At 36.2% G+C, this 144,179-nt stretch overlaps 1 protein-coding gene across 4 annotated transcripts; it reads left to right on the forward strand.

Moving 5' to 3' along the window:
- Window positions 1–17,293: 17,293 nt before the first annotated feature.
- On the forward strand, window positions 17,294–75,937 carry MTX2 (metaxin 2). Of its 4 annotated transcripts, none has more exons than XM_007190422.2 (10): window positions 17,294–17,557; window positions 39,755–39,802; window positions 41,187–41,233; window positions 61,788–61,860; window positions 66,848–66,924; window positions 68,187–68,279; window positions 68,789–68,827; window positions 69,218–69,343; window positions 70,874–70,950; window positions 75,481–75,937. In XM_007190422.2, the coding sequence occupies exons 1-10, from the start codon at window positions 17,518–17,520 to the stop codon at window positions 75,653–75,655; spliced, it is 795 nt and encodes a 264-aa protein (XP_007190484.1). In that variant the 5' UTR covers window positions 17,294–17,517; the 3' UTR covers window positions 75,656–75,937. The 4 variants fall into 4 exon arrangements, with proteins under 4 accessions (XP_007190484.1, XP_007190485.1, XP_057407729.1 ...); XM_057551746.1 differs by lacking the exon at window positions 17,294–17,557 and adding an exon at window positions 60,832–60,946; XM_007190423.2 differs by lacking the exon at window positions 68,187–68,279.
- The last annotated feature ends 68,242 nt before the right edge of the window (window positions 75,938–144,179 follow it).

Below are 144,179 nucleotides of genomic sequence, written 5' to 3' on the forward strand. Positions count from 1 at the left end.
TGAGCCTGCGCGTCTGGAGCCTGTGCTCTGCAACAAGAGAGGCCGCGACAGTGAGAGGCCCGCGCGCTGCGATGAAAAGTGGCCCCCACTCGCCGCAACTAGAGAAAGCCCAGGCACAGAAACGAAGACCCAACACAGCCAAAAATAAATAAATAAAAAAATTTTTTTAAAGGCACACTGAAACTTCTATTCCCAGCAAAACTGTGAATTAGATAACATGAAAAAGTCTCTCATTACAAACCACTTGGAAATCAGGGAAAATGCAACATCCCTATATATCAAAAGTGAAGAGGGAATTGAAAACGAAAATGGTGTGGTGGAAGATGCTCTTACGGTGCCCTGGAGAGTTTGCTGGTCTTGTTAACCTAGAGCCCTGGGTTTATTATCCCATGCAAGAACACGAGAGGCCTTGGGCTGGTATCAGGTTAGATGACCCCATAATGCTGGAACCCCGAAAGGCTGTGGCCTCAGACAAAGGACAGGCTAACAAAAATCTGCCTACCAACATGTGGAGGCAACCAGGAGCTTGATGCTTTCCACCTGTGCAGTGGGTCGACCAAAACAGTATCCACTTGAGGTTAATAACCACAGGCCCTCATATGGATTTGTCATTTGAATTTACACTATCTGTAGGGGTCCAGGAACTCCCCCACACTGAGAAATCAGCCAAAAAAATAAAAGGTGGTCTAGGCTAGGCTGGTATTATTTCCAGAGTGCTTGGTAGAAGCCAATGCAAAACCTGCCGGGGATGGTGGTGGTTATATCCTTAACCCTAGTTGCACATAATTGCCACAGAGGAAGCTACACAGATTAAAATTACAAAATACACAAGGAAATAATCTACTGTGAATGAGGGTCAGAAAATACATACATCCAACAGGATGATTAGACCCCAAGAACTTCAGTTAATGAAAGTGTTGGTTAAAATATCTGACTTATACAACTGTAGTCCTCAAAGAAGAAATTAAGAACATAAGAAAAAAAGTTATTACAATTTTAAAGAAGTATTTTGGGGCCTCATTCTGGGCAGATTGCTTGGGAAAGGGGAGCAATTTGGGCATAAGCAGGGCTAAGACTAGTGGTTAGGAGTTGTCATAATGTCCATGGGATGATGTGAACTTCCATCCTATTCATTTAATGTTGATATTTAAAATGTGAGACATTTGGGGGTGAGGCTTAGCGGCAGAGATCTCCATGAAGTAGTGATAATTTAAGTCAAATGATGAAAGAACAGTTCTGTCCAGTTGGAAGCAAGACCCCAGCCACCAGGTAGAGTATAGGGGTAGTGGTGGTAGTGATGGTGGTGGTTACAGGGGGTAGGGGGAGAGATGGAGGAGAGCTGCTGACACTAGGGTGATTGTCAAGACTCTAGTCAAGAGGGCTTGTGTTTAGGGTAGACGTATATCCTAGGAGAGAAATGGGTTACAAAACAAATTGTGAAAGAAGTCCCGTAATGCAGATTAGGCGTGCATAAAGAAGATAGGGAGCAGTGAAGACATAGTTCATTCAGGATTTGAACTACAGGTACCCTGGGTACCAGCCTTCAAACAACAAGACTAATTCCAGACCCCACATACTTATGGGAATGGGGTTTCCAATATGTTGCCAGGCTTGGTTAGGACTTGGTAAGAAGTTGAGCAAATTTAAAACCTAAATTTGGGCCAAGTTCCATGAGGCAGGCACTGATACATCTGACTGTATTTATATACCCACTCATCTCTTGACTGTGCAATGCCTTTAGAACTTAAAAAATGAAGAGTCTCACGTTAGTATTGGGTAATAAAGCAATTGTCGTCCTCTTTAATTTACTACAAAATATCATACAAAATATTTCCTTTTGCACACAGTATGGCCCCTATTTAAATGAATGAATGCACAATTATCATCCATACCTAGATTAAAAGAAAAAAAATCAGTCCCTAATAAAGAAGATTAAATGTCAGTTCTCCTTAAATCAGTGTATAGATTTAATGCAATTCATAATCTCGATGAACAGATTTATGATAAATTCATCCAACTCTTTGTTGTATGGCTTCCACTGTCACTAGAATTTCTTTTTAGGTGTTTATTAAGAGAAGCAGTTTTTCCTTTGCTGATAAAGTATTTTCTGAGGAGTGAGTTTTCATTTTAGAAAATTTAAAATAAAATTTTAAATGACTGAGTTTAGAATATTTAGTTTGGGAGGGGGAATCCCAATCAGCCCTGTTCCCACCCTAACTGCCTGCTGGGTTGGTGCCCACCTATAGGTCCCGTCTGGACAGGCCCTGTCAGGAGCTGCTCCCTTCTGGAAAGAGCCTGCAGCTGCTGAGCTCCCCGGGTTGAGGGTCTGCTCCTGAGAACCAAAGTTCTCCGGAACTGCGCTGCTACACTGCATGTGAGTTTCCAAATACTCCTGGGCCTTTTGATTCCATTGGTTTGGTGTTCTCCCTAACCCTTCGCAGTCCCTCTCTTCTTCAGATCACCCTCCTGGTCCCCCCCAGCTCACAGGTGCCTGCTTCAGAGTAATTCTCAGCATGCTGTTCAGCTGGGGCTGCGGTGTGTCAACCCTAGGAGTACTCTGTGGCAATCTTCCAGGGTAGCAAAGTTCTGTTTCCTGTAAAATAAAAATAAAATTCCTAGATTCTGTGTTTGACTTTGAGGGCAGAGAGGAGGCTGAAGAAAATTGGTTTACAGTGTGCTCTAAGATTTCCAAAGTGTATTCCAAGATACATCTTGTTCCGAGAATCCCTTTGGAAAAAAAGATTGGTTAGGGCATCATTAGGTGGGACTTCCCTGGTGGTCCAGTGGGTAAGACTCCGTTCTCCCAATGCAGGCGCCCGGGTTCCATCCCTAGTCGGGGAACTAGATCCCACATGCATGCCTCAACTAAGAAGTCTGCAGGCCACAACTAAGAACTAAAGATCCCGCATGCCACAACTAAACATGCTGCAGTGAAGATCCCACTTGCTGCAACGAAGACCTGGCGCAGCCAAAATAAATTAAAAAAAAAAAAAGGCATCATTAGGTTAATTTACTACAAAACATATGCAAAATATTTATTTTTGCACATAGTATGACCTCTATTTAAATGAATGCTACATCTCCATGAACAGGTTTATGAGAAATCCATCCAACTCTCTGTTATCTGGCTTCCACTGTTACTATAATTTCTTTAACTTTTAGTTGGTTAAAAAAAAAGTGTAGAGATCTGCATACTGTTCTTTCTTATGGGAATTCATAATCCGTGGAAACATGTTAATAGCTCTGAGAAATCCTGTTTAATTTTGATTAATCCAATGTTTTTCAAAACTTTTTGATCTCCATAACATTTTTTGAATAATATCTGTTATCATCCTGAAGGAACTAGAATGCTGGGAACTGAGCTTTGGAAAACACCAGAATTACCTGCATTCAATGGCGTTTGTTCAGGCCTCACTGACTTCGCAGCTTCTGCATAGAGGCTCACTTTTACTCTCTGGATCTTTCTTCTTTCTTGGCCTCTGTGACTTCCCTTAGTCTGATGTTCTTCCTACCACTCTGTGTCCTAAGCCTGGGTGTTCTTCAAGGTTCAGGCCTCAGCTCCCAGTTTTCTTCTTCATCTTCTTTTTTAAAACTCTCTTCATTTGGTATTACATTCCCTCTCCTGGTTTCAATTATCATCCATACCTAGATTAAAAGAAAAAAAATCAGTCCCTAATACTTCTCCTAGCTTGAGTCCTGCATCTCAAAATGCCTCCAAAACATTTTCACTTGTATATTGTTCTGCCACCTCACATTCGACATGTCTACACTTGTCTTCCCACAATATGTGCCCCTTTCTGTGTATATACACAAACAATAACCAGTTACACTCTATAAATTTGGAGAAAACCCCATTTAAATAGCAATAAAGAAGATTAAATACTCAGGAATAAACATAATAAGAAATGTGAAAAACCTAGATGTGAAAAATTTAAAACACTCCTGAAAGCCAAAAATGTAGACTTGAACAAATGGAAAGACATTCTCTATTCCTGGATAGGATGAGTCAACATTATAAAGATGTCAGTTCTCCTTAAATCAGTGTATAGATTTAATGCAATTCCAATAAAAATACCAACAAGCTTTTTTTTATGGAGCAATATAAGTTGATACTGATGTTCATGTGTAAAAATAAACATGCAAGAATATACAGGATAACATTCAAAATTTATGAGAAAAGAAAGACACTGAAGAAGATAAATTACTTCATGTAAAAGGGAAGAAGGTTTTAAGAAAAGAAACATTTATCTGCTAACTTCTACAAAAGAAATGCAGGAACAATAAACCAGAAATAATGAGATTGGTTACTTATAGGGAGTGGATGAGAATGGGTGGAAAGAATGTGTACTATGAATGAGGGAGACACATTTCTCTGTGACTGTCTTTTTATATTGCTTTGACTCTTAGAACCATGGTAGTGTTTCACTTGCTCCCCCCTCCCCAAAACAAATAATTGAAATAAGCCAGGACTTGGGGGTAACTTCAACTAGAACATGAAGAGCCATAAATGAACCTAAATGTATGAAATGAATAACATAGTCACACTGAAATGGGTGGGGAAGAAAAGAACTAACTTAACTAACCTTGGAAAAATAGTTTTTTAGCTATAAGCTATAAGGCTAAAGCCCAAAATCCTGCACAGAAATATTGTACTCTACTTACTGAATTTGTTTCCCATGGGGATATGGGTTTGCAATTCTGAAACTACTTTATGTGTACACTGTGATTGAACAAATAAGAAAATATATTGTGGATAATGCGAGCCAGGCTTCTCACTGTCAGAGAAAGAAGTTACAAATGAGGAAAGGGGGGAAGGCTAAAATGAATTTTGTGGTGTTGGATTAAAATTGAAGGTATCAGTATGAATTCACGGTTTTATATATTTATAATGTATATTTTATATAATGTATACATATATGTATTGTGAAAATAAAGGAAACCTCATTTAAAATGGAGTGGGGAAGTCCTGAAGGAGGGGCTCTCATATACTACCACTTGCCACTCCTTGCAGACTCCAGCAGGAAGAAGCTTGCTTTACACCTCTGCAGAAGGTGGAAAGATTTTTCTCCTTCCCTAGCCAATGAGAAACCACTACACTCAGCCAACCAGAAGCTACCACCACCCTGAACTCCTGCTCTCTTCCAATAAACTTTTGTGGCAGACAGCCCCTCCTAACCTCCTCCTTTTCTCTGTAAAAGAAGATGGCTTCTCCTCTGTTTTCTAGATTTGCCTATGGTTCACCATGGTTTGCATGTCCCGAACTGCAATTCCTCTGCTATTCCTGAATAAACTTAATTTTGCTAGCTAAACCACTTACTCTTTTGTTTTATATATGTTGATATATATATATACACACATATATATATATGTATATATATATATTCACACACACAGATGAATAGTTTTAGAAATAAATATAGGTGTGTGTGTGCATGCGCTACTATACACACATTTATTTCCTACCTTTGTTCACTGAGTGGGTCTGAAAGCAATAACAGCCCAGTAGCATTGGGCATACCTAGCAACCAGATCTTGGTTTCTAACTACCACTCCACTAAAAGAAATCAGGCTTCCTTAGAAAATGATTGATTCCATGGCTGGAGCAGGGAAAATACAAAATGAGCCTGGTATGTCTTCTAGTGCTAGAAAATAAGGAAATGCTCAAAAAATGATAGAGCCATTTTGAAAAGACACAGGAATCAACTTGAAAGATCTAATAGCCAAATCTGGGGAAATTTGAGCAACAAAATAAACAATGATAGCTTTGGTTTATAACTAATAGAATAAAATTAATATTCATGAATCCATACTGATACAAATGAAAAATCGAATAAATAAATAAATTTTAAAAAGAGGAGAAAGCACAGCCCTTTCTCGAAGTAGGATTCTATTTATAAATGTGGGAGGAAAGACAAAAGTAGAAAATCACCATGAGGCAAACATCAAAGTAATAATTGTTGCAGGCAAGAACCATCAATGGATATCAAAATTAGCTGACAGAAGTATGATCAGAGACAGGATTTTGTATAGTCTCAAAGTATCTTCCACAATGTACTTATCAATTACAAAATAAAATGTAACTGTACAGTGGAGAAAACTCATAGATAGTATCTTAACCAATGATCACACTGAACATGACCAGTAATAAGATGTATTGATGCGTACCCCTCATATGATGTACTGAAAAAGACACAACATCACTTCTGGGGGACTCTTGCCAGAAACTCATCACCTCAATTTATCATGGAAATATCAGAGAAATTCAAATTGAGAGACATTCTACGAGATAACGGAGCAGTATTTTTCAAAAGTGTCAATGTCATGGAAGACAACGAAAAAGAAAACCGGGGAAACTGTCACATATTGGAGGAGACTAGAGACATGACAACTAAATGCATGTGAGAGCCTGGACAAGAAAAAGTAAGTTAGTAAGAAAACTGGAGAAATTAGTATAGGTCTGTAGATTCGCTAATGGTATTATATCACTGTTAATTTCCTGGTTTCAGTAATTTTATTATGTTTTATTCTACATTTACAAATGCACATACATTTTACAAATACATTACATTTACAAGTATAATTTTGTATTTACATAAAATATAAAACTATATTTTCCTCTAAGATATTAACGTTAGATAGAACTGAATAAAGTGTATATGGGAACTCTGTACAATTTTTGTCACTTTTCTATAAGTCTAAAATTATTCAAAACAATAGTTAAAAACAATTAGATAAAAGGACTTAACTACAGCTACTAGGAAGATATACTTCAATACTCAGGAACTGAAATTTTAAAAAATACTGGGAAGGCTATGATACTAATTTTAATTTTAGGCTTGTTATTGTGTGTTTTAATCCAACTTACACTTTCCTTAATATGCTTTCTTACCACAAAACGATCAGGCAGTGCTGGTAAGCTTCAAGTGTTTTCCAGTATGCCATTCTTTTTCTAAAAGCCTTATATCTTGCTGTTAACATACACTTCAACATGATGGACATTAAAGAAAAGTTGAAAGATATATTTTTAGTTTATCATAGGAATATATATTGGCTACTTATATGACCTTTAAGTTGTTAGATACCAAAGTAAATTTATTGTTATTAAAAAAAAATTCTCTTAAGTATCATCTTTTTTCATTCTGTCTTCATCTCATTTTAAGATACTGAGATTCGTTGTTTTTCATACTTGTGTTTATGTATGTGTGAAACTACATCTTTCTAGATACATTATATATGCAGGTTCTCTTTCTCAGATATGGGGGAGTTTAGCTACAAATCCTCTGGAGAAAACTGGATGAGGGAGTCCTGTGCAAAGAAACAAAATTCTCTTATCCCTCCTTAGCTAGTGAAAGGCCTTCCTATTTGAGTTTTTAATACTTCAGCCTTAGATTACAGTTGAGATGCAACTAATGTGCTTTGAGTGTTCCTCATACAGTATCTTTTTCTCATGATTTTGGAGTAGTAGCCTAACAACACTACTGGTGTTATAAATACGACTTTAAACAAAGCAAAGGCAGTTATTCTTTGTGACTTTTATAGTTGGAATTAGGTTCTTTACTGACAGTAAAATACAGACAAAACTAAATAGAAGATCTCAGTAAAGTTCATGTGGGTTCATGTGAATGACTGTGTTCAACAGCAAAGAGAGGAATATTCAGTCACTTATTAAAAACTTTCCAGGAAGAAAATGGGAAACATTGCTGTGATTGGTGAGAAGTGCTGCTTTCCAATATTAGTTGCTTCTATTCCTTTTGAGTTCCTGTGTTTTATTTCTGGGATACTGTTTTAAAAAAAGGGAAGCTGGTAAGATACCAAATGTTTCATGCTGAAATTTGAACTGACCAACAGCTTAAAATCGTTGCTTTTAATTTTGAGGATTATATGGTGAGATGTTTTCATTTTATCTAGAAAGGAAAAAAATAATGAATTGCCATGAACAGAAGCACGTTGTGCCCCTGAGAGACTGTGAGGTTCACACATGTGCCAAAATAAGGTTGTTCATTACCCCTGTGAAGGCTAAGATATTTGATGAGTTTTCAGGTTACTGAAGGTGCACTACGTACCAGCCTAAGGAGTTAATTTGCAGACATCTAATTTCAGAAGGGCATTTGGTGTCCTGGCAAGGGCATTTCACTTACCCTGAAGAGTTGTGGTAGCTATGGCAACCCAGCAAATTAAAATATTTCTTAGGTCACATTGCTTGTGACTTTGAATGGGTTTGGACACTCATAACGCTTGTTACACTGTTGAAATGGTTTGTTTGCTTGTCCATCTTCTCAACTGGGTCCATCTCAATTAGATGGCAATTCAGAGCGGACACTGAATTTTGTTCACCATAGTATATCCATGATCATGTTAAGGGCCTAGCATTACAAAATGGGGTCCAATAATTACCTGACGAATGAATGAATGAGTGAATAAATCTCATGCTCTAATACAGATTCTGACTTGAAAAAAGGGCAAAGGAAAACAGTGGGGGCCATGTCGATGGACATAATCTTATAGATGCCAACTTTATATCAGAGGTGACCTATTTTTCCATAATGGGAACCTTTTTCTCGAAGTGTCTCCAAGTGTTCAGGGGTCCTTTCAAATTTCTGCTGTCTTAGGCCCATTCTTTACCAGTTGTTGGTGACACACATGTTGTAGACACTCTTGCTTCAGGTTCCTTAACCACTTTCCTCTTCAGCTTTGTTTAAGGGTTATAAGGTAAAATATGAAAACTCAGACAAAGTTTAAAGTCAATGCCAAACCATCATCAAAAGCAAGAGTCTCTATAACCAGTCTACAAAGTTTGCCAGTTTCTCCCTATTCAATGCACCAATCAGTATTTGACGATAGGAGTCACACATTGAGATATGTCTCGTCCAGGTGTGTGCAGCATTGACTAAGGACATGCAATCAAGCAGTAACGTATTTTGGATGTTGTTCTGTCTGCACGTGTTCTTCTCTTGTTACCGTAGCAGTGAATCTCTGCTATGGAACATGGAGCTGGTTAAGGCAGGTTCTCAAGAGTATAATTAAGGCCGTGGAGACCTGTACTGTGAGGCCTGCATGTAGACAGGCCAGCGTGCTTGCCATCTTAACCACCTTCTAAAACGTTCTACTCAGTGTGATAAAAACACTTTTTCCTAAGTCGTAAAAGTGGTAAAAAATATGACAGAAAGTTTAGAAGACAGCCAAAAGAAAAAAAATCAAAATCCCATCCCTTTGTTGCGACAGTTTTACCACATTTGAGAAATCCTACCCCGTTTTTTTCATACACATTTTTACATAGCGGTATTCACAATAAAATACATTTCACATTCTGCTGTTATTACTTAACATTGCATCATTCATATTTTCCATGTTTCCATGTTGTTATATTCACACATATTATTTATAGCTTCAGAAAGCGTATATCCTTGTTAGCCAGCTCTGGAAGGATAATATATACACCAAGGGATGAGACAATTGTGTGTGGGTTTTTCGTTTTGTTTTGCAAACCTGTAAGTTTACTGCTATAGTGATTTAGGACTGAGTTAGCTTATTACATTTATGTAAAAGTAATTACTTTTCCGTAAGTATAATAATGTCACAATAAATACATATAAATAATAAATATAACTTGTTGAAGGTATCCTCAGCTCTTCCTTTTAGTTACCACAATCATCTGAGTTTCTCTCTCCTTCCCCCACCTCAGAGACTGTGGTTAAGGCGTCATTACATTTTATTATCCCCTTTGTGGAAATGAAAAATACCAAAGAGCCTAAATGGCTTTTCTAGTTTTAAAACAAGTGGCAGCCACAGTGTAGCACTCTTGAGTCTTACTGTAGACTGTGGTTCTATGGTTTTGGCTCCTAGCATCTCTTGTTCCATTTTTCCTTATAACAGGTCTCATTTCTCCCTGGCCTGGTTGATCATTGAACCCATTCACTTGGACAAAATATTAATCCAGAGGTGAGAACATCCAAGCAATGATCATTCTTCCCTGGGATTGATTTAAGGAAGTTGGGGTTGCCCAACTAGGAAGATGTTAAGTCGGTGCTGCTGGCAGCTATTTTTCCTGCCATCTGGGAGAAGGTGTGTCTTCAATAAAAAAAAAAAAAATAAAGCTGAACAGAGATGAGAGGTGGTGAGACAGAGAGCTGAAGCACTAAGGTCCTGGTTCCTAGAGCTCTTCATTCAGTTCTGGGAATTACTCTCGTGTCTTTTCTGCCACTATGAGGCAAAAAACTTAAACTTTCTTATGTTAGATTTAATTGTGTTTTTATAACTTGCAACCAGAAAAGTCCTAACTCATTCAGTTCCTGTTACTGTAGATAAGACATTTATCCACCACCAGTGAAGAGCACCCTCAGTAGATACGGTTAAGAGACTCAGCTCCCAATAATAACGTAAAGCTGTGAAAACGAGGTAACATACATATTCTGCAGAACATTTTGGAAATTAAGCATTTTCACTTCTTTTGATAACCGGTTAATGTTTGAAGAGTCTAGGCCCACTAGAATCGATAATGTAGATAGTTCCCAAAGTGTAGGCCAATCGACTTGCAGTTCATATGAGGGTGTGCTAACCTAAAATGCAGGAGGGTGGGATCAGAAAGTGAGAAAGAGGTAGGAACCTAATAGTCCTGGATTGACCATGATTTCTTAGGAATTAAACAAAATGCAGGAAAGAGGGGTTGAGAGAGATAAGAACCAACGGCTGTCACATTTCTGTACCCTTTACAAAAAAAATCTCTGTAATAGATTGCTTATAGTTGCCTACATTTCCATTGTTTTTAAAGAAGTAAAAACTGTTAACAGATGAACAGAAAAGCTCTGGTGCATAACATGGTTACCTTGGTGTTTTTAACTATATTAACACTTTATTTGGATTGATTGAATTAATCATAGTTAATTCTGTTGTTGGGAGTTGGGGGGCAACTAATTTGATAAAAAAGACCTGAATTTATTATATCATTGTTAAGTAAATAGTATAATTTCGAAGAAATCTCAGCCTCAAATTTTCTCTTGCAGGCATTTTTGAAAAAAGAAAATATTTACATTTAAAATATTAACATTCTGCTACAGAAAAATGAAATGAAGATAAAATGCCTTAGTACTTCAAGCTTAATAAAGCATATATTCATCGTGATCACTATATATTTTTAATTTAACATGGTAATATAAAATCCAGATTAAGATATGAAAATGACATTGACAGAACAGTTTTGCAAGAAAAGCGATTTTGTTAGGGCAAACAGTAAGGCTGTTAGCGTCATGCATTAATATTTTATTTTAAATAATTGTGTGATTATCCTTTTAGTAACATATGAATTCCCTAGCACTTTTGTTTTATAACCTCATTCTTAAAAATTCCAGTGGCTTGTTTTCTTGTATGTTCCCTAATTGTGGTGATCTTAAACAGATCTTCAGTTTTAAATCTGCCAGTTGTTCTAATACAGATGAATAAATATATTTTCTCCAGTTGGCTATTTATTACAAAGACAGCTTGTTTGTGGGCACCGTCAGGACATCTGCATTTTATTGGATTTAATTTTTAGTAATAAAGACCTCCCACATTTATAGATTCTTTCCAGCACAAATTAGCCTGTATGGGAAGCAAAGAACCATCAGTCAGGGAGAAAAAGTGAATCCATACGGTGCCAATGATTCTGTTTCCCTGGCTACAATGCAGAAAGAGTTGAGCATAGACAGTTTCCCCTAGCAGATCTTTGTTTTTTTCTCAAAAGCTTGCTGGAACAGGATTGGTGTCAGTCCCAACGCAGTACCTTTCAGCCAGCCCAGCTCATCCATGTACCACGCATCAAGTCATAGACGCTTAACTGAAATATTAAGGGTGAATTCTCCTTTTCTTCTAATCTTGCTCTGTTTCTCTTACATGTGTGCCCAGTCCCTGGCTCTTGCCATTCTCTTACATTTTGGGGCTCACCTCTGCTCTTTGGACTTGTTTTGTTTTTGCCAGTCCAAATCCTCAGCGCTTTCTCAGGGCTTTGGTTCAGGTTCCCACACAGGGTCTATGATATGGAGAAATCTTTTTTTTTTTTTTTTTAGCATATAGTTGAGTTTTTTCCGTTTTATTTATTTATTTATTTATTTATTTATTTTTGGCTGTGTTGGGTCTTCGTTTCTGTGTGAGGGCTTTCTCTAGTTGCGGCAAGCGGGGGCCACTCTTCATCGCGGTGCGCGGGCCTCTCACTGTCGTGGCCTCTCTTGTTGCGGAGCACAGGCTCCAGACGCGCAGGCTCAGTAGTTGTGGCTCACGGGCCTAGTTGCTCCGTGGCATGTGGGATCTTCCCAGACCAGGGCTCGAACCCGTGTCCCCTGCATTGGCAGGCAGATTCTCAACCACTGCGCCACCAGGGAAGCCCTGGAGAAATCTTTAAAAAAAAAAAAAAAAAAAAACCTGCTTGTGTCAAAAAGCAGTCAAAACATTCTATCTTCAGCTTTTTAAAGGTGACAAACTAAACTTGGTAATAGAACTTGAACGGATGATGGATATTCTTCACTTTTAAAAGTTATATATAATTCCCTGTTGTGAGACAACAGACAGGAACTGAAAGTTTTTCTTTCAGTTGACACCAAAGTACCCGGAACAGTTCATTTCCCTTGGTCAATGTCATCCATGGGATGAGGAGGAGGAAACTGGGCATAGCATACATACACTTTACTATCAGTGTTAAGTCCTTCAGCACAAGAAAAAACCTATTATCTCTGCCTCTTGGCAACTCTGAATCTCAGCCAGTGAGAAGATGCTGCTTCTTAAACACTACTATGTTTATGTCCCCGTGAGTTTTTGGTAAATTTAAATTTAGTTTAACAAGTTTCCTAGTTGTAGAGGGTGATACAAACATTGATGACTTATCCTTAAACATTTATTATCTAGTACAGTGGGTAGAACTGTGTTCCCTCCCCCAACCCCTAATAAGATATGTACACATTTCTAAACCCTGGTACCTGTGAATGTGACCTTAGTTGGAAATAAGGTCTTTGCAGATGAAACCAATTTAAGATGAGGTCATACTGGATTAGGGTGGGCCCTAAGCCAATGACTGGTGCCTTATAAGCAGAGGGAAATGTGCCCACATAGACACAGAGGGAGAACACCGTGTGATGATGGAGGCAGAGACTTGAGTGATGTGTCTGTAAGCCAAAGAAGGCCAAGGACCGATTGCTGGCAACCCTCGAAAGCTACAAAGAGGAATTCCCTACTGCAGCTTGGAGAGAAAGCATGGCTCTGTTGACACCTTGATTTCAGACTTCTAGCTTCCACATTTTTGAGAGAATAAATTTCTACTGTTTTTAGCCACTCAGTTTGTGGTTATCTGTTATGAAACGAATGCACTAGTTAAGGAGGCAGAAATATGAACTATAAACTCACACAGTTTTAGAGACCTATGGAAGCATAAAGAAAGGAGACATTGCTTTCTAAATGTCATGGGCAATAATTTTTGGAACATCAGGTTTCTTTGCAGAAACTTAGTAAGCTATCTGACTTTTAAATGTACTGTGTGATTCTTTTTTTATTGAGGTATGATTGACATACAACATTATATGAGTTTCAGATGTACAGCTAAATGATTCCACGTTTGTATGTACAGTTGCAAAATGATCACCACAATAAGTCTAGTTAACAGTCTATCACTATACATAGTTACAGAAGTTTTTTCTTGTGATGAGAACTTTTAAGATTTATTCTATTTTTTCTTGTGATGTGAAATTTTAAGATTTAGCAGTTTTTAAATATGCAATACATTATTGTTAACTATGGTCACCATGATGTACATTATATCCCCTTGACTTATTTTATAACTGGAAGTTTGTACCTTTTGACTCCCTTCAGCCATTTCACCCAATACTTACACCCCACTTCTGGCAACCACCAATTTGTTCTCTGTATCTATAAGCCTTTTTTCTTTTCTTTTCTTTCTTTCTATTTTTTAGATTTCACTTATAAATGAGATCATATGTTATTTGTCTTTCTCTGACTTATTTCAGCTAGCATAATGCCCTCAAGGTCCATCCATGTTGTTGCAAATGGCAAGATTGCATTATTTTGTATGGCTGAATAATACCCCATTGCATGTATATACGAATACCACATCTTTATCCATTCATTTGTTGATGGACACTTAGGTTGCTTCCAAATCTTGGCTATTGTAAATAATGCTGTGAACATGGGGGTGCATATATCTTTTCGAGTTAGTGTTTTGCTTTCTTCAAATGAACACCCAGGATTGGAATTGCTGGTTTGTATGGTAGTTCTATTTTTAATTATTTTGAGGAAACTTTATACTGTTTTCCATAGTGGCTACACCAATTTACATTCTCATCTACAGTGCACAAGGTTCCCTTTTCTCCATATCCTCACCAACAATGTTATTTCTTGACTTTTTGATGATAGCTGTTCTAACAGGTGTGAGGTGTATCTCATTGTGATTTCAAATTGCATTTCCCTGATGATTTGTGATGTTGAACATCTTTTCATGTTGGCCATCTGTATGTCTTCTTTGGAAAAAAGTCTGTTCAAGTTGTCTGCCCCTTTCTATTTTACTTTATTTTATTTTATTTTGGCTGCTGCACAGCTTGTGGGATCTTAGTTCCCTGACCAGGATTGAGTCCGGGCCCTGAGCAGTGAAAGCACAGAGTCCTAAACACTGGACTGCCAGGGAATTCCCTCTGCCCATTTTTAAATCAGATTTTTAAAAATATTGAGTTGTATGAGTTCTTTATGTATTATAGATATTAACCCCTTAACACATATATGATCTGCAAATATTTTATCCCATTCAGTAGGTTGCCTTTTCATTTTGTTGATTGCTGTGCAGAGCTTCTTAGTTTGATGTAGTCTCACTTGTTTATTTTCACTTTTGTTGCCTTTGCTTTTGGTATCAAATCCAAAAAAATCATCACCAAGATCGATGTCAAGTTGCTTACTGCCCATGTTTTCTTCTAGGAGATTTATGGTTTTAGGTCTTATATTCAAGTCTTTAATCCATTTTGAGTTAATTTTTGTGTATGGTGTAAGGTAGCAGTCCAGTTTCATCCTTTGCATGCAGCTGTCCAGTTTTCCCAGTATCATTTATTGAAGAGATTGTCCTTTCCCCACTGTATATCCTTGGCTCCTTTGTCATAAATTAACTGACATATACATTGGTTTATTTCTGAGCTTTCTATTCTGTTCTATTAATCCATGTGTCTGTTTTTATGCTAACACCATTCTCTTTATATTACTACTGCTTTGTAATATAAATAGTTTGAAATCAGGAAGCATGATGCCTCCAGCTTTGTTCTTCTTTCTCAAGATTACTTTGGCTATTTGGAGTTTTTTGTGGTTCCATACAAATTTTAGAATTGTTTGTTCTATTTCTGTGAAAAATGCCATTGGAATTTTTATAGGGAATGCATTGAATCTGTATATTGCTTTGGGCATTATGGACATTAAAAAATATTAATTCTTCCAATCCATAGCACAGAATATTTTCCATTTATTTGTGTCTTCTTCAATTTCTTGAAATCAATTATTATTATTTTTTAAAATAAATTTATTTATTTATTTTTGGCTGCGTTGGGTCTTCGTTGCTGCGCACGGGCTTTCTCTAGTTGCGGCGAGTGGAGGCTACTCTTCGTTATGGTGCGCGGGCTTCTCATTGTGGTGGCTTCTCTTGTTGCAGAGCATGGGCTCTAGGTGAGCGGGCTTCAGTAGTTGTGGCACATGGGCTTAGTTGCTCTGCTGCATGTGGGATCTTCCTGGTCCAGGGCTCGATCCTGTGTCTCCTGCACTGGCAGGCCGATTCTTAACCACTGCGCCACCAGGGAAGTCCCTATTTTATTATTTTTGATGGAATTGTAAATGGGATTGTTTTCTTAATTTTTCTTTATGACATTTTGTTGTTACTGTATAGAAACAACAGATTTCCATGTATTGATTTTGTATCCTGAAACTTTACTGAATTCATTTATTAGTTTAAAGTTTTTTTGGTGGTCTTTAGGGTTTTCTACATTTAATATCATAGCATCTGCAAATAGTGACAGTTTTTCTTCTTCATTTCCAAATTGAATTTCTATTATTTCCTTTTCTTGCCTAATTGCTATGGCTTGGATTTCCAATTACAGTGTGATTTAAAATGAGTCACCTCATCACTCTGAACCTGTTTATCATCAGTGAAAGAGGGGCTTTGGCCCTCCAGATGATCTCTGAAGTCTGTTTCACTTGTAATATTTCATTCCTCTAAATCTTTAATATAGTCTGATTTTTCTTGAATTGTTTATGTATAATTTAAAAAGTTATTAGATTAAGGGGTAAAAAGTCACCTATGGGATTTAGGTGTCTCCTCTTCCTGCCCCTCTTACCCCTGAAAGGGATGAACTGAAGTGTGTGACTAGAGTATTTTATTCTCCAAGATGAGCTTCATTTCAGGTGTACACAGATGAAGGGCAAACTTTTAGCTTAGGTGTTGCTCAAGCTGCCTTCTCTCTGGCAAGCATGTTTGAATGAAGAAATAAACACTAACATCTGTCCATGGACTAATCAACCTAACAGTATAGTTGAACAGAGGAAATTAATGTGGGTTTGAATCTGGGCTTGAGTGGACTCCCTGCGCAGGCAGTTTAAAATCCCTAAGCTTGTTTCTTTATCTGTAAAATGGCAATAACATCATCTTATTGGTCATCTAGAGGATGACATGAAATAGAATACTGTATATATTTTTTAAGTGCCTAGTATCCAGTGGACACTTAAAACTGTTACTTACCTTGATGATATCCCTTATTTGTGGAATCTAAAAAAATACAACAAATATTGTATTTGTGAATATAACAAAAAGGAAACAGACTCACGGATGTGGAGAACAAATTAATGGTTACCAGTGGCGGGGGGTAGGGGCAATACAGGGGTGGCGGAGTGGGAGGTACAAACTACGGGGTGTAAGATTAGCTACAGGGATGTACTGTACCAATACAACACGGGGAATATAGCCAATATTTTGTAATAACTGTAAATGGAGTTTAACCTTTAAAACTTATATAAAAAATAGAATTAAAAAAATCACCAACCTATACAATAAAGAGCAAACAAATGCTTGCTGTTTGAAACGACTTTAAAAAAAAGTTACTTGCTTACAAAATCCTCGCTTAGAAAGGAAACTGAAAACCTCTGGGCTACCCCCGCCTGTCAGGTAGGCTGGAGTCCGGAATCAAACACCCTTCTCCCCTCTCCCTCCCCTCCCCCCGCCCACCGGCGGCCCCCAGCGGCCGTGAGCCCGGAACAGCACAGCCGGGAGGAGTCAGAGGCGGGGCCGGCGGAAGTGCTCGCTCGCCGCTGTCAGCTGCGCCGGAAGTTCCTGGCCCGGCCTGGCGGTAACCTTGGGGTCTTCGCCGCCCGAGCAGCCACGGCCGCCGCGGGGGTGGGCTTTGCTAGTCCGAGCCTCAGCCGGGGCCAGGTCTTTTAGGTGCCAGGAACCGCCGGGTTGCGCAGGAGTTCGCTGAGGTTCCCGGGGAGTAGGAAGCGCCGGCGCAGGGCCTCCCAGCCGACATGTCTCTAGTGGCAGAAGCCTTCGTTTCGCAGATTGCAGGTAGCGTGCATGGCCGCGGACCCGGACGGAGGCGGGGACCGGCGTGGGGCAGTCGTGGGGAGCACTGTGGGCTTTAGGATTGCAGGTTTCCTCCAGCCTTGCAGCATTAGACGCTGAACCCAGGCCTGGGGATGGAGGTGGGCACTGACTACCAGCCACATCTCATAGATGAGAAAACGGAGGGGGAGAAACTTGGCCAAGGTCACCCCGTAGGACTGGGAGTTCCATCTGCTTTTCTTGGGCACTGCTTTGTCCAGCTGCCCACTGGGTCTGGAGTTGTTGGGGTGCGTGGAGAACGCCGTGGGTTGGAATTAAGGTGGGGGCGTGGCCACAGGGGTAGGGCTTCCGAAGGCTTCAGTGATTAAGTATGGGGGCAGCCTCGGTGTGGGACCTGAAGTTTAAGGTGATTGTCACTAGTGAGTTGCCATTGTCATTTGAGTGGCCACCGAAGTGTCCTGTCCGAGCAGCACAGAATTACCATTTGCTAGGTCTCTAGGATTCATTGACACATTTTTAAGTCTACATGAATTTTTTGAAACACCTTTGACTTGGACTGAACATGACTGATGTAAATAGATTTATAATGTATTTCTGTTATCGAGGTTCTTATTTACTGTAGTGAAAGAAATTAAATATTGTTGAGAAAGTGAGGAGACTATTGTAGGCGTAGGTTGATGGGTAATAGTTAATCTTTAAATGGAGTTAATCTTAAACATCCTAGCAGTATTTTCACGGTGAGTACGGTAAATATTCAGTCACGAGGATAAATAGGTACATTTACAATAAGGTAGTATTTTTGAAATGGAAAGTACTGAATGTGTTACAGAATTTGCCAAACTGTTTTTCATTGCATTTGTGTGAACATACACTTCTTTTTTCCTTTTTTCACTTAAAGACTGTTTTCTAAAAGAGAGGGAAGCTCCCACTAGATTGCAAGCTTCATGAAAGCTGGGATAATAGTTATTTTGTCTCTAGTATCTTTTTTTCTTTTTTAAATTTATTTATTTATTTTTGGCTGCCTTGGGTCTTCATTGCTGCGTGAGGGCTTCTCTCTAGTTGTGGTGAGCGGGGGCTACTCTTTGTAGCAGTGCGCAGGCTTCTCATTGCAGTGGCTTCTCTTGTTGCAGAGCACGGGCTCTAGGCATGTGAGCTTCAGTAGTTGTGGTACGCGGGTTCAGTAGTTGTGGCTCGTGGGCTCTAGAGCACAGGCTCAGTAGTTGTGGCGCACGGACTTCATTGCTCCACAGCATGTGGCATCTTCCCGGACCAGGGCTAGAACCCCTGTCCCCTGCATTGGCAGGTGGATTCTTAACCACTGCACCACCAGGGAAGTCCCTGTCTCTAGTATCTTGAGGACCTGTCAATTGGTGCTCAGTAAATATTCGCGACCTGAATCAATGAATAATCTTGAGATTTCAAACAACGATTATTTCTATTTATACCATTTATGTTTAAAAAAAAGTTAGATCATTAATTTAATTTAGATTGCTGCTATGTTAAAATATTTCAGTGTATGCTGATATTGGTATACTGTATTCCCTAATGTGTGATTTCTTTTAAAGAAAAAATGATGAATATCTTTTAGTAAGCTTTTAATAAGTTTGGAACTTTGCTTCCATTAGTGAAATTTAAGAATTTCTAGGAATTTTATCAGTCTACCATCTTAGCTATTTGGAGTGGTCACTCTAGGAGGAGGCGTTTATAGATGGATAATTCAATAAATGGTGTTGGGACAACTCCTAAGTCATAACATTTCAAGAATAAATTCCAGATGAATTAAAGATTTAAGTGTAAAATAAGAACAAAAACCAAATTGTAATAAAATAATTAGGAAAAAATATAGGAGATACAGCGTAGGAGGCCCAAGCAAGACACAGAATTCAGGGTTCATGGAAGAAAAAAATTACAGATTTTATTGCACATAAATTTAAAAAGCTTTGTATGATAAGAGACATAAGTTTCTACAAATTAAGAAAAAGACAGTCCAACAGAATCAAAGATAAAGGACAGGAACAGGCAGTTCACAAAAGGGGAAATGCAAATAGCAGTGAAGGTATGAAAAGATGCTCTCCACTAATTTCCACTCACTTGGACTCTCAAAGTATTGGTGAGTGTGTAAGAAATCACTGCTTTTTGGGAACTTAACATAGCAATATTTATTTAAATGCTGTTAATTGACCCAGAAATTCTTCTTCATGGGATTTATCTGATAGAAATAGAAGGACCAGTATTTAAAGAAATATACAACAGTAATAATTGTAGTATTATTTTTAATAGCAAAATCCCAGCAATGTCCTAAGTTATGGCATGTCCACATTATTACAGATACTAAAAATGAAGAGGTGTATCTGTTAAATGTATTGGCTTGAAAACTCTGATTATCTTACGTAAAAAGTTATAGAATAGCGTTTGTGTATATATGTATATAGTATGAACCCACTGTTGTTAAATAAATGAACCCTGTATAAACATGTATACGTAAGCAAAGAAAAATGTAGAAGAATATTCAACTAATTTTAACTAGTAATGTCAGGGTAATAAGGATAGGATGTTGGTGGAGTGAGAATATTTTACTTTTGAATTTAAATGGTTCTAATTTTAAAAATTTGAAAGCTTATATTTTGGCAACAGCGAAAAAGGGTGGCTATACCAATAATTTATATGAAACCTTGTATTTGACTTGTAAGTGTGCCTCAAATCCAACAACTAATCACAGCATTCTGCTTCTGGCAGTAATATGGTTTTCTTGGAAGAGATCAACCTCAAGAGATTAGAGATATATATCTACATAGTCCCGTTATAACTTAATAAGTAAATGTGAATCTGTTTTTGTAGTTGAGAGCTCTATTTTTTAATGTATTTAACACTTTGCTTATTATTCTTTCTTTCAGTGGGCCAACAAACTGGTATTTCTTTTGGAAACATTTAATGGCATCTTACATCTATCTGTGATATTCATGAAGTGCCCTCCTTGAGAACCTCATTCATAAGGACATCTTTTTGAAAGCCTTCTCTGAACTCTCCCATTTAAATGAACCACTTCTGTCTCTTTACCACTAGCGTATCCCTCACCAAGTCCTCTCAGTTCTTACTCCTTATTATGACTCAGTAGCTATTCTCTCCATCTCCACTGCTATATTATTACCTTAGTTTAGGGCTTTATTATTTCTTGCTTGGATTACTGTAGTAGTGTCTGAATAGGTTTTCCTGCTTTCAGTCTGGTCTCTTTCTAGTACAGCCTCTACACTGCAAAGCCTCAGTGGGTTTTTGTCTGTTTGTGTTGTTTTATTTTTATTTTCCTAAAATGCAGATTTAACTCCTCTTGTTTTAACACCTCATTGGTTCCCCACTGTCAGTAGAATGGAGTGAGGCATACAAGAGCCTCCGTGAGTTATTCCAAGTCTGTCTCTCCAGCCTCATCTCTCACACCCCTTTCCTTGAACTCTTGCCTTTCTAAACTATTAGTAAATAAATAAACTATTAGTAGTGTCCATCTTTGGCAAATGTTGCCTTTTCCCTGAACTGTCCACTTTGCTTGAATAACTCCTGTCTGTCCTTTAAGACTCTGAGCACATTTTAGCCTGTAACTCTACCTGACATTTTTTTCCTGTGTAATGAGAAAGGTTTATTGTTTTTTTTCTTTTTTTCTCATAATAAAAATGATACATTACTACTGTAGAAAATGAAAACAATCCAAAAGAATGCAAAGTAAAAATCACCTAAAATCATAAATTTAAAATCTCATCCTCATCATTAAAACTTTGGTGAACAAAGCTACCTCATTTACTCTCCCTACAAATAAAAAAAATGAACATAAATAATATATAATATGATTACTTTTTTGTAATCTGTTTTGTCGTGTAGCATATCGACATCTCTTTCCATGTCTATGAATGGACTGACATATATATCATCATTGTTAAATGGTTGCATTAGTATTTCACGGTAATGAAGAAATCATAATTAGCTTATCTAATCTTATTATGATGGGTATTTGGGTGTTGTATTAGTTGGCCTGAGAAGCAGAAGTGGTAGGAGCTCTAGCGCTAGTTCTAGCTCTGTCTACACACACACACACACACACACACACACACACACACACACACACACACACACACACACGCACGCGCGCTCGGAACTGGCTTATGCTGTTGTTGTGGGGTTGGCCAAGCAAATGCTAAGTCCGCAGGCAGACAGCCCTGAAGGGGTTCCAGGAGGAGGAGGGAGCACGTGCCGAAGGTGCTGCTTGCAGAGCCTGAGCTCAGGGAGGACTTAGGTCCTCTGTTAGTAAGTTGGGCCCACCCAGGATAATCTCCCTTTTGATTAACACAAAGTCAGTTGATCCTGGACTTTAATTATATCAGCAAAATCCCTTCACAGCAATGCCTAGATTAGCATTTGAATAACTGGGAGGTGTTTGCTACGAAATGGCTGTTGCCTCCCTTCTGTCTTCCCAACACCTACTGGAGGATACCCCTTGTAGCTCACCCTAATAAACAGTAGAAAGGGTATTCTGGGAGATGTAGTTCAGTCTAGCCAGTTTAATGTACCTCAAAACCATCACAGGTGTATATGACTTTGTAAACAGTGCTTGCAAATACATATTTGTGTATCTGAGTAGTTTCTTTGGATAAATTTCTTAAACTGGGAGAGAATTTTGAATTTTTCTTTTAACTCAGTGACATGGAAAGAAATGGTAACTTATGATTTTGAATTAATAGCTTGGATCTCTAGATAATGATATGCTAGATTAAGAACTTTAAAAAGAGGATGAAAATAGTCCTGGATATTGAGTGGTTTTCAAAATCTTTTGTAACAACCTGTGTATTTTAAATTTTCACTTGTTTTTTTAACTGGCAAAATTTTCCAATACATTATTTGAGTTTCAGGTTAAAAAAAATTATTTTTTTCAGATAGTTGGGTAGGCACATATCCTGGGGAAGGATTGAGTATTCCCATTTGGGTTGTATGACCATATTTGGAGTGGTCACTGTAGCCAAAAGGACAGAGTACTGTGATGGACAGGCCTGACTCACTTGCCCATCTGTTTACCCGGAGTGACTCCAGCTTTTAGGGCTCCACAGTGCCGCCAGATACACGCAAAAAGCTAGAGAGGTGCTGAGCGCTAAACTGCAGGAATCTCCTACAGTGTTGATCACTTCCTTCACCTTGCTTTCTTCCTGTGGACTTGGAAGTGAGAGTCAGACCTGGGTTCTTATTCAGCTACTTGCTAAATGTGTGACCTTGGGCAAATTACTTGCCTTTTTAAGCCTCAGGTTTCTTATTTGCAAAGTGGTAAAGATAATTATAGATTATTTAAGGAATAGATGACAAAAGATAGAAAATGCTTGGCATTGTATCTGGCACATAGTAAGCACTCAGTAAGTGTTCATTAATATTATTTTTAGCTCATTTACCTATCAGTTTTTCTCTTTTACTGGACTTTGCTTCTGTCCTCCTGTGTGAAGATACAAGTTTGGTAAAGCTTTTAAAATTACTTATAAATAGAATACATAATTTATTTCAATAATATAAAACATCTGTAAACAGTTATTACTTTTATTAAAACTACTTTAATAAATTATTCTAAGATATTTGTTTCAAGATTATACCTTTGATAAGTTCCAGCCATATTTATCTTCATTATATAATTGAATCTTCAGTATAGGTCATAGGTATAAATACTCTGAGACTTTTTCAGTGTGATTTGTTTGTTAGCATTGCCAGAAGGTTTTAGCCTTAAAAACTTAGCTGCTAAGTATCTGGTTGATGATAAGAGTAAGCGTCCATTTTTGACCCACTGTGCTAGATGATATATTGATACATAGTTGCTAGTATTAACAATTTGATCATGTTAGGCATTTTTCTTGTTTTATGGATCAGGAAATTGAAACTCTGTTAGGTAATAGTGTATAACGGTTAGGAACAAGGCCATTGGAGTGAGACAGAACTGAATTCTAAGCTCAGTTCTGCTTTCTGTTTTATGATCTTGGGCAGAGCTTTCTAGGCCACAGTTTCCTTATTTGTGAAAAGGGGATAGTATATTTTATAATCTAAGCACCTAGGGTAATACATGGTATGTTCAGTATGTGGTAGTTTGTTACTGCTTTTGTTTCCTAGGTGCCTTTGAGGATGTTACCTTTGTACTGTTATCCCTTTACCATTTTGGTCAGCAAAATATCCAAAGTGTCTTTATTTTTATTAATTTCTATACCATCATTTCTGAATGATCTTATTACTTCACTAATGTGTTGATATAGTTTAAGCATATTAGTTAATTTCATCATACTATGGTTATTAATCTTTTGAAATCAGGACAATATCTGTTCTGTTCTTTATTTAGAAGCTCTGTAAACTATGTAAAGGATGAAAAAGAAGACTTGGAATATTTCATTATCTCATTGTGGGCATGCAGGTGCTTAATTATTTAAATTTATTAATAATTTCATTCTCGCAGTTGCATTAATTTATGGTATGATCTAGGAAAGTAGTTTTACAGGTTCCATGGCACCCATATGTAAGCATTTTGAAAGTAAGTATAATCAATATAAGCATGTTTAAAAAATCTTGTTTTTATATCAATAATAAAGTGCTTTTTATTCCATCTTTCTTCCACATGAATACTGGGAAATTTGGACTTTGAAAGCATTTCAGAAGCGTCTTAGAGGCCCAAAGTGGAAACTGTGGGTTAAAAGTCCTTTGTAAAAAAGAAGTGATGCTATTGCTCACAAGATTTATTAAGAGTGAAGAAAATGGTAGTCAAGGCTCTTACATCTGTATATCTAATATCTAATAATTGCAACAGATATTTGAAAAAATACAATGTGTTCAATTCTTTTGCTCTTGAAAATAAAGATATTTTGTTAGTTATTTGTAGTCCACATTCTGAGGATTCTCCAGTATTGAGGAAGGCACTGAGGAATTATTGAGAAGTTATTGAAGTGGCCATTACATTTCAGAGAATCTTTTTTCATTTGTATTAGTTGTATGAATAGACTCATAACCGTAGTGCTTATCACCTTGGCACATGAAAAGTTGATATTGAAGGGGCAGATGGAGAAGCAAAACAAAGACAAAATAGGTTATACTTCAGATTAGAGGCAAAATACAGTTTATTGACAGCAGTGTGACCTATTTTCTTTTATCATATGAATAGGTTGAAAACCAAATTCTTAAAGGCAATGTTTTTTCCTTTTAGAAAACTTTAGTACGCTGTTAAGATCACTTGAAAGGCTTGTTTTTGATCGTATAATAGTCCATATTAAGCATAATGTGAGTTTTGATTTTCTTGTGTGCTTCATTAACATTTTGTACTCTGAAATTACATGATTTTTCATTTTTAACTTAAAAGATTTTGGTGATGTATGCCCCATAAAATTTGTCAGTCGTTCTTCTGTGAAGACTTTTGAGTTATTAATGTTAGCTCAAGCCTTTCATATATGAGTGAAAATTGAAAGAAAACATCAAACTTCTTAACATTTTTCAAACATTTTTGATATTTCTTGATAAGCAGTTTTCAGATGGGCTGAAGATGTCAAATGAAGATGAGATATTAAATTCAGGCTTCTCATTCTTTGTTCAAAGACAGAAGTTATAATATTCAGCAAATCCAGCTACAGACATTTATGTGTAGAAGTTTCTGCCTTGCCAGTAAGAGAAATGCACGTTTTAATTTTTTATTGCTTTGTAAATGATCCTGTACTCTATTCTTGAACACTTTTCTTATTTTTGTACGCTCTATAAATGAATCATGGTTTTGAACTTTCCTACATCAGTAATAAAAATGAAATTTGATTGGTTAGTAATAAAGAAGATTCTTTTCATAAAAACAGTCATTTTGTCATGGCAATTCCCATTAACTGTAACTGCATTAGCAAAATAGAAACCATAAAAAGCATTTCATTATGCTTGTACACTTAGCTATGTTTTTGTACTGATTATATATTTTTATCTCCAAGAACTTTTATAAACCAGAGAAGTTTCTTCATGGCTTAACCTGAGATGTTATCATTCCTAATTTGGTTAGATGGTTTTATTTCCAGACTTATAGCAATTTTTTGCTGTCAGATATCTTTTAGGCTTTAGATAGCAAAAGACCTGCTTGTATTTTCCACAGAATATATTTTTAGGTTGAGTATCTGATTTGCATTATGTGCTCTGCTAAGTGGTGGGGTACAAAAATGAGTAACAGTTGTTGCGTTTGGTGAACTTACATTCTTGTGTTGGACAGATCCATTGAAACAAAATGGTGTATCCTGTAATACAAATGCTAATTTACTGAGCCTTTTACCTCCCTTCTCTCAAACTGAATTAGGGGTGTTAGATATTTAGTGAACATCTCAACTCCTCTCCCTGCCCTCACCTTCTGTCTAGCGCACTTGTGATTATTTTTTTTACCCAGTTCATATTTCGTCTCCTCTCGTGAATTCTTTCCTGTCTTCCTCAAGCAGATTGTTATTTCTTCAAGAGGATTCCTATAGTGCTTTATACATCCCTCTGGTCTGATGCTTATATTAATAATTGTTACTGAGTACATTCTGTGAGCTTAGAGACTGTATATGGCATTTACATAGTTTATCTAATTTTATTCTTCCAAGAACCTTACAAGGTAGATGATATTTCCCCTTTTTACAGATGAAGTAAATGAGGCAAGAAGAGGTTATGCAACTTGGCTAAGGTCACTTAGGCAATAAGTTGTAGAGTTGGGAGGGGAACCCAAGCATGTCTCACTTCAGGACCTATGTTTTTTCCCTACACCACCTGTATTCATTTATTGTATTGTAAATGGTTATGTGTATCTCAGTCATCTCTTCTCACTCCCTCTGCTCTGTGCCCCCCACCCGCTCAACAAAATTAGATCTTAGAGAGCAATGGCAGTTTTATATTCATCTTTGTCTATCTATCATAGTCCCTGGTACATTTTCCAAGTTTAATAACCTATGGTTGTTTAGTTAAATGCTTTAATATATTTTTTTTCTGCCTCTCTGAGGATTTTCTATCCCTGTGCTTCTGTTCATGAAGGGATTCTGTGATAGTTAGTCTATGTTATCTTATTTCTTGTTTGTTTTTTCTTGTTTTTTCTTGTTCTTGGGGAATTTGGCAGTTCTGCCAAGATTTCTGCAGGTATAACAACAGATCAAATCCTCTGTAAGGAGTCATTTGTTTCACGGCTAGCTGAGAGGAGTAAGGGAGGAGGAGTAGAGAGTTCTTTGGTTACCTAGCTTGATATGAGAGAGTGAGTATATGTCATGTACTAGAAAAGGGCAGATACTTAAAATAATAGGTACTGTTTTTACAGTGATTGTAATTGGTTTAGAGTAGTGGGGAGGATTGTTTCTTAGTTGGAGGGACATTTATTTTCCATTTTCTAGGATTAGATTTAGAGAACCATTAAATCTTGAAGGTTAACACTGTTAACAATGTTGAGGTCTGATACTTGTGTGGGACTGTTTGTCTTCTCTCTGTTTTTTGGCCAGATACTGCACTTTTAATCTTAACCAGCTGTTTTTGCATAGTTCTGCTATTGATCTCATATTCATCTCTATTTCTGAGAAAAGTTCAGACACGGTGTCAGTGTTTCCTCTTTTATGAATTACAGATTACCATTTTTAAAAAGAGAATTCAAATTTTGAGTCCTAGCTACAAGGTTCATATCTATTCATAGTCACCTGGAGTTGGCCTGCTGTTTATTGGAAATTAATGAAAAATGATGGATCTTTTTTATAATGGGGCGAAGTCTAAACATAACCATTTGAGAGGACGACACATGAATCCTTACTAAGAATGGAAGGTTTTCAGTTTAACTTGTATTCATTTTAGCCTGAGTTATTGGCTTGCTGATGCTGTGAATTTGTTTTCTTCACCCTTGTTAACCTCCAGAAGTTTGTCAGTTTTATGAAATTGATCCTTGAATACCATTTTGAAATTGATCTCTAGTGTCACATAGATAGGTTCAGATGGCTCACGTTCAAGTCTCATAACTACTAACTTAATTTTACTTTCCTTATTGATTACATCTAATGGAAAAACTATCATTTAACCACTTTTTGGTTCCAAAGCAAGTGCAGCCTCAGTTCATTAGTCTTAAAAGCTTATTCTGGAACACTATTAAATTGCAACTTGTTACTAAAGCATGTTTTAAAACATGGCTTTAAGCCATATCCACAAATACTTAAGTAGAATAAGATGGGTAAAAATCTTCTTGAATAAAATTAATCTACATAGATCCTTACTGCCACATTCTGTGAGGCAAATGAATGAAAGGGGTGAAAAGAACTTAATTTTATTTCAAGTGTACTCCCATGTCCTGCGGACAGTACTTGTTTTTTCTTTTTTTTTCTTTTTTTTTGATGGTGGTTGCAGACCATCTGCATCAGATTTACTGGGAGTGTGTGTGGCAAGTTTGGATTCTTGGCCTTTGTTTCTACAGTATCAGAATCTCTGAGTTTAGGGTTTGGTGGAAATATGCAATTTTACAAAGTTCCTTAGGGGATTCGTATACATTAATGGTTGAGAACCATTGTTGTAGGGTGATTGTAATTTCTTTAATTATAATTAATTAATTATTATAATTATTACCTAAGAACGTTTATTTGTGGGCTTTGTAAGAGGTTAGCTAATACAGTTCTGTGTTCATTGAATCTGGAGCCAGACTACCTGGGTTCAAACCCTGGCTCGTGTCACTTATTAGTCACTGTGACTTTGGCAAATTACTTATGGTTGTACCTTAATTTTCTTATTGTAAAATAGGGATAATAATAGTAGTGTCTACCTCATCAAGTTGTTGTGAGGTAGTTACTATGTCAAGCACTTAAGTGCACAATAAATGCAATAAGTCTTAAAATCTATTTCAGCTTTACTGAGGTATAATTTATATACCATTTTTAAGTGTACAATTAATTTTTAAAATATATTTACAGAGTTGTGATTATTACCACAATCCAGTTGTAGAAGAAACATTTTCATCACCCCCAAAAGAAATTTCTTGCCTGTTTACAGTCATTCCCATTCCCATCCCAGCCTGAGTCAACCACTAGCCTACTTTCTGTTTCTGTAGGTTTGCCTATTCTGAACATTTCATATAAATGGAATCATACAATGTGTTTTCTTTAGTGACTGGCTTTTTTCACTGGGAATAATGCTTTTGAAGTTCATCTGTGTTGTAACAGGTATTAATGCTTGGCTCTTTTTTTATTGCCAAATAGTATTCTATGGTATGGATATACCACATTTAGTTTATCGACTCATCAGTTGATGGTCATTTAGGTTGTTTCCACCTTTTGATTACTGTGAATAACACTGCTGTGAACATTCTTGTACAAATCTTTGTGTGTATATGTTTTTCCATTTCTCCTGGGTGAATACCTAGGAGTGGAATTGCTGAGTCATAATGGCAATTCTGTGTTTAACATTTTGAGAAACCTCCAAACTTTTTATATTCCCACCAGCAATGTGTGAGAGTTCCAAATGCTCTACATCCTCTAAACATTTGTTATTGTCTGTCTTGTTGATTAAAGCCATTCTAGTGGGTGTGAGGTGGTGGCGTCTCATTGTGGTTTTGATTTGCATTTCTCTAATGACTCATGATATTGAGTATCTTTTCATGTGCTTGTTTGGCCATTCATGTATCTCCTTTGGAGAAATATCTATTCATATCCTATGCCCATTGAAAGGATTGAGTTATTTGTCATCTTTGTGATTGAGTTGTAAGTTTTTTATTTATTCTAGATACTAGCTGTAAGGGTCTTAAGGGACTCTTAACTGCTGTCACCATCCACCCCCACCCCCCCACCATTATCATCTGCCTCAATAGCAGTCTAGGTAGTTTTTGACCAGAAAGAGGTAGATTCTCATTATTCTCTAGTTTCATTTGGGCACCAGCTTTGGTTGTAAGAGAGAAGTTCTGCCCTTTACAAGTTTTCCTGAATTTTCAATCTGTTTTGCTTTCCTTCTTCTGCCTCCTGAATGGCAGGATATTAGAACCCATTTGCCTTGGATATTAATTCTAATGTATCATTCATTCATGTGCCCTCACTTTGAATCATTTTAGTCCTTTGTTTACCACTTTGTTACAAATGAATAGGTGGTTGGAGATATTGATGAGGGATTTGTGGGGCTGATGATTTGTCTGCCATGGGCTCAGTAAATTGGCATTCATTTGGCATTCTGGAGATTGTGCACTGGTTTATGTAATTTTTTTTCTTAGTTCTGTGTAACATGTAGACAGAATTAAGCCTTGTTATGGGTGTATCAGATAATCTTTATTGTTATTTTCAGATAGGCTCCAGTATTCGTCAGAGTTTTAAACTTGAAACATTATAAAGATAACAGATAGGGAGATGGGCCATTATGGTACCACTAAAGTCTAAGTGCCTTAAAGGCAGTTACTTGATTTTCTTTATAATTTTATCCCTAGTGCTTAGAGTGGTGCCTGGCACATTATATTCACGGTGTGTGTGTGTGTATGTGTATATATATGTGTGTGTGTGTGTATGTGTATATATATATGTGTGTGTGTGTGTGTTCTGTGAATATTTATTGAATGACTGATAAAACGGATTTGTAGAATGTGGCTTAATTTACTTTCTAAAATGAGAGCTATGTACAGTTTACTACACATACTTACATGCAACAAGCAATAAAGAATATGCAGTGGATTCTGATGTCAATCAACAAGTTTTTAAGGACTGATGATAACTTGTAGCCAAGGGAATGGTTCTAGTGTGAATCTTCTTGCAAAGTTTGGCAATCCCTTTGTATTTTTGTCTTACACTTCTCTAGTTTGTCTTAGAATGTCTGCTCCTTGCTTCAGGACGCTTATTTCTTTTTTTTTTTTTTTTTAAATTTGTTTATTTATTTATTTATTTTTGGCTGTGTTGGGTCTTCGTTTCTGTGCGAGGGCTTTCTCTAGTTGTGGCAAGCGGGGGCCACTCTTCATTGCGGTGCGCAGGCCTCTCACCATTGCAGCCTCTTTTGTTGTGGAGCACAGGCTCCAGACGCGCAGGCTCAGCAATCGTGGCTCACGGGCCCAGTTGCTCCGCGGCATGTGGGATCTTCCCAGACCAGGGCTCGAACCCGTGTGCCCTGCATTGGCAGGCAGATTCTCAACCACTGCACCACCAGGGAAGCCCAGGACCCTTATTTCAATCTAAGGTATTCTTTAATCTTTCTATCTGCCCTTCCTTGCAGTATATTTTTTAAGTGGCTCCTATGATCTGAATGTTTGTGTCCCCCTCCAAATTTTTGCATTGAAACCCTAATCCCAAGGTGATGGTATTAGAAGGTGGGGACAGTTGGGAGGTTATTAGGTAATGAGGGCAGAACCCTCATGATTGGAATTAGTGCCAAGAGATCCCAGAGAGCTCCCTAGCCCCTTCCACCATGTGAGGACCCAGCAGGAAGTCTGCAGTCAGTGACCTGGAAGAGGTCTCCTACCAGAACCCAACCATGCTGGCACCCTGATGTTGGACTTCAAGCTTCCAGAACTGTGAGAAACAAATTTCTGTTGTTTATAAGCCACCCAATCTGTGGTATTTTGTCATAGTAGCCCAAGTGGACTAAGACAGAGAGTGGCCTTACCACTGTGTTACAAAATACTACCTGTCAGTATTTTAAGTAGTGGAACTATTTTAAGTTTATGGAAATGACAGTATGGCACTACACCTCGCCATTCTCTAACATGAGCCACTGTCTTTAAAGTATTTAAAAATAGAAGTATAGTTGATGTACAATATTGTATAAGTTATAAGTGTACAATATAGTGATTCACATTTTTTAAAGGTTATATTCCATTTATAGTTATTATAAAATATTGGGTATATTCCCTGGGTTGTACGATACATGAGCCACTTTCTGACATGAACATTGATCTCCAACTGTTGAGGTGATGGGAGAGTGTTTTTTTGTTTTTTTTAAATAAATTTATTTATTTATTTTTGGCTGCATTGGGTCTTCGTTGCTGTGCGCGATCTTTCTCTAGTTGCAGCGAGCGGGGGCTACTCATCGATGCGTTGCTCAGGCTTCTCACTGCGTTGGCTTCTCTTTGTTGCAGAGCACGGACTTTAGGCGCGTGGGCTTCAGTAGTTGTGTCATGTGGGCTCAGGTGTTGTGGCTCGCAGGCTCAGTAGTTGTGGAGCATGGGCTTAGTTGCTCCGTGGCATGTGGGATCTTCCCGGACCAGGGCTCGAACCCATGTTCCCTGCATTGGCAGGTGGATTCTTAATCACTGTGCCACCAGGGAAGTCTGAGAATGATTTTAAACTCTTATTGTGTGAAGAGTCACGCCCTGCTTACACATCCTATGTAGTATCATTAAACATCCCCTATGAGACAGTACCTCAAGGATATCACTATTTAATCATTTCATGATGAGTATTATCTGGGATATAGTGTTATCGTTGAATTGTACTATAGTTTGCAGGCTGAATTGTTGAATCTAATACATAGCTCTTAAAATTCTAGCTTTGATGAAGTCACATGTCATCATATTTTAACTCTAAACATCTTAAAAATCTATTTTAAATGAAGGCTTCATTTAACAACTTGACAGGTTTTGAACTTAGTGTCTATGTTGATATCACTGAGATCATCAGTATAGTATTTATGTCAAACAGTAGATTATTTCCTTCTTTTCTCTGTGTGTCTTGCAGTAACTTGTCCATGTTTAAGAGCTGTCAAATATTCTTTGAGCATTTTGTTTTATTAGTCGTATTTGCATTTACACCTTTGGCAGAACGACATCCAAATTTGGAGATAGGTTACATGCATTTCTTATTCCTTTAGACTGTCTAAATAGTCTTTGGAAGCGGAAGAGATGACATCTATGAGCTTTTGGAATCTAGTTGCCTAAGGATAAACTGGGTTTGACTTCATTAGTGCACAAATGATAGGTTTGTGTACAGTTATTATAGCATTAATCAATTTGATGGATTGGAAATATGACAGTACTGAAGCAGCATGTAATATTAGTGCCTATTATCTTACAAATTATGTCTTCACCTACATTCATGTGCCAGAGGAGTCATGTTGTACATTAAGAATGAAGAATTTAAAAAAAACCCCAACAACAGAGGGCATCTCTTTTTATGGCCCTTCTCTTGTCTTTTTAGATTAGATCATCAAGAGATGGACTTTAGAATTAGACTTGTTTATTAGGTCATAGCACTTTCATACTGTGAAATACCCTGAATTGAATGGAATAGATAGATCATTTGCCACCAGAATGACTTATCACCTAACTTGATACTATAGAGAATACTGCAGGTAAAATGGAGTCTTTAAGAAACCTAGATATGTGAATTTGTTGGCCAGTAGTCATTTCTCTAAAAATTGTAATGGATTTGTAGTAAAGAATATTGATGTTTTTGTTATATTGGTTGATAAAGCTTGAAAATAATAGGTACCTTAAAGATAATTAAATGAGAATCAAGTATGTATTTTGGGGGGCTATGGGTTTTGCTTTATCATGTGTGTATTTCTAGCACAAATTTATTTATTTATGCATTGTTTATTTTATATTAGGACTTTCAAAAGTCCAAAAGTATGTATTCTCTCTTTTTCTAAGCTTTATTCTCCTCCAACATAAATACTTATGGGAGGTAGAAAATAACTTTGAAAAATTTAAAAACATTCCTTTGCATAAAAAAAGCTATCACTAAAGGCTGAGACTTTAAGAGGAATCACCTTTGCTCCTGGTAAAAGAGACACTAGTGTGAAATACTCAGGGCAGTTTTACCTGGGCAAAATTGGAAAGAAAGTAAAGGATAAAGGGGTTAAAAGACCTTTAATAATGTTATTTGGATAGAAAGTTATGCGGTGTTCTGATATTTGCTTTATTTCTAGATGTTTTTTATTTATACCTGTAAAATAGGAATATATTTCTTCTTTATAAAAATGATAAACACTTTCATGGACCTTTTGCTAGGGAATAAGAAGTCATTCTAATTTTCAAGAATGAATTAATGTAGGTCACTAAGAGTATCTTGGAGTAAGTTATTGCTTTGGTATGAAAATGATATAGTAGTTTCTGATTGTGAAAGAATTAATTTCTGAAAGGTGGGTAGTTTTACTTTGGAACTCTTGTGATAAAGATTAGTTTTAAATGATACTTAGATAAAAAAAATTAAATATTGCTTAATTTGAATTTCATATTTTGGTATGTATTGTACATATTATTATAAATGCTATATTCAAGTTTGGAGCAATTGAGAAGCCTAGTCTTTAATAAATAATCTCAGGACCATAGCAATTTTCACATTCTAGGAACTTACTGCCTACAAATGGAGATAAGGTATTGACATAATAATAGAATAGAAAAGAAAGCAATATATGATATAAGACAAGTACAAACTGCTATGAGCAGTATAGATAAAGGAGAAATTAGATTTGTTTAGTTACAAAAGCCTTCTTGATAGAGGTAGCATTTTAAGCTTGGTCTTGAAAAAGGTGTAGGATTTGGGTATGTGGTGGGGAAGGAATATTCTGGACAGAGGGGAACAATTTGAGCAAAGTCACTAAGGTGAGGAAGTATGAAGTATATGGGGGAAATTTTAAGTACTCTGGTAGGATACAAGGGTCCTATTATTAGGTAGATGGGTAGGCAGGTATTCCCCCCCCCCCCAATTAATTTGTGTGTGTTCTTTCCAAGCTTTTTTCGTGTTCAAAAAAGGTGATTTCACTAGAATAGAGGAGGACTCTTTTTTGTTCAAGGGTACGTGAATGGCTGGGTTCCCTGCTGAAACTTCAAATAAGTAGTTATTTAATTAGAACAGTGTTTTCCAAGGTGGGGCGAGGTATATATACACCCTGTTTTATGCAGGACAATCCTTTGAAGTACAGGAAGAAAATATTGGAACTTAGGTTTCAATTTATTTTTTAACTGTTTTCTTTTTTAGTGTATGTTTTATAATGTGCATGATTTATTAGCTTAGGAATACCAGCCATATGATTTCCAAATCTATTTGGGTCTGCATACTCAAGTATTTTATTGATGGGGACATGAGATTTTAGAAAGTGATAATCCCTATGTTAGAGTTAAAGAATATGGAAAGGGGAATAGTGAGATGACTTGTCAGATGGTTGAGGGCCTTGTGTTGGTCTTAGGAGCATTTCAACAGTAATATCCAGTGAAAATTGTATATTTGGTATAAAACATAGAAACAGATTTCCAGTTTTAGGGTCAGTGCATAGGTAAGTTTACAGGATTAGATTCTGCCAACTATTTTAGGCAGCTGTTTAATATTTTTATAGTTGTGTTATTGGTTGTAGTATTGGAGTTCTCTGGGTAAAAGTTTCCCTTTTTTGGCCAGGTTGTGTAGTTTTCTTATCTTCCCTGCTTCATTCTTAGCCTAAACAGTACAGAATCATAATAATGATAGTAGTAATAGTAAACACAAACATTTATTCAACCAGCATTTACTGATTGCCTGTTTGGTGCTAGGTTCTAGGAATGAAGTGGTAAGCAAAAATCAGACATGAACACTGGATTCATGTGCTTATTTTCTAGTGGGGGAGATAAACAAATAGTCCTCAAATCCCTGTAAAAATGTTGACTTTGATTAAGTGGTACAAAGAAGCGTGCATCTTATTCAAGCTTGAAAAAGAGAGGGTTTGAACTATTCCAGAGGTCACCGAAGTCTTCCCTGAGGACAAGACCAGCTACATAGTTTGTAGGACCCAGTGTGAAATGAAAATATGAGGCCCCTGTTTAAAAGAACAGGGGCCTCAAGACTGGTGCAGCAGAACCTAAAATCACCCGTGGAGCCCTTCTACGTACGGGCCCTGTGCAGCTGTTCAGGTTGTAAGTCCATGAAGCTGGCCCAACCTGAGGAAGTGATGTTTTTGCTGAGATGTAAGGACACGATAGGAGGGGAGGATAGCTCCAGGGTAGAGGAAACAGCTTAAATGAATCTCTGGGGCCAGAAGGAACGTGATGCATTCAGAAACTGGGTGAAGGCCATTGTGGCTGGTGTATAGAGTGGGTGGAGAGGAATGATGAGGCCCGAGAGGGAGAGAGGGTGATGTGTAAGGCCAAGTCGATCTTTATTCCAAGAGCCACACAAACTATTGATGTGTACGAAGCATAAAAATTACTTTTAATATGCAAATAATACCAGTAGTTGGCACCTTGACAGTGTTGGACAACGTTGTCTCTCAATCCTCATTTTCTATCAGTCTCCTTTTCAGAAACGTTTAGTCTCACCTTCTATATTTATTCTAAGGCTGGCCCTTCCCTAAGGCAGGTTTAAAAAGGCTCTTCACATCAGGGAGAGATTTTGGTGGTAGAAATTGAAAATAGGATAGGTGAGTCATGAAATTTTATTCACTATTGAATTAGTCTGTGGTCTAAAACATTTTAGGTTGACTAAAGTAAAACTAGTGCGAGATGAAAATGTTTTATTATTTATTTTTAAAGATTTTCCTTTTTAAATGCTGCAGATTTTTAAGGTCTGTTGTGAGTACTATAATTTTGAATTCTTAATCTCCCTCTCTTTTACACATGATCAGGGACAAGGGTGGATATTAACTTCCCTAACCTTGGGAAAGAGGAGTGGGGAAGAAATTGTATTTTTGGACTTTGTCTTTCACATAATAGGCATTCTCAATGAAAAGGCTTTAATTAATATTACCCAAACCAAGAAGTAGGCTTTGTACTTTGTTACGTGTGGATAATGTTCATGATTCATGGACTTACTTATGAAAGCTCATTTCCTAGAAAGATACCTACATGGTTGATTTGTAGATCCATTGCCATGCCAGACAACTTAGGATTTTCACTATTGTCTCTCTGTTGAATAACACACCAGCCATTTCTTCTCCCATGTCATTCATTCCCTGATCATTCCCTGCATACTCTGCTATTTCTTGCCTCCTGGACTATGGATATACTGGAATTCCAAGCTGCTAAAATAGCATGGTTATATAGGTTTATATCAGCCTACTTGCCTTCTCTTTTAAAATGATAGGTTCTGTTTGTGAAGATAACATCAAATGTTTTGGCAGAGTTACTTTCTGAGAATTTTTTTAAAATTTAATTAATTATTTTTATTTTTGGCTGTGTTGGGTCTTTGTTTCTGTGCGAGGGCTTTCTCTAGTTGCGGCAAGTGGGGGCCACTCTTCATCGCGGTGCACGGGCCTCTCAACTATCGCGGCCTCTATTGTTGCGGAGCACAGGCTCCAGACGCGCAGGCTCAGTAGTTGTGGCTCATGGGCCTAGTTGCTCCGCGGCATGTGGGATCTTCCCAGACCAGGGCTCGAACCCGTCTGTGTCCCCTGCATTAGCAGGCAGATTCTCAACCACTGCGCCACCAGGGAAGCCCTGAGAATTTATTTTCAATAATTTCTGAGTTGGAACATAGTTTGTATATTGGAGCAAGGAAAATATACTCCGTCATCCCCATTTCCAGCTTTAGGTTCTTAATAACAGAGCTTTTAGCATTTGTAGATAACTCCTTTATTCTTATTTGCAGTCCGGTAATATGTTGCAAGATTTCTGTTACTTTTACGTATGTCGGTTGTATTATATCAGGAGAAAGGGGGTGATGATAAATGAACTTTTAACTGGAATTACTGAACACAGAAGAATATATGAGAACTCTGATACTGCAGAGTAGTGATGTAGCTTCTGATTTATCAAAGAACACTTAAATTATATTCAGCATATATTTAATGCTAAATGTATATTTTTCCATTGTTTTGAAATTTTGTAATTCATGTCTAATATGTACACAAAATAGCTAACCAAAAGTTAAAATTACCAGAATATTTAATTAGAGCACCCTATTACTTTAACATAGTTGATAATTAAATTCAGTAAAACTTTGGTTAGCCAGAATTTTTAGGGGATTGACTGGTAGGTTTCTTTCTTTCCCTGCACAATTAATGATCACCAACTGTACGCAAAACATGGGACAGTGTGGCATACACAGATGCATATGACACATTTGTGCCCTCAAGGAACTTAATTTCAATGTCTTTGGAACTTTTGTAAATTTTATTCCTATGCCTTATTGCTTTCTTTAATAAGATTAATATAATGCATATAATTGAGTCTTTAATGATGTGGACTCTTATAATGAATGAACCTCATTGTATTGTTTCTTATATAGATGTAAACAGTGTAGGTGTGCTGATCATACAGTTTATCCTAAAAGGTTATTTTTTAGTAAATTGCTGATGTCAGCTTGTTTTCGTTTCCCTGACTTTTATTTTTAAAACTGTTACACAGGTTAATTGGGTTCTTATTGAAATTTTACTTTGTTAAAAAGTTTACAGTAACATACAGTAATATTTAGTTGCACTGCCTTTTTGGTATGTGAGTTGAAATTCAGTAGCCTTTACGAATATGTATACAGACAGTCCCTAACTTAACAACGGTTTGACTTACGATTTTTCGACTTTATGGTAGAGCGAAAGCGATACGCATTCAGTAGAAACTGTACTTCACGTTGTGAATTTTGATCTTTGCTTGGGCTAGCGATGCGTGACTAGCTACTCTTGATGCCGGGCAGCAGCAGGGAGTCACAGCTCCCAGTCAGCCACGAAATCAAGAGGGTGAACAACTGATAGGCTTACCACCATTCTGTACCCATAAAACCATCCTGCTTTTCACTTTCAGTACAGTATTCCATAAATTACATGAGATATTCAACACTTTATTATAAAACAGGCTTTGTGTTAGATGATTTTGCCCAACTGTAAGCCAATGTAAGTGTTTTGAGCACGTTTAATGTGAGCTAGGCTAGGCTATGATGTTTGGTAGGTGAGGTATATTAAATGCATTTTCAACGTACAGTGGGTTTATCGGGATGTAAACCCATGGTACGTCAAGGGAGGTCTGTAATACTGTGGATGACAGTGTGCAAAACTGTGTATGGTCCATCATTTGCTTGGTGACTTCATGTATTATCCCTAAGTATGAGTTTAATTTTGTGTAGCCCAGACCAAACCAAAATTTATGATTTACAATAATAGTACAATGTTTTTCTTTTCATCCTAAAGTGGAAGTAAAAGGAAATTAAGGCGTCCACCCCTCCCTCCCACTCCTAAGACTGTTTTAGTGCATCTTAAATGATCAGTCTTAAGAAAAAAATGCTTCATGTGTATAAATTTCTTTTTTAAAAAACCAGCTGGAAGTATATATTAAAAAAATAATTTGTTACTGTGTCACAGAGACTGTATTAATTTAAACACAGTAAGAAAAATACCGATTATTATCAAATTTCATATTTGACTTTCTTGCTGACAGCAAATATAGTTAGAGTGTTAGAATTGGTGATTCTGATGTTTTATGGCTTTTACAAAGAAGAATTCAACAAATGATATACTGAATATTCTGTCAGTGGAGGCATTGCTTCTTAAGTGCAGTTGATTAGACAGATTCAAATCTAGTGCTTTTTCCAAGCACTGGTAGGTTGCTAATATTCTCTTTGTAGTTGGAGTCACTCTGGATGAGAGATTGAGTCAAGGTCCAGCCTGGCTTCAGGCCTAAAATTAGCTTTAGCAGCTCTATTTCACATTGTAGGTACTTAACTGCTTCATCATGTTACTTCCCTTTGTTTTTGTGAGATGGTATTGGTGAGGTCAAGGCAATGAAATGTAGACAACAACAGGATTCCTCTGTCTGTTTAAATACTACCAGCTTATGAGGAAAGATGCACAGCCTGATACAGATGTATTTGATTCTTTCATACAGTGTTGTCTTTTTTTTTTTTTCTTTTAATTCCCCCTCCCCGAAACCCCCCAGTGTTGTCTTTTGAATATTTACTTCCTTAAAAGTTTACAGTAAAATATTATAAATATTGCTTCACTATTTTTCTTTTTGATAGTGAACTGAAATTCATTATCTTTTTATATGCATGAGTAACATTTTGGATATGTCTGTGTTTGAAGGAGGCTAAAGGAATAGTAGCATTTAGGCTGTTTTATTTTAAAAATTTTCCCTTTTGATTGGGCAAGATGTCTTCCACCTCCTCCCCATAAAAAATGAAACTACCACCAAACATTCACTTAAAAGAAATTATCTAACCTGCTTATATAGGTTCCCATAGAATCTAAAGTAGTGTGACTAGTTGCCATATTTAAGGTATCCTTGGCAATTGACTTTAAATGCTCTAGGCAAATGTATGCGATTATTAATTTGATTGGTTATTGATATGTTTTTGCCCTATGTGCCTAATTATCACTGCTGTGTTTCCACAGCTGCAGAACCTTGGCCTGAAAATGCTACATTATATCAGCAATTGAAAGGTAGGTACTTGTTCTCAGTTAAAAATGGCTTTGTATCAAAATATATTTTATTACCAAAAACACCCTTCAATAATATAATCCTTTGCAAAGAGAACATAAAACATGAAGAAGGGATTCCCTTGTATAATTTGTCTAGGAGATTTTACCTAAATTTATATCTGCCAGTGTAAACCAACTATTCATGGCCTATAAGGTCCTTAGTTTATTATTGACTCATTATATTGGCTGCTGTAGGCAGTGTAAAATGATGTGGTTGCAGGAGCAGTTGGCAGATTTACTGTGCCAATAGCTGACACAGCAGATTTTTGAAGTCCTGTGGTAAAGTGGGCTCTCAGTAAAAAGGAACTGTTAAAATGTATAGGCTAGGATGGTTCAGGCTCCCTTTAGCAGCTCTTCATATATCATCAGGTCACATTATGGACCCCATTTGGGGCTCAGCAGCCTGCTACAGTTGTCAGAAGACTGCAAAGTAATGAAGACTAATAGGCAGCAGCCCTAGTCTTCTAAGCATGGAATTTTTATTGCAGCAAACTTGTCATCTTTCTTTTGTGTGACAGACCTAGACACACTGTGTAACATTAACTGTAAGCTGATTTTATATGATTTTGAATGCTTTTACTTTTAACTAGAGAGGTTTGAGTAGAGATACTATTTTACTTAATTTTAATGAAAAGAAGAGGAATGTTTCTTGAAAACTTGGAAAACGAATTTGTTTTTTTGTTTTTTGTTTTTTGTTTAAATTATTTTTTTTTTTTAATTTTATTTATTTATTTATGGCAGTGTTGGGTCTTCGTTTCTGTACGAGGGCTTTCTCTAGTTGCGGCAAGCGGGGGCCACTCTTCATGGCGGTGCGCGGGCCTCTGACTATCGCGGCCTCTCTTATTGCGGAGCACAGGCTCCAGACGCGCAGGCTCAGCAATTGTGGCTCACGGGCCTAGTCGCTCTGCGGCATGTGGGATCTTCCCAGACCAGGGCTCAAACCCGTGTCCCCTGCATTGGCAGGCAGATTCTCAACCACTGCGCCACCAGGGAAGCCCACGAATTTGTTTTTAAGTGAGCGATTTTCATTACATATTGTTGATAAAATACAGTAAGTGATCAATTAGTTTTAGAGGAAATTGTTGATAAAATACAATAAGTGATCAAATAGTTTCAGAGTAAATAGTTTTGTTTCATTGTTATTTACATACTATGATAATTTAATCAAAATTGTAATCACACATTGATATAGACATATAGACACAACAGCATTGATATAGAACTTCATGATTACATTTTCTTTTTATAAATAGGAATAGTTTTTAAAAATAAAAACATTTATAAATGTATTTTACTTGTTTAGCAGTTATGCTTTTGACTCAGACCTTTCTTTGTATTTCCACAGGGGAGCAAATTTTGCTTTCTGACAATGCAGCTTCTCTTGCTGTGCAGGTAAGTATGTAAATAATGTAATTTTTTAAATTTTGAGTTGCAAATTTTTTTTCTTCTCCAGTCTGATACTGTATGTTTAGAATCTTTTGTGATTTATCATTATCAATATAACATCTCTTTGTGAAGTATAATTTTATTATGTAATATTATTCAGGTAATTGTTGTTAGTATGTAAAATGAACATAAAAATCTTCATTATTCATTCTTTTTATAAACATCACTTATGTTGTAGGTGCATTTTCTTTATTTGCTGTTTTGCTTTTGGCTAGATATGATGGTATTGATTATTTGGGGTGATATGTTCATTTATAGGCACAAAACTATTTTCTAACTTATTTGTAAAGATTTATTCACTACATATTTTTAAGCATCATTCTCTCATTCTTCTCATTCTGGCCTTAACCCATTTGGTAATCATGAAGCAAACATATTCTTCTCCAGCCATTCCTTATATATTTATCGATTACATTAGTGTCTATTATCCCCAGACCAGACCACTTACTGAATATAATAGTAACTCTTCAAGTTGTATATCACAGTTGTGTAATCCAAAAGATTAGTGGTCCTGTAAACTTTAAACTGCGCTATAGGAAGAATAGGATACTTGGGAATTGTTTACCTTAAAAAAAAGAGAAATGTTTATGTAGATTATGGAATTATAATTATTGAAACAGTTTACATATTTAGTTGCTGTTTGGTTAGCTTACATAGTTTGAATCACAAAGAGGATTTTATTGTGTAGCACCTAAAAGATAACTTAAAAGAGAAATCTAAGACGTGACATTTGTTGGAGATGAGACTGTGAGCTTCTTGAGGACAGAAAGAAAAGGAAGAAGAGGGACTGCTTTTGCTGCGTTCTAAGCATGATGCTAGGCACTTGGTCATCTTGTTTTTTTTAAATTCAACTTGATATCATCTGGGCTTAATAACTATGTCTGATACATAGTATGTCATTCAGTACATTTTAATTTTGTTTAAGGCAGGGAAAGAAGGAAAAGATAGAAAGAAATGTGTTTGGACAATAATTTATTTGTATGAGTATGAGCTTTTTTAAGTTTCTTTCTTTTAGAAGATTTATATATTTTTACCAAGAATGTAAATTTTGTTTATTTTATTTACTTACCTTTATTTTATCTTTAGGCACTAGTACTATAACTAGTGTATTTTCTTTCTTACGGTAATCTTTGAGAGGCAGAACTTCTTAGTTGGTTATATTTAATAAATATGGACTTTATACTGCCTTTTTGGCAGGGGGGATAAGGAAGTTGAAATTTAAGTTTAGTTTTCAAATACTAATGACACAGTGCCTAGCTTATAAAATGTACTCAGTAAATATTTGTTGAATGAAGCGTTTATAAGTGTGGTAGAAGCAATCTTGCTTGATAACTGATAGCACAAGTAAATTACTTGCTGTGTGTGAAATAGTGTCTTCAGTCTTTATACTTTTGAAAAGATAGCTTCAGGGCACAGTGAATATATATATATTTTTTAACATCTTTATTGGAGTATAATTGCTTTACAATCGTGTGTTAGTTTCTGCTGTATAACAAAGTGAATCAGCTATACATATACATATATCCCCCTATCTCTTCCCTCTTGCGTCTCCCTCTCTCCCACCCTCCCTATCCCACCCCTGTAGGTGGTCACAAAGCACCGAGCTGACCTCCCTGTGCTATGCAGCTGCTTCCCACTGGCCATCCATTTTACATTTGGTACTGTATATATGTCAATATTACTCTCTCACTTCGTCCCAGCTTACCCTTCCCCGTCCCTGTGTCCTCAAGTCCATTCTCTACGTCTGCATCTTTCTTCCTGTCCTGCCCCTAGGTTCATCAGAACCATGCTTTTTTCTTTTTTTTTTTTTTTTTTTAGATTCCATATATATGTGTTAGCATACGGTATTTGTTTTTCTCTTTCTGACTTACTTCACCCTGTATGACAGACTCTAGGTCCATCCACCTCACTACAAATAACTCAATTTCGTTTCTTTTTATGGCTGAGTAATATTCCATTGTATATATGTGCCACATCTTCTTTATCCTTTCATCTGTCAGTGGACACTTAGGTTACTTCCATGTCCTGGCTATTGTAAATAGAGCTGCAATGAACATTGTGGTACATGACTCTTTTTGATTATGATTTTCTCAGGGTATATGCCCAGTGGTGGGATTACTGGGTCATATGGTAGTTCTGTTTTTAGTTAAGGAACCTCCATACTGTTCTCCATAGTGGCTGTATCAATTTACATTCCCACCAACAGTGCAAGAGGGTTCCCTTTTCTCCACACCCTCTCCAGCATTTATGGTTTGTAGATTTTTTGGTGATGGCCATTCTGACTGGTGTGAGGTGATACCTCATTGTAGTTTTGATTTGCGTTTCTCTAATGATTAGCAGTGCTGAGCATCTTTTCATGTATTTGTTGGCAATCTGTATGCCTTCTTTGGAGAAATGTCTATTTAGGTCTTCTGCCCATTTTTGGATTGGGTTGTTTGTTTTTTTGGTATTGAGCTGCATGAGCTGCTTGCATATTTTGGAGATTAATCCTTTGTCAGTTGTTTCGTTTGCACATATTTTCTCCCATTCTGAGGGTTGTCTTTTCATCTTGTTTATGGTTTCCTTTGCTGTGCAAAAGCTTTTAAGTTTCATTAGGTCCCATTTGTATTTTGGGTAGGAATAGACCAGTAGTTCTTAACTGAGGGAGGATTACTACCCCACAGAGGACATTTGACAGTGTTTAGACATTTTTGATTGTCACAACTGCTAGGGAGGCTGCTTTTGGCATCTACTGGGTAGACACCAGGAATGCTGTGAAACAGTGCATGAGACAGTCCCTCCACAGAAAGAATTATCCAGCCCCAAATGTAAATGGTGTCAATGTTGAGAAACCCTAGAATAGACGGTTTAACTAGTTTTCAGCACAAACCAAGATATCATTATATTACTGTTAAAAAAAATTAACATTTAAAATAATCTGGGGAAGGAAAGAAAAAAGAAATCTTAGTGTGTACCTTATCTAGTAATTCTGTTTTTATGGTTCTTATTAATTTGCTTTCTCACCGTGGCATCTCAAATCACAGTTGCAATTAAAACCAGAAAATAAGAACCTTTTAAAATGCAGAATTTTGCATAACCGTTTTAATTTTTTTTGTTATCCTACGTATGTCACTTAGATGATAAATTAACCAGCATATATTAAAATTTCTTGGTTTTCTTCAATATTCTTTGACTTGACAGCTGATAGTAGCCATGACTATAAATGTGACTTTTCCAGATATCTGATGTAAACTTTATGGAGTAATTTTCTTCTATATAGTGGACCAGTATCCGTTTAGAAGAATCAGTTAAATGTATAAAATTGACCAAAACAATGTGATGGGTATCCATAAACTGGATATTTTCTAGAAGATATCAGATATCAAGCATCAGATATTTTAGTAGTCTGCCAGTTAAGCCATCAGGAAATTTAAATTTTACTTACCACATAGAATTGGCATTTATTATATTCCTGGAACTAAGTGGTTAGATTTTTTATTTTTTTTGGTTAAAGGAACTTTTATGATTTCAGTTTAAAATAAAATAAATTTTTTTTTTCCCCATGGCTGTTATTTCCTCTTAGATTTGCGTTCCTTCTTTCACCCACAAAGTATTGGTATTACCTGAAGTGTTTGCCTAGTCATAAAATAATCTTATATGTTGAATATTTTGAAGTATTAGAGTAGCGTGTTCCTCTGGTTCTCATGAGCAGTGTGTGTGTGTATAAATATATATATATACACACACATATATATGGCAAGGTGCACATACACAGTATTACATACACAAACATGGGGGAGAGAAATCTTCCATTTCATAATATTACTTCCACTTTGAAGCTTGTAATGGTTGGTAAAAGAATTTTGATAACAATTCTCTGTTGCTATCCTCTCATCCCCTAAACCTAAATCAGCTGTCCAGTAGATATATAATGTAAATAATGTTGCCCACATATGTAATTTAAAATTTTGTAGTAGCGCCACTAAAAGAAGGAACAAGAAACAGGTGAAATTAATTTTAATAATATATTTTATTTAATATTATCAAATATTATCATTTTAACATGTAATCAGTACAAAATTTATTAACGTGATGTTTTTCGGTTTTTTTATATTAAGTTCAAAATCTGTTGTGTATTTCACGCTTACAGCACATCTCAATTTCTGCCAACCACATTTCAAGTACTCTATATGTAGCTGGTGGCTCTTGTATTGGGCAGCACGTGTCCAGAAATACTGTATGAGCAAATGCATATGAACTTCAAAGTTTTCTGTGGAAAATGTTTCATTTGATTTTTCTTCAAGAAGTTTATGTCTTTACTGATTCAGTATATGTTGTCTTTTATAGCAGATTCCACAAATGAAATGGGTGGTTGGTCTCTGTTCCACATACCTTAAACATTACTCTTTGTTTCAAGTTTCCTCATCTGTAAAATGGAGATATAATAGGAGCTATCCTACTGGGTGTCATGAAGACTGAATGTGCTAAAAAATATGTAAAATATATATAAAAATTAAAGCATTTAGAAAAGCACCTGGCATATTGTAAACATGCAATGAATATTGGTTATTTCCTTCTTCCCTGATTCTTTGACAGAAATATACATAATCAGTGTCAGCAGCAGGAATGGAAGCTTGCAGACTTTGTAATGCCTAAAGTAATTAAAATAAATGTTAGGTGTAAGAATTATTTTTGGACATATTTAAATCTGCATGAACATTAATAATTTTTATAATCATTGTTCCATTCCGTAACTAAAAGTTGTTAATATAGAGTGCTTGAATTCAAACAAACCATTATTTTAATAATACTAAATAAGGTTTGTTTTAAAATTGAGTATTTATTGAATGCTTTTATTGTCTAAGGCACTCTGTTGAGAGCTTTCATGTGCGGTATCTCATTCAATCTTTACCATAACCCTAGTGTAGGGCACTATTATTAAGCTCATTTTAAAGATGTGGAAACTGAAGCTCAGGAAAGCTCTGGCCAAGGTCATAGAGCCCACAAATTGCGGAGGTAAACAGACACCAACAGCACTGGTGGAGTGCCTGCTATGTGCTCATCACTGTGCTGAGAACTTCATTCTTATGAACTCATTTAATCCTTATAGTAACTGTATGAGGTCAGTGCTTTTATAATCCCCATTCTGCAGATAATATTAATAAGAACAACAATAATAACTGTAGCTAAAATTTACACAGCACTTACTCCATGAGCCAGGTCTTGTTCTATGTACTTTAGGTATCATAGATAATGCTTACACACAGGCACCATATGAGGTAGGTAGCATTATTATTTCCATTTTGCAGATTAGGAAGTTGAGGCAGAGAGGTTAAGCAATTGGCCCAAACTTATATAATTAGTACTTGACAGAGCTGGAATGCAAATCCAGGGAGTCTGGGTATAGGAGTCCACCCTTGTAACACTTTGCTGCATACCAGTCCAGTCCAGTGATACAGACCTTTGGAGTTTTATCCAAAAATAAGTAGACACTTAATTCAAAAATCATTTCTGACATTTCCTAGCAAATTATATCTTACCATTTACGGATTACATTAAGATGTGAGAGATAGATATGTTGCAGCTTTTGGATCTCTGAGATGTGATAAAGGTAGCATTACCTATGTTATGGGTTATTAGGAAGTTCAAGTTAGGTAATAAATGGGAAATTCTTTTGAAAAAAGTGAAAGCAGAAGAACTACAAGATGATGTTGAATGCTGAATTAGTGCCTATTTTTGCTTCAAAGATTTATATACGTATTTTGTGAATGTCTTTATATAATAAAATGTTACTTCTAGTAAGTTTTAGAAAGGATTTTTGTTTATTATATATGAAGCCAATTTAAAAAGAAACCTGTTTTCCTTTTTTGTATGGCTTAATCTAAATATTGTAAAAGTTTAGTTATTGAATTTATTTTTTAGAGAGTGTCTCAAACTGATGATTATTAGAATGGTGAATGAAAAAGTAATCTTCCTTTTTACTTCTTCACTTTTTACTTCAAGTAAGAATAACATTTAAGCTCAGGTTAAGGGAAATAATATTCTTATTTTTTCCTATCCTTTGTGAATAAATACTTAATCTCTAAAAATGAAAGGGAACACAACAGAAAAAAAACTGTATTCTTTCTGTTGAATATGTTGTTTTTTTTCCTTCAGGTTTTGTGGTTTTTATTAACATAGGCTGTTATAAAAAAAAACACTTTTGTTTTGCTTTTTAAAAATTATATCTAGTCATATAACCCCAAAGAATTATTTACTATTGGTACAAAAGGAAATAAACTGGGAGAGCGAAGTCCTATTTTAACAGTAGGAAAATATAGTTTAAGCTGTTCCATTGAGAGCCTGCCTCTCTATATGCTCCCCCAACTTTAATCATTAAAAATGTCAGCATTTTTATAGGCCCCATTAATACTGGGCCATGAACACTAACATGTCCGATCTGCTGATAAGCAGTTAGCTGACCCTTGCTTTTTCCTTTTCACAATTGATGCTTTTTAGGTGGACATATTAATATGAAGTTAAATGGTAACATCATAATGTAGTGATTGAGGAAGAGCAGGAAAGAGGAGTATCTCTCCTTCGGGACTGCAGGTCAATTGTTGCATTGGAGAAAGAACTGTGATTATGAAATTACAGCTGTTGTAAACTTGTTGTGTCATTCAGATGGTCACAGTGGACAACTTACCTATAGAATTTTAGAGGAAATGATTTTGAATTTTCAGTTTGGTTTAATACATTTTCTACTTTAAACAGCTTGTTTATGGTTGTATGTAGTTTCTAAGTGTCAGTTTAAACCTGATATAAATACAATAGGTGGGAATGCACCGATGCGTTTATTTTAATAGAGAATTAATAGAATAATATTTTATGTAAAACATTTTAAAATTGATATAACTTTCTTAAAGTTTTATAAAGTGTAAAATTTTAGTTTTTTAAAGTATGTTTATCCCTTCCACTTTGATTATTTTCTGCAAAATGAGGCTTCTGTGTTCACTTTCAGGATTAGGAGAAGGAAAGCTAAGGGATAGGGAGAATTTAGTGGATCCTTTTCAGTGTTCTAAAATGAGCAAAATAGAGGCCGCAGATGTTTCCTTGATATCACTGAATTTAAATTCTTCAGATTGAATGTGTTACATTACCTTTTTTATATCAGAAGTATTATAAAGCGTTTTGGTGATATATGCATATAACACCTGGAATGATTTAAATGTATAAAATGTGACCTTTAGGAAAGATGACTGTGAACTTAAAGTGCAAATAGAATTTAGTAGATTAAAAAAATTCTCAGGGCTTCCCTGGTGGTGCAGTGGTTGAGAATCTGCCTGCCAATGCAGGGGACACGGGTTCGAGCCCTGGTCTGGGAAGATCCCACATGCCACGGAGCAACTAAGCCTGTGAGCCACAATTACTGAGCCTGCGCGTCTGGAGCCTGTGCTCCGCAACAAGAGAGGCCACGATAGTGAGAGGCCCGCGCACCGCGATGAAGAGTGGCCCCCCACTTGCCGCAACAAGAGAAAGCCCTGGCACAGAAACGAAGACCCAATGCAGCCATAAATAAATAAATAAATAAAAATTTAAAAAAAAAATTCTCAGTATTAATATTAATCCCTCAACACATAAATGGTATGGTGTATATAAAACATTTAAATTAATCTTACAGATTTGTGAAAATGAAGTATATTCAAAATAGAATTAGGTGGCTGTTAGAGTTGTCATTTTTAGTAATTAGTGAAATAATGTAAAATGGTTATACAGGGTAATGGTTTGCTAATATAAATATCTATTTAACTTAGCAGAAATGTACATTTCTGTAGTTCTGAGAGATTGCAAGTTAGAGTATCAACCGTATACTTTTCTGTTTAAAAAGTAAACAGCAAGCAGGATTTTAAAATTTGTTGCTGTTAAACAGAACAATAGAGACATAGCAGTAAGATGAAAAAAATGACAAGTCTATTTTTTAAACAGAAAAAATGCTAGAATTCTTCATGATTAGATATACAGTATCAACATAATCGATCTAGCAGCATTATATTTGAGCTGAAAATGCACTTAAATTTGAGACCATACACTACCCCGTGTGAGCGAAACATCTTTCATATAGTTCTAAGATGAAATTACCCTTGAATGAATAGCATCTTCATTTATCTTCAAACCTCTTCTGTGCTTTTAGTGAATCTACTCTTTCAACATTCTACAACAAGAATTACATTATACCATTATACCAGAGTATTTCTGCAGTGTGAAATAGATTGGTTTGGAAAATGAACCTGGCTTTGATATAAATTACATTACCAGGTACAAAGGAATTTGTTATTTTGTTTAAAATAGTCACAAATATAATTAAGGTCTTAATTTATGTTAAACTACAAATATGGCTATTACTTTAACTGGATTAGGAACTTAATCTGTCACTTCAAGAATGATACCTAACACTTTTCATTTGTAACCTTAGATACATTATTTCAATTACAGGGTCTGCAGCTGTTTGATATAAAAAATGAATTATTTTGTAGATAGGTTTGTTTGTGGTTTTTAATTTTAAAACATGTCTCTTCAGTAAGGTGGAAAATAATCCTTCAGTTGTTGTCACAGATTTTCCTTTGTGTTTGGGTAAAACAAGATATGAATTAAAATTCAGAACCATTTTAATTTTGTGCCCTGAAAAATGGCATTGCGTGCTTTAGAATAGTCCTTAGTGAGTTCTTACCTAAAATATTTCAAATTTAATTATGAAATGAATAGAAGCTTTGTCCTAAAGAAGAAAACCTGAGGCCTGCTGTCTAAGGATAACTGGTAATGGTTGGACTGAAAATGGATTTTTTTCTACTTAGAATTCGGATAATTTTGTTAATGTTAAATTTACATACATTTAGAAACTATGTTTATAATCCCTTAAATTCCACAGTGTTAATCAATTTAAAGCACCCAATCTTTTAAAAGGTTACTGAGGACAATTCTTTAAAATTTTGAGTTCTTTTAATATTTTTATTGGCAAGCAATGTTGATTTTATTGCTTAAGTGCAATTAAAGAGTATTGTTATGTATTTAACTTATAAGACAAATGTTCATTTTATTTTTGGAATAAAGAAAAGAAGTTAATTGGTGTTGCTCATTGGTAAATGATTCAATATCGAGTTACCATTATGTTATTAAAATGAAATGAATACATTTTATATTGCCATCTACTATTTAACTTATCCTAAGAATTTTAAATTTAGTGGGTTTTTTTGTTGTTATTGTTATTTTTCTCAGTTGGGAATATTTAATCTGTAAATCACAAAACTTTACAACATTCATTATAAGAACTCAGAAAAAAAGTAGTTTCCTGTCATTACTCCCAAATTGTTCATTGAGTGCCAACTCTGTGACTGGTACTGTATTAGGTTCTTGGGTTACAAGAATTATTCTTTCTGTGTCTTTGACTATTTCATAACTCTTTTACTTAATTTTGACCCTACGATTTACTTTTATTTATATTTAATTCTAACAGGGAAAACATATCTTTTCCTATTCTGGTTAGCTTTTTTGTTGCTTTCTTTCTGCACTTGATTTTTTTCTACAGCTGTCAGATATTGATATATCTAAACTTGAGTCATATATTCCAAGAGTGGTATTCAGGTGATAGTTGTGTTAATTAGGAAGGTCCTATTCTCTGATGTGATGTTTCGTATGTGCTCCCAATAGCATTTCATGTTTTTGGTAACAAATTTGCTCTATTTAGAGCTTTTTATGCATATTGAGTTGTGGTTTCTGATGATTTCTGCATAGCTAATTTTTTAAGAAGTTGAATTCCTGTTGTTTTTCTAAACAACCTCTGAATTTAACAGGAGTTACGTTGATCTTCTTAATGCAGTGAGCTTTGGTAACATAAAATAACAAAATGCTAATCTTTGTTGTAGCTTACTCTTTTTCTATGAACTTAGGTATGTTTGTATTTATTATTATGAATATCTGTGTCTTATTCATTAAGCAAACGTTTATTGAGAACCTGTGGTGTGCTGAGGATAAAGTAGTGAACAAGATAGGCGTGGTCATCATGTACTAATGGAACTTATGTTCTGGAGGGGGAGGCCTTTTGTCAGTTTCATCAGTGTGTATGACTTTGAAAAATTATTTGTAAAGTAAAAGTTTATGTCAATATCAAAATGTCTTCAGTTGTTTTTGCCTTGTTGAGAAGATTTTATATTGTATAAGCTTTTGGTTATGTTCCCTTATTCTTTTAATATCTACTTAGAGATTTCTGTCTTAGTCACAATTTTTCTATTTTGATTATAAATAAATATAACTAAGTTACAGTATATAATTATTATTTGCCCTTTTCTCTTAAAGAGGTGTTAATAGGTAATAAAATACGTGAACTTTTCTTTTGCAATCACCAAGGTTAAATAGTCTTTCTTCTTTTGCAGATAGATCTATGAGTATTTATTATTACTAATATTATTACTACAAATTTTAATAATAATACCTTATATTTATTGAAATACTATGTGCCAGACAGTATGTAAAATGTTTTACATACAACACTTCAGTTAATCTGCCTAATAAGGTGTCTTCATTTTAGAAATGGGAGCGCTTACAAGGTAAAGGAACTTTCTCAGATTAACACAGTCATCACCGAGATTCCACCCAGAGCTGTCTCACTGCTCTATTAACCTTTTTTGTTCTATATTGACTTTTAAGACTGATGCAGGGGATTCCCATTTTTCAGAAGACACTATAGTCTCCCACTTAAACAGTTTGCTTCTTAAATCTCTGCTCTGTTAGGATCCATTAGGTTCTGCTAGGGCACTTAACCAGTGACAAATAAGGAGTGAGAGTGTGCTAATAGTAGCCCAGTCATAAGAGTGGTATGGCTTATGAGTCAGCAACAGAAAGTCAGATTACTCTAAATGATGGTAAGAACAGCATCTCAATGAGGCAGCATCCTCCGTGTGCAAAGGCAGTGACCAGGGTGGGCCTGTTGTTGGCTAGCTGTGTTTCCATTCAACCAGGGTTGAGCCCTTTACACCATTTCATGAACTGAATATTTTTAATTACCTTTTTGGTTGTTGTTAACGTAATGCAATTAAAACAAAGGATATTTGATATTTTAAGGTTTTTAAGGTTGTAGATTCTGTTTCCTTACTTCTGTCAGGGACCATCATAATTATTGTTTTCTGTAAAAGAAATTGATGACTTTTTGGCTTAAATTTTTTTTTTTTTTTTTTTTTAAGGATTTTCTTTTTAATTAATTAATTAATTAATTTTTGTCTGTATTGGGTCTTCGGTTCGTGCGAGGGCTTTCTCCAGTTGCGGCAAGCGGGGGCCACTCTTCATCGCGGTGCGGGGACCGCTCTTCATCGCGGTGCGCGGGCCTTTCTCCATCGCGGCCCCTCCCGTTGCGGGGCACAGGCTCCAGACGCGCAGGCTCAGCAATTGTGGCTCACGGGCCCAGCTGCTCCGTGGCATGTGGGATCTTCCCAGACCAGGGCTCGAACCCGTGTCCCCTGCATTAGCAGGCAGATTCTCAACCACTGCGCCACCAGGGAAGCCCCTGGCTTAAATTTAATTTCACTGATTTCCCCCTAGATTCTTTCTGGAATATTATTAATATATTTCTTTGGGAATAAAGACTTGAAGAAACTAGTTATGTATACTATTTGAGATGTTTTGTTTGATTTGCTCATTAATGTTATTCTGCTTACCTACTTACATTAGTTGTGAGACTTGCATGCTTATTTTAAATTTTCTGACAACTGGGCCATAGTTGCTGAGATTTTAAAGGACTCCGGCTGACAGTGGCTCCTTCATGTGTTACTTCTCAGTAAATTTTCAGAAGATAATACTGTTTTTATCAGATGGTTTCTTAGCTTCTTAAAGCTTCTTGTTTAACCAGCTGTTAAATTGACTTTTCAGTTTTTAAGTTTGGTGGGCTATAGATGCAGAAAAGATCAAAGATTAAAAACTGTCCTTGATTGTGTTTTTGTTCTGCATAATATCTGTAGCTCTACCCATTTCTTAACACCTTGATATTACCATACTTGCAGGAAAGTGTTGACAAAGATGATACTGATTTGTAGGTATTTCTGTCACCTTTGTTCATAAAAGAGATGGGGTGGCCTTTGAGATTGGGCTTCTTGATGTTTCATTAGAATCTGTTTGTCTGGTTTCAAAGCATATAACTGTGCCATTTGCAACTCCAGGCCTTTGAAAAGAGAGCAGAGTTTTCTGCTAGTCATTGCCTGTCAGAAGTCTAACAGAGAAGTCATAGTTAGAGAAGACCATCTAAATGCCCCTGAATCCTCCTCCTCCCACCAAAACCTGCTCGTCCCACAGTTTTTCCTATTTTGGTAAATGGCAATTCCATCTTTCTAATTGTTTATGTGAGAAACTTTGAGTCATCTTTGGAGTCCTCTCTTTTTTTGCTATGTCCACATCCAGTTACCAGCAAATCTTTTTGGCCCTACCTTGAAAACATAGCCAGAATCTGACTTCTTACCACCTCCAGCTCTCCTATCCTGGCCTGGGCCGCCATCATTTCTTGCCTGGATTAGTGCAAAATTTTCCTAACTAGTTCTTGTGTTTCCACCCTTCTACTCTTTACAATCTAATCTCTGTATAGTGGTTTGTAGTCCTTTAAAATGTCGGTCAGATTCCAGCAATCCTCAGCTCAACCTCCTGTAATGATTGTTCGTCTCACTCAAATTAAAAGCCAAAATCCTTACAATTATCTAGATGTCCTACATGATCTCCTGGTTGTCTCTCTGAGCTCGTCTCTTACCACTCACTTCCTTAGTCTGCATCGTCACACAGGTCTTGTTGCTGTTCCTCAAACACTCCAGTTGAAGCATAGAACTGCTTTGAACTTGGACGGCTCTTCTCCTAGAAACCTACATGGCTTGCTCCCTAACTTTCTTCAGGTTTATGCTCAGATGTTATGTTACCGGTGAACCCTTATCTGACCATCCTACGTATAATAGCAATACCCTGACACTGCTTTGTATTTCTAAGTAGCAGGAATCACAGTGGATCTATTCTGGTTTATTTGCTCATCATCTGTCTCCATTAGAATGTAAACTCCATGAGGTCTGGGACCACTCTATTCCCAGTGCCAAGAACAGTTTCTGATATATAGCACGTGCTCAATAATATTTATTGAGTGAGTGAATGAGTGAATAATTGCTTTCCATTCATTCTTCTAGATATTCAAAATTATATCCTCCTACCAAGTTAGTTCACAGGAAGCTATGCAACGGACCAAATAAATTAGCTTTTTGCAGGCCTTATTAAGCTATGGTTTTAGTGATTTGCTCCAGGCCTTTAGAAGAAAAATAACACAAAAAGGAATTCTGCATTTGGTGTATACTGTCTTATGTCATTCAGTAGCCCAGATGAGAAATGTCTTTGGAATTTAGTGTGAGAAGTTCGGTTGAGGGGCAACCCCATTCTTTTTTGAAGGCTACAAATATTCCATTAATAGATTCACCACAGTTTATTGAACCAGTCTCTTATTGATGGATATTAGGCTATTGTTATAATTATTACTTTGCTACTATAAATAGGGCTTAGGTGTGACTATCCTTACATATATCTTATATAATCTTATGTAAGTATGCCCATATGATATATTTCTAGCAATACAATTACTGGGTCAAAGGCTATGTATATTTAGAATTTTGGTAGATGTTACCAAAGTGCCCTTTAAAAAGATTACATTGATTTATACCCCAACCAGTGGTTGAGTATAAATTTTGTTTTGAATTTTGACAAAAACAGCGTTTTTTTACCCCCTGTGTTTTTATTATCAGAAGTTTCTGTTGTTTCATTTAGAAAAATTCATATATGACTAGAACTAGGTGTACTGAGTTTTGGATTCTCTACTCTTTATTTTGTGGTTTATGTATTGTTCAGATTTTTGTGTGTTTGTTCATTTATTCATTGAGCTGATAATTATTATCTGCCAGTTATGTACCAGGCACATAACTGGGAATTACAGCAGTAAAAGCTAGTTTTAGAAGACAGAGGGTTCTGAAATGAGAAGGAAGAGGAATCAGAAGCCTTGCCACCGTGTTACTGAAGGATTGCTGTTACAGGATCCCTGTCTATATTCCTGACATTCTTTTTTTTTAAAATTTATTTTATTGAAGTATAGTTGATTGACAATGTGTTAATTTCTACTATACAGCAAAGTGATTCAGTTATACATATATATACATTCTTTTTCATACTCTTTTCCATTATGGTCTATCACAGGATACCGAATGTAGTTCCCTGTGCTCTACAGTAGGACCTTGTTGTTTATGCGTCCTGTATATAGTAGTTTGTGTCTGCTAACCCCACACTCCCGGTTCATTCATCCCTCCCGCTGCTGCCACCCCCAACCCCACCCGGCCCTGGCAATCACAAGACATTCTTTTATCTGCAACATGTGTTAGGTTTTCCCCAAACATTTAAGATGCTAGTTTTATGATCTAATAAAAGGAGTGGCACTGTTATCTAAAATAACAACTTTTGAACATAGGATTTAAAGTATTTGTAAGGGTCGAATTGATTGGTAACAGATTGTTCTTATTTCTTTAGACTCCTGGCCTTAGTTTCAATTATATGTAAATGAAATATATTTTATTTCTCAAAACTAGTTTTTACAAAATATTTGAGCTGTAGTTCCCAGAAGATATGATTCAGAAGTAATTACTGAAGAAATAGAATTTAGAATCTTCATAGATTATCATAGGTGTTACCTTCTGGGACTGTTTCTAGAATTTCTCTGATTTAAAAGTTCTCAAAGTATGCTATTTCTAAAGAATTTAGAGTTAAGAAAAATGTGTAATCTTTTTATATTTTTCGCTTTTTTATAATAGCAATTGGTAATATTACATATCCTTTTTAGCTTGGAATTAGGAATTTTAGAGTTGCTGCTCATGTTAACGGACATTTGAGTTCCTTTATTTGATTATATGGACGAAGTTGCTAGGAGCATTCTTGTATGTTAGTGACTATATGCCTTGTTTCTTTTTGGTGTATTTCTGGGAGGGGAATTGTTGGCTGACAGAGTAGGCATCTGCTTAATAGTCAATATTACCAAACAGTTCAAAGTGGTTGGCTCGTTTACCACTCCCACCATCAATGTATGGGAGTCTTATCACACACAGAAAACAGTCGACTGTCCCACCCTTACCTCACCCCAAATCCTGATACCCAGAAACAACCACTTTCTGTTCTTTCAGCTGTATTTTTTTCGCCTGGGTATTTACCTCTATATTTCGAAGTAAGATGCTTGTGTTGCCGTTTCATTTTTTAATTTAAATATATCTATTGAATTCCACTACGAAATTTACCATTTGCAGCTCTCTTCCCCTTCTCCTTCCCCATCTTCCCAATAGTTCTTTAACTTTTGTTAAATTAATATTCAGTGTTTATATTATAATTAGAATGTAAATATTGACCCCAGCTGAGTGGCTTAGTGTACAATGAACATATTCTTTCTATATGATTTTTTTTCCATTGAGTAAATAATTGCTTTATTTAATTCATTTGGGTAGTTTTCTCTCCTAAACTCTTTGACTGAACTGTAAAACTCCCCCTCACAATGGTCAAACATGTCAGGTCCTTTATTTATTTATTTATTTCTTGGAACTATTACCTCTGAAAGCCCTGTTCCTTCTACTTTAATTGGGACAGTTTCTTTCTTGGTTGGCGTCACAGCTGGTTGTTATGACTGCTATTCATCATCATTCAGGGAATTCTTCTTGCCTTCCTTTTATGTTGGATTCCCTAATTTTCTGCATCCCATGTTCTTTTTTTCTTGGTTTATTATTTTTATTTTAGGGTTTTAAAAAAGACCTTGCTTGTGTTATGTTTTTTTTTAATTCTATCTTTACACCTGATTGATTCCTTGGCCACATGTAGAATTTTAGGTTGGCAAGATTTTTCGTTAGAATTTTGAAAGCCTTTTGTCATCCTTTAGCTTTTGGAGCTTATTTTGAGACATTCAGTGTCATCTCAGTCCTTTTTATGCTTTGCTTCTTTTCATTTTCCTTTTTTCCCTTTTTCTTTCTTTCTTTTTTTCCTTTCTTTCCCTTTTTCTCCTTTCTTCCCTCCCTCCCTCCTTTCCTTTCTTCCTATATGCCTTGAATAGATTCCTTGACCTCCCTGTACTTCTGTTTTCTCATCTTAAAATAGGGATTTTTTTTTTTGTACCTACCTCATAGAGTTAAGGTCTTATATAAGTACCTGGCACATAGTAAGTGCTCAATGAATATTAACCATTATAATTTTTCTTTGAAGTTGCTGTCTGCATTTTCTATTTCCTCTCAGCTACTTTTTTTTGTAGTTTGTTTTGGCTCTGTATGTTTGAGGCTTTCCTCAAATATCTATTGATCTCTGCTAACAATTTATATTTAAGAGTGAGGCACTAAAAAGCTGATGGGGCATTGAGGGACTTTTTGACATGCGGACTTCACTATAGACTGATTGCACAGTGGCCATTTTTTGGCCACTGTCCCTACCCCTCACTAAAATCATCAGTATCGGTAGGTGTTTTCTATGGAGAGGTACTCTGGAGGACTTAATGTGGCTGCCAGTGTTTGGGAACTGAGAGGGAGAGGGTGCTGTGGCTCTCTACAGTGTACATACTTTCCCTTGACCTTCCTTCCAGTGTGACCCTCTACCCGGGGCCCTCTGCTGTGCGTGGGTCCTGAGTCAGGAGCTTCTCTGGTTGGGTTTCTCCAGAGAATGAACCCCTGTCTCCTGCCAGATTGGGGGCGGGCTAGTTGTCTGATGCTTTTACAGACTTTCATCCAATTCTCCTATTTTTAGTCCTTTACCTCACCTCTGCCTTCTATGGTACTTGGTGCCTCCAGTTTTGGAATCTTCCCAGTTTCTGTGATGCAAATGTATTGATTTTCTCCTCTGCATGCCCTTAGGTTTCAGCTTCCTCTGCCCTGCTAAGTCTGCTTTTTACCTTATAAAAATGGGTTGACATCTCTGGTCTGCTTTGGTCTCCTCTTCCATTCTTTGTGTTTTTCTGGGTTTACACATTTTCTGTTTCTTCACTGTTATTTCATTGGATTTTTTGAAAGGTTGCAGAGATAAATGTGTAAGTTCAATCCTTCATGTTTAACTGGTTCTCGATGATCTAGTATTACTTTTTTCCTTTGAATTTTTTTGTGGAAATAAAAAAATATACAGACATACCCTTCAATGAATTTTTTTGACGCTATGAACTTAATTAATTCACTCAATATGTTGAAACTACATGAAGCTTATTAAATTTCAGGGTCTTAGACGTTAGGTACTGGGTATTATGTTCTGTGTGCATGTGTGTGTGTGTGTTTTAAAAAGTCCTACCATGTCATATGTTTAGGTACTCAGTAAATTTATATTCAAAGAATATATTTATTGGCTGTGCTTTAATTTATTCATTCTAAAGTTCTTAGTTTTCACATTTTAATAAACTTACCTGACTCATTTTGTCAATTGGGGTTGCTCAGTAAATGAGTAAACCCTATATTAGTTCTTTCTGAAAATTGAAAATATTATGGTGTTTAATGTCTCACAGTCATCACTGTAATACTATGCAGGTTGTTTTTATAATATTTAGCTTGATCTCTTTCAGATGATGTCAGCCTGTTGTGCTAAGGTATCTTTTATGCACTGATTACCATTGCTATTGCAATAGACCCACACTGTCCAGTAGAACTTTCTGTGATGATGGAAATGTTCTGTTATTTGTACTGGCCAATAAATATGGTAGCCACTAGCCACATGTGGCTGTTGAGCCTGTGAAATGGCTAGTGTGACTGGGGAACTGAATTAAAAATTTTATTCAACTTTAATCAATTTAAATTTAAGTTAAATAGCCACAGGTGACTAGTGGCTACCATACTAGACAGCACAGTTATAAATCATTGTTCTCATAGGGTGTGCTAAATTTTTTATTTAAATTATTTTATGTTGTCAATCACTTGAATTAGTTTGGAATAATGTATCCAACAGAGGAATAGGAGTTGGCTGAATTTTCCTAACTTTCCTTATTATAATTAGAACTACGTTTTTCTTTGGATTTACATAAAAGTATGCAGATTGCTATTCAGAATTGAAAATAAAATGTGTTTTAGGTTGGTGTATCATACCTGTTTTAATTAGAGTATTTGAGGTGCTGATAAGAGATTGAAAATGCAAGTGAAAGGTGAAAGTACTATTTTGGAGCCTCAGAGATTTTTCTCCTATGCTACAAGAGAAAGGAGAAATACTGCTGAATCAAAGTCTGTTTTGGATTTGGAATTTTTATATTCTTGAAGACAGTAATGGTAATGTTTTGGTTTGCATTTTTAATGTTTGGATGAAAATACTGTGTTTGTGACATCAGACTTCTTTGTGATTAATTCAGATTAATTCAGAAAATTTCTTTTGAATCAGGGATGAAGAATAATTGCAGTAAATGCTATAAAATTAATCTTTGGCTAAGTAGAATTGTGCCATCAATTGAGGTCTGTGGTAAGTTGAATGTTGTTAAATTGTTTAAAATTAAGCCAGTTATTTTTTAGTAAAGAAGTAAAAAATTCACAGGACTGGAAACACGGCTTTGATTGTAGAATGTTACAATTTTGCTTAATCTCTTTTAGTGAAACACAGCTTTTTGGAACAATGATTAGTACAGTTACCAATATTCATGGTGGTTAGCAAAATATACCATATTTACTATTTTATATAGTACTATGATTGTTAACTAACAACTGAGTATTATTCTGACCTTTGAGAAGATGCATTAGCAGTTCTTTCAAATTCTTTTTGTTCTTCTGAAGGCCTAAACCCCCTCTCAGTCCTACATTCTCGGCAGACAGTTTTTTCTCCCATTTCACAGAATATGAGCACTCCCTCATTTTCTTGACCTTCTCACTTATCAGCTTGCAATCATCATCACTGATGCTGACCACCCCTTGCAAGTACAGTGGAAAAAGTGTCCTGTTTCCTGAAAAAAACAGATGCTTCCACCTGTGCTCTTATTTCATTCCTTTTTATCTTCTCATGGATCTTGTATGTCAGTTATTCTGCCTGGTTCTTGTCATTTCAGCCTATTTCCTATATATGTTTTAATGAGCTCAACCTTTTTCCATCATTGGGTACAGATACATATATAATAGAAGGGAGTTGACCCTTCTTAATTCCCTTCTTCTTCCTTCTCAGTCTTCTTGAAAGGTCTCTTTATACTTATTCTAATTCTTCCCTTCTTAGCAATCCGTGTTTTAACAAGCCTTCCACATGACTTTGATGGTACACTGAAGCTGGAGAACCACTACCTGGAGTCCATACTTGTGGGCCAACCAAGAAGCTCACTATTATTGTTATAAATTGGGAGCATAGGTTATAGTATTTAGAGGACTGTTAGTTATACTTACATAGACATAGAGGAGTCAACTTTTGTTTGGGTGAGGTGCTGTTTAAACCTAGAAACAGTAATTGTTGGTAAATTGGTTAGGATTAGGTTTGGCTGTGAGTTATGGAAAACCCAAAATAGCAGTGGCTTAAAAAGATAGAAGTTTATTTCTTTTCTTTCTTTCTTTCTTTTTTTTTTTTAATACAAGTAATCCAGGTTTGGGACTGAATGATTATCAAAAACTTAGGCTTCTTGCCTCTTCTTGTTGCTCTACCATCTTCAACACTCAGCTTCTACTGTGATTCAGTTTGGCTACGGTGGCTGTAAGTCATCTTTTTCACATTCTAGTCAGCAAGAAGGAAAAAGAGGAGAGGTCATATCTCTTCTTTTTAAAGAAACTTCCCGAGCAGTTGCCCAGAACTTTGAGTCCCGTTGGCCAGAATTTAGACATTGGTCACACCCAGTTGGAAGGAAGCTTTGGAAATAAAGTTCTTATTTAAGGCAGTCATGTGTGAAGATATAATTAATGATTTTAAAAAATTGTTGTATAAAATTATATGGTTTGCATTTACCATAAATAATTTACCAGTTCCCTATTGTTAGACAATTAAGTCACTTATAAAATTTTTGTTGCTATAAACAAAGTAAAAATAAACAATTCTATATCTTTAAAAAGTGAGTTAATAAGCATGAAAGCTACACATTAGGATGTTGAGTATTACTGGAGAGAACTTTGAAGTAGTAAAAATAACGTTTTGAGAGTTTTCCCCTAAGACAGGAAAGATAAGGAATCTGTAAAGAGGAGTGGAAGTTAGTAATAGCTTATAAAGTTTGGACTTCAGTCATCTGTTAAAGAAAATTAAATAAATATACAGTATTGCTGACTTACATAAACTAATGCAGTAAAATAAGTGGATAATTTACATTTGTGTGTATAAATGCTTTAAGTTTTATACATTTACTGGTGTCTAAGTCATATTGATTTTGAGTATTGAAATGACATTTTATTTTTGTTTTAGAGTACAAATCTTTCACTTTAAGTTGATTCATTCTTTTTCTTTTCCTGAGCTATTACTTAAGTTTAGAAAAGAAATAAATAAAAAGTTGTGTTCGAATATGCATATACTTTCACTAGACTTACTGTAGACTTCTCTTGGTTGACAGGCCTTTTTGCAGATGTGTAATCTGCCTGTCAAAGTGGTTTGCAGGGCAAATGCAGAATATATGTCTCCATCTGGTAAGTGTTTTTTAGTTTTGTTTTTCTTCTCTGTTAATATTCTGTATTGATAAAATTGCAGTGATAGTCCAGTTTGTACCTAGATTTTCTAAATGCCTATATTTTTTGTTTACCCTTTGAAGAATTTTCCTGTTCTATAAAGTAACAGTTGCAAACTTGACAGTCTTGGGGTGACATGTCTGCTCATTTCAACTCTGTGGTCAGAGATGATTACTGAAAAGTTAGGGGAATTGTTTCAAATAGTAAATGTTAAGAAAATACATAATCTCAGATTTCCCCTAGTCTTATTTACATAAGACTGTTCCTTCTTCAGAAAACAAATTTTAATATATGAATCCATTTACTATTAAATACACGTCTCTAAATTGTATTCTCCCATTATGCCGATGGAAGAAGAGAGATTGTGGAATAATTAAATTAACATGTCATAGATCTGAATGTCTTTGGTTTCTGATTCTTTTTGTTTCATTTTAAGTTTTTAAGGTACTTTTTCTTATTAAGGTTTTAGCCTTTCTGCTGTTTTTTATAATCAGTATTGCCTTTTCTGTGTATCATGTATTAGTAGCTTAAGGTACAGTTTTAAATAAATATGATTCAGGTAATTTTTAATATAAAAATACAGTGCCACCAAATCTGATAAATAAATAGAATTGGTATGGGTTATTATAATTATGGTTTTGCTGGAGCAATAATAACACATAGGACCACTGCTTTATGAATAAATTTGTTGAATATAACTGATTGGTACAAGTGTGTTACGTTGCTTTTTAGGGAGACATTTATCAATCTCTTTATTGTGGTGATAATTTAGGAATGACTTGGATCGTTAGGAATGACATTTTTTTCATCATATACTCTTAAGGGTGGTAATAATTGTCAACAGCTGTGCAGACACCCTCTCTATACACACTGAAAATTCTATATGAATACCTCTACATTTATAGGTTTATGAATATACATTTTAAAAACGTTTCAATAAATGCATTTTTAGACTTATAAACATAGACATCTTTTAGATTCTTGAAGGCTATTAATTGAATCATTTTGTTTTAAATTTATACATAGGTTTTATAAACTTTATTGAATTATGGTGAAATGAATTATATTGGGTTCTGTCCATCCTTTTCCTCTGTGTAGTCATACAAAGAGTGTAAATATACATATAAAAAGGTTAGTAATCTAATACTAAAGTTAATATCTTTGACAAATCAAGGAGAAGCCATATAGCTTATCCACCTATTTCCTAAAATGACTGTACTATATGTAGTATTACCTAGGTAGCTATCCATCTTTATAGATTCTAGGAAAGACAAACATAAATAGTATAGAGACTACAATACATGCATATATACATATATGCATAGGAGAAGTCTCCTATAGGTAGATGAAAATGGCACTTTCTATTAAGGTATTTAAATTTCATCATGTCTCTAGTATTTCTTTCATCATATGATTTGGGTGACCATGGGAATGTGTTATATTTAGTTTGCTTGTTTGATCTGGTTGTTGGTAGATTTTTAAAGCAGAGAACATCATGGAATAGTCAGAAGACCACTTGGCTAAGAGTTAGGAAATTTTTAGTCTAACCCTTCTGTGACTTTGTCACATGTTAACAGTTTTCTTGGGAAATTTCACTTCTCTTCTTTGAGCCTCAGTGGCTTCATCTGTAATATGAGGTGTTCGGATTAGATGACATCCAAGGTCCTTTCTATTTCTAATATTCTCTGAATAGATAAACTTGCTTGGCAACATCTTCTTGCTTTCTTTAAATATAATAGTTCCAAAAATGATTATTCTGCCTAAAATGAGAAGCAGGGCCTTCGGGTTTTTTTTTTATGACCTTTGATTGGTGCCAGAGAATAACTGTCTCACTCTGCCTTTGCCTGATCACCTCCAATAACAAGGATATAACACTGGCTCCACTTTAAGTCAGGCTAGTGACAGAAGACATTATTTACTTCTAATTTGTTGCCTTGATTTTTTTAAAAAAATTAATTAATTAATTTAGTTTTTGGCTGCTTTGGGTCTTCGTTGCTGTGCACGGGCTTTCTCTAGTTGTGGCGAGCAGGGGCTACTCTTCATTGCGGTGCGCGGGCTTCTCTTGTTGCGGAGCATGGGCTCTAGGCGCCTGGGCCTCAGTAGTTGTGGCATGCGGGCTCAGTATTTGTGGTTCGCGGGCTCTAGGGCGCAGCCTCAGTAGTTGTGGCATGCGGGCTTAGTTGCTCCTTGGTATGTGAGATCTTCCTGGACCAGGGCTCAAACCCGTGTCCCCTGCATTGGCAGGTGGATTCTTATCCACTGCGCCACCAGGTAAGTCCCTTGTTGCCTTGATTTTTATTTATTTCTTTGTATTTAGACTTATATGAGTATTCAACTGACTACCCACACTGCTTCCCTGGTTCAGAATCTACAATGCTCAAAGTATTTTTAAGAAAAGTAATAAAATACAGGCATACCTTGAGATACTGTGGGGTTTGGTTCCAGACCGCCACAGTAAAGCGAATATCGCAATAAAGTGAGTCACATGGATTTTTTTGGTTTCCCGATGCATATAAAAGTTATGTTTACACTATACTGTAGTTTGTTAAGTGTGAAATAACATTGTGGCTAAAAAAACACTATACATATCTCCATTAGAAATATTTTATTGCTAAAAAATACTAACCATCGTCTGAGCCTTCAGTGAGTCAAAACCTTTTTGCTGGCGGAGGGTCTTACCTCCATATTGATGGCTGCTGGCTGATCAGGGTGGTGGTTGCTGAAGGTTGGGGTGGCTCTGGCCATTTCTTATTGTTTCTTTCATTGATTGATTGATTGATTGATTAATTGCTGCGTTGGATCTTCGTTGTTGTGCGCGGGCCCCCTCCAGTTGAGGTCAGCGGGGGCCACTCTTCGTTGTGGTGTGTGGGCTTCTCATTGCAGTGGCTTCCCTTGTTGCGGAACACGGGCTCTAGGTGCGTGGGCTTCAGTAGTTGTGGCACACGGCATCAGTAGTTGTGGCTCGCGGGCTGTAGAGTGCAGGCTCAGTAGCTGTGGCGCACGGGCTCAGTTGCTCCGCAGCACGTGGGATCTTCCCGGACCAGGGCTCGAACCCGTGTCCCCTGCATTGGCAGGCGGATTCTCAACCACTGTGCCACCAGGGAAGTCCCTGGCCATTTCTTAAAATAAGACAGCATTGAAGTTTGCCTCTTCGATTGACTCTTCCTTTCACAAACGATTTCTCTGTAGCATGCAATGCTGTTTGATAGCATTTTACCCACAGTAGAACGTCTTTCAGAATTGGAGTCAATCCTCTCAAACCCTGGTGCTGTTTTATAAACTAAGTTTATGTAATATTCTAAATTCTTTGTTGTCATTTCAACAGTCTTCACAGCATCTTCACTAAGAGTAGATTTTATTTCAAGAAACCACTTTCTTTGCTCATCCATAAGAAGCAACTCCTCATCCTTTAAAGTTTTATATTTATAACAAATATAATAATATTGAAAATGTTTGAAGTATTGTGAAAATTACCAAAATGTGATACAGAGACATAAAGTAAGCAAATGCTGTTGGAAAAATGGCACCAATACACTTACTTAATTCGGGGTTGCCACATACCTTCAGTTTGTAAAAACACGCAATATCTGCAAAGCCCAATAAAGCAAAGTACAATAAGACAAGGTATGCCAGTATAAACTCTGTCTTCTAAGAACTCCAAACTGGATAATGAAAATGAGAAATATACTTTGATCTCAAAATGTACCACCCCCAAATACTCTTCAGTCTAGACATTCATTCACAAATAGTTTTCCTTCTCTGGTCATATTATCTCAGAGGACCTGCACTATTTCTAGCAGTATAGTAGTTACAAAGATATTATCCCAAGTTAAAAAAGAGTTTGATCTAATTCTTAACAGATAAGAATTTTTTTTCTCTTTTGCAAGATTTATAAAGCGGTAGAAAAAAGGAATGCAGAATTCAGTGTTTTTATATTGGTAAATGGAAATGTCTTCTAAATACCTCTGTTGAGTTGTATTCCAAAAGGCCTGCCTTTCCTTTGTAATGTTGTCCTGTGGACGCAGATGAAGCTTTTGTTGGTGCTGTGCACCTCATCCATTACCCTCAGGCTGTCTAAGCCAGAGAGGAGTGAATCTGTTGAAAAGGACCACGAAGAAGCCTGCTGTTAGTGTGAACTCTATTTGAACTAGGTCTGACAAAGTTTCATCCTCTAGCATTTGAGGTAGACTTTATTGCTATTTGGAGATCGTCATCTCTGATAATTTCATCTATTATTAGTATTTAAAAAATGAAATATTACTTTTTTAATGTGGCATTTATTTAGGGAAACCAGTTTTTGTAAGCATACTAATTCTTTTTTCCCCACATGTGTTGGGAACATACTTTGTATTATAATTCGTAAGCTAGCATACCTTCAAAGATTGTTATTGCCTTAATTCCTGATATTTTTGAGTCAGATACATTTATTAATGCACCATTATGTGCTTAAACAATTGATCTGAATGGGTACCTGAGATTTGAAAGTAGTAGGTGTAAAAAAAAAAAAAAAAAAAGAGCTTCATAAGTGTAGTTTAAATATAGATTGATTCATTGTACTCTGAAGAGAAGGCCCAGTTAATTTTTTTCAGATCTATCAGTGGTCATGAACCAGTGACTAGGCTTGGGTCATATAATTTGAATAATTAGTATTTACTGCTATATAGTGACTTATTAGTGTTAGCTCTGAAAAGGGAATATTGTGATCTGTTATTACATATAAGAACTCTAGAAGTGAATCTCCTTGTTTTTTTTCTTTTGTTTTAAAATTAGTAATTAATGTTTTAAAATTTTTAAAATTTAACATACGCATTTAGCTATAATTTTCAAAAGTCATAGTGTTAGGAAACTGTGTATTAATAAAACATATCCCAGTTTTGTGTTGATTTCCTTTTTAGCACAAACTTTAATTTATGGAGAGTGTTTTCACATTTTTTTCCCCCCTCAACAGGTAAAGTACCTTTTATTCACGTAGGAAATCAAGTAGTATCGGAACTTGGTCCAATAGTCCAATTCGTTAAAGCCAAGGTAATAAAAATGATATTAAATACATTTGATCACAGTTACTTTTAAATAAGTCATTCATCATTCTTTAGGGTGTTGTAACATTTACGTTGATTTTAACCTAGTTTAACAAAATGCTGATATAAACTACCAGAGAAATATTTCTAAAGAATAAGTTTTTTTTCCCCATAATGTAAGTCAGTGGCAAAAGAAGCCATTTGATCTTTACGAAGTGATAGATAATTTTCTAACTCATGCTTATGAGAATTTTGGTCACAAATGAAAACTCTTCACTGTTGTAAAATATCAGGTTAACCTTTGAGAAGGGAGTTATAGAATATGTTTAAAAGTTGAATGTATCAATACTAATTCACCCATTTGAATTATTATTCAGTTTAGATTTTAATAGTTATCAAAGAACAACCTCCATTAACATTTTGGGGAACATGCTTCCAGAATTTTTTTGCATATGTAGAAAAATACAGGTCATACTATTATGTATTATTTTGCAACCTGCCTTTTAAAATCATCAATGTGTTTGGAAATTCTTCCATTTAATGACTATAGATATATGTTATCCTTTTAAATTGTTGTATAATCTTCTATCGTATGGATGTATTATAATTTATTTACTTAAGTCTTTATTGACGGACACTGAAGTTGTTGCCAATTTTCTGCTGTTATTGAGTGCTAATATAAATATTCTTGTACATACACCTTTGTACACTTGTTAAATTATCTCCTTAGGATAAATTCCTAAGAGTGATAATACAGTGTTATAGGGTATGCATTTTAAAAATCTTACAACTAAAGCTTATACAATTTTATGCATCCACTCATTACTATACCGTATTAGAATTTAAAAATTAGTGTCTATTTCCCTATCCTTTACTAAGAACATTTAAAAAAATCTTTGACCACTTTATAAGTAACACATGTCAATCTTTGGAATTTATTTTATTACTAAAAAGGTTAGTCTCTTAAAAAAAACAAGGTTTACTGACCATCATTGTTTTCTTCTTTTGTGAAATAATAATGTAATTTTGTCTCTTGAAAGATACATTTTTATAATGACAAGTAAATCCTTCTTATTAATATTTTGTAGTGATAGCAAAGTATTAATTATTTTTTCACATAAAATAATTATGTTTTGGGGGCATTTTGGAAATTAATCCATTGGACATTTGCAGTAAAACATTGATGTTGTATTACTTGGTAGTAAGATAACTGAAAGTTTTTGTGCATTTAATATGGTGCTCTTTTAAAGTTTTTTAAATTCCCTTTAGGGCCATTCTCTTAGTGATGGGCTGGATGAAGTCCAAAAAGCAGAAATGAAAGCCTACATGGAATTAGTCAACAATATGCTGTTGACTGCAGAGGTATAATAGAAGATAATAGGCCTTGAAAATAAGCTTTTTCTCTCATAAAAGATCATCTTTCTTATGGGTTATGTTAAAGTTACTGAAAAATAGGAAAACAGTCAAGCAAATTCTAGGGCTAGTGTGGTTACCCAAATTATTTGATCATTATCTTTGAACAAGTTGCCTGATATTATCATTTCTAGTTTTTCTGTTTGTAAACAGGAGTGACTCTTGCCCACTCATTATTTTATTTTGGTCTTGTGAAATTCACTTAAATGGTATCTGTAAAATACTTTAATGGCATTTAGAGATGTATTCTATGAATAAGAAACATTTTTATAGGTACCACCATTAAGTTTAATAATTCTATGTAGCAACATTAGCCAAGAAAAAACAAAAACAACCCTCACATACGTGACTTTTATGATGTTGGCTTATAAAAAATTACCCTGGCAAGAAATAACTTTCTTTATCCATTTTCTCTTTGATACTCTAAAGTTTTGGTGACTGTTTTTTTTTTTTCCTAGTTGTATCTTCAGTGGTGTGATGAAGCTACTGTAGGGGAGGTGAGTGGTTCTGCAGCATTTATCTTAATTAAAATTTAATGAAAAAACACTTTTGCTCAGAATCATAAGTCCCTGCTCATAAATGAAACATTGTGGTTTATACCATTAGTGATATAGTTTTTCACTTTAATTTTGCTTGCACATACATTTTAGGGAAGCTGTGTGTCATTGTTTGATATAACTGGTTGCAGAGTATGTGAAAGTTTATATATTTTTAAAGGGAATGGTTTAAAATTTTAATTTTTAGATTGCAAGCTATGTTTTGTTTTGTTTTATTTTTTCAGATTGCTCTGTTTGTGGTCTCTGGAAATATATTTCCCTTAGAATTTTATTTGTGAAAACAGGCTATGTCTTTAGAATCATGTTTTTAACATAATCTTTTTTCTTTAGATCACTCATGCTAGGTATGGATCTCCTTACCCTTGGCCTCTGAATCATATTTTGGCCTATCAGAAACAGTGGGAGGTCAAACGTAAGATGAAAGCTATTGGATGGGGTAACAAGACTCTGGACCAGGTCAGTTCAGATTGAAGTTGATAAAACCCTCAACTTTAATACATAAAGAAAAAAGATTTTTAATTGATAGTCCTTTAAAAAAAATCCCAGGGGACTTCCTGGCTGTCCAATGGTTAAGACTCTGTGCTTCCAATGCAGGGGGCGCCAGTTCCATCCCAGGTCGGGGAACTAAGATCCCACATGCTGCGCGGCTCAGCCAAAAAAAAAAAAAAGCTCCCAACATAATAAAAAAAAATTAACAAAACATTTGCTCTTATTTTCTCTGACATGAAGTACTTTTTTGCTTTATAAAAATCACACATGCTTATTGTAAAACAAATTATATAATACAGAAAACTTCAAAAACGGAATAAAAGTTGGCTGGAATCCTACTATCTAGAAATTGCCGCTGTTAACTATATGGAGAACATTCTTCTAGGTGTATCTTAATAACATTTTCTTTAAATGGGGTCATATTATACCTGCTACTCTATAACCTAATTTTTTTTATCCATTCAGCAATACATTGTGGACTTTTTTTATGCCAATAAATATAGATCTGCAGCATCAGGGCTTAAAAAGAAAAACCCAACCCTGTTAGATGCAGTGCTTAATATACCTGCTTTTCTTTGGTCTTAAATTTACTGAAGTAGCAAAATTATAAAAATATATATCTTGTCAAGGTCATGAGTTTGAGCATCATTAAGCTAATTAATGTCTCTTTTTCAAGGATACCCCTAGTCCTAGTCAGCCAACTCATTGATGTGTGCCATTGGCCACAAGGGGGATTGGGTAAATGAATAGGGATGGAGTAGATAAAATCTACTTCCACTAGTGGGAAAACAATTCAAATGTTTTTTACTCATGGTAGGTCAGCAGTGTCATCTTTATGAAGCAGATTTTTTAATACATGTGAAGTCATTTGATTATATGGATTCAGGAAAACATTTTTGTAGGGAGTAGAGTTATTTATTTATGTATGTATGTATGTATGTATGTATGTATGGCTGTGTTGGGTCTTCATTTCTGTGTGAGGGCTCTCTGTAGTTGTGGCAAGCGGGGGCCACTCTTCATCACGGTGCGCAGGCCTCTCACTATCGCGGCCTCTCTTGTTGCGGAGCACAGGCTCCAGACGCGCAGGCTCAGTAATTGTGGCTCACGGGCCCAGCTGCTCCGCGGCACTTGGGATCTTCCCAGACCAGGGCTCAAACCCGTGTCCCCTGCATTGGCAGGCAGATTCTCAACCACTGCACCACCAGGGAAGCCCGGGAGTAGAGTTTTGAGATAAAAACTTTCTTGATCATAATCCTTATAAGTAACTTAAATGTACTTGTATTTAAAGGAAATTTGCTCTCAAATTTTCTTCCTGTTTCTTGTATAGAAATTATTACGTATGTTCTCTATGTGGTCTATAGTCTGATTTAAATATACTATAAATGGTTACCTAAATTTATATTTTTATTATAAACTATGATACAAATTAAGTTTTCGACACATTTTATTGCTTTGCTAATTTAAATATTTTTCTTTGGGGTCTGTTGCTTGTGTTAGGTCTTAGAAGATGTAGACCAGTGCTGTCAAGCTCTTTCTCAAAGACTGGGAACACAACCATATTTCTTCAATAAGCAGTAAGAATTTATTCTTTTTAGTTAGTTTCTTTTCTATATTATTATTTTATCATACATGTCGTATCAAACATTTTATCATAGAGGAATTGTTTTATCAAGAAATATTTATGAAAAGATTTAGTTATATTAAAGTTCATTTTTGCATTCATTAACCATTTAATTTCTTGGGTGTCAGGCATAGCACTAGCTTCTGGGAGACCAAGATTTCTAAAATACAGTGCTAGCTATTAAGAATTTTATACGTGAAGTGTAGCCATACTTGTCTGTATAGGATGATACCCTGAGGACTAGAAAAGTGAATAAAACTAAACCGTAAAAAATATTGTTGGATGGACAAGCATTATTACGAACTTTTCTTTTAAAATTTAATGAAAATATTTGTAAAGCATAGAAATAATTGTGAAGGATATAGATTAAATATATGTATGTGTATATATGTAAATTGAGTAATTCATGTTTTATTAAGACAGAATTTTTTTGTAATTTGAAAAATAATATCTAATGTAGGCAGAGAATGAATTTTCCTTTTTTTTTTGTTACAATTTTAGTATATCAGAATCAGCTATCCTGTGATCCAGTTTAAGATGGGTTTAAATTAGCATTTTAACCTCATTGGTTTGCTTAGAATTCTAATCTTTTCTTGGCTTTTTAATAAAAATCTCTTGACTTTTAGATTGATAATTTTTAAAAAGGTTTATTTGCTATTATTTATTACATCTTCATAGGCATTCATCTATAGCTATATCAAACATCTTTTGGTAGAGATATTAATATTTGTAGCAAAAATGACTATGATGATAGCTTGGAAATATTAAAGTTATATTAATGTATGTGCTATATAACTGATATTAAAATAAAATTGGGCTCTGTTGATTTTTTTTTTTAAGTGAATGATATTTTTTTTAAATTTTTATTTATTTATTTATTAAGTTTTGGCTGTGTTGGGTCTTCGTTTCTGTGGGAGGGCTTTCTCTAGTGCGGCGAGCGGGGGCCACTCTTCATCACGGTGCGCGGGCCTCTCACTGTCGCGGCCTCTCTTGTTGCGGAGCACAGGCTCCAGACGCGCAGGCTCAGTAATTGTGGCTCACAGGCCTAGTTGCTCCGCGGCATGTGGGATCCTCCCAGACCAGAGCTTGAACCCGCGTCCTCTGCATTGGCAGGCAGATTCTCAACCACTGCGCCACCAGGGAAGCCCTATGTGTGTGTTTTGTTTGATTTAGTATAGTATATTCTACTTCCTGTTAGATGTTCTAAAAGTAATTTGTCACGAAATTGCTATCTTTAGGTAACATCAGATCAGTTTTTGTATGCTCATTACCCTACATAACTCAGGACCTTTTGAGTTATGTGGATGCATATTTGAAGCAAATAATATTTTGGCCACTTGAGGGGTACTTCTAGACTACTCTGGTTTGAACATACGTTCATACCTGAGCTCATTCAGAGCCTTCACTTATTGATAAAAGATGCCCATCTACCCTACTGGAAGTTGCATCAGGGAATATATTCACCTTTTTTTAGGCTCTAGTACAAGAAGCAGAGGGTAGTTAATCCTAAATAAGGATTAGGAAAATAAATCCTAAATTGGTAAGATACACGTTTTAAGAAATATGTTTAGGGATCTGGAGGAGTTGGTGTTTATATTACTTCTCACAAAGTGCCTCAGCTCAATATTTATCCACCTTCTACATCCTTGGTTTTTACAGGTATCCATTTGTTATTGATTCTTCATCTGTAATGCTAGGATCATGGTGCTATTAAGTCCCAGGACACTTGTGATTTTTTTAAACTATCCTATTGACTACCCTCTTAAACATGGCCATAAATTGCACATTTGACTTTGATTAATACTTCATGAATGTGTCAAAAGAGGGAAGGCTTTGGAAGAATGTGAATAACTACTATTGAAAAATTAGATATCCTATACAACTTAGGCAGGATGCTTTCTTTTCTCTTTCATGTATTCATTCAGCAAATAACCATTCAGTTCCTTAGATACTTTGCTAAGAACTGTGGTTATAAAGATACATGCAGTGTTATCTTTAGAGAACTTAGAGTATAATAGGGGAAACATTAAGTAAACAATTATAGTATGGTATGAGAAGTACTTCACCTTTTTATTGATTCATTAAACACATATTTATTGAGAACCTACTTTGGGCCAGGCATTGTTCCAGGTGTTGGGGACACAGCAGGAAACAAGTAGACAATGTCCTGGTAGAAAGAGATAGACAGTTAATTAAAAACAAATATTAGATAGTTTTAAGTGCCATATAGAGAATTAAAATAGGATCACATCACAATAAGCGGCTATATGTCCACTTTAGTTTGAATGGTCAGGGGACGCTGACCACTCAAACTAAGATGTGACATTTAAGTTGTATTCTGAAAAACAAGGAGGAGCCAGCAGTATGAAGTCAAGGGCAGAGTGTTCCAGGCAGCAGGAATAGTTGGGTCAAGGCCCTAAGATTGGCTAGAGTTTATGTTCAAATGGAAGAAGCAAAACCGTTTATGGTTGTGTGTTGAAAATGGTAGGAGATGAGGCTGTTTTGGATAAGGAGTTTGGCATGTTAGTGTAAGTGGAGTGGAAATTCATTCGAATGTTTTATGCTTGGAGGAGATATAGATAAGTGGTGGCATTCAGGACATATATTGGTGGCTGTGTCTCACCAGGCTTGCTAATGGATGTGGGAGGGTAAGAGAAAGAGGGGACTGAAGAGTAACTCAGATTTTTGGCTTGAACAGTTGGTGGGTAGTGGTGACTTTTATTTTGGGAAGATGAGGGGACAAGCAGGTTTGAGATGCTTATTCAACATTCAAGTGGAATTGTTATATAGGACTTTGAATGTATGATTCGGACTTTAGGGGAGAGACTCAGATTGGAGATAAATGTTTTAGGAATTAGTGGCATGAAGAGATACAAAGCCATGCAACTATTAAAAGAAGTCATTCATCAGTGGCGATCAAGGCCACATAGCTAGTAAGTGACAGAATTAGGATTTGACGGACCCCCAAATCTATTCTGCCAAACCAGATTACTGCAACACATTTTTACATTTTAGGTCGACTAATGTGTTTTCTCAGTAACTTTATCACTGTAGAACTGACAGCAATAATTAGTTCATAATAATGATCGTATTTTCTCCTTTTAGTAATATTGTACTAGTACAGTACAATGAGGGGGCTCAGGGTGCTGACCCTTTGCTGCAGCTGAAAATCCATGTATAACTTTACAGTCAGACCTCTGCATCTATGGTTCTGCATCTGCAGATTCAGTCAACCCTGGATTGTGTAGTATTGTAGTACGTATTTATTGAAAAAAACCTGCGTGTAAGTGGACCCTCACAGTTCAAACCAGTATTTTTTTAAAATTAATTAATTAATTAATTATTGGCTGCGTTGGGTCTTTGTCGCTGCGCACGGGCTTTCTCTAGTTGGAGCGAGTGGGGGCTACTCTTTGTCGCAGTGCGCGAGCTTCTCGTTGCGGTGGCTTCTCTTGCTGCAGAGCACGGGCTCAGTAGTTGTGGCTCACGGCTCTAGAGCGCAGGCTCACAGAGGCGTGGTGCACGGGCTTAGTTGTGGCGCACGGGCTTAGTTGCTCCGCGGCATGTGAGATCCTCCCAGACAAGGGCTCGAACCCGTGTCCCCTGCATTGGCAGGTGGATTCTTAACCGCTGCACCACCAGGGAAGCCCTCAAACCAGTGTTGTTCAAGGGTCTACTGTAATTATTTTAACGTAATATAGATTGGTGATGTCCCATTTATAGACCGTTAGTAGCAAGGTAGATACATTTCATCTTTTTGTTAGTAATATATAATTAAAGGGAAAAAAAACATAGAAAAAATTTTGTTGAAGCCATTCTTACATCTCCTTCAGAAGCTAAGTTTACTTTTAAAATGGTAATATTAAAATTAAATCATGTTGTAATCTGATGATCAGGTAATCGGGTATCATTCTGTTTTCCTAGCACCACAGTGAAATCCTCTGCTTTGACAGCATTTTGGTTATGCATCTACAAAAGCACTTACTAAATTGTGTTGTGGTAATTTATGTTTTGTGTCCATGTCTTAGAATATCTTTCTTGCTTTTATATCTTTAGCATCTGGCATAGTTCCTGGCACACTGGAGACCTGTTGTATATATTTAGTGAATAAATTAATGAATAAAATGAATATGATCATTTACACCAATATTATTATTATTTTAAGGTTACATACTATATAATTCCATTTGTATGACATTCTTTTTTTTTTACACCAATATTATTTTAACACATTTAAATGATGCTATTTAAAAAAGCAAGTCACACAACTAGCAAATCATAGTTTAAAAGATTTTTTTTTCTTTCTTATCTTATAACAGAAACTCCAATAAAATAGAATAAATTCTATCAAGTTGGGGTAGGATTTATTGCTTACATGACTTTTTTTCTTTTAAATAGATGAATAAAGTGTTTAAAAAAATAGTATGTAGTCTACCATACAAGTTAAACACTGTTCATGTTACTCTCATTTCTGCTTTTGTCTTAGGCCTACTGAACTAGATGCACTGGTATTTGGCCATCTGTACACCATTCTTACCACACAGTTGACCAATGATGAACTTTCTGAGAAGGTGAAAAACTATAGCAACCTCCTTGCTTTCTGTAGAAGAATCGAACAACACTATTTTGGTAAAGTCAGCTCATCCATCAGATTGTCTTAGAGTTATGTGTTAATTTAGTTATTTAAAAAGTTTAACTTTTGAAATATATGTTACTTGAATGATGTAATAGATAATGGTATCAGAATTATAAAACCAAAAATACTGCTTTTCAAAACCTCAAAACAAATTACATAATGTATACGTGTACCTTATACTGCTATTTGTGTATACATTAAAATAATTTTGAATGATTTCATTTGATATGTTGTACTCTATGTCTTGAAATTTTTGGTTTTTTTGACACATGTATGCATATAAAAATAAAGCTCAAACAACTTTGTGGCCGGTGTATTTACTTTCTTTCCATTTTTCTGAAAGCTACTCTCTGAGCTTTATACATGGAATAAACAGTGTCTTTTCTAAGGCAATAATTTGTATTCCATACTCCCAAGATTACTTTGCTAGATGTAATGCATGGTAAACCTGGTCATGGGAAGAATGTTCTTAACAGTGAGCACTTAGAAAATGCGCATGATTACAAAGTGATTAAATCCTGGAACAGATTACCATTTAAGAGCATTTTTCTTATCTAAACTTTATTGAACTTAAAAACATTTTATCAGAGCAGCTATAATTTACATTTGATAAAGGGATAAGTTTCAAGGACCTTATTTTTTTGAAACTTCTTTTTGGAGAAAATAATATTTTAATAATGCTGTTTTATTCCTTTTGTGGGGAAGAGAGTATAGATTTCACAGAAGTATCAATTTATACATAAGCATAAAAGATTATATGCTGTATTTCTTTCAATTTTTCTAATATTTTATGTAAAGCCAGGGATGCTATAAAAGAGTCAGATGTACAAATAATTTCTTGAAAATGTCTAGAATAGTAGTACTTCTATATTTCTTTTTATGTACCAGACATTTTAACTCATTTAATCCTTACAAAAACTATGAAGGTTATTATTCCCAGTTTACAGAAGGGGAAGTGGAGACACAAAATGGGTAATACCTTGCCCAAGGTCATAAGGTTAGTAAGTGGTAGAGTTGGAATTCAAACCTAGGCGTCTGGCATCTGTTTGGCTTTTAAAGAACACTACTTTTTTTTTTTTTTTAGGATTATAGATTTATTCCTTATAAGGGATGTATTAGGTTCTCCTTAGCCCAAGTCCCACATAAACTTTGGGTACTTCCTTTTGACTATAGTGCTGTTTATTATAGCTTTCCTGAACTGATTTTGTAATTTGTTTTATTATTAAAATAAAAATTCCAAGTTACCTGTGCTTTTGTACAATTTTTATGACAGGTTTTTTTTTTTTTTTGGTATGTATTTTTGTATGCTTGTTTTATACTGAATGATGCTCTTTTAATAATACCATAAAGTTCGTTTCATAGAACAAGTACCTTCTGTACTCAGTATATAAAATCTAGACTTTTTTCTTCGAGTTTTTTGGATATAAAGATATTACAAAACATGGGCTCTGATATTTTAATCTTAATCATTACAACTGGCTGTATTATCTTAATATGAGAAACATTGGCAGACAATGGTGGTTTATTCCAAGATGAGATATTTACTCTTATTTAAGACTTACTGACTATGGATCACTTTGATAGAGGTCTTGTTTTTCTCTAGTGTTGAGTGAATCACCATCAAAACAGAATGCCTTAAAAAGTAGAAACCTTGACATTCAGTTACGGTTATTTAAAACCTGCTTTTATCTTTTAAATTTGGGTCCATCAAGCCAAGTCACAGTAGCTAAAAATTACCACTGAAAAGCTAGTTTGCTGACCAAAGAGTTAAAGGTTTTGCTGCCAAAACACTTAGGTGTGTACTGAATTTTAAAGTAAGTAGCATGGGCTTCCCTGGTGGCGCAGTGGTTGAGAATCTGCCTGCTAATGCAGGGGACACGGGTTCGAGTCCTGGTCTGGGAAGATCCCACATGCCGTGGAGCAACTGGGCCCGTGAGCCACAACTGCTGAGCTTGTGCGTCTGGAGCCTGTGCCCTGCAATGGGAGGGGCCGCGATAGAGGCCCGCGCACCGCGATGAAGAGTGGCCCCCGCACCACGATGAAGAGTGGCCCCCACTTGCCGCAACTAGAGAAAGCCCTCGCACGAAACGAAGACCCAACACAGCTAAAAATAAATAAATAAATAAATAAATAAATAAATAGAGTAGGTATTAAAGTAAGTAGCATGATTCCTTTTTTAAATTAAAATTTAAGTCATGAGTAGTGAGAAAATTTAAATCAAGATAGGTATAGCCTACCCTGTCATTTGATGACTTCTGAATGGTGTACGTTGTTGGGTTTAAAATAACTACAGTCATCCAGGACCTCCCACAAATATCAAAATCTTTGGATGCTTAAGTCCCTCATATAAAATGGTACAGTATTTGCAATAACCTACACACATTCTCCCATATACTTTATTATTATTATTTTTAAATTATTATTTATTTATTTATTTATTTATTTCTTATTTTATGGCTGTGCTGGGTCTTCCTTTCTGTGCGAGGGCTTTCTATGGTTGTGGCAAGCGGGGGCCACTCTTCATCGCGGTGCGCGGGCCTCTCACTATCACGGCCTCTCTTGTTGTGGAGCACAGACTCCAGATGTGCAGGCTCAGTAATCGTGGCTCACAGGCCCAGTTGCTCCACGGCATGTGGGATCTTCCCAGACCAGGGCTCGAACCCGTGTGCCCTGCATTGGCAGGCAGATTCTCAACCACTGCGCCACCAGGGAAGCCCCTCTTTGTCTGGTTTTGGTATCAGGGTGATGGTGGCCTCGTAGAATGAGTTTGGGAGTGTTCCTTCCTCTGCAATTTTTTGGAAGAGTTTGAGAAGGATGGGTGTTAGCGCTTCTCTAAATGTTTGATAGAATTCACCTGTGAAGCCATCTGGTCCTGGACTTTTGTTTGTTGGAAGATTTTAAATCACAGTTTCAGTTTCATTACGTGTGATTGGTCTGTTCATATTTTCTATTTCTTCCTGGGTCAGTCTTGGAAGGTTATACCTTTCTAAGAATTTGTCCATTTCTTCCAGGTTGTCCATTTTATTGGCATAGAGTTGCTTGTAGTAGTCTCTTAGGATGCTTTGTATTTCTGCGGTGTCCATTGTTACTCCTCCTTTTTCTTTTCTAATTTTATTCATTTGAGTCCTCTCCTTCGTTTTCTTGATGAGTCTGGCTAATGGTTTATCAATTTTGTTTATCTTCTCAAAGAACCAGCTTTTAGTTTTATTGATCTTTGCTATTGTTTTCTTTGTTTTTATTTCATTTATTTCTGCTCTGATTTTCATGATTTCTTTCCTTCTACTAACCTTAGGTTTTGTTTGTTGTTCTTTCTCTAGTTCCTTTAGGTGTGAGGTTAGATTGTTTATTTGAGATTTTTCTTGTTTCTTGAGGTAGGATTGTATTGCTATAAACTTTCCTCATAGAACTGCTTTTGCTGCATCCCATAGGTTTTGGATTGTCATGTTTCGTTGTCATTTGTCTCTAGGTATTTTTTGATTTCCTCTTTGATTTCTTCAGTGATCTCTTGGTTATTTAGTAACATAGTTTAGCCTCCATGTGTTTGTGTTTTTTACGTTTTTTTCCCTGTAATTGATTTCTAATCTCATAGTGTTGTGGTAGGAAAAGATGCTTGATACGTTCAATTTTCTTAAATTTACTCGAGGCTTGATTTGTGACCCAAGATGTGATCTATCCTGGAGAATGTTCCATGTGCCCTTGAGAAGAAAGTGTAATCTGCTGTTTTCGGATGCAATGTCCTGTAAATATCAATTAAATCTATCTGGTCTATTGTGTCATTTAAAGCGTGTGTTTCCTTATTAATTTTCTGTCTGGATGATCTGTCCGTTGGTGTTAAGTGAGGTGTTAAAGTCCCCCACTATTATTGTGTTACTGTCAATTTCCTCTTTTAGAGCTGTTAGCATTTGCCTTATGGTATGAGGTACTCCTATGTTGGGTACATATATATTTATAATTGTTATATCTTCTTCTTGGATTGATCCCTTGATCATTATGTAGTGTCCTTCCTTGTCTCTTGTAACATTATTTTAAAGTCTGTTTTATCTGTTATGAGTATTGCTACTCCATCTTTCTTTTGATTTCCATTTGCATGGAATATCTTTCTCCATCCCCTCAGTTTCAGTCTGTATGTGTCCCTAGGTCTGAAGTGGGTCTCTTGTAAACAGCATATATATGGGTCTTGTTTTTGTATCCATTCAGCGAGCCTGTGTCTTTTGGTTGGAGCATTTAATCCATTCACATGTAAGGTACTTATCAATATGTATATTCCTGTTACCATTTTCTTAATTGTTTTGTGTTTGTTTTTGTAGGTCCTTTTCTTCTTTTGTGTTTGCCACTTAGAGAAGTTCCTTTAGCATTTGTTGTAGAGTTGGTTTGGTGGTGGTGAATTCTCTTAGCTTTTGCTTGTCTGTAAAGCTTTTGATTTCTCTGTCGAATCTAAATGAGATCCTTGCTGGGTAGAGTAATCTTGGTTTTAGGTTCTTCCCTTTCATCACTTTAAATATATTGTGCCACTCCCTTCTGGCTTGCAGAGTTTCTGCTGAGAAATCAGCTGTTAACCTTATGGGAGTTCCCTTGTATGTTATTTGTCGTTTTCCCTTATTGCTTTTAATAATTTTTCTTTGTCTTTAATTTTTATCAATTTGATTACTATGTGTCTCAGCATGTTTCTCCTTGGGTTTATCCTGTCTGGGACTCTGTAATTCCTGGACTTGATGGCTATTTACTTCCCCAAGTTAGGGAAGTTTTCGACTATAATCTCTTCATATATTTTCTCAGGTCCTTTCTCTCTCCTTCTGGGACCCTTATAATGTGAATGTTCGTGCTTTAACATTATCCCACAGGTCTCTTAGGCTGTCTTCATTTATTTTCATTCTTTATTCTGTTCTGCAGCAGTGAATTCCACCATTCTGTCTTTCAGGTCACTTATCCGTTCTTCTGCCTCAGTTATTCTGCTATTGGTTCCTTCTAGTGTATTTTTCATTTCAGGTATTGTATTGTTCATCTCTGTTTGTTCTTTAATTCTTCTGGGTGTTTGTTCTTTAATTCTTCTAGGTCTTTGTTAAACATTTCTTGCATCTTCTCGATCTTTGCCTCCATTATTTTTTCCGAGGTCTTGGATCATCTCACTCTCATTATTTTGAATTGTTTTTCTGGAAGGTTGCCTATCTCCACTTCATTTAGTTGTTTTTCTGGGGTTTTATCTTGTTCCTTCATCTGGTACATAGTCCTCTGCCTTTTCATTTTGTCTTTCTGTGAATGTGGTTTTTGTTCCACAGGCTGCAGGATTGTAGTTCTTCTTACTTCTGCTGTCTGCCCTCTGGTGGATGAGGCTATCTAAGACGCTCTGCAAGCTTCCTGATGGAAGGGACTGGTGGTGGGTAGAGCTGGGTGTTGCTCTGGTGGGCAGAGCTCAGTAAAACTTTAATCAGCTTGTCTGATGAGGGGTAGAGCTGAGTTCTCTCCCTGTTGGTTGTTTGGCCTGAGGCTACCCAGCACTGGAGCCTACAGGCCTTTTGGTGGGGCTAATGGCTGACTCTGGGAGTGCTTATACCAAGGAGTACTTCCCAGAATTTCTGCTGCCAGTATCCTTGTCCCCATGGTGAGCACAGCCATCCCCCGCCTCTGCAGGAGACCCTCCAACCCTAGCAGGTAGGTCTGGTTCAGTCTCCTATGGGGTCATTGCTCCTTCCCCCTGGGTCCTGGTGCACACACTTACCTTGTGTGTGCCCTCCAAGAGTGGAGTCTTTGTTTCCCCCAGACCTGTCAAAGTCCTGCAATCAAATCCCGCTAGCCTTCAAAATCTGATTCTCTGGGAGTTCCTCCTCCTATCGCCGGACCCCCAGGTTGGGAAGCCTGATGTGGGGCTCAGAACCTTTACTCCAGTGGGTGGACTTCTGTGGTATAAGTGTTCTACAGTTTGTGAGTCACCCACCCAGCGGTTATGGGATTTGATTTTATTGTGATTGCCCCCTCCTACTGTCTCATTGAGGCTTCTCCTTTGTCTTTGGATGTGGGGTATTTTTTTCGTGAGTTTCAGTGTCTTCCTGTCGATGATTGTTCAGCAGTTAGTTGTGATTCCAGTGCTCTCATAAGAGGGAGTGAGCACACATCCTTCTACTCCGCCATCTGCTTTTTACTCTTGAGGCAAGAAATGCTCATTAAGAATTTTAAGTGCTGACTATTTAAAGCATTTTTATTATGGAAAATTTCAAACATAACAAAAAGAAGAGAAAATAAAAAGAACTCCCATGTACTTATGAACCACTACCTCACTTCAATAGTTACCAACTCAGGGCGGTCTGTACCCCCATTCTTTTTTCTATGCTTTATTTACTTTATAATATATGTTGCCCAAAAGTTCATGTAAGTCTGCTTTTGAAGATGTAATATATAAACATGTTCTTAAAAATATTTTGTTGTTATGTAGATCATATCCACACCTAGGTTAAAAAATAGAACATTACTGGTATCTTAAAACCTCTATTTGATACTATTTTCATCTAATCCCAACTCCTTGCTCTACCTCTGGAGGTTGCCGCTATCCTGAATTTTGTGTTAATCATTCCCATGATTTAATTTTTTACTTTGATATTTCTATAAATGGAATCATACTATATGCATTCTGCTGTGTTTTTCTTCTTTCACACAATATTACGTTTAAAAATTTCATTTTGTTGCACCTAGCAGTGGTTAATTACATAGTATTCTTTTATATGCATATACAACACTTTATTTCTCTGTTCTGTTGTCAGTGGGCATTTTGGCTGTGTATGGAATTTTGCTGTTATAAAAAATGCTGCTTATGAACAATTCTGTACATATGTCCTGATATAAATGTGTAAGAATTTTTCCAGGGTATATACTTAGGAGTGTAATTGCTGGGTTGTCAGGTATGTGTCTTTCACTAGGTAATTCCAAATTGTTTTCCTAAATGTTTGTGCCAGTTTACACACTTACACTTATCTACCACTTTGCAGACATTTGGAATTATTGGACAATTTTTTTTTTCCATTTGGGCTTTAGTTAGTATTTTCCAGATTACCAATGAGCTGAGTACATATTTATATTTATTGGCCATTTTCTTCTTCCTTTTTTTTTTTTTTCTTTTTTTTGAAATGACTCTTTCTAGTGGCTTTGCCTATTTTTCTGTTGGGTTGTTTGCCTATTCTTATGATTTATGGGAGTCCTATTTGTATTATAGATATTAATGGCTACTTGGTTATAAGGGTTACAAATGTCTCCTAGCTTGTTGTTTGTCTTTTCACTCCCTTTATGGTGTATTCTAATGTACAGAAGTTCTCAATTTTTATATAGTCAGTGATGATCAATCTTTTCCTTCATGATTTGAGATTTTTGTGCCTAGTTTATACAGAACATCCTTCCTAATCCTTATGTATAAGTCAGGCTTCAGTCTTCCGGTCCTCTCATTCATGGGACTCCAAAATAAGGCCTTACTTTTTTTCCATGGGAAGTGACTCCTAAAGCCTTGTGGCTGGTTTACTTTCTGTATTTTAATCAGTCCAGTGGACACAGTCTTGTGAACCAGTATGGTTATGGTAGATCTCAGTGTCATAGAGCAGGTAACTGGAAACTATACCCATTGTATGATGTGAAGCAAAATATTTCCATGTATTTATTTTAGTGTTCCCCTTGTAAGTTCTTGCCTACTTTATCAACTGAGTGGAGACCTTAACTGATACGTTAAAGGTAATACCACAAAGAACACTTTATGAAATTCCTAAGCACATTCAGTTTACTTTTTGTTGAAATTTGTGGAGAAAGACAATGGGAAACTGACAGCAGATACGTTGAGAAAGGTATAATTTTCAACTGCATAGCACTCCTATATAAAACTTAAGGAAAAGAAAAAAGTCAAGTTCTTCAAGAACTGGTTAGCTTGAAGGATTGTTCTACAAAACACTAAACTCTGCCTACCTGGCTTCTGTGTTCTATACAGAGTTTTTTGGAGATAATTTATGATGACTCTATTAAATCGGTCTATTCCATGTATGGCTATCCTACTTTGCATCAAAATCAAGTTCTCTTAATTACTATAGTTTATATCAAATTTTGATATGTGATAATGCAAATCCCCCATGTATTCTTTATTTTCATAAATTGAAGTTGGACCTTTGCCCTTCAATGTCAGCTTTAGGATCAACTTTTAAAATTCCATCAAAAACAAGAAGAATTTTGATTGGGTTTACATTGAATCTCTGGATCATTTTGGGAAGAATCACTACGTTTACAAAATTGAGTCTATATTAATGAATGTGTCATGCTTCCACATACCTCTTTAATGTCCTTCAATAAGGTTTTTCTCCATAGAGGTTTTGAACATCTTTTGTTGATTTTGTTTCTATTTTTTCACTCTATTTTTAGCCATTATAAATAACAATTAAAAATTTAACTTGTTGATATAAAAAATGTTCATGACTTTTGTATGAAATCTATCCAGTAATCTTGTTGAATGTTTTTATTCTAATGATCTTTCTAAGGATCCTTTTTGGTTTCCTATAGATAAAATAATATAATGCCTAGATAATGGCAGTTTTGTTTTGTTTTTTTTAATTTTTATTTATTTATTTATTTTTATATTTTTATGGCTGTGTTGGGTCTTCGTTTCTGTGTGAGGGCTTTCTCCAGTTGCGGCAAGTGGGGGCCACTCTTCATCACGGTGCGCGGGCCTCTCACTGTCACGGCCTCTCTTGTTGCGGAGCACAGGCTCCAGACACGCAGGCTCAGTAATTGTGACTCACGGGCCTAGTGGCTCCGCGGCATGTGGGATCTTCCCAGACCAGGGCTCGAACCCATGTCCCCTGCATTGGCAGGCAGATTCTCAACCACTGCGCCACCAGGGAAGCCCCAGTTTTTTTTTGTTTTTTGTTTTAAAATTAATTAATTAATTTTTGGCTGTGTTGGGTCTTCGTTTCTGTGTGAGGGCTTTCTCTAGTTGTGACCAGCGGGGGCCACTCTTCATCGCGGTGCGTGGGCCTCTCACTATCGTGGCCTCTCTTGTTGCGGAGCACAGGCTCCAGACGTGCAGGCTCAGTAGTTGTGGCTCACGGGCCTAGTTGCTCCGCGGCATGTGGGATCTTCCCAGCCCAGGGCTTGAACCCATGTCCCCTGCATTGGCAGGCAGATTCTCAACCACTGCGCCACCAGGGAAGCCCCAGTTTTGTTTCTTTTAAACTTTCATTTCTTTTACTTGTCATATTGCGGTAACTAGCACCTCTACGTTAATGTTAAATAAAAATGGAAGATCCTTTTCTTGTAGATTAATTAGATGGGAATTGACAGTTTAAGAATATTGAGTTTCTGCTCTTAAAACATGGTAAATATCTCCATTCATTTAGATTTTCTTTTGACTACTTCTTGAAAGTTTTATATTGTGCTGCATATAAACTGATTTTTTGCCCCTTGTTACAAGTTATATTTTCCTGCTTCTTTGCATACCTGGTAACTCTTGATGTCAGATATTGTTAATTTTGTCTTTTGGGGGGGCTGGATATTTTTGTATTCCTATGAATATTCTTGAGTTTTGTTCTGGGATGCAGTTTTCTGTTGAATTTGGGTGTCTTTCTCTAATGGAATTGGTTTTCTTTATATGTTTGCCAATTCTTCATTGTCTGCTTGTCTTTCTTTGTTTTTGAGAATTGCGACACATTTCTTTGTGGGTGCTAGTTATATTACCTTGTCTGGTTCTTCTCATTTTCCATGATGTGCTTCTAAATAGAGTTTGGTGGCAGTTTGTGAGTGTGTTGTTCCTCATTCTTGGGATTAGTTGTTACTTGTGTGCTTCACTGTCTCTCTAATCTCAGATCTATGCTCACCACATCATTCTGAGAGCAAATACTATATTGCTGTTGAGCACCTCTTTCTTAGCCAAAGCTGGAGATGGAGGAGAGCCCCATTAGCCAAGCTGCTCTGAATTAATTTTCCTAATTAATCACTTGAATACATAAAATCCCTTCCTGCAATTTGTATAAGATGGTACCTACCAGCGGAGTTACCTTGGACTGTTGCCATTTTTTGTGATAAACTTCTGCTTCTACCTGGAGCTTTGGTTTCCTCCAAACTTATTTCTGTGTAAATCTTATGCCATCTGCATTATTTTTTAAAGCAGAATTTCTTCAGAATTTCTGCCCCTCTGGTAGCCCTTTTTGTTTGTTTGTTTGTTTTCCACTGTTGCTATAGATATATTCTTTTAAAATACTTATCTTTTCTGACAGTTTATGGGCTATAGGGTAGAATATTGTGGACACATGTTCAGTGGTTACATGTTTCATTATATGAAGGTGTACCATAAGTAGTTTATCACCCTCATTAGTAAGAGATTTAGGTGGTTTACAGTGTACATAAGTTATATTGTAATAAACATTCTTGAACATATATCTTAAAATATGTAAATATTTCTGAAAGGTAAATTTATAATGGAAATTTTTTGTGAAAGCATGTATGTTTCTTGCTTTTGATAAATTTTAAGAGTATACGTTGTCAAATTATCTTTCTAGAAAAGTGTATTTACGTTTGTTCAAACCCAAAGAATGTATAATACCAAGAATGAACTGCAAACAGTGGACTTTGAGTGACTATGATGTGTCATTGTGGGTTCATCAGTGGTAACAATTGTACCACTCTGGTGAGGGATGTTGATAATGGTGGAGAAGCTCTGCATACTTGGGGGCAGGGAATATATGGGAAATCTCTGTACTTTCCCTTCAATTTTGCTGTGAACCTGAAATTGCTCTAAAAAATAAAGTCTTAATTTTTAAAAGTGTATTTATTTAGTAAAGACTTATAGTAGTTGCAGATATGAGTCATTATTCTAAGCTCTTTACAGATATTAAATAATGTGTTCTTCACAATAACCCTATGATGTAATATTATCCCCATTTTAGAGATGAGAAAACTAAGGGGGTACAGAGAGATTAAGAAATTTGTTTATGGTCATATAGCTAAATTATATCAGTTTATATCACACAAAACTGTGTTTCACCATGAAACATTTAAATATTTGCCAATCTAAGTGAAAAGTAGTATTTCATTACTCTTTGATTTTATATTTCTATATAAGTGAGATTAAACATATTTTCATATCTTTATTAGTTATTTGTAATGTCTGATTTTGTTCGTTGTCAATTAGATTGTTTCTTTTCCTTATTGATTTACATGTGATCTTTGTATCATGCATAAATTAACCCATTGTTTTCATAGGTATTGTGGATCTTTGTCCTCAGCTTGCCATTTGCTTTTGACTTCATTTTTTCCAGAAGTAAGTTAAATTATTTTAAATGTATTGTCATATATTCTTTTTTATTATGGCTTTCTGATTTGTATGCTTATTTTGGTCTAACTGGAAGTTATCTTGAGGCAAGAATTGAGAGAGTTAAGGATTTGGCTTTATTATTTGTATGTTCATTTATTTACCTATTCATACAAATGGCTAGCCAGTTGTTCCAACACCATTTTATGAATTCACTGATTAGAAATGCCATACTTATCATACTAAATTCCAATTTGAAATTTTGTCCAGAAATGTTACACTAACTTTTGTTATTATGGTAAATTATAGTATTTCTTGTTACATGGATTTTCAGTTTTCAAACCATTAAAATGCAGTAGGTTGTAATTAATAGTGAAATAGCATCAGGCATAACTTAATTACTCAGAATGAAGCAGAATGTATTCTAAGATATTATAATGCTTCAGGTTATTTTTATGAAAATCAGTTATAATTAGAATGAAGAATTTTAGTGCCAATTGATTACATCTATTGCTAGAATGCTAGATACATCTGTATATATCATAATTATTAATCTTTATAAAGTTCTAAAACATAGCTTATTTGATTTGCTCACATTCTATTTAAACACTAAAGGTATAAGGTATTCATTTTATCCTCACCTGCCTACTTGATGAGATTGTATTGGAGGAAAAAATATTGATTCTGATTTGAAAAACAATGTTTCTCCCTCCTGATTCCTAACTTCTTCCATTAGTGAGAGATAGTAAAAGGCTATACCTTAAAAAACAATCATACCCTTTGTATTCACTAAGTATTTTGAAAACTTTACCAAATTATAAATATTACCTAATATCTTAGGTGATGGACTGTTAATTTATACTGAGTATTAGATCAATGTCCTAAGTTTGGTGTGTTAGATATTATTCAGTATGTTTGTGGGTTTCACACCCAAATATTTAATATGTGAACTTTCAATGATTATTGAGCTGAAACTGGGGAGGGGAGAGCATGCTTAAATCTCTCTGCGCCCACATAACATGTATTTTGTTAATGTTGAACATGTAATTATTTCATTTTGGTTTAATCATACATTCAAAAGAAATACCATTTATAGGCGCAAAGTTGTTTCTGGGGGATTAGCTCCTTATTGTTTTTCATTGCCTAGGTTTTAAAACTAAGCAAAAGTTATTTTAAAAATAATGTGTAAAAGACTATAATATAGCTTAGACCAGAAAAATGACTAATTTTATGGTATTTTAATCAGAAATGTTGGCTTACTGAGTTTAATACAATGTACTTTCATCAGTGTAATGTTTCACTCCTATAAAACCAGAGAGCATTAAAAATAAAACAGTAAGGATATTGCTATTTTTAGTTTTTTATTGTAAATATTTAGTTTGAATTCCCAGTTCTCTATACTTTTTTCTGTTGGAATAAGCAAGGTATGTACTTAAGGATATCATTGAGAATTTGTATCACAAACAGGGAAAGTGAAAGACAAGAAGAAAGTGCATGAGGAAAAACATACGAGAGTCTCATTGACCATACATGGAGTTTCCAAATGAAAAGACAAAGCTAATTAATTAAATTGTCAATTGAATTTTTTAAAATGTCTAGGCTTTTAAATAGGAAAGACCTTTCTCCTACTAGCTAGTTGTTTATTATGATAGTTGATTATTTATTTACTTATTTATGTATTTATTTGGCTGCATTGGGTCTTCATTGCTGCGTGTGGGTTTTCTCTAGTTGCGGTGAGCAGGGGCTACTCTTCGTTGCGGTGAGCGGGCTTCTCATTGCGGTGGCTTCTCTTGTTGAAGAGCATGGGCTCTAGGCGTGCGGACTTCGGTAGTTGCAGTGCACAAGCTGTAGGGCACGCAGACTTCAGTAGTTGTGGCTCAAGGGCTCTAGAGCACAGGCTCAGTAGTTGCGGCACACGGGCTTAGTTGCTCTGCGGCATGTGGGATCTTCCCAGACCGGGGATCGAATCCCTGTCCCCTGCATTGGCAGGCTAATTCTTAACCACTGTGCCACCAGGGAAGTCCCTGATTTTTTAAATAGACTGGAAAGTTAGTTAACAGTCTATGATATGTTCCTGCATATAAGGCTATAATTGTGTAAACAAGAATTTAACACATTATTCATATGGAGTAGATCTACTGTATCATTTATTGGCAGTCATTTGACTATGTGATGTTAAAAGTTTTTTCCAACTAAAAACAGTATCAGATTAGGCATCCATTATCTGTTCCCTTGGAGAATTTAGAAGTGCTGAATTTCTCATTAGCACAAGAAGCATTATTTTGGCAAGTTCTTGAATACCCATGTAGTCTTTGTCCCTTGGTATCAATCATATTCTTCATCACTAGATTAATACTCTTGAGAGTTAAGTTCTAATCAAATTTCATTTTTACATCCCCCAAAGTGCTTATTATTCATTCATTCAGTAAACACCTTTAATTTGCCAGGGACTGTGCAAGGTTAAGCAGTCAGGATGAAGATCTGCTATTTTCCTGTCCCTTATCTCCAGAAACTTACTAACTTGTTGAGCATATGGCAGGTGCTCAACAAATAGTTACCGAGTAAATTTAGGTCATGGATAATCCCCTAATATTTGGAAATTAAACAAAACACTTCAAAACAACCCATGGTCAAGGAAGAAATCACAAAGGATATTAGAAAATGTTTTGAATTTAGGAATAATGAAAATATATCCAAGCTCATGTGATTTAATTTAAGCAGTGCCTAGAGGGAAAATTATAGCTGTACATGCTTATATTAGAAAAGGAAAAAACTTTACAATCAATTACCTCAGCTTCCATCTCTAGAATCCAGAAAAAGAGGAGCAATTAACCCCTAATAAGTACTATGAAGGAAATAACAAAGAAAGAAAATCAGTAAAATAGGAAATGGACAAACAATAGAGAAAATAAACCCCAAATGACATAGAAAACAGAGACAAAATAGAGAAAATCAATAAAACCCTAGATAATTCAAAGGGGAGAATAGATAGGTTTTTAGATAAATAATTCTGGAACAACTCAATATCATATGGAAAAAAAACCCCAATATTACCTCAAGAATACATAAGAATTAACTCAAAATGTATTATAGATCTAAATATAAAAGTTAAAACTCTAAAACTTCTAGAAGAAAACACTGGGAAAAAAATCTTTGTGTCCTTGGGTAGGCAAAGGTTTTATAGATAGGACACAGAAAGCACTTATGAAAAAAAATATTGAAAAATTAGACTTCATTTAGACTTCTGCTCTTCCAAAGACACTTTATAAAATGAAAAGGCTTGCCACAGATGGAGAAAATATTTTTTAATAATATATCTGATAAAAGTCTTGTTATCCAGAACAGATAAATAACTCTTAGAACTTAATAAAAAGACAACCCAGGTTAAAACGTGAGCAAAAGACATAACACAGACATTATACAAAAGAGAAGATATAAATGGCCAATAAATACATGAAAACAAGCTTAATGTCGTTAGCCATCAGGTAAAAGTAAATTAAACCACAAGATATCATTACACACCTATTAAAATAGCTAAAATTGGAAAGTTTGACATACCACGTGTTGACAAAGATGTGGAAAAATTGGAATTCTCACACACTGATAGTGGGAGTATAAATTGGTAAAAGCATTTTGGAAAACTGTTTCTTAAATATGCATTTACTGTATGATTGAGCAAATCCACTTCTAAGTATTTGCCCTAGAGGAATGAAACCACGCCCATATAAAGATTTGTACCTGAATGTTCATAGCAGTTGAATTCATAGTAGCCTGGAATTTGAAAAAAAAACCCAACAAATTCCATCCACAGATGAATAGAGAAATTATGGTTTATTCAAACAATGGAATACTACTCATAATAAAAGGGACAGACTACTATGACTTACAGCACCCTGGATGAATCTCAGAACCATTACGTAGGCTGAAGGTAAGAGGCCAGAAGTGAAAATACATACTCTATGTATAGATATATGAAATTCTAGAATAGGGAAAGTTAACCTATAGTGACAGCAGATCAATGGTTGCCGGGGGTGAGGTATTTTGGTTTTGGGGGGTTGTTTTTGTTTTTGCTTGAATACAGAGGGGCACAAGGGAGCTTTTGGGGGGAATGAAAACATTCTATATTTTGATTTTGATGTTGTATATAAGTTGTATACATTTGTCAAAACTCATCAAACTGCATTTTATTCTATGCAAATTGTACCTCAATAAAGTTGATATAAAGTTGATATAAAGTTATGAATTAGATGACACTCTGTTCTCTGAAACTTATATGATATAGGGATTGTCATTCTTTAAGGTTATTGGATTTGGGGGAGGAATATATTTTTGACTACCAATTCAATTTATATTATTTGTCTTTAATTTATTTAGATTTTATATTTTAATTTAAAGAGCAAATCAGTGATGAATCAATAGTCTAGAATTTCAATTTAAGGTACTTTTCTTCACTTCTTATTAAGCGTTATGAGATGTTTGGTTACTGAGGGAAGAGGGTTCTTGTTTCATTCTGTTTCTTTCTCCATTTATTTCAAATCTTGGCTAAAACTATTCTTAAGAGTTATTCTGAGATCTAGGCTGGGTTACATTCCCCTCTTCTGTGTTTCCATATCACTTATAACATTGTGCAATTTTCAAGAGATCTTGATACCATGCCAGGCATTGCTTGTTTAGATAGGGCAGAGGTAAAATATTTCTGAACTGAAGAAATTGATGCTTAGATAATTTGTGATTCTTGAAAAATCTCTGGATATATTTAGCCACATATCTTGATCCAGGTTACTTTCTCAGTTTTTTTTCCCCTTGGTTGTTATTATTTATATCTTTCCATTTAGCTAGGGATCATAAACTCAGTTTGGAAGTCAGAATGAGTGAGATGGACAGGATATTAAGACAATAGAGAAAGGTGGAGGCTGCACAAAACTGGAGAACGCATCCCTCTGCCTAAGGTGCTTAAATAGCATAAAGAAATTAAAACAACTTGCCTGCCAAGCAAATATGTCTTTAGGCCACGTTCAACTGGTTGACACCATTTTGAATCCATTGACTTGTGACTTAAAATATATAGTATCATTTAAAGAAGTTTCTCAATTAAGAGGCAAGGAATATCCTGGGAAGCTTTTCAAACAATACATATTCCCCTTACCATCTGCCTAATTGAGGACGACTGGTATACTACCTTGGCATCCAGTGCAAAATAATCATAGTCAAGTTGATGGCACCATGTGGCTTTAGTTACTGGCCATTACTAACGGTTTTCTTTTTGCCAGCAGAGAATGTTAATTTTGCTGTGGGTTTTAGCAAAACTACATTGTGCACAATTGCATTATTAGAGAAATGACAAGAGAGAACCATATGTAGCTCTCAAATGACCCATATTACAATGTCGAGTACTTGGGCAAGAATTCTCTTTTCTCATGTATTATTCATTTATCCATTTATTCATCCATTTAATAAATATTTAAATGTATGCAAAAATGAGTTAGTGGTTTCTTTTCTCTGAAGATACTTAAAACTTAGTGTTGGGTGGGAGAATATCTAGCACTGGTATTCAAATGGTGAATGTCACTGAGATGGGCTTAATGAAGCCTCAGGATCAGCTGGACTGCTAGCAAATGCTTCATTTCCTGTGGCTTTCTTTCCTCACAAGCTGAGCAGAGCTTCAACAGTTCTCACAACATTATCACCCACTTGTTCTGTAGGTCTCCAGTTTTTTGCATTAGTCAGGTTGAAGGATTCATGGTATTAATCAGGACTGAAGTTGTTATTTATCACCTGCTGGGTGAGAAACAATAATTTTGGCACTAGTGGGGCAGCAGGCCAGAGGTACCAAATTAAGTAAAACATCTAAACACTAGCAAGGATCATTTCTCTGATTAATGAATTGTTACAAAGAAAAAGTGCTACTCATTATCTGGTCTTACCAATACAAAGTGGGGCATGTAAGAAAAAAAGTACCAGCTTGCTCAGACCAATTTTTCTGTTTATTTCATTCCTTCCTTTTCTTGCTCTTTCTCCATTCTCCCTCGCTTTTTTTCTTTTTTTTACTATGAACAGACTTGTGTAGCCAGTCACATTATTTTTTGCTTTTTGCTACCAAATAACACAAATGGACAAATACTTTATGTTTTAATAGTACATTAAGAAATATTTCTGGCTATCAAAGCAATGATTTTTGTGACCATTAAGAAATTAAACTGAGTTCAAAAGAGGTTAGGTAAATAACCTTTTAAATGTTGAATTATCTCCTCAAACATGTATAAATTAAAGACTTTACTATAAACAGTCAATGTATTTTACTTTTTCTACTTTGAACTAAATACCATTTCTGAAGGGCTTATTTTAGAAAGGGTAAATTTTCATTTCTGTTCGTTAGGTTTTTTTTTTTCCCCCACAATTCCAAATAAGAAAAACTCATTTTTACTCTGACTTCTAGAGTAATCTTTACCTTTCATTAATGCCATCTAAGAGCTTCCACTTCCAGTCATTATGGGAGTAACAGGGACTGGATTTATTTTCCTGCCTTAAACAGCTAAAGAAACCAGACAAAATAGATGAAACAGTGGTTTTCAGACACGAAACAATAGTCAGTTCAGGACAGTGATCCTTGCATGAAAGGGAAACACAGGGTGAGCCTTCACTTACCCCCGCTTCTGCCTAGAAAGCATCTCCACGCCGCAGCAAAGGAGAGAGGAACCCAAACAGAGCTCAGTAGATTCCCTGAGTTGAGAAGACAAGAGTTGAGAGTTCACGAAGGCCAAGGTGGTTAGAATTCACAAAGCAGAGTACTGGAGATAAGCCAACTGCACAGAGAGAGAACTCTGGAGAGCTGTAGAGGGTTCCACTTCTAGAGTTCAACTGGGTGTTGATCATCACAAGGGTATGAAGAAACTACCAAGACTCAGGAAAAAAACTATTGGAAAAGAACAAGCAGAACAATCTTTAGAGCTCATGGAGGGCTGCAAAGAACTTGTGGTCCCACCAGTTCGGATTGGAAAGATTACCTGGTAAACATGGGGATCAAATGGAGTCCTCAGAAGGGCATTGCCTCAGAAGGGGATTAGGGCCAAATTAGACTTAGACTGAAGGCTGTCTGGACCTGCCTACTATAGCTTCAAAGCAAGTCTCAAGAGAACTGAATTCCAAATAACTAACTGCATCCCAGAACAAAACCTTAATGTAAATATCTCCAGCACTCAATAATGTAAAGTTCACGTCTGGCCTGCAAGAAAAAATTACCAGGCATGCAAAGAAACATGAGGAGAAAAATTAGTCAGTAGAAATAGACCCAGAAATGACAGAGGTGACAGAATTAGTACATAAGGATGTTACAACAGCTGTTATACTCCCTATGTACAAGAAGGTAGATGAGAGAATGTTATGTAAAATAAGTGTTATTCTAGGTAGACAATTGATGTTAGAGCTTTGAAAGTGTGCTAAGGACTGAATCAATGCAAATAAGCCAGGATTAATATGATTGACTTTTCAGAAGATGCATTTTAGTAAGTAGAGAAAGCCTTGAAAAATTTGCCATTTATATTTTCAAACAATAGGAAAATTATCCTGAATGGCAAATTGAAATGCTGAACTTTATTATATTTATGCTTGTGTTAAAATTATCCTAAAATGATTAAAAATATACAAAGGAATAAACAAAATATAGGTTTATGTTCTTTTCATTTGGTATGCCATCAAAGCTTTACAATATATTTAATAATTACCACTGATTAGTGACACATTTCTCCTAGTGAAGTTGTTTCAAGTGGTTTTCTAATAGGAGTCAGTGAACACCATCTCTGTGTAAACCTAATCAGAAAATAATGTGTCAGATGAAAACTTGCTTTCTAAAAGAGACCAAGAAAAAGGTTACTTTATTTTAAACTCCTCATTTAATGATGATTAATAATATAGTATTTACAATAAAATTTAAAAGAATATATCAAATTAGATTGAAAGTATCTAAGAGAGGGTAGTCAGGATATCTGTATATGGAATCCTATTATAATGCCAGAATGGATATTCCAAGTGTAAAAACCATCTGCTAACAAAACTCAATCAAAATGAATTCAATTCAATTAAACATATTTGTTGAACATTTTAATATTGCATTTGTTAGGTTCTGAAGGAGGTACAAAGATAGACATAGCTCCTGCTGTCAAAAAGATTATAATCTATATGGGTAGATCAGACAAAGATGTGTGAAAAGTTAAATGAGAGTACAAAAAAGCAACAATTTAAGAAGGGACATGGTAATACATAGTTAAGTATTCAAGAAATGACACTGAGTTTAAACATGTGAAAAATTATAGACATTTAATAGAATGGTGTGGAAAGATTCATGGAGAAGTTCAGCTAAATTACATTTTTAAATGTAGGTAGGTAGATTTTGAATAGGGGAAAACTTTTATTAGAAGGTCACAGTATGAGTAAAAAGGGCCCAGCAAGTTCCTGGACAGTAGGTAAATCAATGTGGTTGGATCAGAAGGTTTCTGTAGGATAGCCATGAAAGATGAAGTTATAAATGTAAATTTGTACTAGATTACAAAATGCTTTGAGTGCACTTCAGAAATTTTGACATTTAGGCAATGTGCAGTCATCCTACACAGAATGGTATAATGGAAATTGCTCCAGGCTTGGAGTCAAAAAGACATGAGTTGGACCCTTGACTCCAGTTGGTAGCTATGTACATGGTTTCAGGCAAGTCACTCCCCTTCCAAGTTTTAGCTTCCTGGTCTACAAAATGGAAATGTGAATACCTGTTCTGCCAACCTCACAGGCTTGTTGTGACGATCAAACAAATTAATTAATGTGAAAGTGCTTTGTGGATTATGAAGCATTCCACAAATCCAAAGTGTTATTGTTATCGGAGAGAAGAATAAGATATGATTAAATTGGCTGTTAAGCAAGCTTGATCAGGAAGGGAGGTGTTGGATGCTTCCTGCAGCTAGGAGGCAAAAATGAAAGGCCGTTTCATTACTTTAAATTGAGGTAAGAGACCTGGATTAGGAAGGTCACCAAGTAAAAGTAAATAGAGGGCAGATCTGAGAAAAGTGTGGAAGGAAAAGCTTACAGGGCTGATAGCTAATCAGATGTGGAGAAAGAAAAAGTAGTGTCAAAGGTTTTGAGCCTCAATAGCAGAAAAAGTATAGTTTCTAGGAAAGCAGTCTCATGAGTGGTTGACAGTTTGGAGGCCAGTTTAGGCATGTTACTCTGGACATCCAAATGGAAATATCCAGTAGGCAGTTTACAAAGATGTTAGTTTTCACAATTCGAATTTAATGAATCTCCCAAAGAATCTTTTGTACATAGAGAAAATTTTAATAAGCGTTTCCTTGGTATTTTTAGGGTGTAGGAGAACAAAAAGCCTGGGGATGGGGGAGGGGTAAACCGGGTATAATTTGGCTCTGCCAACCTTGACAATGCTCATTTAAAAACATGCAAATTAAACTTGTCAGGATAAACTCCTGAGGGGCTGCTGGCCACATCTTAAAAAGTCCCCAAATGTAAATTCACAAACTCCATCATGCTTGTTTTTCCATAATTTTATTATTAACATATGTATGTTTCCATTTTCTTCCCTCTTGTCATTAATTGAAAGAATTACAGGTAATCGGAAGTGACAAATATTGACGGAAATTCTGTTAACTGCCTGTTATTTTCAGTTGATAGTGTTCAATTTCTGGAAATCATATCATACTGAGTCACTACGAAGATGGCCTTGACGGCTTCTATTTCATTACTTCCATAAGCATAACTGGTCCTAAGTGGGATGTTTCATTTTGCTAAGTACATAGATTTTTGTTTTACAAATTAAAACAAAAATCAAACAAAAATTTTGAGGGATTATTTTCTTAAATTAAAATTAGGTACTTTTGGTCGAAGTTTCAATGTCCACGTTTGAAAACTTTTTTATATCCAAATCTGACAAATGGTGGAGGACAAGAACTAAATATCAGGTCTGATTTTAGTGCCCCTCCCCCTCGCCGCTGCCCACCCACCACTGAAAGAGGGAGGTTGGGGAGATATTTTATGTCCACGTGAATTTTACAGGAAAATAAATCCATTTGTTTCTGATGAACTTACACTTCACTCATCAAAATGTGTGGTTTTGTAAAAGCTATTTGATGTCTAAACGGATCCCTTTGGGACAATCTTTAAACTTCTTAGTTCTCCTCTGTGGTTCCCTCTCCCTCCCTGGTAAAAACAGAGGAAAATGCTGCATTCTGCCTTGAATCGAGTGTCTGGATTCTGCAGAGCTCTTAAAAGAAAAGATATCTTAATAGTTGAGAAATTATGTTTTACGATCTCACTCTTAGCGTGTGTCTGTGTGTGTGAGAGAGCCTGCAGGGATGGCAATTCCCTCTACTTCCTGTCTGCAGCAATGGCAAATCCCTGAAACTAATCACACCTTCTGGTTGTAGGTGTAACCAGCTCGGTTTACCACCGGTGATTTCAAGTATACATTACACCGCGTTCTCTTCCAAAGGAACAAAACAAAGGCCATTTCCGAGGCATTTGACACAGTAGTTAACCAGGGGATAGCAAGAGTGCCCTCTGCTTTCCCCTTTATCAAAATATATTCATTCCAGTTTTTAAATCGATGTTTTCGAGTCCTAAATCCCTACCCACACTAATTTCTGCGGGTCAGGCTTTGACCCTGATTGGAACAAAATCCGGAGTCGGATATTCACACCAGAGCGCCTCCGCCCCGCGCGTGTCAGAAGCCATATTGCGGCAAATGCCTCACGCACCTTGGAGCGCAGCTTGTGGAACTGATGAGGTGAGAGCGCGGCGCAGCGGCGCGGGCCCCGTAATCACAGGACTGAGGAAACACATACATCATCTGCCACACAGGTTGGCATTTCAAGTAAAAAACCTTCACACTGTGTAAAATGTTGGACAAATGATGGCCACGTGCATGTTTGTCTGGGTGCAGATGGCTCTGCGTTCTCAGAGAGGAGAGAGCTGAGCTCGGCTCTTTTTGCAGACAGTTTAATATTGGTGACACAGTTTACGTCCTCTGCAAAAACAATAATGGAGGGGAAGGTGACATAAATTATTTGCAAATCGTTTGACATATGCAGGGCATTGTCCTTGCAATAATCACCATCAGTCTGTCAGTTTAAGATATGAACCGTGCCACTGCCATTTTATATCACTGTGTTAAGCTTTCACATGTTGTAATTTTACAGATTTGTTCTTTGGAGAACCACGGTAACACAAATCAAATTGGATTATGTTTAGTCATGGACTGTATCGTGCTTAGATAAAAATAAAAACGTGCATTGTATGGGATAGGGATCTTGAGGCAGTCTTCCATTCCATATCTAGGTGAGGTTGTAGTTAAATAAACTTCTCCATCCACACCATTACTCAACTTTACTTCACTTTTCAAATTGACGAGGCTATTTTTTAGAATATTGACTTCCGTTTCTCACTATAAAGATATATAGAATGTGTATAAGATGAAAATGGCTCATCATAAGGATTTTTCTTATGTTTTCTAATAAATTTAAGAAGTTAATATGCAAATGTTCAATGATACCTCATAGTCACCTTTAATTTTATATATGGTATTATTGGATTTCTTTTTCAACCCAAGAAAATGACTGTAAATGGTGATTAAAATGAGACAGCATTGTCCCTGTTTCTACCAAATGAATGTAATACCATATGGCAATTTTTACTATTGAGTTCTTGATGCCAATTGATATTGAAAACTGTGTTTTTCAGTGTAAACATTCACAGCAAATGTTATAAACACTCCTGAGTCATTGCTCGATTGCATGTATTTGGATCACTGATAAATGAACTTTAGAGACAGTTTCTCAATTTCCCAGAGTTTCCAAGAAAACTATAAATTCTAATTTATAGGGAATTATAAATTCTAAAACAGGGCATTCAGAAATTGAGTACAAAAATTTCTAAAGAGACATATGATTTGTTTTCATTTGGAAAAGTTACTTCCATTCAGTTATATCAGCAGAGCTGCATCTGCCCTCTCATTATATAACCTTTAAAACAAAGATTTATTACATTTCCATCTTTGAAATAACATTTTTTCTCATTGAAGGTAGCCATTATCACTATGCTATTTTATATTTGTACTGATAAGTACAGTGAGGCAAGCATTTATAAATGAATTGTTTTAATCTCTCTTAAATGATGCACTTAAATGTTACATCAGGGAATATGACATCAAGGTTTAGATGATTTCAGGAATTCTTTATTGTAACATTAAATTAAAATATTCTTTAGCATTCAGGATAGATTTAAATAAATAAATAATTAGACGTGATGAAGATGCTGATAATAGCAAATATTTTACTCATAGGACCAAAGTGTAAAGGTGGCAATTGTCTTCCAACAAACTTAACTAGTCTATTTATTTTGAAAGTCATTGCCGTTATGCTGATGTATGACCTCTATGTCTAATCTCTATTGAACCTACTCAACAGAATGTCCCATAAGCACCTAAAAAAAAAATACAGTCCTTTCTAAACTACTGTTCCTCCAGTATTTTCCCCATTTTGGTTAATATCAATATTTATTCAGTTGTTCCTTCATCTCTGTTCTCCTACAACTTTCATGCTAATTTCTGTTATAAAACATTTGGATATGTTATAGTTTTAATTATTTATCTCTTCAGGAAGACCGTTAGGTCTTCGAGACCTTGAAAGGCACGCAGATACTTGGTAAATATTTGTTGAATCGAACTGAATCAGCTTTGGCTCCTCTCTCTTCCTCGTTGCAGTATTAAGTACTGTCAATTGTTCTTATGAATGGTCTCTAGAATTCACCCATCACCTTCATTCCACTGCTTTGTTCCTGGTTTCAGATCCTCACTGTTCTCTTATTTTTTGCTAACTATTCCCTCCAGACTGAGGTGCCCCCTTTCCGTCTCTGCTCTAGCAGGGAACTTCCTCCTCCAGGGACCTCATGGCCTTAATTAATTAATTGATTAATTAATCAAACAGGACTTATCAAATATTATCTGATTGTTAACTTTCTGCATTGATTGAGTTTTGGAACTAATTCTTTACATTTTATTATAGCTTTCACCAAGTCTGATCTCTCCTGTACGTGACATCTATTTTTAGCTCACATGTCCAGTTCTTGATTTCCCTTTTTCTTTCAACTGTTAACATTTGGCACTTAAAAAATCTTTTTTATTATGACAAATTTTAAACATACAAAAATCTAGAGAGACTAATGTAATAAACTCCCTGTAGCCATTGCCCAGCTTCTACAGTAATGAACTCGTGGAGAGTCTTGTTTCATCTATACCTCTCTTCCCATTTTTTCTGTGAGTCATTGTGTTGAATCAGATCCTAGATGATATATATCATCTTTAAACATAGTATATATTTCTAAATGATAAGGGCTCTCTTGAAACCTTATTAAGTACCATTATAACACTTAGCAAAATTGACAATAATACCTGACTATCATCTAACATGCAGTCAATATTCATATTCCTTTGTTGTCTCATAAAGGTATTTTGAAAATTATGTTTGTTTGAATAAAGATCTAAATAAAGTCCACACATTGCTGTCAGGTTGATGCGTCACTTACTCTTGATTAAGCTATAGAGAACTCCTCCATCTCTTTATTTTTTCTTGGCATTTAGTTGTGGCAAAAACTAGGTATTTGTCCTGTAGCCTTTTCTGCAGTCTGAATTTGCTGATGGCATCTTCTTTCCCTTTATTTACCAGTTTCCAAATGAATGAATTTGTTCCCTAATGCTCTTCAATGACCAATGAGTGTATTTGTTGTTGTTGTTTTAGAATCATTATGAACAAATGGATTTTTAAAAGTTTGTTTGTTTAATCCACGCATTTATCATCTTTATTGATGCTCAGATGGTTGCATCTTTGGCCAGTGGGAGGTTTTTCAGCTTGACCTCTGAGTCCTTTTGACTGGGGTAGTATTTGGCAGCTTCCTTGGTTTTTATTGTGGTCTATTTATACATTTTCTTTCTCAGATCTGGGATCAGCTATATCTCTTAAAAACTCTGGTTCTTTTTGGTGGTTAGTGGTATTTAGTGATACTCATTGCTCCTGGGGCTGATCATCATTTTAGGCATTTTCAGCGAACAGAACTAGGAACTATAAATATAAGTATATTCATATATGTAAATGATACACAAGGCATGTTCAGAGAAGTCTAGCTTGTATCTCTGTCCTGAATATACCATATTCTCTAGGTATCTAGGTGTTTTCCCATTGTTCTGCAGTCTATCGCAGAACAAACTGTGTTTAATAAAAATTTGTGTGCATATTTTTCCATATTTTTGCTAATATACCTTTGTAATAGAGTCCTAGAAGTGAGATATGTGGGTTAAAGGTAAATGCATATGTCGTTTGGTAACTATTGGCAAGTTTCCTATGGATAATCCAATTCTGTATTGTCCCTAGTAATGTATGAGAGTTCCTATTCCCCTCACAGCCTCATCAACAAAGTATGTTTTCTAACTCTTTGATTTTTACTAATCTGATAGGTAAGAAATAGTATCTCAGTCTAGTTTTGAAAATCAATTTTATTGAGGTATAATTTACATATAGTAAATGTAAATTTTAGGTGTACAGTATTCAGGTTTAGAAAAGTACACATCTGGGTGACTATCATCAAAATCAACCTATGGAATATTTCCATCATCCTCCAAAGTTCTTCATGACCCTTTGCAGTCAATCCTCACTCCCTACCCAACTCCTGATCTTAGACCACCACTAATTTGCTTTCTATCACTATAGATTAACTTTACCTATTCTAGAATTTCATATGAATGGAATCATATTATATGTACTCTTTTGTGTCTGACTTCTTTCAATCAACACTATGTGAGATTCATCCCTGTTGTCCCATGTATCAGTTGTTCATTTTTAAAAATCCATTTTATAAATCATATGGATATACTACAGTTTGTTTATACATTTGCCTGTTGATGGACATTTGTGTTATTTTAAGTTTTTGACTATTTTGTGCAAAGTTGTTATAAACACTCACATTTGTGTATAAGTTTTTGTGTGGATATATGTTTTCATTTGGGTAAACATCTAGGAGTTGAATTGCTGAGTCATATGACACATGTATGTTTAACTTATTAATAACTACAGAATATTTTCCAAAGTGGTTGTACTATGTGGCATTCCTACCAGCAATATTTAAAAGTTTCAGTTGCTCCTCATCCTTGCTATCACTTGGTGTTGGCAGTCATTTAAATTTTAGCCATTCTAGTGCATGAGTAGTGGTATTTCACTGTGATTTCATTTTACATTTTCCTGATGACAGTGATATTGGGCATCTTTTGTAGGCTCACTGGCCAGTCATGTGTCGCCTTTTGTGAAGTGTCTGTTTAAATCTTTTGTCCAATTTCAACTGGGTTCTAAGAGTTTATTTTTAAAAATATCATGGGTATAAGCCTTTTGTCATCTTTATGAATATATTCTCCCAGGACGTGGATTGCCTTTTCATTTTATAAAGAATGTTTTTGGAAGAACAAAAGTTGTAAGTTTTGATAAAGTACAATTATTATTATTTTCTTTCTACGTTTGTACTTTCTGGGTCCCATTTAAAAACATTTTCCTCACCCCAAAGCCACAAAGATTTTCTATTATTTTATTCTGGAAATTTTCTATTATTTTATTCTGGAAATTTTAGAGTCTTAACTTTTACATTTATTTCTGTGTATGGTGTGAGGGTCAGAGACTTTTTTTTTTTCATATGGTCATTCAGCTGTTATAACACCATTTGTTGAAAAGACAATTCTTTCCATATTGAATTACTCTGGTACCTTTATTGTGAATCAGTTGACCACATATGTAATAGTTTGTTTCTAGGCACTTTACTCTGTTTCATCAATCTATATGTCTGTTCTTATGCCAATACTGCACTGTTTTGATTACTATAGTTCTATAGTAAGTCTTAAAATCAGGCAGAGTAAGTCCTCCTATGTTATTCTTCTTTAACAAAATAGTTAAGGTGATTCTAGGTCCTTTGCATTTCTATATAAGTTTTAGAATCCATTAATCAATTTTTACCAAAAAAACCCCACAAAACTTTCTGAGATTTTTGCTGGGATTTCCTTAAATTTAGGGAGATTGACATCTAAATAATATTGTTTCCTCCATCTAATTATCATAGTATTTATTTAGGTCTTCTTTAATTTTTCTTAGCAATGTTTTATAGTTTTTAGTGTACAGTTCTTAACACTTTTTAAAAAATTTTATCACTAAGTAATCCATGTTATTATTCAATATTAGAATCTCATATGTTCACCATTACATGACATTTTTTGTAATTCTTTTCATAGATTCCCTTTATCAGGTTGAGAAAGTTCCCTTCTAGTTGTATTGGGTTGGCCAAAAAGTTCGTTTGGGTTTTTCTGTAACATGGAAAAGCCCGAATGAACTTTTTGGCCAACCCAATATTTTGTTGTGGGGTTTCTCTTTCTGTTTAATTTCTAGTAAAACGAAATTTTCTCTTTTGTTCTGTTACCATAATGAATTACATTGGTTGGTTTAAAGTATTAATCCACCCTTGAATTGCTGAGATAAACCCATTTGTTCATGGTATAGTACGTTATATTTAGATATTGCTGAATTCAAATTGCATATGTTTTATTAAGGAATTTTGCACCTGTGTTCTTGAGGGATTTGTAGTGTCTTTGTCTTATTTTGGTATCAACGTGATTAATGTTGGCCTCATAAAATGATTTTTAAAAAATTCCCCCTCTTCTATTTTCTATAGACATTATTTCTTCCTTAAACGTTTGATAGAATTCACTAGTGAAACCATCTGGTCCTGAACTTTTCTTTCTGGGAGTTTTGTTAATGATTTCAATATATTTAGTAGATATAGGAATATTGAGAATTTCTGTTTCTTCTTGTGTTTCTTTAGTGATTGTGTCTTTAAAAGAAGTTGTCCACTTCATTTAAGTTATCAAATATGTTGGTTTAAACTTGTTCATAAAATTCCCTTCTTATCCTCTTAATATTTGTATGATATGTAGTGATGTCCCCTATTTTATACATAGTATTATTAATTTCTGTTTTCTCTGCTTTTTCTTGATCGGTCTGGCCAAAGGTTTAAAATTTTATTGATGTTATTAAAGAACCAGTTTTTGGATTCATTGATTTTCACTATACTTTGTCCATTTTCTATTTCAATTAGCTCAATACTCAGCTTTATGATTTCCTTCTCTCTACTCACTTTGGGTTTGATTTATTCTTCTTTTTCTACCTTCCTTAGGTGGAAGCATAGTTTATTTTAGACATTTTTTTTCTTTGCTAATATAAGAATTTGAAGCTATAAAGTCTCACTTGCCACTGCTTAGATTTATGATGACTGTTTAGTATCCTTTAGTTCAAAATAGCATATCATTTCCCTTGTGATTTCTTCTTCAATCCATATATGTATTATTTACAAATATTTGAGGATTTTTCAAGTATCTTTTTATTATTGATTTCTAACTTAATTCCATTATGGTCAGAAAACATGCTCCATATGATTTCAGTCCTTTTACATTTATTGTTTTATGGTCCACCCTAAGGTCTATCTTGGTGAATGTTCCATATGCACTTGAAAAAAATTTATGTTTTGTTGTTTTTGTCTATAGTGTTCTATAAATGTCAATTTGACCAAATTGGTTATAGTGTTGTGTGTCTTCTATATTCTTACTGATTTTATGTATACTTGTTCTATCAGTTACTAGAACAGGAGCATTGAAGTCTTCAGCTATACTCGTGGATTGTAAATTCTCCATTCAGGTCTGTAAGTTCTTGCTTTCCTATATTTTGAAGCTCTCTTATTAAGTGAATACACATTTAATATTGTTATATCTTCTTGATACATTTACTCTCATCATTATGAAATGTTCCTTTTTGTTCCTTGTTCTGATATCTACTATGCCTGATATTACTGTGGCTACTCCAGTTTTCTTATAGTTAGTGCTTGCATGGTATATTTTCCCCATATTTTACTTTTTAGCTTATAAAGTACATTTCTTTAGACAGCATACAGTTGGATATTGCTTTAAAAAAAATCCAGTGTGACAATCTCTGACTTCTAATTAGAATATTTATTCCATTAATGTTTAATGTAATCATCAGTGTATTTGGCTTTAAGTCTACCATAGTCCTCTTTGTTTTCTATTTATCCTATCTGTTCTTCATTCCTTCTTTTTTCCTCTTCTCTTTCTTTATTTGAGAGTGAGTAATTTTTTTTTTTGTATTCCATTTGAATTTTACTATTGGCTTTTTATTGCTCCCTCTCTCTCATTATTATTTATTTATTTATTTATTTTTGTGGTTGCTGTCGGCTTTGGGATAAGCATCTTTAACTTGTTACAGTCTAGATTCAAATAATAATGTACCACTTCCTGTATAACGTAAGGCCTTTACAATGATATACTTCCATTTCCCCCTCCCATCCTTTGATTATTATTGTCATTTATTTTATTGATACATATGTTATACACCCCAAAATATATTTTTATTATTTTTGCTCTTAGTCAGTTATCTTTTAATGAAATTAATAAATGAGAAAAAAAGTCTTTCACATAAATCCTCATATTTGCCATTGCTAGGCGTTTTTCATTCTTTTTTGTGCTTTTAGTCTGAGAACCTTCCTTGCAGTGCAGGTCTACTGATGACAGATTCTCTCAGCTTTTATTTGTCTCTAAAACTGTCTATTTGCCTTCATTTTGAAGGATTTTTTTAGGCATAGAATTTTAAATTGGCAATAATTTCCTTAAACATTTTAAAGATATTGTCTTTTTGTTACATTCTTTTGGATGTGAATCTGTGGTCATTCTTTTTTTTGTTTCTCTTTATGTAATGTATCTTTTTTCCTCTGTCTATATTTAAGATTTTCTAATTTTTCCTAGTTTTCAGCAATTTGATACCTTGGTGTGGTGTGTATGTGTGTGTGTGTGTGTGTGCATGCATGTACACTTATTCTTACTGGGGTTTATTGAACTTCTGGGATCTCTGGTTTTATATCGTTCTCAGGTTTAGAAAACTTACATATAGCTCTCAGTTCATCCACTGCTACTTATTAAAAAATCCATTTTGCCCTACTGATTTGAGATGCCGTCTTTCTCATACACTAAATTTCCATATGCAGCTGGATCTACTTCTGGATTTTCATTCTGTTTCATTGTTCTATTTATTAGTGTACCAAAATGATACTGTTTTAATATTTGAGCCTTGATAGTATGTGCTATATTCGGTAGACCCAGCTACCTCAACTTGTTTAACTCCAAAAGTGAGTGGAAGATGAGAGAGAAGTGCTTATTTTTTAGGGGATACAGATCTATAGAGAAAGTTCCATTTCAGGAGCACTTTGAAGGTTAATTTTTCTGAAGCAGGTGTTGCATCAAAGGATAATTGGGATAAAGGTCATTTGGGAAGTTGGAACCTGACTGAGACATTTACCTTGATGTTTCAGCAAGCTAGTATGAAAAACACAGAGAACAGAAATCCAAAAATAACAATGAAAGAAATAATAATGTATCTCATTATTTTCATGCTAATCTGATTTTATGTGCCCCTCTGCAGTTCTTAGTGAAAGCTGATTTGTCCTAACTTTGGCATTTCTCACCCCATAAAAGAATAGAATTGTCTGCTGCCCTTTCAGATAGGAAAAGACACCCCTGATCCAGTCTTAATCAGATATGTGTACCAAAGTAACTAGCCACTAGCAGTGATGGCCTGCTGTAAGCCATCTGCCCTTGGTGTAATGGGGGGCATCCTGATGCTTTAGCAAAAGCACTGCTTTTGGAATCAATCAGACCTGGGTTCAAATCTTAGCACTTCTTTCTGGTTATGACCTTGGGCAGTCAGTTTCTTTGTTTGTAAGATGAGTATGTAATGCTTACCTTATAGGTGCTGAGCTAGTTAAATGTAAAGTGTGTAGCAGTCTCTTTTATTAAGGCATCATGAATGGAGGTGTGAGTAGAGAGGGCTATGGTTTATTTACATGCCCTGGTTTTTCTCTGTAGTATGCCAGTGGACACATCTGGGAGTTAAAACTGTGATCTTGGCTTTATTATCATTGTGTTGGTGAAGAAACTCACATTTAATTTTTATTTCATTTTATTTGGAGTTAGAATGTTATAGGAGAAAAAGAATGTTTGTCTTTTTGCTAGAATGGTATTCAAAACAAGAGCTGGCAAATTAGAAAGTGGTAGGTAAACTTCCTCCTTTCATGGGGGAGTCTCCTTGAAGATATGAATAGATCCAGGAATGTCTGCTGCTCTCCTCCACAGATGCAAATGGAATCCTTCCCCGATGTAGAGAAAACCAATACACCATTTTGGCTTAGAGCTCAAGCTTGACTTCAGTTGTTTTTTAGATTCCCCAATTATATAGATCAAAAAAAAAAACTCATTTCAAATCTTATCTGATGAAACCCATGCCAAAAGGCATTTAACAGTTTTTAATATTGTATATAGTATCTGAATTATTTTCCAAACAAATCTTGCTGGAATTATTGATTCATCCATTTAACACAACTTACTGAGTGCCTCTGGTGAGTAAGGCACTGCCAGGTTGCAGGGACGTAAAAAACAATTAAGGTGAATTTCTTTTGCTTAAGTGATTTCTGGATAAAAAGAGGGAAACTAATGTGTGTAATAAAGTTCAATCTCAGTTTTATTTTGAAATCAGTTTCTGATTTCCAGGTGCATAACGGGAAATAATAGGATTCTATGTATACTAAAATAATCCAAATACCCAAGAAATATAGTAGCTGACTGAATAATTTCTTCAGTCTCAAAGATATCCCATATAATTGGAAATGAATAATATATGGTAATCTTTGATCTTGAGTCACCTTGGTATTTTTACTACAAATTAATTTCTTAAATCAAATAAATGTTTAATTAGAGGTATTCTGTGCCCTTTACATTTACCTGTTTATAACAAGAGATAAACATATTCTGCATTGCCCCAAATATTTATACTTTTATTTTTTATTGCTGACTTAAAAAAATAATTTGTTCATATCAGTGTGATAGTCACTGCTTTTCTTTTCTTTTCTTTTCTTTTTTGGCTGTGTTGGGTCACTGTTGCTGCACGCGGGCTTTCTCTAGTTGCGGTGAGCGGGGGCTACTCTTCGTTGCGGTGTGCGTGGGCTTCTCATTGTGGTGGCTTCTCTTGCTGTGGAACACGTGCTCTAGGCATGCAGGCTTCAGTAGTTGTGGCACGTGGGCTCAGTAGCTGTGGCTCGCGGGCTCTAGAGTGCAGGCTCAGGAGTTGTGGCGCACGGGCTTAGTTGCTCCGCGGCATGTGGGATCTTCCTGGACCAGGGCTCTAACCTGTGACCCCTGCATTGGCAGGTGGATTCTTAACCACTGTGCCACCAGGGGAGTCCTGTCAGTGCTTTTCTGCGATTTATTTTGTTGTAAGGGGGAACCCTGAAACACATGCATATACACAAACCTTAAACCCAAACAAGTCAACCCCCCCAAATTTGCCCATCTATAAGTGTTAAGGGTCATATCAACAACCCCTTCCTTCCCTATGTTAAATATAATTCAGGTGTGTACTTAGTCCCTTGTCACTGTAGTCTTGTGAGAAATGTGCATAAACTCTCGTAGAGACGATATTCCTCACACAGGCTACTATAAAATACAAAGTATTACGTTTTTGTATTATGTTAACTCAAGGGAATTTAACAAAAATAAAAGCATTACATTAACATGCAATGTCCTTCTACTTTAGGAAAGGACAAGATTATCACTGAGGTTTTCCTTTGTACCAAATCTACTGCTTTTGGCCTAAGCACTCGTGGTCTTCAGCTAATATTGAACCAGGCAAATTAGTTCAAATTTAGTTTCTTAGAGTAGACTCAAGTGTGGTCTCCCTTTGTGGCAGTGAGCTGGTAGAGTTACCAGATAAAATGTAGGATGCCTAGTTAAATTTGAATTTCAGATAAAGAACAAATATATTTTTGTATGTTCCAAGTATTGTATGGGACCTACTTCAATAATAAAAATTTATTTATCATTTATCTGAAATTCAGATTTAACTGGTGTTCAGTATATTCCTTTGCTAAATTTGGCAACCCTAGTTGTTGGGCTTCTTGGCAAGAGACCCTTCTTACCATATTCATGGTAAGAATATGGTAAGAATTTACTATCTATGAAGTTTTACACAGAACTGTGGCTAAAATAAGCCCAAACCTATGTGTTTATTTTGTCTTTATAGACATTTGTCTGTAATCCTTGCCCAGAGGCCCTGGTACAACTTACCTGTTCGGCATTTAGAACATTTAGAATGATTAAATAGTAAGGTACAATGTTCTGAGAGTGAAAACACCCCCCTTCCATAGGGAGTTAAGAGTCTCTCTGAGCTGGATCACACAGCCACTTTCTGCTGTCTGGCTTGATGTGAGACTGGGTGTTTCCACTTCACCTCCAACAGGTCAAAATAGGAACAAAGTCTTCTTTCCCCAGTCCAAGTTCAATATTTGGCTTTTGTTAAATATTTCACAACTACGGATTTTGCGTGCCCAATGTTCCTTTTATTGGATTTTGATTTTTCGATTCTGTCTCCTTCATAGACATTGAATCCACTCACACAAAGATATAATTTGAAACTTGTTATAAGGGACCCCTACCCGCTTACATCTGGATATCCAGGGCCACCAGCAGTGGTATTGTTCTCCTATGTTACCCCCATCATAATGAGTTTACAATCCTGAATCTTTAGATCTACTGCAAGCTTAATTGAAAGAAACATTTCAGCACTAAGATCTATCATCCAGTGAACTGAAGGAGAAATAAGAAAATAACATTGATGTGTGTCTGGGGTCCACAAATATACCAGATGAACAAGTATATTGGCTCATAATTTATTTTGAAAAGTGTCTTGTAATACAAAGTGCTGAGTAATGAAAGATAGTTGATAGGTACCTATGACTAGGGCTGACATTTTTAGAGAACTATCCCCTCTTCTAAATAAGGGTCCACATCACAAGTGACCAGTCTTTAATTATATGGAGAAACAGAAGTGATAGAATGAACACAACCCATTCCTGGGAAAGCATCTGAATAGGTGAATTACCATTATCAAATGGCCTACACACTCATCATGTGAGGGCAATACGTGCTTTAAAAATAACAGATGCCTTTTTTTGGCGATAGTGTCTTTTCCCTATTATATAAGAAATTCACATATTTCTCTTAAGAAGTTACTTGGCTGTAGTAGGGTGATCCTGATCTAGGCTGGTAACCTTTATTAAGTTGTAAATGTAGTTTGTACAGTTGTTGCACTTGTTTAGCATATGAGAAATTTTGCCCAGAAGAAACTTCTCTTGGTCTCCTATATTATCCAGGAAAAGGTCTTTCTGGACTTTTCAGACTGTGGGTGTCCCTATATAGTGAATCAGCATCTGTCCTTGGTTGATTTATGACGTTTCCTCTGCCGTTTGTTGAAGGCTTTAGCAAGCAGTGAAATGACCAAAAACAAGGGATCAAATTTGACTCAGACTAATGAAGCTCTTACCCTTGTTCCAAACATTTGGAGTTTGGGATTTGGGCTGTGAAACAGTTGTATTTGTGATTCTAGTTAGCCGAGCTCTTACTTAGAACACATTCATTTATTACAAACTATTGAAACGTAAGTATGTTTTAGAAGCACCTACATACCATATTCATTAAGCTGAATAAGGCTTGCCTAAGTGTAAGAAGCATCTGAGACATTTGTTAAAATATAAATTTCAAGGCCCATCTTTTGGAGATTCTGCAAGTTTAGGAGACATTGACTTAGAAAGGGTTAATGTATGAAATACTCTGGTTGGCTGGATTTTGTCTAGAATTTGATCTGTGGGATTTAATGAGTAAGTACATCATGTTACCCTACTAATTGTTTATCTTAATTTCATAGATTTTGGTACATTTTCCCTTTTAGTCTTTATGAGGTAGGGAATCTTAATTTATTAAGACTCTCTTTCTATGAAAACTGCTTCATGAACATGATCATTTTACTTGCCTTTTAGCTAAGCTTCTGACCATGTGTGGATATTAAGTACAAGGACCAGAATTGCATGCACTTTTCCAGATACAGATGTACCATTGTACTCAGGAGGATAAGAACAAGTATTTACCTCTCACCCCTCATCACTCCCAGACCCCATCCCTCCACTTCTATTCCAGCCACTCAGAAGAGCTTCATCAATACCTCCTAGGCTCCCTGTGGGCCTTTTCTCTTCTAGTTTTTTCATTCTGGGACACCGAATCCTTTCAACCCATCTGCATCCAGCTAACTCCCACCACTTCTTTTACCTTCCTTGCCCCCGACCATCTAGGCTATGTGTTCTTTTTCCATATAACATCATGTGATGTCATCGAGGAAAGAATTCATCACATTCCATCAATTTTTCATGCTGTGAGATTATAAGCTTTGTATTTCCAACAGCAAACACAGTGCACATAGTCTGTGTTCAGTGCATATTTATTTGAAAGAATGTTTATTTGTTACATTTTCTGATGCCATCCTGCATTTATTCACTTCTTTGTACCCATGGCAGGGGGGCAATATCTGTAGAGAAAGCCCCTGAATTCTTTGGTAAAACTGAAAGCCCAGATCCTGGAGTTTCATAGGTACATTTTGCATGACTTCTAAATGCTGACACTCATCACTCATTTCATTTACATGAAATCACAGAATTTTGAGAGATTCTTCTAGTATTTTGTTTCTATGGGCATTTCACATGTTAGCTATCTTAGTATCATTTATAATCCAGGAGCTTTTTCTTGTGCTCTCTTGCAGGATACTTATAAAACATCAGATGGTCCCAATTACGTGCAGGTCCATTCTGATCTCTATGGAAACTCATTTTTTGTACAGGAAAATGTTGACTTCTACTTGCTTTTTGTTTTTAGCCTTTATACTTCTCTCTCCTTGACAAAATCACAAAGCTTTTAAGAACAGAGCTCTTAAACTCATGAATAGCCATTTGGATAAGAATGATTTTAATAGGACTTATATTGGGTTATTAGAATGGGAAGAAGGTCTATAAAAATGCATCAGTGAGAATGCATACCAGATAATGTTATTTGGAGTGTAAGGACTTTAGAAAGGAGTGGATACTTTCAGAATGTGTATGAAAGCATCTATTAAGAACTCATGTCTACCAACTCAACTCCAAGTCCTTACAAAGTTGTATTAAGCCCAACATGATATGGCCCCTTCTACTTCTCTGAACACACCTTTACCACATCCTCCTTCACCCACCAGGCTCCAGTCAAACGGACCTCCATGCTGTTTCTTGTTCACTCAGCCTGGACCACTTTCTCACCTCTCTTTCTTCAATCACTGCTCAAATATCACCTTCTTACTGAATTATTCCTTGGCTACTCTAGAAAAAAATAGCACCTCCCCCATCCTGTCAGGAACTACCTGTGTCCCTCTCAAGCTTTTTCTCAAGTACCATCACCTTCTGATGTAAACACTTTATGTTTATTTGTGCGTTTGTTTTTCTGTCTCCTCTGCTGTCAGGTAAACTCCATGAAAGCTGAAGCTGGTCTGTTTTGTTCACTGCTGTATCTTCAGCACTTAAATCAATGCCTGGAAATAGCCTAGGAAGTCAATCAACATTCATTGTTCAGTATTGAATTTATTTTCTATCTTACAGTATCTGTAAATTCTGCATTATTTTAAAAAATGGAATAGAACATCACCAAGGAAGAAAGAAAAAGTTATGGAATAATTAATTACCTCCTAAACTATTGGGTTTTAACAATTTTATTGAGATTTTAAAATCTTTCATGGAATATTTCAACCCAATACTGTTAAACTCTTTTAGAAAATAGGAAAAAATATGCATCACAATTTACCACAGTGAAAAATGGAAACAGTGTAAATGTCCAACAATAGGGAGTTGCTTAATAAGTTAATGGGTATTTATACAGTGTATTCTTATAAGGCATGAGAAATAATATTAACATGGAATAATCTTCTGATGTATTCCTTAGTGTATAAAATATGTAAATATGCAAAAATATGATTTCAACTTCGTTGTATGTATATGTGTATATATATTAGATACAGACACACTCAGAGGACTGGAAGGAAATACATCAAAATAGTAATGAAACAGATACAGATGTTTGAAGTAAACTGCACACTAAATGGAGGAGCTGGGAGTCAAATGTAGGCAGACTGGCTCTAGCCTGTATCTTAGCATCTTCTGTACTGTACACTGCTGGTTTTACGTGTGTCATGCTGTACACCTCAGCCTCACCAGCACCGCTCCCTATAACAGTGAGCTTCTGCAGTGCAAGGCTGGGTATCTGTAACCCAGCGCCTAGCACACGCACCAGCTCACCACATTGTAGAGTTGAATTACAGCGCAATATAACTTTGGGTCCTATGTCTTCTCTTCCGGATAACAGGGTTAGATTACAGCAGGCATAAATCAGTCCTTTAGTTTTACCTGGAAAATACTATTGAATAGTAGTATTCAATACTCTGCAGGCTAATATGTAGTGCTTTCTGTAATGACAATGAATGAGCCCACGAGCGTTGAGGTTTTTTCTTTTTCAGGACTGGGACAACTGCTGTTGACCAATGTGGAAAGGATTTAGCTCAAAAGCAGATCCCGTCGCTCAGTTGTGAGAATATGAGTTAACACCTTGGGCAACTCTTAGGTTACGACAGCAGTTTGAGAGCAAGCTCAGACAAAACATCTTCTAAAGTATCATCGTTGGTAAAGTCTATTTGGATATTTAATCAAAACACAGTGTCAGTAAATACAGCCCCAGACTAGAGTTTATAGTCTTAGGCAAGTAGCTTACAAGATGGTCACCATTTGTTCTTCTGTTTCCTTAAGCAGTTATCTTGATATCCAAGATGTCCTGTTTATAAACTGTCATCTACGAGGCCAGGGAGCAAAGTGAGCCCTGTGATGGATCACCCTCAGCAGACTGACTCCGCCTGTCGTTCTTGCTGCTCTAATTAAAAGACGGCGAAGTCAGGGGTCTAAGGCAGGGATGACAATAGGGCGGCAGTCCCCAAAATAGCAGCAAAGGAAAATGGATGCCTTTGAGTGATTGCATGATGTCTGAATTAATGGCCAGGAAATGACCGATTATTGCATACTTAAAGCTGGGCTGTTTTATAAAGCTTGTGGTATGCTCAAAGCCTTGTACTTGAACTTGGGGAAATTAAAGAGGGGAATTTGTTCCGTTATAGCTTGGCTGGATATAATGCATATCCAAGCAGTGCTTAAACTAAGGGGAAAAACTGTTACTGTTGTTTTAGTATTGATGTTTCTAAAATAAGCACGATCTTATGAAACTCGTTTTGTAGGCACATGTAGTCTGTAGCCAGTTGTTGACTTAGAGAAACCGCTTTTATTGCCACTGCCTCTGTTCCTGACTTAAAATAATATTAGTTGGTATTTAAATAGATGTTTTACTGGGGAAGCAAAGCTTCTAAGATCAACCTTCTTTCTTTTTTAAAAAGAATATATTTTCACAGCACTGCTATTTGGCAAGTCAGTGATAAGCATCCTTATTTTTCCGTGGCTGATTAGTTCCGTAGGTTAAGGCATCACACAAAAGAGGCCAAGGTCCAGTGTTTGATTCCCCCATGGGGGTGAGCTCCCCTAGGCTGCACTCCTAACCCCAGACGCCATCTTGTAATGGTGTCCATTCATCATGGGCAGAAATGGGAGAGGATGAGGGTGGATCACAGCAAATCCATCACCACTGCTAGAAGCCCAACTGATCATGCTGGCCTCACAGACTGGGGGCTGGGAGGGGTCAGGGCAGTTGTTTTATGCAAACAACAGTGAGGCATGCAATTGGGGAAATTGAGGTACAGCTACATTATATTGCTGAATTTAAAAAACCCGATCATTTTAATAAACTTCAAATCCACATTATTTTTTCCTACTTTTCAGTCAGTTTGAATTTTTTAGACATAATCCTAAAAACATTTGCCGCTATCTGGCCTGTGTCACATATGGGCATCTAATTATTTCTTAAACTATCTTTTGTTCTAAAAATAACCACCGCAAATTTAGTAGCTGGAAAACGGATGTCAAATGAAACCTCCCTCACATATATCTTTTCACAGAGAATGGCCTACCTTAGAAGAACCCATAGGGAATAAAGGAGAAAAAAATACAGAAACATAACACTGACTTCAAAAGGCAGATGATTGGGGCTGAGGTAGGGGACGTTATATTCGCCTTCGTTTTGTTTTTGCAGGACAGTTATTCTTAGAGTGGCTGACCTTCCTATTGTGGATTTCTTTTATCTTGACTAACGTTGGCTCCTCTGTTTTTTCCCCATTTATTTATTTATTTTCCCTCCAACTGGTGGTGCTTCCAAGAAGCCCAGCTGCTCTCAGCCCCACAGACTGTGCTGTCAGATGCTCTCAAGTGCCCTTGGCAGCTGAGGTCTCCACTCGCGCATACCAAGCCCACAATCAAGACTTCGCTGAGATGAGAAAAATCTGGGCCGTGTTCCTTACTCCATTCTGTCGTATGTCATGCTTTCCTCATAGTAGGCCTTTTCTGAGAGTTCACAGAGTTAAATGGGCACAGAAGCCAAGGTCTGTAAATGCTATTCATATGCTTCTCTGATGAGAGTGGTTTGGCTTCATTTTTCAATGTGCTCCATCCACAGAGAGCCAGAGCACCCTCTTCTCAGTTCAGGCAGACGTTAACCTCCACTTCTGGTTTCTTTTCTTTTTTTTTTTAAATTAACTTTTAAATTTATATTTGTTTTTGACTGCGTTGGGTCTTCGTTGTTGCACGCGGGCTTTCTCTAGTTGCTGCGAGGAGCGGGGGCTACTCTTCGTTGCGGTGCACGGGCTTCTCATTGTGGTGGCTTCTCTTGTTGCAGAGCATGGGCTCTAGGAGCATGAGCTTCAGTAGTTGTGGCTTGCGGGCTCAGTAGTTGTGGCTCACGGGCTCTAGAGCGCAGGCTCAGTAGTTGTGACGCTTAGTTGCTCCGCAGCATGTGGGATCTTCCCCGACCAGGGCTCTAACCCGTGTCCCCTGCATTAGCAGGTGGATTCTTATGGTTTATTTTCTATCTGTGTGTGACCTCCACGCCTGGCATCGACTGTCCCTCCCTTGGCCACTAGGATTATCCACTGCATGTGCGTCTGGTCAGGAAGACCCGATTTTCAGTGTCTAAAGCACCTGTTCCCTGGCCCTCCTTCCCTCACTCCCCATTGTAGCTTCTGCCCCTCTGCTTGGCTGGAAAGGTAGCTTCTGGGTTTATGCTAAGCACTCTCTTCGTTCTTGTAGAAAAATCAGCTCATTAGTGATTCCAGGAATTAGAAGGGTAGAGAGAAGGCTTCCTATCTCGGGCTGAAGGAGGTTGTACAGAGTCATAATTAAGAGCACAGATTCTGGAGCCAGACTTCTTGGATCAAATCCATCACTTTGTAGCTGTGTGACCTTAGACAGGTTACTTAATTTCTTTGGCCTCTATTTTTTAATGCGTATAACAGTGTCTATCTCACAGGTTAATAGTTTTCGTAAAGCACTTGGACCTGGCAAAGAGTAAATGCTATGGAAGTGTTGCTCAAATCATGAGAACTTTTTCCTCCTAAACCTTTCTGCTAACTACCTCGCCTATTATTTTCCTATAGCTTTGTTCCTTTGGGAGGCAGGCAGACAAGGCTGTGTGTCTGGGGACCAGGAATCAGGCATCACCTGCCTACAGGCCCAGCCCCCAGCAAAGGTGTAACTGCAGGGTTGGTACATTTTCTCTGAATGAGCCCATGTGAAGCCTTGGCCCTGATGTATGACCTGACCTTCAGGGTCCTGCAGGCTATGGACCAGCCAGCAGGTATATGTGAGGTGAGTGTGTGTGGTCTGTGAGGTGTGTGGAATACCGTGTCAAACCAGGATCTCTCTGGGTTAAAGCCTGTTTTGTACTTGAGACTCTCAGAGACATTTTTAGAATGAGAGAAGGAAACTCAAGAGAACTAGAGAGAAACTCTGGAAAAAGAATGTGTTTAAAAGAGAGGAAGAATCAAGAAATAATGGGAAAATTTGCTTTTTGTAGAGAATTTAGAGACTTTAGTTACTTTCACAGTATTAACATGAACTTACTCTACCTAAATATGTCCCTAATCTTGACTGATAAGCTTAAAGCAGCACTCAAGGACATACGTGTCAAGGGAGAGGGAAAGACCAGCAGCATCAACAACTATAGACCTCAAAAGGGCCCTGGTGTCTCTTCAGATCCTGCTTGGATCTTCTTGGAACTCTCCATATTCCTAATCAAATCTGCTTTCACAGTCCCAACAATCAATATAAAAATATACTTTTCCTAACGTATTTTACTGTTGTGTTTCTTTTTTTTTTTTTTGGATGACTAGTCATGGGATACATAAGAGAACTACTACGTGTATGTTTTAAAGACCTTTGAAATGGTCCATATATTTACATATAATTTCTGAATTCTGAAAGATAAAGATGATTCTCCAATACCCCCAGCCCTGGGGCCGTGTCTCTATGGATTACCATAACCATAGGACTTGCTCAGTGTGTTACCCCTGAGGATATGTTTAATAAATATTTATTTCAGGTAATTGCTGACTATATAGGGTAAATGTGCCGTCTATTATATTATCAGTTAAACAGGATCCTGGGATAATATGTTTTTGTCTCCACTGGGCTTCAGTTATGTAGAAATGGGTTGATAATTTTTGGTTCATGATACATTCTTATCATTGGTCCTGCTTTTATTGTTTACTTGTTTATTAATATAATTTTATAAAGTAAAAAGTATCCGTGAACCCACCATCCAACACAAAAGCTCAGTCTTAACAATAACCTACATCTTACTTATGGTCATCCCCCCTTCCCCCCATCCATTTCCCTGCTCCTCAATCCAAGGAAGCCACCATCCAGAATCCTGTGATGAATAATCATCTAAAATATGTCTCCTGGGATAAGGATGAGGAAGAAAAAACATTCCCAAGTTCCAAACAACTGGCCTGGGGATTTCTGAAACAAATCCATCTGCAAGTTGGAGACAGTTGGTATTTTATTCAGGCCAGCAGAAGACTGTCTAGTCTGATTCAATTCATCTTGGCACGGAGGGCTTTGCAGGCCTGTGATGAAAGGGGTAGGATGGAAGGAATTTCTTTGCCTTTTGATATTAAGTGTTTACAGGGACATGATAATCTACGTTTTAAAGTATAGAACTAAGGCACTTTGTAGTAGTATATCAGAACTGATGTTCATCGTTAGGTAAAAGCTATAAAAGTCTTCCGTGAAGAGTAATTGTCTTATTCACTACATAATAAAGCTCTGCCTCCCATCCTCTGACTACTTTCAGCTCTTTCAGTTGTTTCTCTTGGAATGACTTCCATATTTCTCAATAAGTGCATGATCCTTCCCCTGAGTCATCAGTTTTACTCACTATCTGTGGAATATCTCCTCTGGTAGAGAAAACTTAGCTCTCTTACACAACCCTCCAATCTTTCCCCATGATTTTTGGTTCAATCAGTATTTCAGAGTTTATAAAATTATGACTATAAATATTGTTGCCTGAGCCAAGTAGTGTACCGTGATTACATTTCTTCTCTCATGTATGTTTTCCTTTCCCTAGAGTTACTAACTCCCTTGATTTTCACTGGACTTTTTTTCTTTGTGCCCATTAATATGTCTTTCTATACTCTCTTCTGGTCTCCCAGTACAATTTCCCTCTGGGTTAATCTATCAGATTCTCTCTCACATTCTCCCTGTACCCTCCCTCCTGACTTTTTCTCCCTGGAAACATCTCTCCTGGATCCTGTGTCCTCTTGCCCTGATCTGAACCAGTAGCTCTGGAGGCCTGTGGTCCTGGGATTTTCCTTTGCCTTTTTCCTTCATTGGATTTTCTGTTTTCTTGAAGCACATATTTTTCTCTTTCTTCTTTTGCTCACTTGTTTTGAGAGAAAAAAGAGTTCCTGAGAAAAAAAATTGTTTCATTGTCCTCTGTGTTCCAATATAGCTTTTGAGAAGTCTCATGCCATTCTTATTCCTGACCCTTTGTGTGTCCCGGGTTTACTACTCTCTCATTTGGAAGTTATTAGGATCTTCTCTTTATCCCTAGCGTCCTAAAATTTCTTGATGTGGATATTTTTTGTTAGTTATACCAGACTCTCACAAGGCCTTTCATTTTTCAGATTTGTAAACTTTAGTTCTGGTAATGTTTCTTATATTACTTATTTGATAATATTCCCCCAACCACTTTCACTTTTCTTTCTGTCAGTTCTGTTCATCAGCTGTTCAACAACAGTCTACATTGATACTCAAATTCTCTTATGTTTTTCTTTCATTGTGGATTTCCTTGGCAGATTTTTTTTTTTTTTTAAACTTAATCTTCCAGTTCTTCTACTGGACTTTTTCTTTTCGCTGTCATATTTTTCTTTTCTAAAAGCTCTTCCTTCTTATTTGTTCCCTTTTTATAGCTTCTTCTTATTTCATGGATACAATATTTTCTCTTTTCCCCTTAAGGATATATATATATATTTAACATCTTTATTGGAGTATAATTGCTTTACAGTGGTGTGTTAGTTTCTGTTTTATAACAAAGTGAATCAGCTATATATATACATATATCCCCCTATCTCCTCCCTCTTGCGTCTCCCTCCCACCCTCCCTATCCCACCCCTCTAGGTGGTCACAAAGCACCCAACTGATCTCCCTGTGCTATGCGGCTGCTTCCCACTAGCTATCTATTTTACATTTGGTAGTGTATATATGTCCGTGCCACTCTCTCACTTCGTCCCAGCTTACCCTTTCCCCTCCCCATGTCCTCAAGTCCATTCTGTACATCCTGTCCTGCCCCTAGGTTCTTCAGAACGTTTTTTTTTTTTAATATTCCATATATATGTGTTAGCATATGGTATTTGTTTTTCTCTTTCTGACTTACTTCACTCTGCATGACAGTCTCTAGGTCCATTGACCTCACTACAAATAACTCAATTTCGTTTCTTTTTATGGCTGAGTAATATTCCATTGTATATATGTGCCACATCTTCTCTATGCATTCATCAGTCCATGGGCACTTAGGTTGCTTTCATGTCCTAGCTATTGTAAATAGAGCTGCAATGAACATTGTGGTACATGACACTATTTGAATTATGGTTTTCTCAGGGTATATGCTCAGTACTGGGATTGCTGGGTCGTATGGTAGTTCTATTTTTAGTTTTTTAAGGAACCTCCATCCTGTTCTCCATAGTGGCTGTATCAATTTACATTCCCACCAACAGTGCAAGAGGGTTCCCTTTTCTCCACACTTTCTCCAGCATTTATCGTTTGTAGATTTTTTGATGATGGCCATTCTGACCAGTGTGAGGTGATATCTCATTGTAGTTTTGATTTGCATTTCTCTAATGATTAGTGATGTTGAGCATCCTTTCATGTGTTTTTTGGCAATCTGTATATCGCCTTTGGAGAAATGTCTATTTAGATCTTCTGCCCATTTTTGGATTGGATTGTTTGTTTTTTTGATATTGAGCTGCATGAGCTGCTTGTAAATTTTGGAGAGTAATCCTTTGTCAGTTGCTTCATTTGCAAATGTTTTCTCCCATTCTGAGGGTTGTCTTTTCATCTTGTTTATGGTTCCCTTTGCTGTGCAAAAGCTTTTAAGTTTCATTAGGTCCCATTTGTTTATTTTTGTTTTTATTTCCATTTCTCTAGGAGGTGGGTCAAAAAAGATCTTGCTGTGTCATAGAGTGTTCTGCCTATGTTTTCCTCTAAGAGTTTGATAGTGTCTGGCCTTACATTTAGGTCTTTAATCCATTTTGAGTTTATTTTTGTGTATGGTGTTAGGGAGTGTTCTAATTTCATTCTTTTACATGTAGCTGTCCAGTTTTCCCAGCACCAATTATTGAAGAAGCTGTCTTTTCTCCATTGTATATTCTTACCTCCTTTATCAAAAATAAGGTGACCATATGTGCGTGGGTTTATCTCTGGGGTTTCTGTCCTGTTCCATTGATCTACATTTCTGTTTTTGTGTCAGTACCATACTGTCTTGGTTACTGTAGCTTTGTAGTATAGTCTGAAGTCAGGGAGCCTGATTCCTCCAGCTCCATTTTTTCCCCTCAAGATTGCTTTGGACATTCAGGGTCTTTTGTGTCTCCATACAAATTTTAAGATTTTTTTGTTCTAGTGCTGTGAAAAATGCCATTGGTAGTTTGATAGGGATTGCACTGAATCTGTAGATTGCTTTGGGTAGTATAGTCATTTTCACAATGTTGATTCTTCCAATCCAAGAACATGGTATATCTCTCCATCTGTTGGTATCATCTTTAATTTCTTTCATCAGTGTCTTATAGTTTTCTGCATACAGGTCTTTTGTCTCTTTAGGTAGGGTTATTCCTAGGTGTTTTATTCTTTTTGTTGCAGTGGTAAATGGAGTGTTTCCTTAATTTCTCTTTCAGATTTTTCATCATTAGTGTATAGGAATGCAAGAGATTTCTGTGCGTTAATTTTGTATCCTGCTACTTTACCAAATTCATTGATTAGCCCTAGTAGTTTTCTGGTGGCATCTTTAGGATTCTCTATGTATAGTATCATGTCATCTGCAAACAGTGACAGCTTTAATTCTTCTTTTCCGATTTGGATTCCTCTTATTTCTTTTTCTTCTCTGATTGTTGTGGCTAAAACTTCCAAAACTATGTTGAATAATAGTGGTGAGAGTGGACAACCTTGTCAAATAATAGTGTTGAGAGTGGACAACCTTGTCTTGTTCCTGATCTTAGAGGAAATGGTTTCAGTTTTTCACCTTTGAGAATGATGTTGGCTGTGGGTTTGTCATATATGGCCTTTATTATGTTGAGGTAAGTTCCCTCTATGCCTACTTTCTGGAGGGTTTTTATCATAAATCGGTGTTGAATTTTATCAAAAGCTTTTTCTGCATCTATTGAGATGATCATATGGTTTTTCTCCTTCAATTTGTTAATATGGTGTATCACATTGATTGATTTGTGTATATTGAAGAATCCTTGCATTCCTGGGATAAACCCCACTTGATCATGGTGTATGATCCTTTTAATTTGCTGTTGGATTCTGTTTGCTAGTATTTTGTTGAGGATTTTTGCATCTATGTTCATCAGTGATATTGGCCTGTAGTTTTTTCTCTTTGTGGTATCTTTGTCTGCTTTTGGTATCAGGGTGATGGTGGCCTAGTAGAATGAGTTTGGGAGTGTTCCTCCCTCCGCTATATTCTGGAAGAATTTGAGAAGGATAGGTGTTAGCTCTTCTCTAAATGTTTGATAGAATTTGCCTGTGAAGCCATCTGGTGCTGGGCTTTTGCTTGTTGGAAGATTTTTAATCACAGTCTCAATTTCAGGGCTTGTGATTGGTCTGTTTATATTTCTTATTTCTTCCTGGTTCAGTCAGTCTTGGAAGGTTGTGCTTTTCTAAGAATCTGTCCATTTCTTCCAGGTTGTCCAATTTATTGGCATATAGTTGCTTGTAGTAATCTCTCATGATCCTTTGTATTTCTGCAGTGTCAGTTGTTACTTCTCCTTTTTCATTTCTAATTCTATTGATGTGAGTCTTCTCCCTTTTTTTCTTGGTGAATCTGGCTAATGGTTTATCAATTTTTTTTATCTTCTCAAAGAACCAGCTTTTAGTTTTATTGATCTTTGCTGTCATTTCCTTAATTTCTTTTTCATTTATTTCTGATCTGATCTTTATGATTTCTTTCCTTCTGCTAACTTTGGGTTTTTTTGGTTCTTCTTTCTCTAATTGTTTTAGGTGTAAGGTTAGGTTCTTTATTTGAGATGTCTCTTGTTTCTTGAGGTAGGATTGTATTGCTATAAACTTCCCTCTTAGAACTGATTTTGCTGCATCCCATAGGTTTTGGGTCATCGTGTTTTCATTGTCATTTGTTTCTAGGTAGTTTTTGATTTCCTCTTTGATTTCTTCCTTGATCTCTTGGTTATTTAGTAGTGTATTGTTTAGCCTCCATGTGTTTGTATGTTTTACAGATTTTTTCCTGTAATTGATATCTAGTTTCATAGCATTGTGGTTGGAAAAGATACTTGATACGATTTCAATTTTCTTAAATTTACCAAGGCTTGGTTTGTGACCCAAGATATGATCTATCCTGGAGAATGTTCCATGAGCACTTGAGAAGAAAGTGTATTCTGTTGTTTTTGGATGGAATGTCCTATAAGTATCAATTAAGTCCATCTTGTTTAATGTATCATTTAAAGCTTGTGTTTCCTTATTTATTTTCATTTTGGATGATCTGTCCATTGGTGAAAGTGGGGTGTTAAAGTCTCCTACTATGATTGTGTTACTGTCGATTTCCCCTTTTATGGCTGTTAGTATTTGCCTTATGTATTGAGGTGCTCCTATGTTGGCTGCATAAATATTTACAATTGTTATATCTTCTTCTTGGATGGCTCCCTTGATCATTATGTAGTGTCCTTCTTTGTCTCTTGTAAGTCTTTATTTTAAAGTCTATTTTGTCTGATATGAGAATTGCTACTCCAGCTTTCTTTTGATTTCCATTTGCATGGAATATATTTTTCCATCCCCTCACTTTCAGTCTGTGTGTGTCCCTAGGTCTGAAGTGGGTCTCTTGTAGACAGCATATATACAGGTCTTGTTTTTGTATCCATTCAGCTAGTCTATGTCTTTTGGTTGGAGCACTTAGTCCATTTACATTTAAGGTAGTTATCGATATGTATGTTCCTATTACCATTTTCTTAATTGTTTTGGGTTTGTTATCGTAGGTCTTTTCCTTCTCTTGTGTTTCCTGCCTAGAGAAGTTCGTTTAGCATTTGTTGTAAAGCTGGTTTGGTGGTGCTGAATTCTTTTAGCTTTTGCTTGTCTGTAAAGATTTTAATTTCTCCATCAAATCTGAATGAGATCCTTGCTGGGTAGAGTAATCTTGGTTGTAGGTTTTTCCCTTTCATCACTTTAAATATGTCCTGCCACTCCCTTCTGGCTTGAAGAGTTTCTGCTGAAAGATCAGCTGTTAACCTTATGGGGATTCCCTTGTGTGTTATTTGTTGTTTTTCCCTTGCTGCTTTTAATATTTTTCTTTGTATTTAATTTTTGATAGTTTGATTAATATGTGTCTTGGTGTGTTTCTCCTTGGATTTATCCTGTATGGGACTATCTGCACTTCCTGGACTTGATTGACTCTTTCCTTTTCCATATTAGGGAAGTTTTGAACTCTAATCTCTTCAAATATTTTCTCAGTCCCTTTCTTTTTCTCTTCTTCTTCTGGGACCCCTATAATTCAAATGTTGGTGCATTTAATGTTGTTCCAGAGGTCTCTGAGACTGTCCTCAATTCTGTTCATTCTTTGTTCTTTATTCTTCTCTGTGGTAGTTATTTCCACTATTTTATCTTCCAGGTCACTTATCTGTTTTTCTGCCTCAATTATTCTGCTATTGATTCCTTCTAGAGAATTTTTAATTTCATTTATTGTGTTGTTCACCATTGTTTGTTTGCTCTTTAGTTCTTCTAGGTCTTTGTTAAACGTTTCTCGTATTTTCTCCATTCTATTTCCAAGATTTTGGATATCTTTACTATCATTACTCTGAATTATTTTTCAGGTAGACTGCCTATTTCCTCTTCATTTGTTTGGTCTGGTGGGTTTTCGCCTTGCTCCTTCATCTGCTGTGTGTTTCTCTGTCTTCTAATTTTGCTTAACTTACTGTGCTTGGGGCCTCCTTTTCGCAGGCTGCAGGTTCGTAGTCCCCATTGTTTTTGGTGTCTGCCCCCAGGGGCTAAGCTTGGTTCAGTGGGTTGTGTAGGCTTCCTGGTAGAGGAGACTGGTGCCTGTGTTTTGGTGGATGAAGCTGGATCTTGTCTTTCTGGTGGGCAGGACCGCGTCTGGTGGTGTGTTTTGGTGTGTCTGTGACCTTATTATGATTTTAGGCAGCCTCTCTGCTAATGGGTGGGGTTGTGGTCCTGTCTTGCTAGTTGTTTGGCATAGGGTGTCCAGCACTGTAGCTTGCTGGTTGTTGAGTGGAGCTGGGTCTTAGCATTGAGAAGGAGATCTCTGGGAGATATTTTGCCATTTGTTATTATGTGGAGCTGGGAGGTCTCTGGTGGACCAGTGTCCTGAACTCGGCTCTCCCACCTCAGAGGCACAGGCCTGACACCTGGCCGGAGCACCAAGACCCTGTCAGCCACACAGCCAGGTACGTGGGGGGTTTCTTGCCTTTTGGGAAGTCTGAGGTCTTCTGCCAGCGTTCAGTAGGTGTTCCCCTTAAGGATATTAATGGTAGTTTTTTTGGATGTTTTCCAACAGTGCTCCCTGCATTGTTTCTCTTACCTCTAAGGTTCTTTCTTTTCTACCAAGTTTATTGATTTAAATTTCTGTCCTTCATGTTTGAAGATTTCCTCAAATGTCTGCTACTTCTTGGCTATAGGTTTATAATTAAGAGCAAGGACCATATTTAAAATTATTTGTAACATATTTTATTTTCTGAATAGGAACTCCCTTTGATTTTCTGATATAAGTTTGATAAAATGTTCATTTACAGAGAAATGAAAAACTTCTCATCGTTCTACCTCTTAGAGATAACCACTATTTAACAAATCTTCATATTTTTATACATATATAAAGATATATAAATGGAATTGTAACATACATGTTTGAAACCTGCCTTTTTCACAATCACTAGGCCATTAGTATCTTTCATGTCAATACATGTATTGTACCCTTTTTATTGGCTACAACATTTCTTTAACCAATCATTTATTGTTGAAAACCTTTAGGTTTCTAATTTGTTACTATTCTAAGTAATGCTGCACTAGGCATTTTTTCACACTTCTTTTAATTAACTAATTAATTATTTTTTTAAGTGAGGTGTAGCTGATTTACAATATTGTATTTACTAGGCATTGTTGTATACACATCTTTGTCCACTTGTCTGATTTTTCCCTTAGGAAAAATTCCTAAAGGGAAGTTGCTGAGAAAGTAGTGAGGTACATATTTAAGACTGGAGGTGCTTGTATGTGAGGAACTTGTTAGGTGGTGAGAGTCAGTATAGAATAATCAGACTATGAACTGCTTTTTTCATTGACAAGCCCTCAAATATAGTATCTGTTGGTCTGTTTCTGGGGCTGCCCATCAGGGGGCTATAATCTCTGGTGAAGAGTGTGTAAATCTGATTGTCACATTCAGAAGGAAGGTGGGAGAAAAGCCTGGTACCTCACTGCTTAACATGAAGATGAGCAGTCAGTGCCATCTCCCCAGTGCTCTCTGCTCTGCCTCGTGTCCCTTAGCTCGTATCACTTCCCACCTCCTGGCCTTGCAGCATGAAGGTGAGGATCCAGGATAGGGGAGGGGGTGAACAATTGCTCCATATGTGGATTTCGGCCCAACACTCTAGTTTCATGGGGCATTTAATCCCCATCTCTCCAGCACCTGGTGCTTCCCATACCTGAGGCTTTCCTGGTTTTGGGATTCTGTTGGCTGGCTTCTCTTCAGTACATCCCTCTGCAGGCACTTAGCTTTAACCTTTCCACTTGGTTAAGTCAGTTACCACCTTCCATCTGCTTTCCATGTGTATATAGCCATGGCTGAGGATTTCAGATGACTCCTAGGCTCAGTAGAGATGGAGCTTGTGTTTTTGTTTCTTGTTTCATTTACTGTTTTGGGGGTGGTTTTCAGAAGTGATGTGGCAGAACAGAAAAGTCAGTCTATAGCATCTTAAAACCAGAAGTGTACAATCATTTAATACAGTTATGAGAGGGTCTCCAAGAGATATGAGGGTTCATAACAGAGGGACCTTTGAGGGAGTGAGGGTTTGGCCATCTGAGCTAAGAGGATAGGTCCTGAGGAAAGGCTATCGTTGTTACAAAGCAAATTGATCATATTAATTGTTTTTAGTTTTCCTTGAGACTTAAATGACTTTGCTGGGTATTTTATCTTTAAAGTAAGATATATTAAGTTAAGTAAGATATAAATAAGTCATGGGGATATACTGTACAGCATGGTGACTATAGTTAACAGTACCGTATTATATATTTGAAAGTCGCTGAGAGAGTAGATCTTATAAGTTCTTATCATAAGAAGAAAAATTGTAACTATGTGTGGTGATGGATGTTAACTAGACTTGTTGTGCTGATCATTTTGTAATATATACATATATCAAATTATTATGTTGTAAACCTGAAACTAATATAATGTTATATGTCAATTATATCTCAATAAAAGTATGATATATTAAACCTTATGAGAATGTAAATTTTTTAAAAACAAAAACTGTTTAAATACAATGTCCATTGGCAATGATCATTGGAATACTTTCATGTGATTGCACAGTTTTTGGAAGGTGGAGATTCTTCCTTACTTTGAAATGTTAAGCCATGTAGATCTTTAAAAATATGTTTTTCAAATCCTCAAACAGCAGTTTGTGTTACTCTGTCTTCCTCTGAACATTCTGAAGCTTAGAAAAAGAATTTCTCAGAGATTATTCCCTTCTTCTTTTTGCTAAATAACCATTCAGGCAACTTACACTTAAACAAGGAAACACTGACATTTAGTCAACAAAAGAAAGTTGTACTTGATATCCTGTTTGTATGGAGGATGAAAATAGCTCTTCAAAAATAACAGATTGAAGTTGATATTAAAAACGTCCACTTTGATAGTGAGCATTTCTCTGTCTCTGTTCCTGAGATAATCTATGCTCCCATAATAAATAGGGCATCAAATGGAACACGATTGTGTCGGAGCTTCTGTTTTGCACAAACACAAGTATACATATTTTACAATGACAGTTGATAATAAAGATTTGCACAGGACTCATCTGTTTGTACCTTTCTTATAACCCCATTATTGGTGATATACTGTAGCACATTTTTTTTTTTTTATGAAAGGAAAAAGAACAGAATGCAACAACAGAAAACCAGTGGGTAGAGCTCTTGTTGATCTGGTTCTTGGGGTTTTGGGGTCTGTGCCTGCAGCATTCTAGGGATTCCTTTATGGACTAAGATTGGGAATAATCTCACTGTGCCTCAGGTGTAGTGTCTAGAGGAGTTGTCTCTGGATTTATTTAAGTACCCAGCATAGGTACATTTGTTTATTTAAGGGGATGTTGTTACATGTACTTTGTATATACCAAATGAAAAATTAAAGATGATCTAGGTACTACACCTAAATTAAAAAAAAATTAATTTTCTACCTGTACCCAGTATCTCATTCCTATTTTGGAGCCCACTGGTCTGGAAACAAGGTCCTCATTTTACCTATAAAATAAAAGCTCCTAGAATTTTCCTCTACAATAAGTGAATCACTTAGTGAGAACAGAGTCTGGAGAAGCATATGTAGCTTATTTTTTTCTTCTCAACGTCCATCTAAACCTCTCTATATTAAAGGTCATTCTTCACTAATGGAAAATTCTCTTAACTAGGCACTGGTATAGAAACCCAGCTCCCAGAAGTCATATTCTCCCCTATGTGGTTTGAAAGTATTCTGCTGGCTATTTTTATGTCCTCAAAGTCCAGGATCAGAAATGGAATTTTCAGATTAGTTGCAGATGCCCTCCCCTCCCCCTTTGTAACTGGATGTGCTTTAATTCAAAAGGAAACTTTTCAGGCCATTAAGCTTCAATACAGTTTAATGCCTTTGGGCTGTGGGGCTTGAAATCATAGAGAAGCCTGAATAAATGTTTTAAAATAAAATCTGGAAAGCAAAGTACATTTTTTTTCCTTAACAGCAGATTTGTGTTTAGTTTTGTGATTTTCTGCCTTGTTCAAATCAAAGATCTTGGTCACGTGGAGGCTGCATCAGCCCCTGTGGATGGCCCAGCCCAGCTGAGGAGTGGACAGGCCAAGTCTGAGGAGGTTTGGCTTGTCATAGAGGGAGGAATGCAGTGACCTCTGCCTCCTTCTGCTATTAGCTTTAAAATAGTCTCAAGTGACCAGTTTGCATTCTGGGCCATAGTAACTTTTGCAGAATGAATAATATTTTCTTAAGCACTTTTAAGTTCTCATTCACAGCCTATTTTAAAAATGATTTAATGAATAAAAATATGCTGTTTATAAGTCCCTAAGTGCATATTTTTCAGAAAGGCCTAAAAGAGTAGCTTCGTTTACACATTTAATACAATGGCCAAGTGGGATGTTATTGTGGTCAGAACTCCCTCGCAATGATTTATGGAGAAAATGGCTATCTGCCTGGTCATCTTTTTTAGAATCAGATTCGATTTTAACACTTGGATTCACTTGAACTTGTACAGACCCTCGGCCCCGCTTTTCAAATGGGGAAACTAAGGCTTGCAGATATATGAATAACTTGCTCCGGTTTAAGCCAAAGACAGCAGGGTAATCAGGAGCAAAGTAAGATTGTTGGAAAATCTAGCCAGTGTGCTGCCTGTAGACTGTAAGGAAACCTCCTTAGTCATAAGAGCTCTGATAATGGAGACAAGAACGGGGCTCTTACCTCTAGGCTGGAGAAAGGATTTGTTAAGCAAATTAATGATCTACAAAGGACAGCCTTTAAGTCTGGGGCAGCAGCCAGCCTTGTGCAATTGGCATGATAATTATGAATCATTCCTCTATTTGTCAATCAGGTCCCTGAATAATCTCTTATTAGCAATACCTAGTTAGAGTTCTTGTGCATAATTTAAAGGAATAAAGTGACGTTGATTTAAAATATTCTCTTATTCAGGTTAGACTAAGTGTTGCAGTATCATATGCCATCTTTTATGTAGCAAAGTGCTAGCTTTAAGTGTCTTAATTTTTAAAATTAAGTTTTAAAGATTTACTCATAAATTTGCTGTTATCAAATCTATGTGGGGTTCTGAATACTTTCATTATTTAGAATTAAAAATCATTCTAATTTCAAATAAGAAATTGATTTTAAAAACCATTTCCCACCAAGAAGAAAATTTAACTTTATCTTTTAAAACAGTTATCTCTATGAGACAGTCCATAAGGGAGCAGCACAGGCTGAGATGGAATTTAACTGAAAAATAAATGATTGGGTAAGAGTATGTCCTGTCAAATTTTTAAGTATTAACATTCTATTTTCCTTTTTAGGTAGACTTCCTAGGAATAATCCATAACCTTTGAATAAACTTAAATAAATGTATCTTTTGTTGTTTTTGTCAGTGTGGTGCTTTAGGAATTTCAGGAAGCCTATAATTCTGGCAAAATGAAAGAGACTACTTCAGTATTTCTCAGTAAAAAGGAGGATCCAGTGATATCATAATTTATTTTGATACCCCAAATAAGAAGGAAAAATAACTATGGGTTATATATTACTCAGGCCTGCAAATACAAAGTCACTATTTGACTTGAGCTGTTTTAACAAATCTTCTAGCCCAAATCAATTCAAGTTAATCAGATACAGGCCACTGAAAACTATCCAGAGTGATTTAGGAGGTGCACTGCACAGGCCAGTCATGAGAGAATCAGAATTCTTTTGAAGAGCTAAAGCTTTAAATTGTTAAGTGTTTAAAGTGGGAAAATTCATCTTTTTTTTCAATCGGAAAACCCAGGTCAAGCTAGAGTGATATAGTGCAGCTTCTCAACGGAGAATAATATTGAATTGATTTGAGGGTAGGAGCTCTTGGTGATTAGCTTTCAAATAAGGATGCCATTCTCTGGAATTCTGCATTAAACCCAGTTTCATCTTCTTCTCGAGAAGTAGTTATTTTCATCCAGCAAAAAGCATCTCCTGTGCGGTGGTAATAACAAAATGAAATTTTACCAGGTACTTCAGTAATGTATAGTCATCAGTGAATCTAACAAGGACGCATTTTATAAGAAAATCAATAAGAGAAAGTGATTATATTGTTGACTGGAGCCAGCATCCACAAATGAAAAATAGAAAGAAAAATATCACTTTGCATTGGACAGGGTTTCAGTGTATATAATGTGCCGGGATCTTCTCTTCAAAGTTATTAGGTATCTAGAGGAACAACAGACAGCAATGCGATAAAAAATACTTCAGGCCTTTTTAAATGTCAAAAACAACCTTAAAACCACTATTTCATCCCTAATCTATTGTTTGAATAAAGTGCAGTTTTCTGTCCCATCGAAATGTTTGTGTCTAAGTTGAAATGTGTTGTGAGCCTCTGTTTGGAGGTATTCATATTTAAAAATGGGAAAAACTATTCAAACAGTGAGTTGAAAAAGAAAATCAGTGAAGAATTCTAGCAGATAAACATCTGGAAAACATGGGAAATGAATTTTTTTAAACCTCAGAGGACTGGAGATCTTGTACTTAACCAGTGTTGTTTCTAAATACTCACAAGAATGAACACGTACTTGGCAAAGAGTGATTGATATATGTTATAAAGAAGAATACAACACACTTATGATTTCAAAATATACTTAATGTAATTGAAACTACCTTAAAAACCACTTTTTTAGTACTGTGGCTATATCATTCCATCACAATCCTCTCAGTTTTCTTCCTTAAAAAGCATATGAACTTGAAATTACAAGACTTGAAAGGTAATTTAGCAAGTGTTTTTCATTAAATTTGAAATATGCATTCACTATCATAAATGCATCTGATTCTAAAAAACGAACTTATTTTGATATCTTGATTCTACTTATTTTGGTCCTTTTATTTTTTAAACTCTTACAAAGGTGTACATAGATAATAATTTTTAAAGGTGAAGTATTTTAAAGGTTTAAAATTAAGAACAGCAGCCCCTGACTCAACTTTTCCCTCCTGAGTCCTTTCCAGTGGCAACCGCCTGTAGCTCTTCTAATTTGTTCTAGTATTTGTGATCATGTTTCTGAATAACTTCCCTACACGACTATTAAAATTTTTTTTTCAAAACGAAAACACTAATTTGAAAAGATACATGCACCCCAATGTTCATAGCAGCATTATTTACAATTGCCAAGATATGGAAGCAACCTGTGTCCATCAACAGAGGAATGGATAAAGAAGAGGTGGTATCCAATAGAATACTACTCAGCCATAAAAAACAATGAAATTTTGCCATTTGCAGCAACATGGATGGATTGGAGGGTATTATGCAAGTGGAATAAGTCAGAGAAAGACAAATACTGTATGATATCACTTAAATGTGGAGTCTAAAAAATAAAACAAACCAGTGAATATAACAAAAAATAAACAGACTCACAGATATAGAGAACAAACTAGTGGTCACCAGTGGGGAGAGGGAAGGAGGGAGGGGCAAGATATGGGTAGGGGATTAAGAAATACAAACTACTATGTATAAAATAAATAAGCTACAAGGATATATGGTACAACACAGGAATACAGCCAATATTTATAACTATAAATGCAGTATAACCTTTAAAATCTGTGAATCATTATGTTGTACAGTTGAAACATCTAATATTGTACATCAATTATACCTTAATTAAAAATTTTTTTTTTCAGCTTTAGATATTTTCTATTGGTTTCCTACCTTTAATGATGAGGTTTGGCTTTCATACCCTTCCTGCCTCCAGACACCTTCCCTCATTTTGGTTAGATCAATATTTGAAGTTTATAACTATGTACCTCTTTTTCACAGCTGAGCCATAACGTATGACATCATTTCCTTTATTGTCTACTTTGTTGTTTCCCCTGGAATTAATACTCTCTTTCTCTTTTTCATTTGCTTAGTGTTCTGTTTTTGTTCTAGTTTGTCCCCAAATCTTGGACAAAGGGGTAAATTTTCTGTGACTACAATCAAACAAATCAGGTAACCTTTTTCTTAGATACTTCCCTCCAGGATCCCCTTTTCACCTTGCCACAGTCTAGACTGCCTCATGGCTGGAGCCCTAGAAGCTCCCTTTACCATCATCATGTAGATTCCCTGTGACTTTCTCTGTGCTGGATCCCAAATCTTCCTCTTTCTTGTTTTACCACCCCTTTGGGTAGTAAGCCTCTAGCCTATTGGATTCCTAATCAAAAAAAAAAAAAAAAGCAGAGGAGATCATTGTTTTGGTCTTTGCATTTCCAAAAATGTTTTAATCTCTTTTTACATTTGATCAGTATTTTAGCTGAGAACAGAATTCGTATATGCAAATAACTTTCCTTCAGTCTTTCGGAGGCATTTCTTCAAAGTCTTCTTGTTTCCAATTTTACTGTTAAGATTTCCTGTGCCATCCTTTGTATGTGGCCCTTATATCAAAGTGTCTGGATTTCCTTCTTGTTTCCAGAGTTCTGAAATTTCATGATTATGAGCTTTGATATCAACCTTCTTTTCACTTGCTATGCTGGACACTTAAGAGCCCTCATATATGGAACCCCATGTCTTTCTCCTCTGTGTGTTCTTTTCTGGTGTTACTTCAATGATTTCTTCCCCGTCTCTTTCTCCATTCTTTCTTTGTTAAGCTGCTATAATCAGAAGATAAACTTTCCAGACAGGTCATCTGAACTTTTCATCTTATTTCTTCCACAGTCTTATATTTATTTTAAAAATTTGATTGCTGGGAATTTTTCTCAACTTTATCTTCCAACCATGCTACTGCTTTAAAAAATATGTCAGTGATCATTATTTCCAAAAACTTTTCACTGTTCTTTGAATATCTTTTAATAACATATATTTTTGAGGATCTTTCTTATTTTTCAATGTTTCTTCTGTTCCTGCATTGTTTCTGTTTTCCCCAAGTGATCCACTCATCCTGCATTCCTTCCTTATCTCTTTTCTGTCTTTCATGTTAGAAGTGTTTCTTAAATGTCTAATGATCCTTGGCTGTCTGTCCATTTGTAAGAGTGAGTCTCTACCATGCAATCTGGAAGTTGTGTGCACGTGTGCCCAACTCAGGGCTGGATAACCACGAGGCTTTGATATCAGGAGACCTGACAGCATTCTTCCATTAGGGCAGTGACTCAGCTGTTCACATTTACTTGTCTTTTCTTCAGCTTGGTCAGTTTTTTTTTTTCAGAGAGGATTCCTGCCTGGGAGATAGAAGCCAGGCACCCAGCATTCTTGGAATTCAGTTGGGGAAGGGTACCGTTCCATATGTAGACTTTCACTTAATCCTTCTGTTTTTAGTAAGGAAATTCTGTGCTTGGTTGTGATTGTAGCCCTGTGTCCAAAGTCATTCTAATTCAACTTTTCTAGAGGCTAGAACTCTAGACTTCTGCCAGATTAGGGGTATATTAGGGTATTGTCTAACTGTGGTGGCTGGGGAAGGGGACCTGTTGTATATAACTGCTATAGAATATGTAGAATTTTAACCAATCCTTTTGTTTTTGGTTCACCCACATCCCTGACTCCAGAAATATCAAGTGCCTCCAATTCCTGAACCTTTCAGAGTTCTATGGTGCAAATATATTTGTGGGGCTTTTCCCCGCTGCTGGCTTCAGTTTCTGTTTTCTTGAGTCTGCCTGGACAGTTAACACTTGTCCACTGCTTTCTAAGCTTCCACAATTTTATTATGGCCACTTCCTCACCTGTTCTCTTAATCCTTGTGAGTGAATGCTTTTTCAAAAATCATTTAATTACCATTTCAATGGTTATTTGGAAGGGACTAACAGGAAGAGCACCTAAGAAGTCTATCATGTTTAAGTAGAAGTGTCCAATTTCCTAATTTCAATTGTCCTTCCTATGTTAGGCTTGCTTGTTCTTTCTTCTCTGGTTTCCAAATGGGAGTCTTTAAGGCTCAGCCCTATTTCCTTTCTTCCCTTTGGTGCCTACTTTGAAGACCTCATGAATATGACAATTGCTCTTGTGCTGCTACCTCCAAGCCTGTATCTCCAATCTTGTTTTTCATCTAAACTCAAGTTCCATATTTCCATCAGCCCAGCAGGGCAGGGACTAGGATGAAGCAATTGAAATCCCAGGTGCAAAAGTTAAGGAGGCACTCCCTCCTAGGGGTATGTGACCTGAGACTTGAGCAGCCTTGCTGCCTTGTACCTATTACCCTTTGGGCTATCTTATTGTCACCTCCAACTTATTGATGTCCAAAGCCAAGTTCATCATCTCTCTATTCACAATCTTTCTCTCTTCCCCCATCTATACCTCTGGTCTTTGTCATTAGCACTACCAATCTCCCTGTCAGATTCAGTTCTCTCCCTTACCAACTCCCTGATGGTTGGACTCAAAGTTTTATCTATTTTTCTTTTAAAATATTTCTCTTATCTGTTCCTCTCAATGGGGATTTTAACTCTGGAAGCCTTGGATGAAAACTTTCCCTGCTCCCAAATTCCTTTCACACTGTTTTCATCACTTCTTTAAAAATCTTTGGTGTCTCTTTCCTAAACATTCAAATCTAAAATGCCTGCTGTGCTTTCACAACTCCCATCATCTGACTCTATCTTACCTTAAATCGATTCATTTCCCTTTGAAGGCTCAATACAAGTCATAGTTCCCTCAGGAAGCTTTGAGTCACTGCTCATTTCTGACTAGTCTGTTTAGCTTCCCCTTTTCAGTCCCTCTAGTACTAAGTGTCCATTTTACACTTAATTTTACACGGACATATAGCAATCCATGCCTCGTGGTCATGTCCTACTCATTGGCGCAAAGCCGGGTTCATCTTCCCATTCACAATCCACCTGTCTTTTCCTCACCTTTCATTCTCGTTTCTGACAGTAATACTTCTAATCTCTCAGCGAGATTCATTTGTTTGCCCCCCACCCCCCATATTCTGATTTAAGGTTCTATCCATTTTTCCTGTAAAATTTATCTCATATTTTTATGTCTGGCTCCTCATCTAGATTGTAGGCTCCTGGAAGGCAAGATACACGTGTGAATATGGCTTCTTGCAAAGTCCTAAGCAAATAGAAGTCTCACAAATTCTCCTTAATAAGTAAGAAAAGCTCCTCCAATGTTTTACACAATAGTTGTTATCCATGAGAAAGAAGGACAAATTTATCTTCTTATCAAAATAATATCATTTCAAAAGAAAAAGGTATTGCATGGGGCTTCCTTGGTGGCACAGTGGTTGAGAATCTGCCTGCCAATGCAGGGGACACAGGTTTGGGCCCTGGTCTGGGAAGATCCCACATGCCGCGGAGCAACTGGGCCCGTGAGCCACAACTACTGAGCCTGCGCGTCTGGAGCCTGTGCTCCGCAACAAGAGAGGCCACGATAGTGAGAGGCCCGTGCACCACGATGAAGAGTGGCCTCCGCTCACCACAACTAGAGAAAGCCCTCGCACAGAAATGAAGACCCAACACAGCCAAAAATAAATAAATAAATAAATTTATTTTTAAAAAAAAAGAAAAAGGTATTGCGTGGTTACCCCAATCCAATATCAGATTCATTATTTAGTATGCATTTTAAAAAATTTGTGTAATTAGATAAAATGTGTTAAACCTGGTGCTGAAACTGTGTGTAAAACCTAAACTTTAGTCATTCAAAATATATTTACGATTACTATGATTATTACAAAACTATAGTTTTACATAAAGGTTCATATAATGTAAGACAGCAAGAAGCTTTCTAAAACACTACCAAACTCAACCCTCTACTGATTCCAATAAGATCTCTCTAGACCCTCTCAACTTCCCAGCCTCCCTCCTTGGTGAATGTCTATGGTTTCAGCACTAAGAACAAGAGGTTTGAAAACAAAGAAAGAACAAGCAACAATTCATAATGATTCTCTGATACATTTTTCAGTCTTTCCATACTATTTCACCTGGAATTTTATTCAGTTATTCCAAACTTTTCCCAACAAGAAACCTCTGCAAACTGCCCAACTCCTAGTTATTTGGGAAAGAAGAAATTCAGTTAGGAAATGGGGTTGAATTAGTGCTTCTCTGGGAAGGTGTGAGGTTTGAATTTAGGACTGAGCTTTCTAGACTTCGGGGGCATTTTAGAAGGGCAAGTAGAGTGTCAAGATTACAGCAGTTTTCCTGATCATTCAGGTCTGAACTCCACATTACTTAATTTACCAGTGTCGTCTTGGTCTTGTAGTGTTTGTGGTGGTGACCCCATCACTCATGAGATCTCTGCTTCTGTATTCCCCCTTTCTCAGCAGCTCCCCCCGCTGTAATCCACAGGTATATGCTACCTTGGCGCTAGTGCTGTTCCAACTTCACTGTGCCCAGGGATCACCTGGGATCTTGTTAGCATGCAGATTCTGATGGGTTGGGTGGAGAGTCTCAGTTTGCAGAAGCTGCCAAGTGATGCCACTGCTAGCATCTGAGAAACACACTTTGAATAGTAAGGAATAATTAGATGTAGGAATAATTAGAAGAATTTGCTCATGCTCCAAACTGTTATTTTAAAGAGTAAAGTACTGCAGACATGCCGAACTTCCTAAATATATTGAATTATCATGATCTCTTATTGATAATTACAGACCCATGATTTTGTACTTTATTTCCATCTGCTGATGTCCCAGTGGGAACCTCGTCCTCACATCAGAGAGGGCCGGGTTGCAGACAGGCATGCTTCCCTTGAGCTCCCAGAGTCAGCACTCATCAGGGCTCTTGGGAAACCAAGGGAACAATTCACAGCCCCTCAGGGTGCCACTCACTTGGACATTTGGGGGTATTTCTAACACTCTCCAGCTCTGAGTAACTGGATCTTCATTTTTAAGAGGGCTGCTCTGAAGTACTTAGCTTTGAAGAATATGTGTGGGTCCCACTACTGGCTGGGAGGCTGCATGTGGACTGAAGGTCTCTGATTTATGGGGCTTCTCCCCCGCCCGTTCAGCAGGGAGTCACTTGCCAGATAGTCAAACAGAAATATGACTCTTAGTGGTGATAAACATTCTGAGAAGAGGGCAGGAAATGTGACTGAGAAAAGAACTGAAAAAGAAAATAACATTTTATTCACTAAGCTACCCTCAGCTTCTCTCTCAGGGAGACAGTGGTTGTCCTTCCTTCCTATGGGAGGTTGATATAAAAACATGAGGCTCTGGATTACCTGGCCGAGCAGGAGATTTTTCACAAAGGCTGTTTTGCCTGACATTTTAGAAGGACTGATTCATTTTAAGATACAGATTAGATGGGGATACCTCCCTTTACAAACTGATTTTATTCTATTTTATTTTTATTAACTTATTTATGTTCCAGGACCAGATTGAGCAGCCATTTGTCTGAGTTGAAAGACATTTGATCTGAACTGATACTTGTCTGTATTTGTCTATTTGAGAGGAACGGCCTCTGTGAAATTTGAAATGAGAGCTCAGATTAGTTTCTACAGCTATCTAACCATCAGATTAAGAAGCACTTTTAGATCAGACCAAACAAGCAAGGACTGAAATGATTTCCCACTTCCTTTTATCTGTGATTCTTAAAGTATGGGCTCCAGACCAGCTCACCTTGGAACCAATTAGAAATGCAAATTCTTAAGCTCTACTCCAGACTCACTGAATCAGAAATTCTAGGAGTGCAGCCCATCACTCCGTGTTTTTTTTTCTCCTGAGATCTGTATTTTTATGATATGGTCACCTCAACCAATTTTAGAAATGTATATATAAAGTTAAAAGTGAAAGAAAGACCCACCCAACCTCTTCTCCTGAGTGCCTCATCCTTTGTAAAAATAGTTGACCTTATTTTCTTTAATTTTTAATTTTGGAATAATTATAGATTCACAGGAAGCTGCATAAAACAAATGTACAGGGAGGTCCTTCTTCCAATTTCTCCCAATGCTAATGTCTTGTATAACTAGAGTACAAAGGCAAAACCAGGAAATTGACGCTGGGGCAATCCACAGAACTTATTTAGCCTTCACCAGTTTTATATGCACTCAGTTGTGTGCGTGTTTACTTCTATACAACTTTATCACATGCATAGATTCGTGCAACCACCATCACAATCAAGATACACCATTGTTCCATCACCAAAAGTCTCCCTTGTGTTCTCTCCTTGTAACTACACCCACTCCCCTCCCTTCCACTCCATTCCCATCCTTAACCTCTGGCAACCACAAATCCATTCATCATCTCTATAATTTCATTATTTCAATTTTATTTATTATTTGTAAGTTTATTTTTGTTATATAAATGGAATCATGTAGTATGTAACCTCTTGGGATTGGCTTTTATTCTTTTAATTCAACATAATTCTCTGAGATTCATCCAAGTTGTTGAATGAATCAACAGTTCGTTCCTTTTTAATGGCTGAGTAATATTGCATGGTAGGGATGTCCCACAGTTTGCTTAACCACTCACTCACTGAAAGACAACTGGGTAGTTTCCTATTTTTGACTATTATGAGTACAGCTGTTCTAAACATTCTTGTACCTGTTTTTGTGTCAACATGTTTTCATTTCTCTGGGATAAACACCCAAGAGTACAATTACTGGGTCATATGGTAGTTGCATATTTAGTTGTCTTTTTTTTTTTTTAACTGCCAAACTGTTTTCCAGAGTGATGGTATTATTTTATGTTTACACCAGCAATGTATGAGTGATCCAGTTTCTGGCCACTGTTTTTAATTTTAGTCATCTGTTCTCTTAGGTGTGTACTGATATCTTATTGTAGTTTTACTTTGCATTTTTCTAATAGGAAATGATTTTGAACATCTTTTCATATGCTTTTACAAATTATTTTATTTTATTTATTTATTTTTTTGGCTGCGTTGGGTCTTCGTTGCTGTGTGCAGGCTTTCTCTAGTTGCAGCGAGCAGGGGCTACTCTTCATTGCAGTGCGTGGGCTTCTCATTGTGGTGGCTTCTCTTGTTGCAGAGTGTGGGCTCTAGGCCGTGGGCTCAGTAGTTGTGTCTCATGGGCTCAAGAGCGCAGGCTCAGTAGTTGTGGCACACGGGCTTAGTTGCTCTGAGGCATGTGGGATCTTCCCGGACCAGGGATGGAACCTGTGTCCCCTGCATTGGCAGGCAGATTCTTAACCACTGTGCCACCAGGGAAGTCCCTTTTCATATGCTTTTATGTCATCTGTATATCCTCTTTGATGAAATACTGGCTCATGTCTTCTGCCTCTTTCCTAGTTGAATTGTTTGATTTATACTATTGAGTGTTGAGAGTCCTTCAGATGTGTGATTTGTAAATATTTTCTCCTAGTCTGTAGCTTATCTTTTCATTCTCTTAACAGAGTCTTTTGCAGAGCAAAAGTTTTTAATTGTGATGAAGTCCAATTTATCAAATTTTCCATTTAAGGATATTTCGTTTGGTGTCAAGTCTAGGTCCCAAAGATTTTCTCTTTTTTTTTTTCTAACAGTTTTATAATTTTCCATTTTCCATTTAAGACTCTGATCCTTTTGAGTTAACTATAAGAGCAGTTACAGAGGACATCTTTACCTTGTTCCCAATTTTAGGGAGAAGGCATTTAGTCTTTCACCATTAAGTATGATATTAGCTGTAAATTTTTTTGCAGATGCTTTTATCAAGTTGAGAAAGTTCTCATCAGCAAAAAACAGTTTGCTGAGTTTTTATCATGAATGCCTGTTGAATTTTGTTAAATGCTTTCCTTCATCAGTTGAAATGGTCATATGATTTGTTTTCTTTAGCCTGTTGAGTTATTGGATTGCCTTCTTTTTGTTTGTTTGTTTTGTTTTTGAATAATGAACCAGCCTGTATACCTGGAATAAGTCTCACTTGGTTGTAGTATATAATTTTTATTTTTTATATATGGATAAATTCAGTTTTCTAAACTTTGTTGAGGATTTTTGTGTCTAAGTTCATATTTGTCTGTAGGTTCCTTTTTTTGTGCTGTTTGTTGATTTTGGTATTAAGGTAATGCTGGCCTCATAAGATGAATTGTTCCCTCCTCTTCTAGTCTCTGAAAGAGAGTGTATAAAATTAATGTTAATTCTTCTTTAAGTGTCTGATAGAATTCTCCAGTGAAACGATACAGAACCAGGAATTTGGGAAGGGAAATTCTAAATTATGAGTTTAATTTCTTTAATGGTTATAGGACTATTTAGATTATTTCATCTTGGCTAAGATTTGGTAGTTTGTGATTTTCTAGTTTGATTGGTCAATTTCTTCTAAGTTGTCAAATTTATGTGCAAAGTTATTTGTATACCCCCTTATTATCGCTTTAATGACCACAACATCTGTATTGAAATCTTCTATTTTATTCCTGATATTGGTGATTTGTATCTTCTTTTTGTCTTTATTAGTCTTATTAGAAGTTTATTAACTTTATTGCTTTAAAAAAGAGAGCTTTTTCTTTATTGATTTCCTCTATTGTTTTCCTGTTTTAAGTTTCATTGATTTCTTTTCTTTTCTTAATATTTCCTTCCTTCTGCTTGCTTAGGGCTTAATTTGATCTTCTTTTTCTAGTTTCTTGAGATAGCAACTTAGATTTTCAATTTGAGAGCTTTCTCTTTTCTAATATAAACATATGTTTCCCCCTCAGCTGCATCCCACAAATTTATTATATTGCATTCCACTTTCATTTAGTTCTATGAATTTAAAATATTTCTTTTTGAGTTTTTCCTCTTCCACTTATGGATTATTTGGGAGTATTTTGTTTTATTTCCAAGTATTTGGAGATTTACCTGTTGTTTCTCTGTTATTAATTTCTAGTTTGATTTTATTATGGGCAGAGAACATATGTGTATGATTTCAATTCTTTTAAATTTGTTGAATTTTGTTTTATGATCCGGTACATGGTCTACTTTGGTATTTGTTTCATGGCCATGTGAAAAGAATGTGTATTCTCTTGTTGGGTGGAGTTCTATAAATATCATTTAAATCCTGATGGCTGATGGTGTTGTTCAGTTCTTCTACATCTTTGCTAATTTTCTGTCTAGCGGTTCTATCAGTTGCTGAGAGGAGTGGTGAAGTCTTCAGCTGTAATTTTGGTAATCTGTGTTTGAACAAGGTTTCCAGATGGTTCTGATCATGCTGAAGTTTGGGAAGAAGTACCTTTAACTATTTGCCAGTTTCAACTCCATGAAGGAAATCACCTTGAAAGGGGTGATGATGATACACATTATTATAAGTGCCTTGAATATACAGCATCATTTAATCTCACTGCCTCTGAGGTAGGTTAGTATTGTTGTTTACAGATAAGGAAACAGAACAACAAAGAGGTTAATTAGTTTGCCCAAGATCACAGAGCTAGTGGGTGGTAGATTTGGATCTAGGTAGTTTTGACTCCAGAAGTGTACTCTTTTAACTGCTACACTCTACTGAGGAAATAAGCTACAAGGGCCCTGAAGCAAGTTACTTCTTCTCAATAAGGGTAAAACTCAGCTCTCTCAATTTCTGCCACAATATTCTTTCTACCTCACCAGACTATATAAAAACATGTCAGATAAATTGCAATTTCTTTTGGAACCTTCCTGTTATCAGTTGGAGTATGTTGAGACTCATAACTGCAGGAAAGTAAATACTTCTAATAGTCTCAGCAAAATATTCTAAAGTTTGCCTGTGTTTCAAATCTACTGTTCGTCAACACCATATAGGTACATAAATAACTTACTGCTACCACTACATTAATGGAAATGTAAGAATATTATGAATAACCAAAACAAATATTACCACTTAAGAGTTACGTTGTTTCTCCTAAGCATATATTATGGGATGAATTGTGTCCCTGCCCAAATTCCTGTGTCAAAATCCTAACCCCCAGTACCTCAGAATGTGACTGTATTTGGAGAGAGGACCTTTAAAGAAATAATTTAGGTAAAATGAGGTCGTATTGGTGGGATTTAATTCAATCTGACTGGTGTCCTTAGAAAAAGAGGAGATTAGGACACAAACAGCACAGAGGGGTGACCATGTGAGGACACAGGGAGAAGGCCTCAGAAGAAACCAATGCTGCTGATACCTTAGTCTTGGGTTTCCAGCCTCCAGAATTGTGAGAAAATAAGTTTCTGTTATTTAAGCCACTCAGTCTGTGGTTTTTTGTCATGGCAGCCTGAGCTGACTAATACAGTGCAATTGTTACAGCCTGTGGAGTCCTGGGAATATTGATACTTGAGAAAACCTTTTGGTCATTAAAGGATTCTTTGTTTACTAAATATTTGCTTTGCAAAGACTCATCAGCAAAAAAAGTTGTCCAGTTCAGGATACAGTACCCCCTCTGTATACACCATGTTTCCCCTCAAGGTAAGTTCTATTTGAATTTCTCCTCTAAGGGCTCTGGAAATATTTCCTCATTTTTGCTCGCCCCTGCAATCACCAGCTTCCTGAAATCCACGGTAAATGTAGTAACCAAAGTTAACACTGACCATCTTGCTGGTTTTCCTTGTCTTTGGGCAGGGCTCTAGATTGAGGTGTGACAGCGTGGTAAAAAGGTCAGGGAGTTCTGGCTGAACAACTGGCCTGTGGCATGGTCAGTAATGAAGCCATTTTAGCTGGAAGTTGTCTACTTTGAGGAAAATTTCTGTTCTTTACCTGGTGGGGATAAATTAAAAAAAAAAAAGAAAAAAAGACAGCTATGCTTTTAGAAAATGGACTTTGGAAAGTAAGCTCCAGCAATCCTAAGGGGCATCAGGGAAATTATACTCATTTCCCCCCACCCCCCCAGGCTCCCACAGTGAGGGACCATGACAAATGTTCTTGGGAAAAAGATGCTTTGGAAAGTTATCTTTCTACCTGGAACTTTCGAATTTAAGATGCTACTAGAATGTGCTTATTATTTGCCAGTTTATTTGAAAACTATTCATTACAAGCTCTTCTGTTTCTCCCCCCAAACTCAGAAGAATATTAAAACTTTTTGCGTAATGTTTCCCTTTTTAGGTCTTTTGCAAAACAGCATGAGCAAGAACATCACTTTTCTTTTGGAATAAAATGTGTGTATGGGTGAAGGGAAGGAGTCTGGATACCCTGCACATTTATTTCTCAGTCTTGTCATAAATATTAGCACATAAGATAAAAAACAATGCTGCAAAACACTCACCACCAGAGAATTCTTCAAGAGGAGTTATACTGGGGCAAAACGCTAGTTGTCAATTTTTTTTTTTTTTTTTTTTTTAAATTTTTATTTATTTATGGCTGTGTTGGGTCCTCGCTTCTGCGCGAGGGCTCTCTCCAGTTGTGGCAAGCGGGGACCACTCCTCATCGCGGCGCGCAGGCCCCTCACTATCGCGGCCTCTCTTGCTGCGGAGCACAGGCTCCAGACGCGCAGGCTCAGTAATTGTGGCTCACGGGCCCAGCCGCTCCGCGGCACGTGGGATCCTCCCAGACCAGGGCTCGAACCCGCGTCCCCTGCACTGGCAGGCAGACTCCCAACCACTGCGCCACCAGGGAAGCCCTAGTTGTCAATTTTGATGGAATGTAAAAGATTTTAATGCCTTTAGATCGATAGAGCACCGGGAAGTGGCAAAATGACAACCGTAATAAAAAAAAAGAAAAACACAATTCCAACATGCTCCAGAATTTCTAATTGTGCCAGATTTTAGATAAGTTTTGGCATCTTTAAATCCATAAGGTACTAGGAAGCTGTATAAAGCAACAAGAATATTTTAAAGAAAATTCTGAAGTGATCTAGAAGTTCTAATTGTGTCAGATTTTATACGATTTCTGTGTTTTTTAGGGTAGATAAC

This window comes from Balaenoptera acutorostrata, chromosome 8 (assembly GCF_949987535.1).
Source record: "Balaenoptera acutorostrata chromosome 8, mBalAcu1.1, whole genome shotgun sequence".
Classification (NCBI taxonomy): domain Eukaryota; kingdom Metazoa; phylum Chordata; class Mammalia; order Artiodactyla; family Balaenopteridae; genus Balaenoptera; species Balaenoptera acutorostrata.

What these genes read in the sequence shown, in the direction of transcription:
- MTX2 (XM_007190422.2), top strand. Translation starts at nt 17,518, where the DNA reads ATGTCTCTAGTGGCAGAAGCCTTCGTTTCGCAGATTGCAG. An exon ending in AGAATATATGTCTCCATCTG is followed by an intron (nt 61,861 to 66,847) that starts GTAAGTGTTTTT and finishes CCCCCTCAACAG; the next exon opens with GTAAAGTACCTTTTATTCAC. An exon ending in CCATATTTCTTCAATAAGCA is followed by an intron (nt 70,951 to 75,480) that starts GTAAGAATTTAT and finishes CTTTTGTCTTAG; the next exon opens with GCCTACTGAACTAGATGCAC.